The 121,896-nt window shown below is 33.9% G+C and overlaps 8 protein-coding genes across 15 annotated transcripts; 4 read left to right on the top strand and 4 right to left on the bottom strand.

The window, feature by feature from the left end:
* Window positions 1-1,347: 1,347 nt before the first annotated feature.
* Window positions 1,348-8,084, bottom strand: LOC108917480 (glycerol kinase). The gene is made up of 12 exons (XM_018724100.2): window positions 7,932-8,084; window positions 7,624-7,882; window positions 6,859-7,073; window positions 6,563-6,778; window positions 6,397-6,507; window positions 6,245-6,344; window positions 6,035-6,191; window positions 4,915-5,120; window positions 4,471-4,608; window positions 4,326-4,412; window positions 3,841-3,879; window positions 1,348-1,454 (listed from the first exon to the last, which is right to left on the bottom strand). The coding sequence occupies exons 1-12, from the start codon at window positions 8,004-8,006 to the stop codon at window positions 1,366-1,368; spliced, it is 1,692 nt and encodes a 563-aa protein (XP_018579616.1). The 5' UTR covers window positions 8,007-8,084; the 3' UTR covers window positions 1,348-1,365.
* Window positions 8,085-8,832: 748 nt separating this feature from the next.
* LOC108917448 (ALK tyrosine kinase receptor) lies at window positions 8,833-33,752 on the top strand. 3 transcript variants are annotated; one of them, XM_018724044.1, is made up of 21 exons: window positions 8,833-9,071; window positions 12,272-12,806; window positions 18,061-18,294; window positions 26,450-26,678; window positions 26,815-27,077; window positions 27,134-27,423; window positions 27,485-27,651; window positions 27,738-27,931; window positions 27,987-28,146; window positions 28,209-28,356; window positions 28,413-28,541; window positions 28,591-28,742; window positions 28,808-29,253; window positions 29,309-29,419; window positions 29,477-29,669; window positions 29,725-30,010; window positions 30,061-30,251; window positions 30,309-30,538; window positions 30,981-31,186; window positions 31,692-31,892; window positions 32,883-33,752. In XM_018724044.1, exons 2-21 carry the CDS (start codon window positions 12,374-12,376, stop codon window positions 33,189-33,191), a joined length of 4,572 nt encoding a protein of 1,523 aa, XP_018579560.1. In that variant the 5' UTR covers window positions 8,833-9,071; window positions 12,272-12,373; the 3' UTR covers window positions 33,192-33,752. The 3 variants fall into 3 exon arrangements, with proteins under 3 accessions (XP_018579560.1, XP_018579559.1, XP_018579561.1); XM_018724043.1 differs by lacking the exon at window positions 8,833-9,071 and adding an exon at window positions 12,090-12,159; XM_018724045.1 differs by lacking the exons at window positions 8,833-9,071; window positions 31,692-31,892 and adding an exon at window positions 12,090-12,159.
* LOC108917449 (inactive peptidyl-prolyl cis-trans isomerase shutdown) lies at window positions 24,623-26,117 on the bottom strand. Its single transcript, XM_018724046.1, has 2 exons — window positions 25,934-26,117; window positions 24,623-25,882 (listed from the first exon to the last, which is right to left on the bottom strand). Exons 1-2 carry the CDS (start codon window positions 25,960-25,962, stop codon window positions 24,814-24,816), a joined length of 1,098 nt encoding a protein of 365 aa, XP_018579562.1. The 5' UTR covers window positions 25,963-26,117; the 3' UTR covers window positions 24,623-24,813.
* Window positions 33,753-37,287: 3,535 nt separating the features above from the next.
* LOC108917426 (calpain-B) lies at window positions 37,288-76,767 on the top strand. Of its 6 annotated transcripts, XM_018724000.2 has the most exons (17): window positions 37,288-37,489; window positions 43,178-43,429; window positions 43,939-43,992; window positions 54,692-54,871; window positions 55,005-55,192; window positions 55,245-55,379; window positions 55,439-55,607; window positions 56,843-57,024; window positions 57,160-57,413; window positions 57,497-57,660; window positions 60,005-60,222; window positions 65,422-65,464; window positions 68,712-68,847; window positions 75,464-75,691; window positions 75,944-76,071; window positions 76,134-76,329; window positions 76,451-76,767. In XM_018724000.2, exons 2-17 carry the CDS (start codon window positions 43,193-43,195, stop codon window positions 76,534-76,536), a joined length of 2,598 nt encoding a protein of 865 aa, XP_018579516.1. In that variant the 5' UTR covers window positions 37,288-37,489; window positions 43,178-43,192; the 3' UTR covers window positions 76,537-76,767. The 6 variants fall into 6 exon arrangements, with proteins under 6 accessions (XP_018579516.1, XP_018579517.1, XP_018579515.1 ...); XM_018724001.1 differs by lacking the exon at window positions 43,939-43,992; XM_018723999.2 differs by lacking the exons at window positions 37,288-37,489; window positions 43,178-43,429; window positions 43,939-43,992 and adding an exon at window positions 52,140-52,620.
* Window positions 69,472-75,445, bottom strand: LOC108917425 (intraflagellar transport protein 122 homolog). The gene is made up of 6 exons (XM_018723998.1): window positions 74,935-75,445; window positions 74,089-74,875; window positions 73,838-74,035; window positions 72,834-73,157; window positions 72,247-72,778; window positions 69,472-71,149 (listed from the first exon to the last, which is right to left on the bottom strand). Exons 1-6 carry the CDS (start codon window positions 74,991-74,993, stop codon window positions 69,480-69,482), a joined length of 3,570 nt encoding a protein of 1,189 aa, XP_018579514.1. The 5' UTR covers window positions 74,994-75,445; the 3' UTR covers window positions 69,472-69,479.
* A 268-nt stretch (window positions 76,768-77,035) lies between the features above and the next one.
* Window positions 77,036-83,628, top strand: LOC108917355 (calpain-A). Its single transcript, XM_018723906.2, has 14 exons — window positions 77,036-77,156; window positions 79,248-79,427; window positions 79,514-79,701; window positions 80,643-80,777; window positions 80,848-81,025; window positions 81,322-81,491; window positions 81,564-81,805; window positions 82,223-82,365; window positions 82,438-82,652; window positions 82,707-82,752; window positions 82,806-82,938; window positions 82,993-83,114; window positions 83,169-83,364; window positions 83,421-83,628. The coding sequence occupies exons 1-14, from the start codon at window positions 77,070-77,072 to the stop codon at window positions 83,486-83,488; spliced, it is 2,103 nt and encodes a 700-aa protein (XP_018579422.1). The 5' UTR covers window positions 77,036-77,069; the 3' UTR covers window positions 83,489-83,628.
* A 7,872-nt stretch (window positions 83,629-91,500) lies between these two features.
* LOC111691714 lies at window positions 91,501-94,213 on the bottom strand. Its single transcript, XM_023454957.1, has 8 exons — window positions 94,054-94,213; window positions 93,765-94,001; window positions 93,375-93,710; window positions 92,878-93,278; window positions 92,603-92,805; window positions 92,235-92,547; window positions 91,875-92,092; window positions 91,501-91,819 (listed from the first exon to the last, which is right to left on the bottom strand). Exons 1-8 carry the CDS (start codon window positions 94,211-94,213, stop codon window positions 91,501-91,503), a joined length of 2,187 nt encoding a protein of 728 aa, XP_023310725.1.
* A 187-nt stretch (window positions 94,214-94,400) lies between these two features.
* Window positions 94,401-95,754, top strand: LOC108917327 (alpha-1,3/1,6-mannosyltransferase ALG2-like). Its single transcript, XM_018723876.1, has 2 exons — window positions 94,401-94,616; window positions 94,669-95,754. Exons 1-2 carry the CDS (start codon window positions 94,401-94,403, stop codon window positions 95,752-95,754), a joined length of 1,302 nt encoding a protein of 433 aa, XP_018579392.1.
* Window positions 95,755-121,896: the final 26,142 nt, after the last annotated feature.

The following is a 121,896-nucleotide window of genomic DNA, read 5'->3' as shown; positions in this document are numbered from 1 at the left end:
CGTAAACCAGAGTTCTCGGAATTAGCGTATTAATGCACCATCAACGTTGCCAGTGTTTCTGAGCCAATTTGTATTGTGCGAAATTGCAATGAAAAGTAATTTAATTAAACATAGATTGCGATGTGGTATTTTAAAGCCACCATTTTTTTTGTTATCACTGTGATCGAAGGACCGATCTTAAAAAAACATTCTATCGTTTCTAAAAATATAAAATTTTTTACGTCATTTATTATTTGTACATATTTTTTAATTAACTGTTAAACAGAGAAACTAATGAAAACTGAAACTTTTTCTATTTATACTTTTTTTGTAAAATGCAATGTTTTCGAGAAGAATGTCAAAATGTGATCGAATGCATATCGTGATTCGCCATTTTTCTCAAAAACATTGCGTTTTACGAAACAAATATCAAGCGACAAAAAAGTTTCTAAATTCAATGGCTTAAGAGTCTTAAAAGAGTTTCTCGCCAAAAAGCGTAGCACTGTGAGATTCCACGTCATAAAATCCCTGTGTACCAAATTTAGTGATTCTCGTACATGGTTTTGAAACATAAAAATACTTCTTAGGGGCAGATTTAAGGAGGCTGTAACTCCCAAAGAGGGGGCCAGTTGGCAAAAAGAAAAAATACGGGTCCCCAAAATTTGTCTTAAGAATCTATGACCAAATTTTGTTGCATGAATTTCGGGACACCCTGTATACAATAGCCCAAACCAAAAGTATGATAAATTAAAAAGTAATAATGATTTTAACGATACAGTTGCGAATTTTACACATCGTAAAAGATATTTGTAAGTTCCAACTATTAAATTCACTATTATTTTTAAAATAATAAAAAGAAAACTGATTCTAGATTTGAAACAAATCTGAAGAAAGAAAAATTTTAATGCATGCATGTAGTTTATTGTATAAAGTAATTTCTACCGTTTAGAGTAAAGCAGTGTAAAAAGTTGTAAAAAAACCTAGTCATAGACCAAAAAACAATTACAATTACCGATCTAGGGATTCATATGTGAACACATCGAATAATAGAAAAGAAATTATAATGATGAAATAATTAAAATATTCCTGATTGATAAATACTGCGCGTTCGCTTTATAACAAATAGTTTCTAATCCTGATTGGACGTCATAAATGTTGCGCTAAGAAGCAGCTTGAAATCCGAGCTTAAGCATTTTTCCAAGTAATAGTGAATGAAGAACACATCGACTATTCTTTTATCACAAAAATCTAATTGAACATTTTTAATACTTTTATAACTTGCACAATAAACTAATTAATATAAAAAAAATTATTCATGTCCCCAATCCCCGCAGTAAAAGACTAATGAGGGAATTTCAAACCAAACTATTTCCACCTAGAGGAGGATTATTTATTCAAATGTTCTGCTATGATCAATATGAAAAAGGTTCCCACTACGTAAATTCCTCCTGGCACGGATGCAGCTATTTTATCGCCTAAAGAGTAAACGGTTTTAATTATTACGTAGATAATAATTATATTAAAAATGATATGAATTAAGACTATCGTGAGACAACAGCAATAAGATAGTAACAAGATAACAATATTTATTATACTCGTCATTCTACAGGGTGTACCATTCAGGGCTGATTCTTCTCGTCAAAATGTCAAAACGCATTAAAAAATAGCAAAAATAATTTTTTCCCTAAATTGATTCCAAGTTCTCGATGATCCTTCGAAGACTGAATGAAACACAGTTTCTCATCAATAATTAAGTACTCAAAGAAATTTGTAATTTACGATGCAAATTACAAATGTCTTTACAACAAAAAGTAATTTGAGTTTAAAACTAACTCCATTTCATAGAAAATCTGCGTTAAAACGGAGGAAAGTCCGTTATTTGTGCATTAATTCATATTTAGACAAACTGTGTATTAAAATCTATAAAAATGTATTGCTGGTTGCCTATTGAAGTTATGCAAACGCGACTTTTCGCAGTAAAAAAATATATTTTGGTGCACGAAAATGGCAGGTATATGAACACATGCTTCTTTGAGAGATGACATGAAATGTGGAGCCTAAATATGCAAACTTATTTATTTTACAATAAAATAAAATAAAATAAAAATAAAGTAACACATTGTAGGTACGCTGATTGCCGATATTGTTTGTCAAAAATTAATATTTCCACACTAGAATGTGATGGTGTTCACAGGTTGCCACTAGACATAGCGGATCTTAATGCTATTTAAACGTGAGATTTATCGCCAAAGAGAAGACAGAGAAGCAATGTTTTTATAAATAATGAAACCAAAGTTGCGAAATATTTGTGAAGAGAGCAAAAATTGAGTTGACAGAAAAAATCATAAGTTTCTTTCTTCGTTTCAGTTTTATTGTTACGTAGAGCCGAGATTACGCAACCAACAGTGTACGATTGGTACTACTGGTAACGAAAACTCCCTAAATCTTGCCGTCACCAATATTAATGATTCGTTTACAATGAACAATGACGAACCGTTACGTGTACGCTCGAAATAATGCTATCGCTGATTGGTTGAATAGAATTTCGTAAAAAATGACACCAATCACATCCGGTGAAACAGAATACGGTGTTTTAATGTAATCTTGAGCTTATTGTTTCAATAATTATTAATTTTATCACAATTAAATTGTCAACTTGAAGAAAATTTTGTTCCTCGGTAAAACTGTCATCATGAGTCAGAGTACACTCCAAAAATGACCCTCAAATCAGTAATTCGACCAACTTTGGCGATTTTTATCTCAATAATCAGAAGTAAACAAGGCGTCTTTCCCAACACCCAATTTCATAGCTTCCGATGGTCAAGATATAGCCCAAAATTCTTGAAATCTTAGAACAGATTTCACGAGAATGGCTTCATTGCAAATGAATTTTGATAGACACCCCGAAACTTAATAAGTTGTATTTTACAAACGATACGAAGCCTGGTTCATCAAAATTGAAGACACCTGTAAAAATTTTTATTGCTCCTGCAGAGTAAAGAACTTTGTGTCGAGCATAAAGTTATTCATTTCAGTGTTTAACACGATATGTGTTTGTGTATTAGCGAGATATAACCTACAAAACATATGTCATATGTCACAGCTTTAAACGTCATTGTTACTTTACACCTACTGGCCCATGTGCCTACTGCCGAAATGACCTACTAATCTGTAGGCGCTGTGAACGCACCACACAAAGCGGAATAAACATTTTAATTAAAGATATTGGTACTAAATAAGCTTATTCTGCCTACTGTGGTACTAATTATACGTTCATAGCTCATAGTAGGTCACTTTGTGTCAGTAGGTACGCTGGCCAGTAGACCTGTAGTAGCAATGACATTTAAAGATATGACAGGAGCTTTGTAGGTTATATCACGCCAATATTCAAAACGAGTCTGTAGCCGTCACACCAATGCTGTACCGGAGCACCCAACCCGTGTAGTTGTTTGCCACAGCACTAAAGTGTGTTTGTGTGTCTGCATTGTTAAGTTTCTATGCGATAGTATGAAAAAATATGTAAACGAATCAAGAAAAGCGAGATTTTACAACAAAGCAATTCATAGCTCCCAATTATGGAGGTGAAAATTACGAAAAAAAGATTTAGAAACATCTGTTATCACAAAGGAATTTGAGAAAACCTATGATAGGTGCCTCCAAAGGTCAAACGTAGCATAAAATTACCTAGCGCAGGATTTTTTAAAGTAATAACTGATCAGCTTTTAACGATTTAGAACGTTTGCATATATAGGCTTCCGATGGAACAGAAAATGAAATTAAAAGACATGACAGAGATAAATGTATCGAGCATTAAGTGTTAGTTGATAAGCCGTAAAACAGCTATTCTAGTATTGCCTGTACCTGATGTATGTTCCTCACCCTTAACCAAACGTGGCAAATCTGCCAAAAATAAAATAGGAAAAAGTATACCAAAAGACCCCAATGCGGTGCAGGATGTCCAAGTTCCAGTTTTCGATAAAAATTTTACGTTTGTAATTTGTAAAAAAAAAACGGCACAATCTAAAGCGCCGTTACAAGATTTTTATTATGAAACACTTGGTTTCGTTTATTGAGGACTGGAAATTAGAATGCAAAGTATAAATACAGGGCGTAAGAAGTTTGACTGCCATTACTTCAGCACGAGATATAGAAATCGTAAATGAACAAAAAACACTCAGACACGGTCCAATTCCAGATACCAACTGAATTGCGTATTGCTGGCTGGACAGCTTAGTATGTACATATTATAAGGTTTTTTTGTTTATTTTAATGTATTCTATCGTCTGCTAAAATTAAGACAGTCAAACTTCTAAAACCCTGTATAATGTAGGCCGTTAGATACTGACCTATGTCCACATTATTTTCTGTTTCGACGGCCCACCCGAAACTCCTCCTAATTGCCATTTTCCACCTAGAGTACTTTATGTCTCTTACTAAAAAGAAAGCGAATATGAAAAAAAATTGGATTTCTTCTAATTCTGTATTATTTACCATCGTCGCTAATCGAAGGACAAAAAGTGTCACTTGGAACGGGTTCGATCTTTTCGGCATTCCACACCTCCACCCCTTTCGCCGTGCCGGCGGCGATCGCAGCCCCCAGGGCAGTTGTCTCCAGCATTGTAGGCCTCACTACAAACACATCTTTATATTGACCAATACAAAAAAACTCACCATTCACACTCATTGAAAGCACCAAGATTTAATAAAGTAAAAAATTAATTTCGTAAAAATAAAACAATAAAAATTAAACGATTTACAAACGGCAACTTTTATTAGTCCCAAGTTCAAGCATGTCAGAGACGATTAAACTTTTCAGTCATTCTGTGACGTCACTGTTTCACGAATGTCACGAAATTCACCTTTAACCTCTTCCCACATTAAAAATAGACACAAAAATATATAAATACACAAATTGAGCCTTTATAAATCACCTACCTACTGGTATTCCGCAGTAATCCGCCTGCAGCTGCATCAAATAGTCATTGCTGGTCATCCCACCGTCAACTAATAATTTACTTAAAGGAAAACCGCAGTCCAACGCCATCGCTTCGAGCACGTCTCGAACTTGGTAGCACACCCCCTCTAGAGCGGCTTTGGCGATGTGACCCGGTTTAGTCTCTTCAGTCAGTCCGCATATCACACTGAGAAAATTTAAAATGTACTACACAGTCTGATTTGCGGATTGGTCGATGGTTGAACAACTTCCGAGCTGGTTGCCAAGTCATCGGTCACTGAGCACACCACGTACGGTGGGTTTTTGTGACTCCAGCCTGTTTATTTTAGATACTGCAGGTTTTGGAAATTGGCAATATGGGATGCAATTATCTCAATAAATAATTCATCTTATTTTGAGTTTTACTGTACTGACAAAATCGGATATACAGGGTGTCGCGCTTAAATGTGATACAAGCCTGCAGCTTCTTTATTTTTTGGCCGATCTCAAAAAAACTCACAAGAATGAAGTTAAAGTAAGCCGAATGTCAATTTTTTAAGAATAACAGGGAAGCGACAGGGGATTTAATGGACTTAATAGAATTTTGGTGACAGAGAGTAGATATTGGCAAGACTCCCGAGAAGAGTTAGACAAATTTTAACGCGGAAAAAGAATTATGATTACTTAGGATTTGGAAAGGATTAATCCAAAAACGAATATAAATACTGACCAAAGGAAGAACTTAATCTGCCAGAGTCTCTTCTGAAGAAGAGAGTGATATTTCCCTCGAAACATCAAAGATCTAAACATTCGACGCGACAACCAGTTTGGAAATTACTCAACCATCCTAAATAGTGTTTAAAAACACACTTCCAAAAAAAAAAAACAATAGTTTTTTGTTGACGATATGAATTAATCCCCTGGACAAAATTAACGCACCACTAAAAATGCTTCAATTTTAAAGCCAATCTTTTTTGGGGAAATTTTTTTAGATTTACAGCAAATTGCTGCGTTTTAATTTAATTGCAAGTGCGTCAAAGAACAAATTGGGGCCAATTTCTTGGTTGAATTAATTTTACCCCGGAGTTTATTCCACATAAAATTAATAAAAACAAAGCGTACCTTCTGGCGTCTTTCCTCCAGTAAGGAGCGTATAAGCCAGAAAAAGCAGGTACAAAGTACACCTCGCCAGGTTCATCGACCGATTGAGCTAACTCGGTGGATTCGCTGACGTTTTTTAGAATCTGAAGATTGTCTCGAAGCCACTTAATAGAAATACCTGAAACGAGCACAAATCGCGATACGAATATTTATTTCAAATTAGTTACGAACCTGCTATCGCCACGGAACCTTCCAGCGCGTAAGTAGGTTTCTTGTCCGGCCCCAACTGGTAACCGACAGTGGTTAACAGCCCGTGCGTAGACCGCACCATCTAAAAACAACGCTATTAAGTTACCAACGTAATTATATCTTCTTCTCCTTACGCTAGTCCCCGTATTGTACAAAATGAAACAACCCGTCCCGTAGGTGCTTTTTGCTTGGCCTATATTAAAGCACATCTGGCCTACCAACGCCGCCTGCTGATCGCCTAAAATCTGATTTAAAAGTTCAATCGTCAAAAAATTGTAACGTCGACCTAAGACAACTTACGCCGGACACAGGAACGCCAGCCAGTTTGGTGACGTTGGTTATGTAACCGTATATCTCAGCAGAACTTCTGATTTCTGGAAGAATGTGCATCGGGATATCAAATACCTTACATAGATTTTTATCCCACTTTAACGTATCTATTCTCATCAGCATCGTACGCGAAGCGTTCGTAACGTCTGTTATATGCAGGCCCCCGTTTACGCCACCTGTAAGGTTCTACAAAAATGTTATAAAATTTTATAAGAGTACGATAACTATTTTCAGATGGATATTTAACTAGTTTTTCTAAGACTTACCCATATCAACCATGTGTCAATATTTCCGAATATGCATCTATTTTCAGCCATCGCTTCTTTCACCCCCTTAACGTTATCCATCATCCATTTTATTTTAAGGGCACTGAAATAGGTGCTGACAGGTAAGCCGCAAAGATTTTGCAAAAAGTTCTGAGATCGTTTTCCGTTTTGTAAAATCGTATCTACTGTACTAGAAGTCCTCATATCCATCCAGACTAGTATAAAACAATTATAAAATTAATGGTACTTATTCTTTTACAAACAAAAATTGACAGAAATATCATAAATGAATTTTTGAATTGTTTAAAGGAAGAAAATTAGAATACATTTTCCTAAAAATATATAATTTTTCAGATTTATGTTACACATTATCATAATTAATTTAAATACTATTAAGAAAGGTGAAAATTTCATATTTCTCATTCTATACTAGAGCTAAGTAGTACAATATTTAGAAAAATAAAGAATACTTTTTTATTAAATGTTATTGTAAATTGATGAAGCTTATATGTAAATTTGACAAAAAAATATTTACTAAGTATTGATAACCTTGGACTTTGATAAGATAGTATATAAACAACAACGATTGCAACAAAAAAATATAATAACAATAATTAGTCACAAAACATAAATGTTTACAAATGATAAGAAGCCCAGGAAATAAGTTGCAAGTTAAATATTACGTCATTCTTAGAAAAACATGGCATATTAACAAGGAAAATTAAATTTCACATAATTTACTAAACTAGATTTTTTACTTCTTACCTAAAGCATTATATAAGGGCTTTCCTGTTGTAGGATCCCATAATACTGTCGTTTCTCTTTGGTTGGTTATCCCTACAGCTACAATATCCTCGTAGTTAATATTTAGCTTTTTAAGATTTTCACATGAGACATCAATCGTTTCTATAACTGAATGCAAAATTAGCATTGGGTCCTGTTCGAACCATCCTTCTCTGGGAACGATATGAGGCACATCGACCTGATGGTAAGTTAATACTTCTGCGGTTTTTGAGGCGAATACCTAAAATGTGCAGTTTGATTAGTTAAAAAAAAAAAGAGGGTCAACTCACCAAGAATCTTGTACTAGAAGTGCCCTCATCTATTGAGCCAATTAGAGGGCCGTATTTGCTTCTCGTATCAGTCATTATTTATTAATTCTATGTATATTACTACTCTAAAAGATCATAATGTTGTTTAGGTAATATATTTTGTTTTTGTAAGCTAATTACCAGTTTGAATCTGCGCAAATCATATACCGACAATTGACAATTGACATAGAGAATGACAGGAGCATAGAAGCATGGAACTTGGGGAGAACGTCATTGAATTAGAAGGAAAAGAATGTAGGAAATTTTTGGCGACATACATATGCTTAAAAATAAAATTAAAACTGTGAAGATAAACACTATATAAAATATTCTCAATACATTCACATCTTCTTATTTGTTTGAAAATTGTGCAATATACAGCATAATTTCTTATTTCATAAACACATTAAGTCCACTCTTTGCAGTATTTGAGTTTCACATGGGATAATATTCTAACAACATAGATCCATCGTTTCAAATCATAAACAACATAATTAAACATTCTACATCTATAAAATTCTCCTAAAATGTTTAAGTTATTAGAAAACAATATTTAGTGAGTGATTTGCGTGTTCTTTTTTTCTTCTTCTATGTTGTCTGTTCACCAAATGTAACATGAAATTAGTAAAACATTTTAAATTTCCATTTTTTACTCCTCCACCCGCGTTAAAACCGGATACCCCCTGTGAGCCACACCGTATGTAGTAGATTAGTAGGAAATCGTACGAGCATACACAGCATCCCGATAGATGTCGCGACGGCGTTTCATCTTATTTTTGCTGGAGATGTAAGCTAGCGGCACACAAAAATCGATATGCTCCGGCTATCTCTATTCTCCCTATCCAAAATTCTATGTTCGTCTCTTCCCCAATTCGGCCAGCGCGCACAAGATACTATGGGTTGTACCGAAGATATTTTTACTCTAGTCTGTTGATTGCAATTTTAAAATTAAAGACGTCGCGTACGGACCTAGCTTGTTGTATAAACCGTGGGTGCCGCAACAACAGTTTGAGGACAATTTTGAGTGATAATGCTGACTTAAAACCGGGCAGTTTTTGAATTAATTGAATACGTATGGCGTAATCCTTGGTCGTTTCGTGGGTGCAAACGTCTCGTCGAAAAGTAAGGACTTTTTGTATTTTCGTGTGTTTACATGGTCGAACATTGGAATTGTGTGCGTGTGTATGTGTATAAATAATCGTAAATAACGCTCGCTGTGGAAATTTTCCCGAATGCGATCTTGATAAATAGAAGCCCATTTACTTTCTGACATTTAGATGTCGGCGGCATTTGAGGGTTTTTTCAACAATATATGCTCTCTTATGCACAGAAACTGTTGTAGCAAAATGTCTGTAGCAGAAAACGCCAATCTTACTGAATCTAATGACATTTTTATTCGTAAATACGCAAGTTCATTTAAAAATATATACCTATGTACCTACATCATAAACTACACCCAATCGGACAAATGTTTGATTAAAACAATATTTTTATGGTACCTAGGAGACTACATTGATTTTTCAAAATTTTCAACCTTTGTAATAAATACAATTATTAATATAATTTTTATACATATACGTAGCATAAAACGTAGAATGTACTATTTTTATATGAATAAATGCAAGGCATTTTTTATAATTCTGGTATGAATTGCGTGTATAATTATATTTTTTATTCACCTTTTTACTGTTTACTATTTTAGGTTCATTTACTTCTTGAAACAACTTGTTTGAGAAACGCTAGACATATAAGTATTTGTAGATTAATTCTGACATTTCTATTATTTTTGATAAAATGTGGTACATACTATGTGTGCTTTTAATTTAGATTTAACGAAGAATTTTATGTAAAAGACCAAAAAAAAAAGTAGTGAGCACTTTCTTCTATTTATATTAATTCATCATTAAATACAAACATTATTATCTGGAAGCGATCCAAGATATTGGTGACATTGAAAACATTTTGTGCTTAGTAATTATAAATTATATTGAAGAATGTCTTGGGGGAATGAAAATTCATTACCAAGGCCTTAAAATAAATGTAAATATGTACGTTGACACGGTTTGTGTGTGCGATATTTTATAAAACTTTATGGATTTTCATATTTTTCTGTTTTTAATATTATTTACATAAAGTATATAGAAATTATAAGTGAAGTCGAAAAAATCTAAAGTTTTGTTTTGCATTTGCAAATGAAACTTAAAAAAACTTTGCCCGTTTTTAGAAAACTAATTCCATTTTGTACTTTGGTTTTAAGGACATTCAAAAAAATATTATTTGAATGTTGATTTGAAAAGAAAAACTGTAGTAGAATAGATGATATTTTATTATTCTGTGATATTTTGGCGCTTCAACATTTATCAGGTTTTAGGTGATAGGTTATCATAAAAAGTTATTTTGCATTATTTATATTAAATTGACTACCGATTTAGTGCAGTTTCTGTTGTAACGTTACAGCTGATATATTTATTTGACTTATCCGCTATTATATATCTAGGAATAATACCTTTAGCTACAATTTTTTAATCACAAACAGTGTGATGAACTTTCATCATTCCAAAATCATAGTCACTAAGCTTAAGCTATTCACAGAAATGTATCTCTTACATTTTCTTGTAATATGAAGGTGAAGTTTTATTTTAGCCCCATTTTAGATCAATTTTATTAACTATCATATCTTAAAGCAATTAATTTTAGCATGTTTCACAAACACAGTACCGCACGTTTCTTAAACATTTTTAATTCAAATTATTTATTTTACATGATGTATCTACTTCTTCCATTGAAAATTGAATGAAACCAACCGACATATTTTCGTAAATAAACTCTTGAAAATTAACAAAATGTTATTTCTTTGAGTACGAATTAATAGCAGAGTAGTACATACTTGAATTTGGCTTTCTTCCAATTTGTGACAACTGATGCCAAAAATTTTATGTGATTAAAAAATATATATTAGAAAGCGAAATTATGAGTTTTATGATAATTCAAGGTAATAGTTTCGCAGCATAACGAGTATATTCGGTAGTTTCAACACTCAACTGTCACAAAAACGTAATTTTCATGTGAAATGTATAGAAAAGTAGTATTAAGGAGTGTTGCTCTTAAGTATCAAGCACATAATTGTCAACTGGGACTTCAAAGGCACTTAGCCTAATCAGGGCTTCCGTTGCGTAAGATTTAGTGGCAATTAAATTAGTTTACTATATCTACAGTATGTTCTACGTTTATATAAGAAAATCTATAATTCTGTTTGTATCTCTTAAATTATTGTTTGTTCATAAAAAAATGATTCAATTTCGCCTAAATCTTGCAGAAAAAACGTGTCGAGTTCTTTTATAGATATGTGAGAGGTTGTCATTTTAATCGCTATACATTTGTTGCCTCTAACAGATTTTGGGGATTTAGAGTAAAAAAATTATAACTCTCTTGAATTCTATAATATAGTCTCTATTTTCTACTCTTATTACAACAAATAAATCAGTCTGCTACCAAGTGGCTTGACGCCAGTTTTTACTGTAAACAAATCCGAACGGAATAATTTTAATTATAAGAAGTGTCTACGTGAAATTATTGCTTTTAAACATACACACTGAAAATTCCGTATTTTTTAACAAAATATTTTTCATTTCATTTCAATGAGTCGAAAGTGTGAGAAATTCCTTTTGAATGTAATGCTTCTGAAACAAATATTTACATTTAAATGTCCCTATAGCGTAGATTAAAATACTGCATGTTTGTAATGTGTTGTTAGTGACGTATAGTCAGGCATTTTGAAAAGGACATTTTGCTTATTGTATATCTGGAATTGTTCATGTGAAATACCATAAAATTTCTTGGCAGTGTCGTTGCTCTTCGAAAGCAATTGCACTTGTGAAATTCTTCATAAATAAACACACTGAAAAATACTTACGCTTGTTAATTCCAGTGATATTTTTTTGTTTGATATTGACCAGTGGGCAGTAAATTCTTTGCCTCATATTAACTTCACTACAATTTCTCAGAATTTTCACTGATGATTAGCTATGGATGTGTAAGCATCGAATTTAATATTTCTAGAAAAAACGGACGTGACTTTCTTCTGGTGAATATATTAACGATAAGAATTATGTATATAGTTTAAATATTTCTCTATTATCTCAACAGTCTAGTGATTTATTCTGCAGTTAATATAGGCGCATAAGAATTTCAAGAATATTTTGAGCTTTAGGTAAAAAAGTTATTGGTTGAAACAAACTGCAGAGATCTACCTACTGTTATGACCGTTTAATAAATGCAACTTATACTTAGTTTATCACTTTTTAATTGGACTTTCTTTCCAGATCTATACTTAAAAAGGGGAGTCAATAACCTGCAAAGATGCCAGCGACGAGCTGCGATTTCATAGGAGCTATATCGATAAGTGGCATATAAGCGCATCAAGAATGATGATTGTTAAACGTTTTGTACTCTTTTCGCTTCTATTAATAATACGAAAGACCGCGGTACAGTGCCAAGATGAGGAGGAAAAAAGGAAAGACGACGCCGGACCGGAGAATGACTCTAGTTTAAATTTAAATCAAAATGGTGCTCACACAATAAGAACTTATCAAACTGCTTCAAATCAACCGAAACGTCCACAATTTAGCAATATAGGCGACGATATAAAAGACATATTGAACGAGGAAGCCTACGAGAGGCTCAGCAGTTATTTTATTAGATACAGGAGGCAAGCTCCGGACAGGAGCATAGTAAGCATAAGGAAAAGACTAAACGAGGAAAAGAAGAGGGATGAAGTTATGCCGGCCGATGCTAATCCCAGGATGGAACCGAATGAAACTAGAATCGGCAAACACAGTTTCGCGGGAACGGAATATGGTAAGCCATGTAAATTTTCTTTAAATCCTTATATTGAAGAGGAAAGTAGTCCGTCGACGTCTCTCTGGCACTTTTCATAATGGCCAATGGCATGAAACATTTCCTTGTTCCATTACATTCTAGCTTTCATTAATCCAATAAGGTACCTTCACCAATTAAGGCCATACTGAGTCTTGAGTCAATGTTTCTATTATCATTTTACAAAATGGCACAATTTTATGTCTTTTGTTAATGGCAATTGACTTATTTCTGCCTTTTAAAAATTGCTTTTCCAAATGGTCTCCTTTTTGAATGGAATTAATAAATATCTGAAAGAATATAAATTACCAAACAAAAGAGTAAAATTTACCAAATTTAAAAAGGAATTTGATAAAAAAAGCAAACACGGTTTTTATACAAAAATTATTGTCAACACTTCTTAAGAGGGAGCAAGCTAATTTTTGTTGGAATACCTTCTGTACGACTCATATAATAAAAGTGTAGATCCCTAGATCTGGCCGAGGTCCGGAACATTTTCAAAATTGCAAATATGTTTAAAAAAAATTAAAAAATACCTATTTTATCTTAGTTTTTTACTTATATGTTGGAATCTATGCATTTTGGAAGAATATTGAAGAGGAAAAAAGTTTTAGAATTGAATTTTACAGAATATACTGTAAGTTAAAAATGTTTAAATTTATTACCGATGTTGCAAAATTGCAGTAAATGATGAAAAGAAGGCAAAATAATCAAGCTTTTTGGATAATTTTTTAAAAATATTTTAATTGCTCCGAAGGCATTCTAATTTTGATCAATAAAACTTTAGAGTGTAATAAAACAATACACCAAATTTCATTAAAATCGATTCTACAGTTTTCGCAAAATAATTTTTTGAAAAAACTTTTTAAAAAATTATTCGAATTTTCAAAATGTTGCACAGCCTCAAATAAAGCATCTAGATACTTGAAATGTTTTTCACATAGAAAAGACCGCTCAACCTTTCAACTGGTTTTTGAAAAATTGAAATCGGTTCTTTTTTTTATTTTTAAACACTTAGATTACATTTATCAATTTGCAATTTAGTTTTTTTTCAAAAATTATAATTTTTTTTCGGAAAGCCGCTTCTTTAAAAAAAAAGTTAAATTCCTTGTATTGGTTCTCGAGATATAAGCGGTCAAAGTTTATCGGCATTTACCGTTAATTTATAAACAATTTAGCAATAATCTTTGATCCAGTGGCTTCGCTTTTCCGAGTTCTAAGCATGAAAAAATTTTCATATCCGTAAGTTATTGGCAACATAGATAAATCAGCGGAAAAGCTGTCGCTCGCACGCGCGAAAAGTGACTCAAAACACGAAAAGTGGGGGAGGGGGCTTTCGCTCCAAGACTTATTTCGGAGGTTCAAAATGCGAAGGTACTAAAAAAATTACATTACCTTGGCTTGCCTGCTCTCACATCCACCTCAAAACAGATCCGCCCTGGTCTATTCATATTTTCAAACAAAACAACAAAATCTTTCAAAAGTTTTTTAAATTTTTTTGTGTGAATATCTTGAAACCAGAGTTAAAGCTTGAAAACCCTTTTCTGTTTATCTCGAAACGACCATTTTTCATGAAGATACAGCCTTTTGAAGATCACTAAAAATTTCACGATTTTTTTTGTCAGAGCAAGATACTTGACTGAAAAGTCTCAGACTCATATTTGGTATCAAAATGTAGCAACTAGTGTACAAACCAATCTGACATTCTGTTTCTGAAAAATGTAGTCTTACTGTAGGAATTTTTGGTTTATTACAAGCTTGAATTCCTATTCTTTCTAATTTTCGGAAATCTATTAAGAACTATATAGCTTGTACTATTTTGCGCATGACAAGAATGTTTACATGAAGTTAAGAAAATAATTTTGTGATGTCAACTATGAACTAACGGCAGTGCGAATTTTTCATTTCCATGCAAACGCAATTTCACGAGGTAATTGCAAATTACGCAACATTCTTAACCCTCGTGTTACAGCAAGCATTTTAATGAAATAGCCACGTAAGAGCGAATAATCTGCGCTATAATCCACTGCGTTATTTTAAAAATTCTCAGAAAATTGCGGTAACCCGTAACTAATTCCTGGTATAACTTTAGTGGGACTAAAAATTCACCTGCAAATAAATTACCAACGGGGATAATATATCAGTGCCTCAGTGTTGCTTTTCTTGGAACAAGTTGGGGTTAAAATTTATCGGATGTGTATCTTAGCTTATTACCTGTAATGACGGCAGGTACATAATTTTAATCGCGAAAAAACAAACTTCTAAATCGTTATCTAAATATAACATCTCTATCACCCAATTAACGTTTTTTTTAAAGCGTCGAATTAATTTAAAACGGTCTGTTAATTTTCATATTAATAGTGCGGTTATAAACAATACTAAAATCAGGTATTTTCTCCCTTCGTCTGGCTATTTCATTATTCATTTTATTATATTTGTTTTTTGAGAAATTGACATGTGTAAATATGAAGCAATGATCGGGATATCCTCAAATATGTAGTATAACAATATAAATAAAACTATTTATCCACAACCACCTTATAATCGGACTTTTATCCACACATATGAACTGTCTAAAGTGATACTTTACCCACTAGTGGAATAAAGTAACTTTATTTCAGTAGTAGAATAATTCACTCTTCAAATAAGCAATAAGCTTGTTATATTTTCCAATATACATATTTTTGTAGACCTTTATAGTAGTCTTCAACATCGAATACTTCGACCACATAGATGATATTGCACTTTTTTTCTTCAAATTTAAAAAATACGATAGCATGACTTTTTCATTTATTGTCACTACTCTCCGTTTTTCCCTCCATTCGTTAAATTCGGCCAACACTTTTTCGTAATGTTCCTTGAATTTCGCTGGCAATAAATGGAAAATTGCTTCTTGAGCTTCTTCAAAACCAGCCACAGGAACACAATTAATTTCTTGCATTTTTATCAAATTCAGATAGAACTGTTTATTGAATAATTGATAATAAACAACGTAACAAAACCTACCACGAGTACTAGTAAGACATATTAAGTTGTGCGAATATTTTTTTTATTAAATTCCAATAATTCTGATTCCACAAATATGATTGTGATGTGATTATGGATAAAACATTGTATTGCATTCGTGTTTTAATTGACAATAAATAACTATTAAAAATACAACTGTCTGAATAAAAAACAGAGAAAATGAAACACGATGGGAAATACATGACTTCAACGACTGTAAAAGAGTTTTACTGATGGCAAAATATTCTTCTCTAGCAGTATATCATGATGTAATTTATCAAATGCTTCCTCTTCACCTTCCCAAAGCATCAGCAATAGATTGGGTAACACACACTAGATTGAATGCAGTAGATCTACCAATCATACAGCCTTTCAAAGATTATTAGTCAGTCCTGGTAATTCACCTTCAAAGATTGATATTCTATTGAAAGCATGAAAAAATTAATTCGACGAATTTAAAAATATATACGGATAAATCGTAAACCCAAGTCGCAATTAAACTCATAAAACATTTCTTTGTTTCTAAACTTAACCATTGCTTCATCTTTGCCATTAATTTCAAGAATATTGGTTGGTTTGTTTAAAATAACTTTCAGCCGCGTCGATGCCAGTCAATGAGAAATTGAAAAATACTCTCCATCTGAACCGTATATTTAGTTTTAAATAAACAGCTATCCCATTTGGATTGGTATAAATACTTAGTCATAAAACCAATTTCCTAAATGATGCTTGTTAGAAACCGTAGAAAATTTGGGAAGACGCAGATTTTTGTTACTATTGACATCCTCCTTTTAATCGATTCATTTCCTGTAGAATCTTCCATTTAAGCACGTTGCAGCTTTCTATATTTTCCTGTGGATGATTCATAGTTTTGCAAATCTGTTAACGCAAAATCTCATTAATAATTCTTTTGTGAGCCAGCGCTCTTTGTGCTACATTTTCGCAAATGAGATTTTGCGCGAGCTCCAAAGCTGACTGCCTTCTATATATACTGATATTTTTGTATAAATATTTGATATAGTTGATATTTAAATGTGGCTAACGTTCAATTTAGACCAGGGCGGATATGTCGAAATATGTAAAAAGGGGCAAGCTAATTTTTCCTGGAATATCTTCAGTAGGTACAACTCACATAATAAAAGCGTAGATCCCTAGATCTGGGCGAGGTCTGGAAGATTTTCAAAATTGCAAATATGTTTAAAACATTCTAAAAAATACCTATTTTATCTGAGTTTTTTACTTATATTATGGAATCTATGCATATTGAAGAAGAAAAAAAGTTTTAGAATTGAATTTTGCACAATATACTGTAAGTTAAAAATGTTTAAGTTTATTACCGATGTTGCAAAATAACAATAATTGATGAAAAATAGCCAAAATAATCAAGTTTTTTGGATAATTTTTTTACATTATTTTAATTGCTCCGAGGGCATTCTAATTTTGGTAGAAAAAACTTTAGAGTATAATAAAACAACACAACCAAATTTCATTAAAAACGGTTCTATAGTTTTCGGAAAATAATTTTTTGAACAAAATTTTGAAAAAAATATTTCGAATTTTCAAAATGTTGCACAGCCTCAAATAAAGCATCTAGATTCTTGAAAATTTTTTCACATAGAAAAGACCGCTCAACCATTCAAATATGTTTTGAAAAATTGAAATCGGTTGATCGGCCACAGTAAATTTTTAAAGTTAACACTCTTTTTTTTATTTTTGAACAATTAGATTACATTTATCAATTTGCAATTTAGTTTTTTTCATAAATGAAAATTTTAATGTACTATTTTTTCTTAATTTTATCTGTATTTAACAAAAAAAAATCATTTCTAATTAAAAAACAATTTGTTAATTTGTTTAAACAAAAATTATTTAAATAATTATAATAATGATTGCCCCCTCTCACATCCACCTCAAAACAGACCCGTCCTGGTCTAATTTTAAATTGTGGAAACGCGAAAAAGTAAGCGGGGATACTTTTAAAAGTTCTAATAAGGTTATAAAATTGAAGGGAGCGGTTAAAGAATGTTCTTTTGTACAAAAAAGTCTTTAATTGTCAAAATTTTTTAATACACGTTTTTTACCACTATTTATTTTTTTGGTTTAAATAATTCCTTAATATGAAGTAAAGATGTTGGATTTCTCTTCATCAGAGTTATGACATAGACTTTATAAACTATTTTTTTCACTTGGCATTTCCCTTATACTAATACGATCCCTTCGAATTCATTAGGTGTGAATACTGAACAATTGCAAAATAAAAAATTCGACATAATCAGAGAACTACGTCGTCACCATCCCAGCGAAGACAAAAAGGTCTACGAGTCTGAGACGGACTGCGAATTTGAGACCGACTGCTTGTGGACTTGGCGGAAAGACATCGCCAACGGATTCTTCAGGACGTGGGGGAAAAACTTCGGGGCCAACGAGACGGGGCCCAGGACAGATGCCAACAACAAGGAGTTCGGTAAGTAATGGCAATAACTTTAATGCTGTAAATGGGAGATGTATGCCAGCTAGGTGAAAAATAAACTGGTAAGTATCTATTTCTAGATATATCAGAAAATATTACTACCTATTCTATATCTTCCTTTTACATCCAACTGAAACTGTTTTTAAATTAAACGACGAATTTTATTAAACGCAACAAGCACACCAGCGCATCCGCCATATCTTTAAATGAAACAGCTCCATATATATCTCAAGGTTACGAGCTGTATTATCTTATTACGAAAGTTAAGCTAATGCCAGTTTTATCAATTTAGTATTGTTGAATGGGCAATTCAGCTTGTTGATGTCTGCATCAACGAAATGCGGCTACAAATATATGCGCGTAGAAAAAAAGAGGAAATAGATAAACTGTTTTGAAATACATATAGAACCATTTGAATTCTCAGAATTTGAATCTGCATCGAGTTATCACGATGTGCGGTGAAAATGTCAATGGAGCTGCAAATATATATGCATAAAAATAAGAGGAAGTAGATAAAATATTTAAATTGTATGAAATCATTCGAATTATTAGAATTCTATGGTGCATAGGATGATCATATTCGATATGTGGTCAAAATGTCAATTCACGCTTTGATTAATATACAAAAATAGTCGTTGCTTTTAAACTTGTCAGCTTGTACCTCGAAATATAACTTTTTAGTCCAATTAACTAAGCCTTTAAATCGAAATTTTGCCAACTTGGCTGAATTTTTGATATGAGTTAGTTTAAGGTATATTATAACAATAAGTGAGAGTAATTTTTTGTTCAACCCCCGGCCAAGGGTGGAAAAAGATAAAACAAAGGGCTTTTTCAAGATAACTCAAAAAGGGTAAGAGCTAGAAAAAAAAGTTTTTCATGAAAGTTGTAAAGCAGACAATTCTACATAAAAATGGCCTCTTAACTTTTTCTTGTACTATTACAATTAACAGAGTTAGGGAGGCTAGAAGTTAAGGGAAGATTTCAGAAATTTAAAAAAAATCATAACAAACAGAAAAATGATTGAATTTTGTAATTTTTTTTTTCAATCTGCTCTAAAATATGTAACTTTTCTTTTCAGAGAAATAGATATATTTTTTAATTTTTAATAAGAAAGTTATAACAAAAAATCAAATTTTTAATCGTTAATTTTAATGATTTAACAAAATTAAATTTCTGAAATCTTCCCTTAACTTCTAGCCTCCCTAACTCTGTTAATTTTAATAGTACAAGAAAAAGCTAAGAGACCATTTTTATGTAGAATTGTCTGCTTTACAACTTTCATGAAAAACTTTTTTTTCTAGCTCTTACCCTTTTTGAGTTATCTTGAAAAAGCCCTTTGTTTTATCTTTTTCCACCCTTGGCCGGGGGTTGAACAAAAAATTACTCTCACTTATTGTTATAATATACCTTATACTAACTCATATCAAAAATTCAGCCAAGTTGACAAAATTTCGATTTAAAGGCTTAGTTAATTGGACAATTTTATAAAAAAAATTATTTTTGTTTTCAAAAGTAGGTACTATTGAATATTCCGGAGCCCGAAGTTAAATTTATAAGGTTTGATGGGTCTATTACTAACAAGAGAAATAAATATGGTAAAAATAATATGCCACAGGCCTAACCCAACTAACACAGACAGTGATTGAAGTACTACATTATCTCTTTTTGAGGCTCGCTTTCTTAGATCTGACGGCGTTTGACGGTACTGCCCTCTGGCTGCTGACGGCCTAACTTCCTCAAAACTGTGGGCAATGTCAATAATTAGACGTCCCTTGTCTCTAATGACTTGAGTCTTAACCAGATACCATTAAAATTGTATTATCCTTAAAGTTTTTAGATTGATCAAGTATGCGATGTTTTTGTTCGTCAAATTTGAGTGTTTGTTATATTTCCCAGAAAAATATTGGGCTATCGATATAGGTACATAATAAAATATTCGAAAATGTAAATTTATATTTTAAGGTTGGCAATATGAATAGACTTTAGTTTCAGGCATTCTTCGAGTGACCGTTATATCTTAGATAAAAGGAAATTACCTCGGAAAGAAGTGAAATTAATTTTTTTTTTTAATTCCATAACACTTTAAACAATCAGAATTGAACTAACTAACATATCTTGATTTAAAATCAGTTTATTTCCATCAGGAAAGCTACTCTTGAAATATAATATTGCTTGGTTGGATATTTCATGTGTTTTAAATCTACTTGGTTGTACTTAAAGTTAGTTTCTATTAGTGATGTAACGAATGCCAGTTTTTAAGCATTCGCGAATGCCAATGCGAATGCGAACATCTGTTGTCGACATTCGCGAATGCGAATGCGAATACGAATATTCAGTTTTTAAATCTAGCGCCGTTTATCTATGATTCAAAATATGCCGCGCGCGACGCACATAATATTTTCGGTGACAACGGCGCTAGAGGCTAAAGAAATTAGCGTTGTTAAGTTGGTAGAACGGTATTTTTGTATGATTGGAATTTTGTTTTGTTTTCGCTACCGGCTCAGATGAGTTTGTGAATTGTGAGGTTAGACTGTTGTTAGTTATTTCTTAACATGAGTATAAATCAACTTCTAGTGAAATATGGACTTATTTTACGATTTGCGATGCTGAACGATTGTTTTCACATTCTGTATTTTTCTTTCACGTTCATATTCGCAAAATATTCAAAGATATTTGCGAATGCGAATGCGAATATCATAAATCAAACGAATATTCGCGAATGCGAATGCGGATATTCGTTACATCACTAGTTTCTATATAAACAAATTTCTGGCCCATATCGCGGTTCTAACCCCATTAATGTATCCTTTAAGAAACGCTCAAAAATGTAGAGGTATATTTTCGCTACATAAAAGTTCCTAACTGCGATTGTTTCCTTTTGTCTCACGACATCCTCCCATCTCAGTTTCCTCCCGCTTTTGATCATCTCGTGCGTCATTCGCCGCCTTCTCCAACAACAACTAAAATAGAAAATAATTCAAGAAACAAGAAACCTTTGATATGAATTACACGCGAAGCCAGTGTACACGTGTGGTCGCTCATTTCGAATTCGATTGGCATCTGCTTATTTTCCATTTTAAAATCATTGACAATGACGATGTCTTATTTATTGCAACAGCTTATATAATGAGACAAGTTATATGAAGTACGTACCTTTCTTAGCTGTACATGCCTACCCGTTATTTAAATTGAGTTTAAAAAAAAATCGCTTTAGCCGATTTCAATGAAATTGTTCCGGTTTATTAAAACATCATACATCAACTGGACCTATTAGATGTGGTCCAGAATTTTCAGGAGCAAGTCTTTTTTTTGTAGAAAAGAATAAATAAAATAAAGACGAAGTGAGACACTAAAAAGAGTCAAGAGACACAAATGCACTATTTTTAGTGGGTTTATCTGAATATTACATAAAAACCGCAAAAAACTACAGGGTGTATTCTTTTCAACAAAAAAAAAAAAAAAATTGACTTGCTCGCTGGGTATGCCCTTGAAAATTCTGGATAAAATCTAATTGGTCCAGTTTATATATGATAATTGTTTTAATAAACCCAAAAAAATTCATTCAAATCGGCTAAAGCGTTTTTTTTAAACTCAATTCTTTAAAAATAACGCTCTATATCTCGGAAACGAAGTATGTACTTTGCAGACCCATGTTCATATGAACTTTTTTACATATTTTGCTCTAGACTTTTATCACTTCAACTCTGAAACACCCGGTAGATTTATATAACACAGAAAAGCAGGCGAGGATTTCAGTTATTTTTTATTATTGAATTTTTCTTTAATTTAATTATAAATGTTTATATATTGATGGAAATCTCCCTCAAAAAGTCTCTTACTACCTGTGTTTATTGGGTGTGCATAATTATCTCGAATTATATTCATGAATTTTTCAAATATAACTGTAAAAGTTAACAAAGAGCGCTACAAATTTCTTTTAGAAATGAATACACAAAATTTCTGTCAATTTATTCATTCAGTTCATGAAGAAATTGTAAGAATAGGACTAGCTCTAATTTTCAAGAATTTTTTTGAGGAATTTTGGTTACATTTTGATTTAAAGATGATACAAATCATTGGACATTATTTAAATTAAACTGAAAACAATTTAGCGGAACAAAATTATACATAGTGGTAACATCTTCACTTTTTATTAAAAGCATCTCTACCAAGGGCATTGCCAGCCGATAGGCTAGGGGGGGGGGGCAAGATATGAGAGATGATGGGAGAAATATAAATTATAGGTTGAAATAGGTATTGAATTAATTTTTTTTTAGAAATATTTTTAATAAAACCCTTTTAATACAAGAAAAGCAAAAAAAATATAAATAACTAAAAAAATAAAGAAATTCAACAAAAATTAGGTAAAACATAATTTTTTGAAAATTTGTCGACCGCTTTATTAATAAAATCTTGATGGTTGTCAAAAATAAGCGCCATTGAGACGACTTTCATTCCCCATAAATAAAATTGGTGCGTTACATATATAGCTTTAACTGCATTGTTAAACTTTTATTCTGATTCCGGTAAATAAAAATTTATTTTTTTTAATATAAAATTCCCGAGCTTTATAATGTGGAAATGTATTATTACCTACTTTGTACCATAAAATTTTATATTTTTAAATTCTTTTGTCAACAAATATTTATACTAATTTATTACAATTGTTTTTCAAAAAAATAAGTACCTATTAATTTTCAAAATTAGTTTAAAGTAAATAAAATATTTTATTAAAAATTTCCAATCTAATATTTTCTTAGCTTAAGAAAATTTTTGAACTTTTTGAATTTCTAGTGGGGGGCAGCCCCCCTGCCCCTCTTTGGTGACGCCCTTGAAAACTTCAATGTCAGGATATTTGAGAGAATATTCTCTCAGATTTGAAGGGTAAAAAAAAATTAAAAAATCGGTGTAATAATATCTATACCTCTCATTCTAATTTTAAGGATTAACCCAGAAAAATTTATAAAAAAAATATAAATAACTCCAAAATATATAAAATTCTAAAATCTGTGGGTAAACGTACAAAATTAAAAACGTTTTGCTTCCCCTACAAAATACATAGGTCTTCAAAATTGGTGTGTTACACATTCAGTTCCTTAAGTAGACTAAATTAAGGGTTTTTTATTATATAAATGTGGGGTCTTAGGACAGTCATAGTCCAGCTACAGCGTGTCAAAAATTAAAAAAAAAATCAGTTTTTAATTTTTAATTTCTAAACCGCTTGAGATAATTTAACCAAATTTTGTGTACATGTTTAGTATGACAGTAGGTATGAAACAAAAAATTACCAGCTTTAGAAACTTACCAGTGGCGGAGGTGTGGGTATCCTCGATCATTATTTGCCAAAAACAAAATGTATCATCCTGTACAATATTACAAATAAAATAGGTCATCATATGCGCCATTGTATTATCTTCACTTTTTGTTTTTTACACTTTTTTGTATTCCAAACAACAAAATTGATTTATTTGTGCATTTTTACGATACTCATTACATTACTTAAACTAATAACAAAATAATAAAATACAGTAAAATACAGGGTGTTCCATCTGAACAACTTTAGAAAATCCAGTTTAAACCTTCTAAAAATGATCATATTATAAAAAATGCCCTGTATAAAATATCGATATTAGCTAATATAGGAGTCTTTGCCTAACAATTGCCTATAACTCTGTCAAATATTTTTGCTGCAAGTGTTGTTGAAAGTTAATACAATTCCTTCGAGGTCGTTTTTTTCCAAAATTCAAAAGAATTTCTACATAACTTGGCAACCCCGCACTAAAATTATGAACTGTTGATATTGTCATATATAGAATTTTCTTGGAAATCCATGTTTAAAAATATACAAGGTGTTCCATTTAAAAAATGTAATATTTGGCGTAGGTATACCGTTTTTACTCATCATCATGTATCAAATTAATTTTGTAGTTTAGGTTTCTTCTTGATTGATGGAGTTATTTTACTTTCTTACACTAATGGCCCTCCCTGTATATGAATGAAATATAAACTAAAAAAACCTCTTTCAAGAAAAACAATGTTTATTATCAAGATAATGGAAAACATTTGAAATACAGCCTTTTGATTATACAAATAATATAAAATAAATGAATACATTCTTAAAATTAATTCTTTATCAGATCTACTACTCATTTTTTTGTCATTTTTTCACACTCCAACATATTTATTTGATTGTTAAAAGTGTGTGAATTATTTCTTTAGAAACTAATGGAATTTTAGACCGAAAAAAATATGCAAAACATAATGAAAAAGTTGAACGTTTTTATTTTTTTTCAACTGTTCTCTGTAAATAATATAATTATCCTCGAATAATAGAATAAAAATTAGGATGTTTGAATTTGTATTAAAATATATAACTGAAATTTTACTTTAATTTAAGGATATTCCAAAGCATACATACCCTCAATTTTAACAAAATAAACAATCAAAAAGAATTTAAACACAACTTTCTTCCAATTGTGGAAAAGTAAAGATACATGAATACATTCCTTAATGTTAGTTCTTTACCAGAGCTTTGCTCATTTCAATTTCACGTTTTTTCTCGTTATTTTTTTCGTTTTCCAACACTATCATCTCGTTGAGAATATCGGGATTTTTTGGTTCCAACTTATACGCCACTTCTAATCTTCTCTTTGCTAAATCCAAATCTCCCAACATCCTCAAACATTTCGCATTGTTGAAGTAACATTTGGCAGATATTTTTATGTTCGTTCCTTGCACCAATTCCTTTATCTTATTAAAGTTGATGCATCCTCTTTTCGGTTCCTCTATTTTCGTGTAGCATACCAATAAGTTTGTGTACAGCCGCAGCAGTAGCTCCTGCTGCTTCAACTGGTCTTCATAAACTTCTAACTGTGCCATTTCTAGTTTTCCCACGGCAGTATTGTACTCTCTAATCGCAGCCTTTATATTTTTGCTGAATAAATCTTTTCCCTTTGCGCACAAAGCTAAACAATAGTCGTAAACGTTAGTAAACTTTTTTTGGGCTTCTTCGGGCAAATGCTGGAAAGCAGTTGCTGCTCCAACGTTCACTACCTCTACAAGTTCCACTTCAAAGAGTACTTCCGCATTCGCAGGTACTCTATTGAGGCAGCCAAGCCTGCCATAAGCAAATTCCGGTTGGATTATATACTGCGACTTTTCATTTAACTTCATGGATTGCACTGCTATGTCTAATCCAATAATAACCTCCCCGTTATTAATAGAAAATTGGTGAGGTCTATTCCTCGCATAAGTGCTGTCGAAAGGCTCGGGGTTGTACTCTACGTAAGCGTTATAATGAACCCTAACGATTGCTAGGTCTGGCGGTTTTTCACCGTAGCCTTCGCGTATTATCCTTTTCTTTATGCTTCCGTCTTGGAGAAGGTTGTCCATTTTTGCGGATATAATTTCAAATGGCTGCCCCTCGAAATAAGTGTCTTCGTCTTGAAGATCTTCTCCCAGTAACTGTAAGTTTGCGAACTTGCTGATATTTTGCTGGTATTCAGCATCTTCGGTGTCTGAATCGTGTTCTTTTAGATCATCCAAATTAACGTCGAAAACGGCTCCTTCCTCGACCAGATCTCTAAATATTTTTATTGAAATTTTATCACTAAAAATCATATAAATTACTTACTTTAATTTAATGGGCTCTTTTATGGACATATTAAAAATATTATCGGCTGCCTCCTAGTCACTATCTAAATCTTACAAAATGTACCTATTCGCAAATTATTTTTGTATTGAGGGAAAATGAGGTTACAAATATTTCAACTTCTAGCTTCTAACAACCACTGAATCCGTTCGCTTCAGCTCTCTACTTTGGTGTTCAGTTCGCATGTTTGTGGTTGATCCCGTTGATCGATAATACAGGTCACTAAAGGTCACAAAATTTCAAACAGTATCTAATATTTCTATCTCTATTTTTGTTGTTTCATCTCAATATGTTACATATTGTAGGCGACTAACTTTACGAATATGTGTATTTCTGGTTGCATAAACATTACTATTTCGTATTTTTTAAAGTTAAATTAAAAGAACTTTTAAGTTAAATAAATTTAAAAGAATTAAAAAAGTATTTTACTTTTTCCAAATATCTATATTCTGAATAGTAATCGTAGCAACTAACTTTTTCAATGTGATTTTATTTTAGGCAATTTTCTTTTACTGCGTCTTCCTATGAAAGCAACAGAATTCCATGTTACTAGCCCTTTGTTTAAACCTACAATCTCATCTTGTAAACTGGCTATATGGATCTACCAGGAACAAATGGAAGGAGGTGAAATTCGCATTGTAGGTGATAAAACTAGCGATCATTCTCAATCTATAAACAACCACACCCAATGGTTAGTCAAGGGAATACCTGGAGATAATAGTAAAAAGTAAGATTTTGTATTTGTAGTATATATAATTTTTAATAAAAATTGATTTTATTTGCATGCTACGTTGTCTTTTTTATGTTTCGATTAATATTTTTGTGGCATTTGAAGTTGTTTATAATAATTTTTTCTTGAATAGGTGGAAAAAGTACGATATGTCCGTAGGCAAGATATCTAGGAATTTCACTATAATATTGGAAGTTGTGCCGTCAGAAAAAATCGTGAACGGAGCTACAGTGGCTTTTGACAACATTCAGTTGATTCACTGCTACCAAAGAAGTGATGACTCTTGCACTCCCCTTCAGTACAAATGCAAATCTACCAAGACTTGCATTAACAGCACCAGAATATGTGACATAAAACCAGATTGTCAGTTTGGTGACGATGAACAGCAGAATTGTGGTATGTACAAAATTAAAATTAACCCGTAGCTATTCTATAGAAAACTTTGATTCAAGATCTTATGCCGTATGGTTCCCGCTGCACTTTTGAAGACGACTGGTGTGGTTGGCAGAACATCGACATCAAGACTCTCGAGTGGACCCGACATAACGGTTCCACACCGACGAATTTTACCGGTCCCAATTATGACCACACCTACATGAACACGACAGGAAATTACCTCTATGTCAGCATGCTGAAGAAAAACGCAGACTTTGCTTCAACGGCGGTGCTGCGTAGTGTCGATTTTAATCCTCCACCAAGGGTTCATGGAAACACATCATCCAGGTTTTACAATTCCTGCGCCGTAAGTCAACCATGATTAATACAATTCTCGAACATAATAACTCTTTCGATATTCTTTCTAGATTCGGTTCTATCTTCACAAAACCGGAAAACATAAAAGTGGAATACTGCTGCAGGTCACCGAATTGACTCCTGCAGAAAATATTTCTAAGGAAATTTTGTGGAGCTTCCATGATCATGGTGACCAGTGGGTTCGTCAAGACATTATTCTGCCGAATATCACACACAGGTATGTCGTCAACGATATAACATAATATAAAAAAAAGATAATTATCTATTTGTCATAGTTGTCAAGGCATAATTTATTGATTTTAGGTACTTTGTCCATTTCGAGGCAAGGAAAGGTATGAGATATATGAGTGACATTGCCATAGATGACGTTTCCTTAAGTCCTGAATGTTTCGGGTTAAATATACCACCCGAGGAACTCAACGGTTACAATTACTGGAATCCCCTCGTGGGTTATCTGGACAAAAGAGAGACTCATCCAGACTTTAAAAATAAAACATGTGAGTTCTCATTAAACAAGTAAAGAAATTATTTTTTGTCGTAACCACTTTTTAGATTATGAAATAACCACCTGTAACATTAAGGGTAGATTTGGACCTAAGCAATACGACTGCGCGAAAGCCTATAACGGTTCCAAGATGAATATTAAAGTACTGAATGAACCAGGTTTGAGCGGGGTGCAAAAATGGGTAGTTCCTCAGGACGGATTCTACACGTAAGCACACTTATCGCATTTGTCGCACTTCAAATTTACCTAATTTACTCTGTTGTTTGAAGGATTATTTTATCTGGAGCAAGTGGAGGAAAAGGCGGGTCGCAAATGGGTTCCTCCAGAGGCGCCCAAGTAAGAACCATTGTGGAGTTGAAAAAAGGCCAGGAAATTTTCATGTTGGTTGGTCAGGAAGGCACTAGTTCCTGCGTAAAGGTAATAAAGTGGCTTCTTAGCGTCTCCCGGTCAATTCATTTGATTAATTTTTTTAGAGTCTTGGATATCAAGCGAATTCATCATGTCACTCGGGACAGAATTGGGGCACCGGCATAAGATGGGTCCTCACAATGGACATCAATGACGGTGGCGGCGGAGGAGGTGGCGGAACATATGTTTTTATGGTGAGAACTATTTCCCAAACGTTTAATCGTTCTAATTCTTTGGTTTTAGCGAAATCGGACAAAAGAGAAAATTCCTCTTGCCGTGGCTGGTGGCGGAGGTGGCTTGGGCTTAGGCAGATTCAGTGTGGATAGTGTCAGACAACACGGGCAAGGTGTTAACATCTCGAGACCCCCCCTACCTGGTAAAATGTATGGCGCCAAGTAAGTATTAGAGTTACGACAGCTCAATTGTATTATAACGTTTCGTTTTTTTTTTTCTATTTTAGGTCTGCTGGCGCCGGTGGCGGATGGAGCGTGTTCCCAGGATTACTAGAACTGGCCATTATGGGCAGCTCCTTACAAGCGGGTGGCGCCGGAGGAAAAGCGTGTTACGAGTCGACCGATAACAGAGGAGACGGTGGATTCGGTGGTGGCGGGGGAGGCTGCAGATACGGCGGAGGTGGTGGCGGGTTTGCTGGAGGAAACGCTCCTTTTGTCAACTCGACCAACGGCGAAGGTGGTTATTCTTACCTGAACCCTTCCAAAGCTCTTCTCGAGCTATCCAACGTGGAGCCGGGCGTCAATGCCGGGCCTGGATACGTTTTGATTATTCCCTCTATCGATGGGTGCGAATGCGACTATAGGTGTTTAGCTTTAGATGCCAGACGGTCTCAAGTCACTTGTATATGCCCTCAGAGGTGGAAGTTGGGGGATGATAAGAAGAAATGTGTTCGTAAGTCGGTTGTGATTTTCTTTTTATAGATTAAGCCTATTTCTCACATTTTCAGCTGTCGGAGACGTTACGCCAGTTGGTACTTATCCAACGTGGTTCGTTGTGGGTCTTATAGTAACGGTGTTTTTCCTGACTGTGCTGTTTGGGGTAGTGTGTTTCTTGTTATGTAAGAATAATTACGATTATATTAATTTCATTTAACATGCATATATTTTTTAAATAGATAACAGATACCAGCAGAAAGCCTTCGGGCGTTTGGGTCGGAAAATGATTCCTAACGCCGATCTTCAACTAGATAGGCTGAGGATTACCTCGGATAGTATCATGGAGTATAATCCAAATTACGAGTTCGGCGGTGTGGTGTATACTCTGAAGGATCTGAAGGACATTCCTAGGGAACAATTGCGTCTCGTAAAGTAGGTGCTAGTACATTAACGTTTTACATCGTAGTAACAACATTTTTTTATTCAGAGCTCTAGGCCAGGGCGCTTTTGGAGAAGTATACCAAGGCTTTTACAGACAAAGGCCTTGCGATACTGTTGAAATGCCGGTAGCGGTTAAAACGCTACCAGAAATGTCCACCTCGCAAGCGGAGATGGACTTTCTTATGGAGGCGCTCATAATGTCTAAATTCAACCATCCAAATATTGTCCATTTCATAGGCGTTTGTTTCGACAAACACCCAAGATTCATAGTACTGGAGCTTTTAGCAGGAGGAGACCTGAAAAATTTTCTGAGAGAGTCTAGGCCTAAGCCAGTAAGACGTGAATATGGGAGTTTTTCCTTTTTTTACGCAATATTTTTCAGGAACGAGCTAGTCCCTTGACGATGAAAGATCTGGTGTTGATAGCAGTAGACGTTGCGAAAGGATGCAAATACTTAGAAGACAACAGGTTTATCCACAGGGATATAGCGGCCAGGAATTGTTTACTGACCACCAAAGGTCCTGGAAGATGCGTAAAAATTGCCGATTTTGGCATGTCTAGAGATGTGTATAGGTAAGTACCTTTTACTGAATTAAATTTTATCCTCGCTAAATTCATATACTTTTGTAGATCCGATTACTACAGGAAGGGCGGAAAAGCTATGCTGCCAATTAAGTGGATGCCACCAGAAGCGTTTTTGGACGGTTTATTCACGAGCAAGACGGACGTGTGGTCTTTCGGGGTTTTACTTTGGGAAATCATGTCGATGGGTTACATGCCTTATACAGGATGTGCAAATAGGGAAGTGATGCAACTCGTTACCAGCGGAGGAAGACTGGACCCACCTGCCAATTGCCCAGGTAAAAATATGTCTCATTTATCCCCATTTTTTTTAACCTTACCAAATTAAATATATTTTCAAATGTTTATCCTATATTTAAATTAATATTTTCTAATTAAGCTTAAAAAAAATAACAAATTTAACGCTCCATTTCATTTTTATGGAATTTTCTTATTGTATACTAATATTTTATAATACTACTCAATGTATTTACTGTATAAATGAATCATATTAGTGTATCGATCATGAATTGTGCAACATAAAAAAAGTTATTAACAATTTTGATGTTTTCAACTAAAAAAATATCTAGAACTGGAGGAAAAATCCACCAATTGGCGTGTGGTCGGGTACCCTTGTGTAGAAAATAATTTTCAAACCTGTGTTGACCATTTGAGTGTGTGACATCACTGAAAAGGCGCATTAACAATATTTTAAATCATTAACGTAATACTATTGTAAAGGTCCCATTTACGGCATTATGACCCAATGCTGGCACCCAGCCCCTGAGCAGAGACCGACATTTGCCACGATTCTAGAGAGACTAGGCTACTGTGTTCAAGATCCGCAAGTGATGAATGCCCCATTGCCTGTATTTCAACGTCCACCGTCAAACGAGAGGGATACTACCGTGATGCGGCCTACAAGTTCAGAGGAGAACTGTCTCCAGGTAAGTTTTCCGGAAGGTAAACAAGGTGTGATACTTGAATACCTTACATATCTTATTTAATATACTCAATAACCGCCGTCTTTGCCTTTAACTAATGGAACAGATATGTCTGACTAATATAACATCAATGTGGCAAAATGTTTGTAAAATCTGATCGTTCTTGAATCGTATGTGTTTTTTTATACCACACAGAAATTTAACGATGAAGACGCACAAACACACTCTATGCTTCACTCAATACTACTTTAAATTTTACTACAAAATTAAACTTAACAAAACACATTCCACTATAAAAATTCTATACAAATTTCTCATTAGTTCTCTTTATAATTCTCGATTTGCCAAATTATAGTTGACAGCTCGCCTGGCAGTTTGTTTTTTGCCTGCCCTATCGGTGAAAACAATGCCAATTAAAAATATTTTGCCACATTCAGTTTTTGTTTTCTTGTGAAAAGGTTGTTCCCTGCGTTCGCATCGTCTTGTTATTGCTATGTTGTTTTTCAAGGTGGTACCTACATCCTCAGATTATCTAATTCCAAACCACACAACCCCCACCACCCCCGATCAAATTGAATCGACTTCCTCGGTTGAAAAATTACTACCAGACAATTCAGATAATTGGGAAACCTCCTTCATAATGCCTCACTCAAGGTCCACCCAACCCTTACTAATGGATAACGGTAAAGAAGATGAGGGTGCCACGTCTGTAAGTTTATTTACGTGAATAAATTTACACGCACAATTTTTTTTATCACCTCTGCAAGCAATGATGAATCCAAGTCATTATTAATAATAATCTAGCTAACAGAACACTGTGCTTAAGTTTCACTTTTGGATGTCTTATTTTATTTTTTTTTTTTTTAGTTGCTTTTGGTTGATTTGTAAGTTATCAAAGTGCACTCTTTTTGTCTTGAAGTAAGGACACATTTCATCTCTGGATAAAGGTGTTTTTGAAATTCTGAGCAGTATACAAAAACTAAATAGAGCAGAACACAAATTAGTTTAAAAAAATATGCAAAAACTAATTGTACTGATTCTTTTCCTCTCTTATACTCTTCAACTCTTCCAACTTGCAATATTGTACATTGATAAATTTATGAAAACAAGAAAACTAAACAACAACAACAACAGAACAACACAGATGAAGATTCCATAAATTTCAACACCCTTGACTTCTAATAATTAATAATAAAATAAGTAATAGCTGTATTTGTTTTACACACTTGGTCACTTTGGTTAATTCACTTTCTGTTATCAGTAGAGTTCTGACCAAGTTCGTTTTTTTTAAACAAGTGAACAAACCAAAATATGACTAAAATGTTGATTGTAAGTATGTTGGGCACAGTATAATTGAAAACAACAACCTAATACCTAATTAAACTGAAATTAAACAGACATCAAAAGTTAAAATTTAAAATGGAGTAGATGTGTGTGTGTTGTTTAACCTAAAGTTAGTTCAAATCACGGTCACTTCTAGTTTGGTCAATTTGACCAAACTGAACTAGACAAGTGGTAAAACAAATACAGCTATTAATAAATCATAACCTTAAAATTTCATGGTTACATTTGAATTGAATGTAGTTCGATATTTGAGAAAACAAATTAAATTTTACTAACGAATCTTTCAAATGCACCTTCTCCAATTCAATGATTGGTTTTACACTCATTTTTCGATATTACATGACAGTTTTGCTAGGTCGACAAACTGCTGGCGATCGACAACACACCAAATCCGAAAATATCGCCAATTTCTCTGCCCAACAATGTCCTCAGCCACAGCAATCACAACAACAACATGAAGGGTGACTACAGCTTGAAATCGGGGGTATCCCTAGACGCGGGAGCTCTGGCAAAACAGGTCATGACACCTTCACAGAACAAGAAATACGCTAACATAAACACTGGAGATTCTATCACTAGCAACGGTGTACTTCAGAATGACCCGTTTTCCAACCATGTCGGAAATAGCAAAAAATACTTAAACGAAGCCGAGATAAACTGTTAAGTTGTGATTTGAATGGTATTTAGGAGCGAAATTTTTGAAATTAGTACTGGGTGGGTTGTCTTAAGCATAACACTTGAATTTCAATAAAACAATTAAAAGACAGATTTTCCTCAAAATTCTTTACTACTGCCAGTGTTATGTTTCAGAGGACTATCATCTTTACCGGCATATCCAATGTGTATATTAGTGGGCTCAACATTTACTGTACGGCTAGATTTTTTTATGCATTAGGATTGATAAAACTTCAAATAACATTAATATATGATAATTATATTTAAAGACTTTGTGCCAAATAAACCACCATGTACAGAAAAGGGTAATAAGTGTGTTTTAGGTAAGGATTACTTGAGATATTGTACAAATAAATCAGAGGCAAATAAATTTGCCGCATCTCAAAAATCGACGAAAAGACAATTTATTCCAAAAGAGGATTAATACATTTTGGGGAGGAAAAACATGGCAGGCCATTTATTAGTATCTTTCTGTCCATAATTTTTATATTTTTATGGAACGAGAAGTTAAGAAAATATATTTTTCTATGAAGTTGAAAATTCAAATCCACATTATATCAAAAAATTTCAACATTGTTTTTTCTATATTAACAAAATTTTTTATTGTAATTCTTTATATATTTATGGTAAACACAAAATTACTTTTTTCGAAAACTGTCATCAAAAGCCGACATTTTCGTTAAATATTCAGTTGACAAAATGAGTCTGTAGGCTCTGCTGAAGATGGAAACAATTTATTTGCAATTGAAATTTTATTTTGTATAGAATCTTCTATGTGTCTCCGCTACAGTACTAGAACGCCACCCCCTATATCGTTTAATGTGGTAATATCGGCCCCTGCATCATTTAATAGAGTGACGGAAGTACGGCTAAAGCAGTGCCCTGTATAAGTTTCCCAATGAGGTCAATTGAGATAATTTGCTATTTCTTTTGGCACATTCTTTATTTTATTAATGGCTAACACATTTTTCCTGACATACAATAAATCTTCAACTTGTAGAAACTGCCGGACGTAAAGCACAGTGTTTGCGGTATATCTTCATTTGGTCTGGATTTGAAATCACAAACATTTCAAAGGAAGAGTTTAGGAATCGGGAATTCTTATAATAATAATTGAATCTTTGTCATCTATATCATCGATCGTTATCCGTAGTAGCTCATCTCTTGTCAAAGCTTCACAAACACAATTTTATTAATTTTATGTTCGAAATATGCCAGTAATACCACTTCCGACACTTTTTGAAATTTTTTCGAACTACTCCACCCTTTGAATTCGTTGTATTAACACTCTCGTACTGTCTCAACTATTTTTTTGGGGATTAATTGTGGAACAGCACTGTGCCGCTTCCAATACTTCCCCTGGTAAGTGCCCGTCTTCACTTTCCGAGCTCATTTTGAATTAAATACTCTTAGAACATGAATTACAATATATAAGTAATTCTGATACTACTTTTTCAAACAACAAATTTTTTTTGCTTTTTAGGTTTGATTTAAATACGGTTCAAATGATTTCAAATATAAATTAAATTGTTGTATATAATACAGTTCTTATTTTAATGCAGTTTTCGAAAGAATATTGTTTGCATCTCGAGCACGAAACGCTTTTGCTTTTTCAAATGGATATTTTGCCTTGCTAAGTACCAGTTCGCGTTCTAGATACAAAAATAACTATTTTATTTATATATTTATTTAAATCTGCTAGACTTTTTTATTTAGACATATCTAATGAGTAAATAAGTCTACTTTCTAGTACATAGTTTTCAACTTGAAGAAAAATTTTAAGAGTTGGGATACATTTTTAGACGAGAAAGTTATTTAGGATTTATATTCTTAATCATCGTATAAATTCTATTGGTTATTGATATTAAGTATATTTTATAAATAAAGTTTTAGAAAATATATACCTACGGCATTTTTCACTTGATATTTTACAGAATTTGTTATTCCAGAAGAAGTTAAAGATCTATTAAAATATTTATTGCTCAAAATGTCCGGAACTATACGTTTATACATAAATATGTGTTGCTTCAGATTATTATAATCCAATAATTGATATTTCGCAGTGAAAACTGCAGCAGTATATAGTTTCGTTGCATTCCTGTTACGTAAAAAAGGTATGGTACTGGATAGAAAATAGGAGAATGTATATATACAGGGTAATTCATTCAATTTTTGTTATCTTTAATCATAAGAGAATGCCCTGTATTTTAATGTTATATTTATAATATAAATGTAAAAAATGTTTATGACTGAAAGTTAGATGCTTAGAATTGGAGGAGTGAATGGTTCACAGTATACTAACATACGTGTGCAATAGTTTGTAATTTTTTTATGATATTTTCAACTGGTTGCGGTAGACCACTAAAAAATAAAGAGTAGCTGCTATGTAGATTTAAAATATTCAAAACAATAATTTGCACAATACGCTTATATATATACAGAGTGTTTGACAAATAGTACCAAATAAATAGTCTTTCAAAAACATGCTTAAAAATAAATTATATTTACTCTATACTTTACTTACAAGTTTCTAGAATTATAAAAAAATATTTTTTTGAATTTGAACAAAGCAGACGAAATAAATGTTGTTAATGAAAAGTGTAAAATTATATTAATGATTCTAAATGTCCCTTTGAGATCGGTAAGTGTCCTAAAATATATAAATTCTAATTTCAATTGGATCGTTTCAAACACTTTGTATAAACGTTATCTGTTGGCATAAAGTGAATGTATGCGTTACGAACTTCATTTAATTACGATGATTTGCTCTACTTGAAAATGTATGAAAAAAATATTATGGTTGTGTATAGTGCACTTTTTTATTACGAAATAAAATAAAAATTAGCTCAACGACAAATTTACAGTACTTTAAATTTAGAACAATAAAGAAATAGGTTGTGGTTCTGATTTATTATATATTTAATTATGTTATGGATACTAGTTGTAGATGTTTTGTAGTATGTTTTTAAATATAAATGAATAAAAAATAATGCTTTAAATAATCTTAAGGTCTGTAAATATTTAAATGTATAATGGTATATCTAAAAATGGGATGTTCATATAAATTTTATTTTAGAATCACCCGTGATGAAGCTGCAGTTGTGGAAAAAAAATTAGTTACTAATATTTAGCTTCGTGTACATACAGCACACCATTTAGAAATGAGAACATTAGTAAATTTATTAAAATAAGACTGGTCATTTAACTAGCAGTTGCAGTTTCAAGACGAGTAATTCTTAAAATGTAATATTTGACAATATTGGTCTGTTGTATGTATTTTAGATAACTTCCCCAAAATATATGGAACACACTGTATTTGTTATGTTACATGAAATATATAGGTGTTACAAATAATCTACTCTTTTAATTTATGATCCCTTAATAAAAACGCCCGAATTAATTTGGTCAATTTCAAACCTCATTATGTGTTATTTGAAATTTGAAACTTGGTTACAAAAATTTTACAGAAATGTAATTTGTGTTGCCTAAGAGAATATCTTGCGTCGAAATTCAAAAATTTTACATTGTTTTTACTTAATAAAATAATAAAAAATATAGATAATTAACTGATTAAATATGCACCTAATAAATCATTTTATTATATGAAATAATATACATATACTTTATTTACAATCACAGTTTGCAATATCAAACTTATCCAAGGTACGGCATTTCTGTGACGTAATTATCACAAAATAGACGGTAGCTCAGGTAGCTGTGATAGCCTCTAACTACTCTGAATTCTGAATCACTCCACTCGCAACTCACAATTCTTTGACGTAGAACCGACTGCCGACAAAGCGAAAAAATGACACAATCGGAAGACAGCAAGGTCGTCGCCTAAGTAAGTTTAAACTGTATCTTCGTGAATTGTCGGTTCTATGAAAACCATTTTTTTTTAGTGGTCTTATGGTTCTTTATCTATGAGAAATAGATAAAAAATGTTATATACTCATTTGTAATTAATAGACATGAACAAGTACCTAGTTTAATATTAAATATAAACATTTAATACGAAAACATTCTCAGTTTTGCGATATTCTTTGTCGCCGATACCGATAGTCGATGTGATACGATCTTAACATGCTTATGACGTTTATTTCTCAGTTCTCTGCTTAGCTCAAAATAATTTTTGCTAGTCTTTTAACGAAACCTAAAACAATTGTTAAAGTTTACGCAAAAGTATCGTGCTTTCGTTTTCATTTCGAGTTTTTTTGTGATGTTATAGGAGTGGATTGTAGTGTTAAGTATAAATAATTAACTTACTTCCCACATTTTATGGGACAGGTACGTTGAAATTTCTTTGTAATTTTCGAACTTTGTAATTGGTATACGTACCAGAATGTTTTTATTTTGTGTTACATTTGTTCTAACAGTTAATTATGACAAACCATCAACTGAGTGCAGGCCAGAAAATATTGTCTTTTGTACTTAGTTTAGCCTGTCCTCATATTTAATGATTTTATTTTAATCGTATTTAGTCATGCAACGCATAATGAAAGTAAAATGTGTTAATGTAATTACTATATATTTCATAGTTGCCAAAATATCTACCTAAATTTTAATTATAACTTTGGAGTTAAAAATCGGCATTAGCAGGTTTATAAATGTTGATAGGTGCAGGTACTGTATATTTTTTTAAAGTTATAAGTCTTCCTTTAAAATATAAACTTATTTTAACACATTTCTAAGATTGCGCAAGGTTTTGATTTTATGTCAAATGAGTACCTATCGAGTCAATTTTCCACTTTCTACACCTAAACAATCTGTTTCAAATTTTTATTGTGGCAACAAAGACAACTGTATGGAAATTCATTTAATTTTTGCTTAAAGTAACAAAATATTGTTCTTATAAGGTCAAATTGGGTGAAAAAAACCCAAAAAATCTAATTTATTCGATAGTGTCATGTTACTCCTGGATTTTCTGCAAAATTGAAAGTAATTAGATGTTAAATAAGTCAGTGGAGTTCTAACTAGTATTTCCAGAAGACATTTGTTGTTTTATATATTTGTTATGGGTGTGATAATTAATTCTTGAAAGCCACAAAGCCCTAGGTACTTGTTACCTTCCTGGTTAGCTTAAATTTATTAATATTTGTTTAAATAAATAAATTTAAACTGTAACGAAACTAAAAGGAACGGTGAAAAAAGTTCCGAAGACGAAAACAGATAGTTTTTCGAAACGTCAACAACTTTTTGAGGTGCGCGATACAAAGTGATGTGATTTACTACATTTTGTATTTGTCTGCTTTTTCATGCAAGATTTTTTGGTTTGGCAAAACTATTTTCATAAAAATAACCCTTGACAGGTCAACTGGACTGATTCTTTTGGCACAAGGAGTTATTTCACTAATTTTTCTTATGGCGTTTAGTTCTCTAAAGAGCAAATTTCGTTTAGAAAAGCCAAATTTGATTCAAGTGGCTGGAGTTAGTTTTTGGTATAAGCAATAATAAAATAATAGATGATTGATGCATTATGCATGATAGATCTAACGAAATCTCAAGGTCAACATTACAATTTTTGAGAAAAATCGTTTTATAAGTACAAATATTTCGTCCCGTTCGCCTTGGACTGACTGGCTGGCTGAATTTGCCTCAATCTGTGGGAAAGTGGAACAAAAAAATGCTGATTACACACATCATATACCTAGGTACTTAATAAAATTTTTCAAGAAGTTGTTTTTTAATATAATTTTAGTGCTTTATACAAACATGTAGTTTTAAAGAAGCAATTTAAAAACCTTGATCTAAAAATATGTAAAAGACGATTTTTCACAACTTTTTATTGAATCCATTGAAAATTCGGGAAAAGTTCTTATGCCAGACATGGACCCCTTTCCTATACAGACATTTTTGGAAATAAGTCTGTAGGGATATAAGAATAGAAGAACCGCCCTTACTTTTTTGCAAGGAATTGCTAATTAAAGTTTTTCGTAGTATTAAAAACACTGTATATACGTATAATCGGTATATTTAGTTAGATGACCTTAAAATACGTGAAATAGAATTTGTATTGCATGCAGATGAGTAATGAGTAATAATCAAATGGTAAATAACTCGGACAAGATTTTAATATGCGCATAGGCGATCTAAAGACTGATATACAGGGTGACTTGTATAAGTGGTAGCAGAGTGAATAGACTATACAATTATTTTTTGTTTTGTGTTCTGATATTATTCCAAAAAATTCAATTTACTTCTGAATTAGTCAATTTCATAAAGATTAAATGATAATAAATTATTGAGTTAATTTATTAAATAGCAAATTATAACTAGTCATATATCACCGAGACGTTTAAAGATGGCTTTATTTCGTTTCGCAATGTATGATGTATGTAATGCCCTAAGATTGGTTTACGAAATAAGGGAGTACATATTTGACATATGACATGATTTATAGCCCATGTCCACCTTTAAAAACAAACAAAATATATGACTGTTTTGAAACCGACATATCTTTATTTATTTAGTATTTTTATTCATTTTCAGAAATTGAGATATTTTATTAACTTTTACAATGGATTGCTACTCGGATTTATCTAAAAGTCATTAATGACTCATTCTGTTATGAAATTATTTTTTCTAGAAATTTAAAAGCATTGTCAAATTAACGATGTGACCAAGAAACGACGTTACACAGATAATTAAAACAAATAATGTTATAAAGTGTAACCAGTGGCACTCAAATTTCACACTATTTTACATGCGTTTGTTTAATAGATACCTAGATGTAGAACATTTGCTTCTATCTAGTAAAATAAACCAAACTAATTTAATAAATACGTACCAGATACTAGTTTTTTAAATTTAATTACGTTTAGGCTTCGATTCACAAGGAAATCTCTGTTGATATATACCGTACTATAATAAGTAGGTAGGTATGTACTAAAGACAAATATTTGGCGAGTGAAGTTTATTTTATAGTATATTTGTACAGATCAGCATAATAACAACAAACACCGTAATATTTCGTAAAAGTGCATTGTTTACCTTGTTGCAAAAAATGCCTACCTAAAAATATTAAACATGTGTAGATACCTATAAAATTTTATTACATTTACCGTTTACGAGAAGTTGCCAGAACAATTTAATTTTTTGTATTTATAGAAGTAAAATAATGATACACTGCCAAAAGCTGTACAAAATTTTAAATGCTTAGTTTCACTACAACAATAATTGTTTTTTGTTGCTATTTAGATAGATCTCTAAGAAAGACAAGTACTTAGGTACAAAATTTGATTTCGTAAACATCATTCATAATGGGAATGAAAATCACACAAAACCATGTTGTTTCAATTTCATTTGCTATAAAAATTAAATGTTCATTCTTAAAATTGTTTTATAAAATTGATATATCTAAATAGAGGATAAGGTTTAAAGTGAGTAAATGTCAGCAATAGAATAATTACTATAATAACCCTGAATCAATGTTATGGTCGGGGTTACAAGCTTGTTTTGAATAATATCTTTGTAAACTTTAGCGAATATTTTTAATCGTTGTGTTATTTCTTTGGTAAGATACTGAGATTCCCGTTTTATTTCTTTATTCATTGTATCCCTTTCGTGTAAGTTTGTTTTTCATAATTTTTTTTTACTAGGTACTTCATGTTCAGTAGAAATATTAAAAATTAAAAAAATGCGTGTTTGAAGAATTGTTTAATATATATGATTTCAAAGAAAATCATGCAACAAAGAAAATTAGACGTTTTTTACAAAAATCAAAGAGTCATGTTTTCAGTAGTTGCTATTTAATATCTTCATCAGAAATTTATCTTAATATTTCATTCTATTTTTAAGAAATCATTACACACATATAAGAACAAACTACTAAAGATGTTTTTAGGATGTTAGCTTAAAATAGTTTTCCTAAAATTAACTTTCGACTATTTAGATTTTAGTAGCCAGTTGGTGCTATCTCGGTATTTTCCAATTTCTAAGGATGAAAAATCCACAAAGTCGAGAAAATCCTATCTCAATTCAAATTAGTATATTTTATGAAAGATTTTGATTTGAGAGTGATGAGATGGTTATGTGCAATGTGTATGTTCTTAGTCAATTGTACTGAAAAGAATAACTCAATATTTTCTTTGTACATTCAGGTGAAGATATAAATGCAAGATCAATAATTTATTGTTTGAAAATGTTTTGCATATTATTTTTCCCATTAAAATAAATCTTTCTATTATATTGTATAGAAAATCCTATCGACTGTTATTTTAAATACAGAAAAACATTTATTTTTAAATAATTGTACCTACGTAGATGATGTGTTTTATATATTTATAGGTTACTTCGCTGTTATCATCACTATAAATTCTTTTCTATAAACATTTCCTTGTTGACTTTGCGTCATAAATTTCAACGAAATTAACTCGATTTTAATGCTAGTGCAAATACACGAAAGCATGTGTAAAAGTAAGACTAAACAAATTGAACGCCTTTTTCTTAGTCATATCCAATGCTGATGTGCATGCATCGTTTGTGCAACAATGAAAAAAGCACAGTCAACACTGTTATGATCTGTAAGTTTAGAGTGACTAATTGACAATGATTCTGATCACATTTTTAAGTGGTAGTTGATAATATAAGTAATATAGGTACGTATAATAGCTGTCTTTTAACGGTCCTACTATCCCCATTATTGTTCCTCCTATAAAAACGTTCTATATAGACTAGAGACTGTCTGTTGAAGTGGCGCCTCGTCTGCCTCCAAATTTGGCAGCAACCCCAAGAAAATTGTCCATAGGAGCTGGTGGCTAGACATTAAAATCGATAGTTCAGATATATCTCTATCAGAGTCTTAGTTGCCAGCTTATGCCCAGTTTAGTATGTCCAAACACGTGTAGTGTGATATGTTCTTCAGAAGTGATTTACAGATTGAAAACGCTTTGCAGGTTTTAGTATTTCTAGAAAATGTAGTGTAGATTTACACTCATGGATTTAAATATTTACTTTTTCCGTTTAGTTGAGGAAGGGGTAATGTATTTTTGAAGTCGTGGTTATCTGGTTTTGGTGCAATCTATAGAACATACTTGTATTTATATTTATGTTGTTTTTTGTTTACTGGAAACTATATTATTGCAGCTCTCATAGTGTTGAAAACAATTTTCGATGATGTACGAGTAATGTTTGTTTTTAATTTCCCTCGTTTTCTTGTGACTTAATTTTAATGTTTCACAATTCAGTAACGCGAAACACCTTTCAAAAGTGTCAAAATGAACGCGTTGAGTAGGTACGATAAAATAATCGATTTACGAACGACTTTTTGAAAAAATACTTTATCGTTACACCTTTGTGTCTCATAAATAAATTATCGTCAAACACAACTTGAGTTGTCTATAAAAAATAACAGTGCAATAAATTGTTTAATGATTTGTAATTAAAAATACGAATTCAGTAAGAATTCTTCAAACTCAAATGTGTTGCTTCAATAGTAGATATGAAATTGAAAATAGCTTCTTCAATATGACTTGAACATGTCATAAATTCTATTTAAAATTTTGTGTTTAATTTTATTACAATTTTGTTTATATTTACTCTTTTTTTGCTACAGCATATACATAGTTGAATTAAATAAATATTAATACTACGAAAATTTTTAGATATATAAAATTACTATTGAAAATTTTTAAAATAGTTTTGTAAAGTTTACCTAGATACCCTACACATTTTCTAGAAATTCAAATTAACCTAAGAACACCAAAACACCTGACCCCAAGATCTCCTTTTTTTCTTCTACGAAATGTGCAAATTCGCGCGAAAATCAAATTTTAAAACAGAAATGTATTTGTGACTAGTTTGTTTTCTCTGAATTAATAAAACATAAAATCGCACTCTTTTGGGTATGCATAATAAAATTACCATAAAACACACTTTATTCTGGCTATAAAAATTATTCCAAAAACCATTTGTAATCATGATTACCCATTGTTAGTGTTATGAGCTTCTTGATTAACTCCTTCCATTTTATTGCAGTAAAGCTACGCGAAGATGCACCAACCACCCTACCCGGTAATTCCTTACCAACAATACAACAATGCCTACCCTACCATCCACTACCAGCAACCACCCAGCGCCGCGAACGGCTACGGTTGGCACGGCAACGGTTACGGCTGGCAGCTGGACCCCAAGTCCTGGCAAACCCCGCCACTGTACCCGTCCCTGGATGACGAAGTGGTCGAGGAGCCCCTGATCCAGGCCGAAAAGGTCACCAAACAGAACGCTTGGGTGAGTCAAGTTTTGAAAATGTATGCATGATTACTTTAATCGGGGAGGCTGGTTCAATGAAATCGGGCGTTTTTAGAGAATTGTGGAGGACTTTTGATTGGGTTACGACGATAAGTGGTAAAATTCAAACACTCCACAACCAGATTTTATTGACCAGTTTCTGAAAAATGTCAAAGGTTGCCTTGTATGGTGTAAATATAAGGATGCTTAGTATAAGTTTTTGAATTTTGATACGCACCTGGAATGTACGATTTACTGGCGGACCTTCGAACAACATATTTGTTTCTGTAAAATTAATAATATAAAAATGTAACATAATAATTGTGACTAATCTAAAATTCAATTACACTCTCTGCAAGTACATCTGAAAAAACGTATTGAGTATCGACATTTCTCAACTACATGGCAATCTTTGTCAACAAACACTTACCAGATAATTAACTTAATATTTGAAGGAATCATGCATGAAATCTATACACTTTTTCTAACAATTAACACTATCCTAACAGTGTGATCTTTATTTTGCGAACGGCAAGCAGAACCTTTCTCAAGCATTTACCCCGGTAAGTTAAAGCGACAGTTTATGTGATAATTGAACGCTTACGAGTATGTAAACTGTGTAAATATAACACTGTGTACTAACCGCTGCTTCTTCTAACAAATGCTATGTAAATACGTAAGAGAATTATTGAGAATAATATTGATGGACTTAAAAAAATCAGTATGACATTTTGCCTTTCGATTTATGCAAATATGTACTGTTAATATTCCTTCTCGCTATATATGTAATAATTTTCTTTATCTTATCCTAATCGTACTTTTTAGTTCAAATACTTTTATTATTTTGTTATTTCGTTTTCAACGTTTGAAGGAAAGGATCAACAGACGTATGTAACGCGCCCCAATAAATTTGGAATAGAATAAACAATGACTGATTTTAAAAATAGTTTGAGCTAATTTAGGAAATGGTAAAAATGAATGAGTTCTTTGCACCGGTCAGAATTATTGATGATTCTAAATTACTTCAGACCTTTGTCATTTTGTGCATACTGGTTTCCTCTCTTCTTTTGCATTACTTCATTTTGTACTGAAAATTTAAGCCATTTACAGTTAATTGTAAAATTAATTTTGGTCTGATTAAACTAGCAACAGATTATTCTTTAGTAGGTACTCAACATTTATGAATTTTTTTTTTATTAAATGTGACAAATTTACCTAGGGTATTCTACAAGTTCTATGGCAAACTTTGACAGATGGTACACTGAAAAAAAAGTATTTGCATTAAATGAGCAGACAGTTTTAAATGGAATTATTTGTCGTAAGTGTTTGTTTTTTAATTTGTTCTATTCAAATGTATACTTTCGTCAAACTATGTGAAATATTTGCTGTAATCTATATTTTTTCTTAGAAATATTATTTGTAAATACACTAATGGAAAAAATTAAGGGATCAAAAAAAAAATCTAAATTTTCGGCAATTTTTCAAATGGCTGTCTATCTTTAATAAAAATGGTCGTATTGGAGTAAAAAAAGCAATTTGAAGGTTGAAGTTTCTAATTTTTGGATCTTGCAAAAAAAAAATATATCATGAAAAAAATTTTTCCAACTTAATCACCTTATGGATTAGATAGGTTGTTCATTTAGCTTCCATTTTTTTTTTTTTGGTCTCGATACGACCACCATTTCTCGCTGAGCTATCGGACTTTGAATGAAAATGGATCATTTTCTCTTTGTTCATCGATTTCTCAGAAACCAATGGTTGCACAGAAAATCGACGGTGGGTTTCAGAAACTTGAATGAATTCTCTACAAGGTTCTGGCACGGTTTTTTAGAAAAAAATTTTACTGAAGAATCGTAAAAAATAGGACTTTTAGGGGTCTTCTAGAAAATCACGTGCCACATTGAGAATATTTTTTAAACATTTTTTCGTTGGATTCACTCCAGAAAATTTATCTCAGTAATCCCCAAGCATTTTCTACACGATTCCCCTACTTCATTTCGTGATTATGCTGACCGAATTTTAATTAAATTTAAAAAAGTTGATACCCCTTACCGAATATTGACCTCTTACACCCTTTACAGATATTATTGCTGCGATACTTCTGAATTCATAAAACGCTTTTTCCGAATTTACAGAACACTAAAACAAACAGTTTTTTTCAAACCACCTTTTTTTCAGTAGAAAAAAAATTTGAATACAATTTTTTTTTGTCATAACCTAACGCTTTTCGCACGTGTGTAAAAGAAGCGTAAATCCGAATAGTTGAGTTAATTTCATAACGTTTTTTCTTGTATGTTCATGTAAGAAAAAATGTTTGAAATTGACCCAGCTACCGTCTGTCAAGGTTTGTCATAGAGCTTGTACAACACCCTGTATATTACGTAAGATTTATATTTAGCCTTCGCCACATTACTATATCTGAATTACATTTGTTCTTTGTTCATGCACATTTTGATTGAGTCACTCTTCGTTGTGTACCAGCTGTGCAATTATTTTCCCATTTATATTAAGAATTTTCTTAGTACTTTTTTGCTTCACATTTTTTCCTGGATGTAAGACAACATTCTTATTTCAGAGCACAAACAAGGACGATAGCAAATTAGCTAATAATGTAGTGAGTTTTGTGTAAAATTATTGTAAAAAATATCCAGCTGGTGTAAATTTTCTATATTTATGCAGTGCTTTTGTTAGAATTTGGCAGTAGATAATATTTTTCCAGTTATTACTTGCCAGTTTTTATTTTATATGCATTATTTATTATCGTTTAATATTATAGCATGTTTAAATTGCAGTAGTTTAATAATTTAGATTTGGGTATTTTAGTTTTAGTATCATAACGCTCAGAATATCGTATTTCCATATATCTATATTCAACGACTGGAAAACGGACCTAAATCCTAATATTGCGATGTAACTTGAATTTTATCTCGAAGTCGTTCTGCTATCCCGTAGTTTAAAGTATTCTGTAGCGTTTTATTTGTGACCAAGTAAGTCAGGCGCCAATTCATACTTACTTTCACGGAGTATGCACTTGTTATGAGGCGAAGGTCAGTTGGGCTGTCTTCGAAAACACATGGCTAACACATTTTACGTTGGATTCGTCACCAGTTGGCTTAATTGCTCATTATCAACAGAAATAATTGCCCAGGGGCAGCGAAGAAACGGATATGTGGATTTTTTTTAAAATATTTACTACTACTACTACTCCTAAGTACTCAATGCTGCTGCTATTGTTACCGCTATCCCCTCGCCGTCCGAAATCTTGACAGCGCAGTTTATCCAAACCACACCCGTGTCTCAGGCGTTCACATGTAAATGTCACTGTCACTACAGAACACAAAATTAATAGTGCAATAAAATGTTTTGGGTGGATAGATGAGTTACCCGTACTATTGTTATCCATGTTCGCCATGCTGTGCCCCTAGCTATCCGCCCTGTTGCACACTTTGTTATGTCCCGTATTTAGTGTGCTGTAATCCTTGCTGCCCTGCCAAACCCTGTGCCCCCGCCCAACCGCCAAAGACACGGAAGTTAACCGACTTTGCTAACACAGGCCCTCCCGACACTGCAAAAAAAAAGGAGACCGAAAAGAAGGGTAAGGGATCGAAAAATGTAAAAGAGAAGCAAGAGAAGAAACCGGAAGGCGCGAAAAAAACTACCGCGAAGAAGGCCGCTGGAAAGAAACCCGACGGCGGCGCGGGCGCCAAAAAAGAAAAGGCGAAGACGGCGGGAGGGGCCAATATCGAGGAAAGAGGCGGTGGGGAAGAAAGGATTGGTGGGGAAGAAAGGATTGGCGCGGAAGTTAGAAATGATGGGGATAAGGGAAGACCGGCAACAATGGGTGATGTCGCAAACAAGAAAGTCGCGAAAGCGGAAGAAGTTATCGAAAATAAAGGAAAGGAAACTCCAGGCCGAGCTCCAGGCATTAAAGAAGGTGCAGGAGACAGCGCGCCCGCTCGTAGAGTCATCTGCAAATGTTTCGCTAAACGGGAAAACGCAGCCACGCCCCCTGTCTGCAGGTGTACCCCTAAACCGCAGTACAAATGTACCCCTAAACCTGGCTGCCAGTGCGTCCTTAAATCACAAGGCGCTGCGGTCTGTTCTCCCCGTGCAACGCAACTTGGAACTCCTTATGTCCATCCAGGATACGCTACGGTTCCATTTGCAGGAAACCGACCCGCTAGGAACGACATCCCCATATGCACACCTAGGTTGCAAAGTCCACAACGAGCTCCCTGCCCGCACAACAAAGCGAGGCAGGGAGGATATACGTTTCCATTTGCAGGAGATGGTTTGTTTAGTGGTAAAGTCGCTGCCAAAGCGCCTAAACAGCAAGGCGCTCCGATGCCTCACTCTTTACAGAACAAATTGATGTCCGGTTTCTTTTCTCATCCAGAAGATAATTTGTTCAGTCCTAATATCTCTCAAAAGTACGTCCCTAAATCGGAAGGCGCGCCTTCCTTGAGGAACGAAGCAAGGCAACCTACAGCTGCTCAGATTTGTTCTAATAGAGGGTTCAATAAAGTTCCGTTTGCTGGCGATGGGATTACCTGCACTAGACACCCGAACGCACCAATATCGTCCTCACGGAACAAGGCTCAGCAACCACAAATTTCTCAGAATTATCATGATGCGAAGTGTACCAAATCTCCATTTGGATACATTCGGACAATATGTGGGACTTGTGGATCCATTAAAATTAAACCCAAATTTCCAGCGAAACCGGAAAAAATACAGGATTGTTACTTTAAAGGCAGTTTTGCTATCGCGTGACGAAGCAAATCCTAATGGCAATATACTATTGAAGGGGGCTTCATTTATGATTGGTGACGTGACATTTATATTTTACTTTAAGAATGAACATATTTTTTTGTGATTCGGCCCTTCAGGATCAAAATCCTAGCAGCATATAGCGTAATTAAAGCAGGTCGGCCTACATTTTCCAATATCCCTTTTGCGCGATGAGGCCTTCTATTCGTTTCATTGTGATTTTTAGTTCTCATCTCATCTCATGCATCCTAAATTGCTAATCGTTACGCTGCGAATTTAGGAAAAACTTGCCCAAGACATTTCGTCGAAAAGTCGTCAGAAAGGATCGTCCATTTCACTTGTCCTGTCGGTGGCCTCGTCAGTTCAGAAAAGAATGAACAGATAAAAGGGAGTAACGGGTAAATGTGATTTACTCAATAATTGGAAGATGTTGCCCAGAAGTGCTCAAAATGTTGAAGATAATCCAACAGATATTATCATTCATTATGATAAATAAAACCTGCTAAAAGACTTGAACGTAGTTTCATTTTAATTGGATGTTTACGGTTATTTGTCAAAACTTTGAGGAACGACTTTTCTGATTTTTTACAAAACAGGCAAATATATTTAAAAGGGGTATTTGTGTGTCTTATAAATGGAAAGTATGTTATTAATTTGAGTTAAAGAATTTATCGTTATAGGAAATAAAATTAAGAAAATCTCTAACAGAAATCCATAATTTTTCGATGTATCCAGATGGATGGATCTTGTGTTTTATAGAAAATTTCATATAGACCAAGACGGGTCTGTTTTGAGATGGATGTGAGAGGGGGCAAGCAATTTTTTTTGAATCTCATAATAAAATTGTAAATCCCTAGATCTGAGCGAGGTCCGGAACATTTTCAAAATTGCAAAAATGTTTAAAAAATTTTAAAAAATACCTATTTTATCTGACTTTTTTACTTATATCTTGGAACCTATGCATTTTGGAAGAATATTGAAGAGGAAAAAGTTTTAGAATTGAATTTTGTAAGTTAAAAATGTTTAAATTTATTACCGGCGATGTTGCAAAATAGCATTAATTGAAGAAAAAAAGGCAAAAATAATCAAGTTTTTTGGATAATTTTTTTTTAAATATTTTAATTGCTCCGAGGCCATTCTAATTTTGGTAAAAAAAACCTTGTAGAGTATAATAAAATAACACACCAAATTTCATTAAAATTTTCGATTTTCAAAATGTTCACCACAGCCCCAAATAAAGCATCTAGATACTTGTAAATTTTTTCTCATAGAAAACACCGCTCAACCGGTCAAATGGTTTTTGAAGAATTTAAATCGGTTGATTAGGATGGCCACAGTAAATTTTTAGTCTTTTTTTTATTTTTAAAAAATTAGATTACATTTATCAATTTGCAATTTAGTTTTTTTCAAAAATTATAATTTTAAAGTACTGTTGATGTCATTAACTGTTCAAAGTTTAAGTTGGTTCTAGTTATATTGGTATCATCAGCAAAGAGTATACTTTTAGTATCATAAGGTAAACAATTAGGAAAATCATTAATATATATCAAAAACAGTAACGGACCCAATATGGAACCTTGTGGAACTCCATGTTCAATATTTTTTATGGATGATTCCACATTATTATATACAACATACTGTAATCTATTAGTCAAATATGATCTTAATAAATCTAAAAATTCACTAGCAACGTATTTTCCTTCTTCAAAACTATTGTTTATTGTGGATGTTAGACAATCTATGGCTGGTGTGGTCGATAGATTACTTCGAAAACCGAATTGTTGAGGATTGAAAAGTCCCCGAGTTTCAAAATAATTAGTTATTTGTATTTTTAAGATAGTTTCATATATTTTAGCTAGATGAGGTATTACAGAGATCTAGGGATCTACACATTTATTATGTGACCCAGAAAAAATTAGCTTGCTCCCACATACATCCAAGAAGTGGAATATTTCGACAGATCCGCCCTGGTCTAATAGATGACGTTAAAAACTTGCCAAAAAGCTTTGAAAAGCATGTAGGTTAGTATCACTTCGTTGTATACCGCCTATAGTGGAGGTCTCTTGACACTAGCAAATGTCATAAAGTGTCAATATTTTTTTGGATCGACCTGGTTCTGTTATTTTTTTCTGAAATTGTATTGTGAGATGTGGGATGCGTTTCTAGACAGGACTTGCTACTCGTGCGTAGGTTTAAGGGACTGCTCATCTTTCTGTAAAAGAAAAAACGATCTCTACTCCATTGAGTATTCGTCTTACATACCAAAGGATATTATTAGCTGTTTTGAGTATCCCATGAAGGATTCCAAGAAGAGTCCTAGAAAAGGAACGCCCCGTTCCACGCAGTCATACTACGACAAGTATAAAAATGAACAGATGTCCAAGAAAAAGCAGGTACCGGTTTACTTCAAGGTAAATCCGGACGCCTTGCAGGAGAAGAGGCCCAACTACCCGCCTCACTGTAGCATGGGAGAGAAATGCACCTGCGAAAAGAGGTTCGGCAAGAATGTGGGAAAACCGGACACGAACGTAGCGGTGATACACGTGGTGGAAACGGCGAAAGCGGCAGATCTTCCTGTACAGTTCCGGCCGGCCAAAGCGGCCCGGATCTCCCAAGATGTCGTAAAAGAGGAGAAGGTCTGTAAAGAGCCAGTCACTGAGGCCATTAAGAACAAAGATATTAATTTCGCTTATAAAGGTCAAAATGCGAAGTTTAAGAAGATCGAGGACAAATCGAAAGCCGACAGACGCGGTGCAAAGAAGCCCCCGCCTCCACCCGTCCCCGCAGTGAAGTTAACGCCCAAAAGGAAGACCGATAAGAGAGGCAACATTCTAGAGAAACGAACTACATCTATGCCTTTGTATAGAACGCTTTTGTCGAGATTGGACATACGGAGGTGGAAAATATTTTTGGTAAAGTGCATTCATAGATTTAAGAGGGTGTCTACTTGTCTAGAGTCGCCTCTAGGTTATAAGCGGAAGGTCTAGACAAGTCTATATTGAATTTAGTTAGATATTGACACTATACAGGGTGTCCCATTAATATTGCGAAAAAAATCATGGGGAATTTCTTTGACCAAAATTAAGAAAGAAAGTTCCTATAAACCGTCCGAAAATGCTTCGTTTCGGAGATACAGAGTGAGAGAACCCTGATTCCGTTTTTTTTAAATTTGGTATGTTTGTTTATAAAAACGGTAGACGTCTTCTGACGATATTAATAAGTAAACATATGAGACGTCACTGCTTTTTCTTAGGTATAATATTTTTTTCTAATAATGCGATAAAAAATACAACTTTTTTGTCTCTTTACTTTACATTTAAAATAAATAGTTTATGAGAATAAAGGAATTTTTGTAGGAACAAGGGTGCCAGACGTGAACTGATCCCTTCATCCCTTCATAATGTATAAAGAAATTAATCAATTTCTAAAACCCTTAAAAGCGTATGGCACTGGATCCCTTGACAGGCAATGATTTATTACTTTGCATCGAATATGAACCTACTATAATTACTGTAATACTAATATCCTGCGGCATATATTATTACGATTTAAATATTACTCGAGCATTTGTATGTTCCACACGACGTTGGTTGTTGTAATTATTGGACGTTACATGGCTCTAGGGCCATAAGAAAATTGAACATTTGGTGCAATCAACTTCGGTAATCTGAAAGGTAGAGACCCCGTTGAAAATCAATTTAATTAATAGGTTAAAGGCCTCGTAAAGATGCTACCTTTGGTAGTTGCACATCGATCGATAATCCCTCCGATTATGTGAACGCCGTGGAAAAGGTCGGGAAAACGTTTTATAATTAGCGAAAAGCGCTGGAAAAAATGCCATATCGCAGTGCCGACTTCCTTCCTGTATTTAATCACCGTGTGGCATTTCTTTTATTGATAACACGCCGACTGACATTTCAGTTCGCCCCAAACGTTCGACGCGCTCGTAGCCGCATCCGGTCTTCGTCCGATGTTCGTTTTCGAAAGCCCGAATTAAAATGTCTTCGACTTGCTACACCATAACGGCCGACGTTGTGGTGAAGGAGGAGGATTTCGTGAAAAGAATCGCCACGGGATCGGAACGCGCGACCTACAGGTTCCCAAAATTCACCAAGCACTCTGTTGCTCCTTCAGAGTACAGGGGGTCGTACAATAAGAGCGTCTATCCTCGGTCGGTCTTCACCCAGCGCGGGGTGACTTTTCGACTGGCCGAAGATGAGGACCACGTGAAAAGTTCGGTTAAGGGTGTAGAGAACGCGGTGTGTAGGGAGATTGAGATCCCCTTTATCGATGTGAAGGTAAACGGCGTGTCGGCGGGTTTTCGGAAAGGCGACGAGAGCGGTTTCAAGGGTTCCTTGAGTAGCGTTCACTCGGTATATGGCGGTGCTCTGAGTAATGCCATCGCTAGCAAAATATTTAAGGTAACATATTTACAATAGATAAAGTTCTCATGGTTATAGTATTTTTTTATGTAGCGCCGACAAATGTTTGTACATTTTAAATATGCCTATACTCGTGTATTGTTTTTATATATTTACTGTTTTGGGTAATATTTGGGGTCCATCATAATACAGGTTGTTTGTGAGAGTCTATTAATCTCTCGGGAGCGTGTCAAGGAAGTCAAAATAACATTAAAAAAAGGCTCTTTTCATATATTTCTTATATAATAAATGGTTTTCGAGATAAAACGATTTTTGAAACGAGCCGCAGTACTACTTTTTTACAAATTGTTTATAGTCCAGGCGGTATCTGTTTCGGGTTGGGTAAAACGCATCTAAATAACATCAGAAATGATAATTTTTCTATGCAAATAAAAAAAACGTGGCTTAATTGTTATTGCAAAAAGTATAAAAAAATAGCAAAAAATTTAATTTTTTTCTTGGATTTCTCGTCGACAACTTAGCAACTATTCGTTTTAGACAAAAATGGAAGAGGAAAAAAGTTTTGTAATTAAATTTTGAACAAGATAGAGTTAGTTGCAATTCGAAAAAATAATTATTGTTGTTGCAAAAATCGGAAAAATCATTTAAAAACTTGCAAAAAATGCTAGTTTATTTGTCAATTTTATTCAGACACTTGAATAATACCTAGGATCTTCATACTTTTCCCAATTAAACTTCTTAGTGTATAAAATCATCGCACTAAATTTCATCCAATTTGGTTCGATAGTTTTTACATATCTAATTGTTTAAATTTTTTTTAATTAAAAAATTTTCAAAATCAAATTTCTAAAAATCTAAAGCCTTTGAATACTTGAAAATTTCACCACAAAAAGAGAAGAGCTCTCAAGCTTTAAAATGCTTTTTTAAAAATTCAAATCGGAAGATTAGGTGAGCCGTGGTGATTGTTTAAACATTTTCGCAATTTTCACGCTTATAAACAATTGCAATAATTTAATGTTTTTTGTTAATTTTTTTTTATTTTAAAATATGGTTTGAAAGTACCTACTCGGAAAAACGAGTATTTAAAAAAAACCTGTTGATCCGCCCATTATTTTCGGAGTTATAGCCCGTTAAAGTTAACCCTTATTTACAGCAAAACTATAAGGGTATAAGGGCTGTTTTTTGAACTAATAGGTTTGTCATTACTATATTTACGGGCAGTTGTTTATTTTTTCTCAAATCCAAAATATTTTGAAAAGGTCATAGTCTCAAGTTAAAAATTAAAAATAAACATTTAAATAATAAATACAAAATGAATTTTCGATTTGATTCACTATATATTGCAGGCTCATTTTATATTTAAAAGAAAAATAGCTCATTTTTCAAATAAAATTCAATTTTATATTTTCTTGCATTGTCATAAGTACTAGAATCTAATATAAGCCTTTAATTTTAAAATATGAAATGGCTTATCTCCATTTTTCTCGACAAATTGTACTTGGGGATGGTTAGTTCTAGCATTTTATGGTTTTTCCTTTAAGAGAGAACCAGTCACTGCTCAATACTTTTACTTGCACTTAAAAATGTCTGGGAAAGACTGGTTCAAGACTGGCTTACACTGCACTTAATTGAATCACCTTATTTGCCTGTTACTGTTGTTATTTAATAATCAGAGATGTGAATGTTTCTAAAGAAGTCAGCAATACTATTTAATCTCAAGTTAAAATAAAATGCTAAATCTACTGTTCCCATAATGGAAAAACACATATCTTATCAATTGCATTTTCCTAATCTCAAACAGACTTGCGGTTTAGCAAGCATTTATCAATACATAACATTGGTGTTTACATATAGTGTACAGGAAAATGCTTAGTATTGGATGATAATGTTTAATTTTTCCTTTCCCTTATCTGCCATAACATACTATCGACATAAATTTGTTTACTGTCAATAAATGCTGTGCTATTGTACAAAATAAATGTGTCAAATATATTTTTACGTTTTAAACTAGAATGAAAAATGTTTGCTAGCTGCTTACTTTAATGCGAACTTATGTTCTCTGCGTGCATGTGGATGTCGATGAACTAACGAACCAAATTTTTCCTTGCAGTATGGTGAAAAAGGTTCCGGGACTCAAGCCAAGACTGATCAGTTGCAAGACTTCTATGCTCTACGCGAGCAATGTCTCCAGGAAGGTACTCTGTTCGAGGACAGAGAATTCCAAGCCACAGATTCTTCCCTTTTCTATAGCAAAAGACCCGATAGACATTATGAGTGGAAACGACCAAGCGTGAGTAAATCTTCCATAACTCAATCAAACATTTTTTTAAGATTTTCTATTTCGTGTTCCGTTTTGGTATCAAATTTTAGAATTTCATTTGAAATTTGCTGGAAAATATCAATTTTTTTTTGTTTTTTTTCAGGAAATTGTAGACAATCCCCAATTTTTTGTAGAGGGTTACTCTAGATTTGACGTTCAACAAGGAGAATTAGGTGACTGTTGGCTTTTGGCAGCTGCCGCTAACTTAACTTTGTACAGACGTCTGTTTTTCCAAATCGTACCTGACGACCAAGGGTTTGATGATAAATATGCTGGCATATTCCACTTTAGGTAAACGTTTTCCAAAATGTGAAACATGATACAATCCAATTTTCTCCTACAGATTTTGGCAGTACGGGCGTTGGCTAGATATAGTTATAGACGATAGGTTACCCACCTACAGGGGTCAATTGATATATTTACATTCGACGGAAGAAAACGAGTTTTGGAGTGCCTTACTTGAAAAAGCCTATGCGAAGTGAGTGCTTTTACTTAACGGTAATCCACCTAATACGCACCTGAACTTTTTTCTTACAGACTTCACGGTTCTTACGAAGCGCTTATGGGTGGTTCCACGTGCGAGGCCATGGAAGATTTCACCGGCGGTGTTACAGAAATGTATGAGTTGAGTGCCGGTCCGCCTAATCTCTTCCAGATTCTTGAAAAAGCCTACGAGAGATCTTCGCTGATGGGATGTTCTATTGAGGTAAGTCGATGTTCTTCCCATTTTATCGTGGTTTCGAATGAAAATTGAATAAAGAATTTATGTAATACCACGAAAGTGGAAATAGAAACATAAATATCGACAATTCTACATATTTTATACAGTGGAACATAAAGGGGGAGGGTCAAAAACAAAGAAAAATTTTTTTTTTATTATTTATATCCAATAACTAATCGATTCCACTCTAAACGGGCCTCTTCCCTCCTTCCTTGTCAGGATAAGGTCACTTAGAGGTCGAATTGAGAAATAGTGCATTAAATCAAAGGGTCTCGGAGTTTTTGGGTCGCTTATTCCGAATCGGAGGTTAGTTTGTCTGTATCAGACCATTTTAAGGTTGTTTCAAGGTCATATCATGGTCAAATTGAGAAAAAGCCGAGCAATCAAGTCCGACCACATCTTATATAGGATTTTGGGGTCGCTGAGTTTGAATCCGAGGTCAGTTTGTCTGTTTCAGGTTATTTGAGGGTCATTTCAAGGACGTTTCAAGGTCAAATTCAGAAAAGCCTAACGGTTAAGTCTAACCACCCGATAAACACGTATTTGGAGTTGCTGAGTTCATGTCTGAGTTTTTGTGAAGTTTATATAGATTAATATGGTGAGTCTTTAGTTTTCAACAAGATTCGGTAAAATACAGGGGAGGTCCAAAATCCCTCCTCACTAATCCTACCAGAAAACGCCTTTTTTCTCGAATCAACCTTGGAATAACCTTAAACCTGATTTGATACATTTTAACGGATCTTGGATTCAAACTCGGAGACTTCAAGAACGGTGGTCGATTTCTTGAACCTTTAAATGACCTTGAGATAACCCTCGAATGACCTGATGCAAACCAACTGTCCTTGGACTCGAACTCGGCTATCCCAAAAACCTATATAACAGGCGGTTAATCTTAATTGTTGGGTTTTTTCAATTTGACCGTGAAACGACCTTTAAATGACCTTGAAACAACCTTAAAATGGCAGTACCGTCCTTGTCGAATTATAAAAACCTGACTCTTATCGTTTCATCTCTCGTGCCTTTTGACATTTATTTAAAAATAATGTAGACCTCACGTTCGCATCTCCGTTCCCCTAGGAGGAGAAGGAGCATCGAATTTAATTTCTCTAGCCGCACCCTAATAAAAACTCATTAAATTAAATTCTGTCGCACGTCCAATTGTTTATGTCCTTATCACTCATTTCATGTTAATCAGCCGCTAATTAAAACGTTTTTTCCAGCCCGATCCGAACATACTCGAAGCGGAAACTCCCGAGGGCCTTATTAAAGGTCATGCTTACAGCATAACCAGAGTCCAATACGTAGATATACAGACTCCTAATGTGACGGGAAAAATTCCACTCGTGAGGCTCAGGAACCCTTGGGGAAATGAGAATGAATGGAACGGGGCCTGGAGCGACGGGTAATAAAACTGTTTGCGTAAAATGTACAGGGCGTAGCTTTTTCGTATTTCCCGAAGACATAGAGTCTTCGAGAAATCGAACTTGACAAAAATCGCGTCTGGTTGGTAGTATCGAACATACCGTCTATTTTACAGGGCGCCCGAATGGCGGTTCATCTCGGAATCCGAAAAGGAAGAGCTCGGTCTCACCTTCGACCACGACGGTGAATTTTGGATGTCATATAAGGATTTCCAAAAGCATTTCAGTCGACTCGAAATCTGCAATCTCAATCCCGACTCCCTAACGGAGGAAGAGCTGATGGAGGGGAAAAAAAAGAGGTGGGAAATATCCGTCTATGAGGGAGAATGGGTGCGCGGAGTCACCGCCGGCGGTTGCAGGAACTTCTTAGGTAAAAATATGGGCGGCGGTGGGGAGAACAATCGTGAAAAACAATAAACGAAATCCGAATCCTGACGAATGAAATTTTTGCAGATTCGTTCTGGCATAATCCTCAGTACCGTGTAACGTTAACCGAGGTGGATGACGGCGACGACGAAGGGGGTTGCACGATGATCGTGGCATTGATGCAAAAGAATAGAAGGCAGATTAGAAGTACTGGGGGTGATCTACTTACCATCGGATATGCCATTTATCATGTGAGTGAAAATTTCATATAATTTGTTTTTTTGGATTGAAAGTTTAAAATCAGTTTTTTTTTTGTTACAACTCCCCTATTAATAGGGGACCGCCTAGCCGGGTGTCTTGGCCGGTGGATTTCGATCTGCCGAGGTAAGCATCACGGACGCAGGCTGGAATTTGGATGGGTGACCTAAGGCAGGTTCGGGGACATGGCTGTGGCAGCCTACCAGAGACCTGGGTCGCTCAACATTTTCCGCATGCGTGTGGTCCCTGATAAATGGTAATGAGAACAGAGCAAAGAAAATCTCTGTAACTCAAGACCATGCTATCATACATAAACTGTACGAGACTTTGCCACCAAGTGGCTTTCTTACTGTGACGTATTTCTACCCATAAGTTTGGTTTCATGTAGATGTAATCAGATTGAAGGAACAAAAGTTCTTTTATATTTGTTCCTACAAAAATCAACGTTTTAGAAAATTCTAGGATTTCAACCAATACTTTGTTTCAACTGACGATATTGCGGAAAACCTTATACTCTACTGCCTATCTAGACCAGCATTGAATTGTACTAGCAATATCTAGTAAAAACTGGGGTCATTTGTCGGTCGAAACCACCAGACATATACCAGTGTATAGATCTACGAATGATCACTGCTATTCAGTACCTAGGCCTTCAGTACCGGTATATGTCTGGTGGGTTGGACTGACCAATGATACTAGATTTACTAGATATTGCCTATTTTTATAGATTTTATTACACAGTTTGTCTAAATATGAATTAATGCACAAATAACAGACTTTCCTCCATTTTAATGCAGATTTTCTATGAAATGGACTTAGTTTGAAACTCAAATCACTTTTTGTTGTAAAGAAAATTGTTATTTGCATCATAAATTACAAATTTCTTTACACCAAAAAGTAATTTTAGTTTCAAACTAAGTCCATTTTATAGAAACTCTGCGTTAAAATGGGGGAAAGTCTGTTATTTGTGCATTAATTCGTATTTAGACAAACAGTGTGCAATAAAATCTATAAAAATGTATTGCTGGTTGCCTGTAAGATATCATATATAGATATTTGCCATCATTTTCAGTATTTATATCTCGGAACTAAAATATTTTTAAAATTTTCGCAGGTTTGTCATCAGGACCATGATTAAAAAGTGTACTTTGTGTGTCATAAACGATTACTTAATGTTTTCCTTGACAAATAACTGCCACAGAATAACACATGCATTTCTCAGATCCCTTAAGGTCGTAAGAACCTACAAATTAAATGTCGTATCTTAAATATCGCTGATTAATTATGTACGTTTATTGTCCCAAAGTACTGTTGTGTACCTACTGGCAGAGAGTGACCTACTTATCTGTCGGTACATTGAAAGCGTGACGTGTTTTGCACGAAATAAAACTTTTAATTTAATTAATGACATTGAGGAAAATAACTGCTAACAGTCAAGATCATTCGTCAGCAGAATCACCAGACATAGGCTAATTTCACACTTATTAGTTACCGTCCCATAAATGAATGATTTAGCTATTTAATTGTTTATCTACTACATGTTTTGAGTGAGGTTGAGATGTAACCCCTAAAGTATATACAGGGTGTTGCCCTTCGATGTTGTACAAGCCTGTAACTTCTTTATTTCTTGACCGATTTCAAGAATATTTTTTAGAATGTAGCATAAAAAAACTAACTGTGATACTGCTGTCTTTATTAATTCAATACAAGGCCAACTAGGACGCGTTTTTTTGATGTCAAAATAACTAATTGGTGTTAGCAATTTTTTTTCCAAAAAACATTACATATTCTTATTCGTAGTTTCATCAAATTTAATGCAACTTCTTTGTTTTTTGGCCGATTTCAAACATCTTTTTTTAGAATGTAGGGTAAAAAAACTCTAACTTTTTGACGACAGCTAATTGGTATTAGCAATGTATCGAATTTGGTAAAACTTGGTGATAAGACGTTTTAAGGGATGCCGAATGAGAATACGTAATCTATTTTTTGGAGAAAAAATCGCTAATACCAATTAGATGTTTTGACGTCAAAAAAAAACGCATCCTGGTTGGCCGTGCATTGCATTAATAAAAATAGCAGTGTCACAGTTAGATATTCTTTTACTCTACATTCTAAAAAAATTTTTTGAAATTGACCAAAAAATAAAGAAGTTACAGGCTTGTATCACATTTAAACACGACTGTTGTATTTTTTAAATTGTGGTCAGGGCATGTAGCCCACAGAGTAGTTGTTTCTCACAATATAATTAGTTAAAAATACCTTTAATTAATATTTTAAAACCTTTTTAAATAGAACGTGTACTCGGAAAATTTGTCACACGGATAATTTTTTTTTCAGCTTCCCTATCCAGACAGAGTGTCGAAACCGCTAGACATGAAGTTCTTCAAGTTCAACACTTCCGTGGCCAGATCCCCCACCTTCATCAACTTACGTGAGGTCAGCTGCCGGTTCAAGCTGCCTCCCGGCACCTACTGCATAGTGCCCTCCACCTTCGACCCCAACGAAGAGGGCGAGTTCCTCCTCAGGGTGTTCACTGAACACGAGAACATTATGGAGTACGATGGTTATAGTTCTGATAATATAAGCTCTCATCCCGGCAATGAGGTTGATGATGAGGAAGAGGAACCTACCGCCCCCTCATATCCTCAACCTCAAAGTCCACAGCCTTACCACCCCCCTTACCCAACCAATACCCCTCCCCAGAGTCCCGGGGGATACCCCTATTCTCAACCCAACCATCCCGCTCCAGGTTATCCGTCTAACCCGGGGTATCCTTCTTACCCGGGATATCCCGGGTACCAACCCACGTCGCCCCATTATAACAGTCCTTATCCCGGATACCCACAGTATCCGCAAAATCCTTCGTACCCGAATCCCCCTCCCACTCAGTATTCCGGGTATCCTTACCCGCCGTCCAATCCGCAGCCGCCGCCAGGGAGATCCTCCCGCGGCGGCGATCCTATCATGAATTTCTTTAGCAAACTTTTCAAGTAAAAATTGCATGGGTTTTGGCACCACCAAATCTTGCACAAAATAACGACGAATTGTGACGACAAAATAACGGTTAGATTGTGTGTAAAAAAATGTCCACTGTGTTAAAAAAGTCCATGCCGTAGTTGATGACCAGGTCGAAGATAAGTGTAAAGTATTTTTTTACCTTTTACGTAGTGTATGGAACTTAAGGTTTATTTTTATTTTCTGACGGTTTTAAAGGAAAACGTTTGAAAGGAAAAAAGTTGACGCACTAGAACGTGTTAAAACTGATATCAGGACCGGCTGTCTGTACAAATTTATTCAGATTGCTTGTTCCTGGCTTGCACTTTGTTTTTTTTTCAAATCTACGAGGTGTTTTGGGTTTCATTGTCCAAACGTAAAATTTGGAGGCTAAAATAAGAAAAATTAGTCCTATGAGGAAATGTCGAGAATGTCTTAATAGTTCTATAGGAAATAGGCAACCAGCAACACATTTTTATAGATTTTATTGCACAGTTTGTCTAAATATGAATTAATGTACAATTAACAGACTTTCCCCCATTCTAACGTAGATTTTCTATAAAATGGAGTTAGTTTGAAACTCGAATTACTTTTTGTTGTAAAGAAATTTGTAATTTACCGCTTTTGAATAAGTAAATTACAAATTTCTTTACACCGAAAAGTAATTTTGAGTTTCAAACTAACTCCATTTTATAAAAAATCTGCATTAGAATGGAGGAAAGCCTGTTATTTGTGCATTAATTCATATTTAGATAAACTGTAATAAAATCTATAAAAATGTATTTCTGGTTGCCTATTTGCTATAGAACCCTCTTAAAAATATTTCGGTACATGTACTTCAAAGATATTTAGAAGCTGAGAAATTTTCTTTGAATTTCAACACCCTGTGTCTTGAATATGATGCTTTTATGGACATATTTTTATTATTTGATCATCTGAATTCGAATTTTAAGTTTGGCTAATTCTTTTCGTTTTGATCCAATTATTTCGCCTTTGTTTTTACAAAGTTCGTTAGTAAATTTTTTATCACGATTAATATCCTCTAATTAATAAAAAAATAAGTTACATTTAATTTAAACTATTTTCTTATGATCTAACGGAATTTTTCATTATTTTGACCACGTGAATTCAAATTTTAAGTTTGGCCTATTAATTCTAAAACATCCTGTATATTCTGATCCAATTAATTCGTTTTTATTTTTTTTTCTATATAGTAGCTCTAGTATATTTTATCACGAATATAAAATTCTCGATTAAAAAAAAAAATTCGGATCAAAATTATAAACAAAAACTGTTTTTTTGTTGCACTATTTTTGTATACTCTTTTGCTGTTTAGCTCTTGTTTTTTTTATCTTGTTTTCTTATTTAGGATGATTTTTATTTTTGTATATTTATTTTTTGAAAGACGCTTATTAGTATTTTGTTGGGTGTTAATACTATATTAGTATTTTTTGTGTTGGCGGAAAAGGTCTTTTTTTATAAAATTTGTTGAAGTGGAATATATGGACTTTTTTAAGGGCATATAAAAAAATGTTTATAATTCCTAAAATTTACTTGAAATTTATATGAAATACTACAAAAAGTTACTAAGAACATTATAAATATGAATTGTGGTTCGCTATAGTTATAATTTTTTTAAAATTGCTCGTGACTCGTGACTCACGGAATTTTGTGGTTTGTTGATATTTATGTAATTCAATTTTCCTTATTTCCCCAATGGCCACTAAAATACAAAAAAAAAAATGTTTGAAGTAATTTATTTGACCATTCGCAAAGTTTTATGTATATGAGGCATCCCACGCCAATTCGGGCACTTTTAACCCGGACCCCTTTCGATTTGGCCGAAACTTTTTTACTGTTTTCTGCCCCATTGAAAACCTGAGAATTTTTTCATCCAACTCAAAAAAAGTTTTTGAAAAAAATAGCTTTTTTTTAAAAAATAACCATAACTTTTTCAAAAATTGAGTTATTGGGACGTTTTTTTTCAAAATTTTTGTTATTAAATGTACTTTTGAAAAAATATTGATCAAAATTATCTGAACCTTTTTCAATTTTCAAAAAAAAAACAAATTTCTCAATGATTACCATTTTTGAATTTTTTTTTTCTTTTTCTTGTAAAAAAACTGATATTTTTTATAAATCCTCAAATTTTTGGTTTTTTTCATTTTCTATTTTTTTTATTGAAAAAAAAAAATGTTTTCAAATTTAGCTTATTTCACATACCATTTTGAAAATTTTTGAAAATGTATATAGAATTGCAAAATTGAAAAAAATATGAGAAATAATTGAAAATGGTAAATATGAAAAAAATTTTGATATATTTTTGAAAAAGTTAAGAAAAAATTAGAAGATTGTTTTGAATAATTTTTTTGTATTTTTTTTCAAAAACTGCATCAAGGAAAATTTAAAAAAGGTATTTGGTCCATTTCTGGATGAACATTGGGCTTTAGAAAAAGGCATGCAATGCATTTGAACTCAAATAAATCATTTTGAAACCATCCTCTTTTGACTTTTTGAAATTGTCATAAATAGAATAAATTTTTTCAATTTTGGGATTTTATATACATTTTTAAAAATTTTCAAAATGGTGTGAAATATGCTAAATTTAAAAAAAAAAAAATTTCAATTAAAAAAAATAGAAAACGGAAAAACCACTCCCAAAAAAGCTGTTTAAAAAAAATCAAAAAAAAAACAGTGAGGACAGGTCCAGATAATTTTGACTATGTTTTTTCAAAAAGTACATTTAAAAACAAAAATTTTGGAAAAGAAACGTCCTGATAACTCAATTTTTGAAAAAGTTGTAAAAAAAAGGCAATTTTTTTTCAAAAATTCATCTTTTTTGAGTTGGGTGAAAAAATTCTCAGCGGTTTTCAATGAGACAGAAAACAAAAGACAAATAGAAACGAGTAATATTTTCTTTTCAATTCATATTTATAATAACAAAAGCTGAATTATAGGTATAATTAAGAGTTTCTATTTTCTCTAGTATGTCTAGTTATGGAAGAAATATACCAAAAATTATATATCAACAAAATACCGTACCTTAGATATCCACAAAATTACAAATATACACACAGCGACAAATACTCATTCCGGCTATTAAGTATTGGACTAATTTTATTGTGGCGAAGTGAGTGGCGCTATCTGTGAACGGTCAACAGAACTACATAGTGGGAAGCCTTCCCTGCGACCGAACAAAATTTCATCAGTATACGTGTTTCTACCACGAAGCTGTAACGTTTTGCGTGAAGCGAGTTTTCGATGTCTTGGGACACACACATTGAACAAACAATCAAGTTCTTTTACAAACAACGTACGGTGAGAAGTGTGTATCATATCGGACTATGTTCCTGTGGTTCGGGAAGTATCGTGATGGCCGAGACGGCGTGCAGCAGGACGAGAAGACGTACGAATGAAGATATTGAAGCTGTGCGCTCTGTCTGACAACATTCTGTTGGTTGATCGACAATCAGATCGTACAATTTCGATGTCTCAGTCATAACAAAACCTCCATATCACAGGAACATAGTCGGACGTGATACACACTCCTCACCGCACACCGTTTGTAACACGTTTTCGAAGCTTTTTTGCACGTTTTCATGACAGCTATTAAAAATCCGCTTCACGCAAAACGTTACAACTTCGTGATAGATACACGTATACTGATGAAGTTTTGTTTGGTTATTCGGAACTACTACGTAGTTCCATTGACTGCACATAGATAGCGCCACACACTTCTCCACAATAAAATCGGTCTTAAGAGGGCTCTATAGCGAATAGGCAACCAGCAATACATTTTTATAGATTTTACTACACAGTTTGTCTAAATATGAATTAATGCACAAATAACAGGCTTTCCCCCGTTCTAACGCAGATTTTCTGTAAAATGGCGTTAGTTTGAAACTCAGATTACTTTTCGTTGTAAAGAAATTTGTAATTTACGATGCAAATTACAAATTTCTTTACAATGAAAAGTAATTTGAGCTTCAAATTAAGTCCGTTTTATAGAAAATCTGCGTTAGAATGGGGTAAAGTCTGTTATTTGTGCATTAATTCATATTTACACAAACTGTAATAAAAATCTATAAAAATGGTCCCCTATTTTTAGAGCCCTCTTAAAACTTGATAGCCCGACTGTGTAAAACACTTTCCATTTTTTGTTGGATACTTGCATGTTTAAAAAAAAAATAGATATAGAAACATTACCGTTTATCTTTATAAACACATCTTCACGTTTAACACAATCGAAATGTAAATATTGCATTTTTCTACGTTTAAGCCTAACTACATTTCATATTAAGTGCTGTTTTGTTGTTTTGTAAATTTCATGTAAAACAAAACGTGAAATGTACTTATTTGTCCTCTAATTTTCTGTTTTGCTCTTAGCACTTAATAATAATCTGTCACAAGTGTTACTAACGATCATTTCTATTAATACTCACATATACGTGATTTAAGTTTTTAATTTAACTTAAAAACCAATATTTGTAGTTTACAAGTAAAACTACAAGTAGATGGAATTAAAAAAACATTAACATATTCTTTTATACAGTTGGATAGCAGTTTTGTAAGAGTATAGTTGTTCTAAATGTCGAATAATATATTTATTTAGTAATAAATTAAGTTAAAATAAAAAAGTACGAGTTCTGATTGTGATGTGTTATTTTAACCTGTACGGACACCGTCTCTTTTTAACTGCTCCTTTAGGCACCGCACCTGCTTCTTTCCCGTTCTAATCTTTGCTTTTTGTTCTTTTATAGGGAAAACGACGAGAACATCGGTTACGGAGATATGGACGCCAAAGTAAGTTAACAGTAGTCGCTGCCGTTGTATATATTTTGCCGCATGCCGTTTGTATTTTGTACAGCTTTCGCGCACGAATATTCGGTGAATATTACGGAATCTAAGATACGGGGTATAACGCTATTCTTAAAAAATGCAAGAACGCTTTCTCCGTCGTTCAAAATCGCATTCTTGTGCATCAATTTTGGCAAACGGCGTCCCTGTATTTACGTGCTATTAATAGTAAAACGTATAAAATAGTTTTTTATACAAGAGTCAACGGTTAAAAACGACATTAGTAGGAAGAATTTTTTTTTAAATAGGTCCTTCATATATTCATATTTTTCTTCAAGTAATTTGCCCATTCTGCAGGTATTTGGGCCAATTTTTCAATTCCGACATTTCATCTTGCTATCTCTATTTTTCTAATATAGAAAAGAATCTCTCTTAACTTTTTGGCCTTCTTATCAAAATCGCCCAAATTCTAAACTTGTTTTTTTTTAAAAAAGATTATTTCTATTCGAAATTATTTTACTTGTGCCGATTAAATGAAAAAGTACAAACTTTTCGGTTATACCTAGATATTTTGGTAGGTACGTGTAGGCCTGTAGGTTGATTACAACTACATTTTAAAAATATTTTGAAATATACAGGGTGTCCAGGAAAAGCGTACCATACCAAAGTTATGTATTTTTTAAATGGAACGCCCTATATTTTATTGTATTTTTGAAAGCACCGTAAAAAAAAAGGCTAACTTTATTAAAGGTTCTGCATACCTAGGACTTATAGTTTGTGAGATATTAATTAATTTATTATTATTTATATATTATTATTATATTTATTAATTTAATATTAGCAATAAAAAAATAATTTTAATGAAGCACCTTTGGAGAGTGTATTTTAGATCCTTGAAGTTATAAATTATTATATTTGCCGTCACTTAGTATTGTACAGGGTGTTCAAAAAACTGCTGGATACTTTTCTCAACTTTAAACAGCAATAACTTGGTTATTTTAAATGGGACACCCTGTATATTTTTACTTTGGAAGTTAGGAAATTTAAAATTCTTTCAAACTGTGTTAGGTTTCCTATACCTATCTCTAACGGTATTGGAGATATTTGTGCCGTTTCATTTTTTTGTCGAATTTTTTGTAAGATTTATCAACATGTCTTTATCGAGGTCTTTATTGAATTGGTAAAGCGTCAATTATGACAATATTCAAGAAAGTTTTCTAATAAAAAATATTATTTTATAAGCAGAATAATTATAAAAAGTTATTAATTTTATATAAATATTAGGGTGGCCCAAAAAAAAGGAATATATTTTTTTTTTGTGTTTTGTGAAAATATGTTAGTTTATCATGTTTTAAGAGCCTTCTCAAAAAATCAGCTCAAAAAAATGTTTTTAGAGGTCCCTCAAGATTTTTAAAAATTTCCAAAATCGTCAAAAATTTAATTTTTTTTCTCGTTATTTTTTCATTTTCTGGGTTGAAAAAAGTATTGATTCTGAAAATTTCAAATCGATATTTTAATTTCTAAAGGTCATTTATAATTGTTTTAACTTTCAAACCTATGTTTTCGAGCGACCTCTAAAAATAAATATCAACGAACTAATAATTTTTGTTTTTATCGAATGTGATGAACAAAAGAATAGAAATAAATCATGAGACACTTAAAAAATTTCTCGAGGCAAAATGATAAAATAACGAGAAAAAAAAGTTAAAAAGAAATAAATTTTTGATGATTTTGGAAATTTTTAAAAATCTTGAGCAACCTCTAAAAAAATTTTTTTTGAGGAAAAATATTTGTATTAATAAAAAAAGTGCATCTCTAATCCTTTCCTTCATATCATCACAAGTAGCAGGTGCAAGTTTTTTTATACAGCCCGAAACAAAGAAGTCCATTAAGATGAGGTCTGGATACCTAGGTGGCCACTGACATGCACCATTCTTACTTATCCATTTATTACTAAATTTTTCTCACTGAATATGAAAAATTTGAAGGTACGCCATTTAATTGCATCCTCATTTTACTCCTTATGTTTAAAGAAAGTCATTAAGAAGAACCCAAACCAATTCAATAAAGACCTCGATGAAGACACGTGGATACATCTTACAAAAAAATTCGATAAAAAACGAAACGGCACAAATATCTCCAATACCATTAGAAATAGGTGTAGGGAACCTATATACAGTTTGAAAGAGTTAAATTTACTAACTCCCAAAGTAAAAATATACTGGGTGTTCCATTTAAAATAACCAATTTATTGCTGTTTAAAGTTGGGAAAAGTATCCACCAGTTTTTTGGACACCCTGTATGACAAATATAATAATTTATAATTTCGAGGATCTAAAATACACTCTCCAAAGCTGCCTTGTTAAAATTATTTTTTTATCGCTAATATTAAATTTCTATGCTAAGCCTACATTTTCACTGAAATTGAAATATCTCACAAACGATAAGTCCTAGGTATGCAGAACCTTTAATAAAGTTCACCTATTTTTTACGGTGCTTTCAAAAATGCAGTAAAATACAGGGTGTTCCATTTAAAAATACATAACTTTAATACAGTATGCTTTTCCTGGACATCCTGTATATTTCACAATATTTTTAAAATGTAGCCGTAATCAACCTACCATCATTTGCCATTTCGCCCCTAGTGACCGAGGTGTTACTGGTGGCCCACCCTGTATAGGGTGTCTCAAAAATAGTAGACTGGCACCTAGGGGTAGAAGGAGGGTGGAATTCCCACCACTGCGGAGAGCATCAAGGCTGCCGAGACACGGAATAGCGTCCATTATTTATTATGTTTTATTATTTTAGCCTCTTTACTGACCATACCACGCTTCTTCGGCATACCCTTAAAGCATGTTCCTGATTACTTGTCATCTTAGAATTCCACCCCCTTTTCTACCCCTATGTGCCTGTCAACTATTTTTGGGACACTTGGTATACACAATGATCCAACATTAATGACGCTTTCTTAAATTTTATTCCTTTCATATGCAGGCTTTTTCACATTTTGCCTAAAACCTAGAACTTTTGCGCAATATTATAACAACAGGACACATTTCCATGATTCCGAATTTTCTACTGGTTGATTTTCACAGATTCCCAAATAATTAAGTAACGTTTTTTTTTATTTCTGGCTACTTTGCATGCTGTATATTGTTGCCTGATTTTTCCAGTCAAGAATTGAAATTGTAACCCCGGAAAAGGTAATGCAACTGCAAATCGTAACCAGTTTCTAATAGCAGCTGTGTCATAGGTTGAGAAACCGCCCACGCCTCAAGAAGTCCAAGAGACGGATAAAGCTTACGGTATTTTCTTGAAGTTGGCCGGGAGAGACGGAGAGGTGGACTGGTCGGAACTGAAGGAAATTTTAGATCAGACCATGAAATCAGGTAAGATTTGTGACTTGTCGAATATCGCGAATTAAATTTTTAAGCAATGTTGTCGATGTATAAAAGTTGAAGTCGTCGAATGGGCCGGAAGGCGAGAAAAAACGTGTGCTACAAATGAGAAAGTAGTTAATTCGAAATTTTTTCAAAAATTTAAGGCTATTTCAGTTTAAAGGTTTCATATTTTTTTTTTTATACCAAATACGGGGGTTTTTGGGGTCGCTGATCACGGATCCGAGGTCAATTTTGCAAAATTCAAAATGGCCGATCAAATATTAAAAAAATAACAGATTCGCGCCAAATTTGATATACGGGGGTTTTCGGGGTCACTGATCACGTATCTGAGATCCGATTTACAAAATTCGTTTTTTAAAAATTTAAGACAATTTAAGTTTAAAGGTTTAATATTTTTTTCTTAATATTTCTCAAATTCAACTGGGAAATTCAATAAAACAAAATGTAAGTTAAAATTTACTTTTCTGAAAGCAACTCTTCGGGATCGCTATAGGGTTAAGGTCTGGAGCATATGGCGACTATTTCCACGTTACTGAAATTTAAATTAAAATCAAAATGGAACATTCAATGAAACACACAAATTACGAATCAACATTTATTTCTCTTAAAATAAGCAGAGTTTATAGAACAAGTTCATCACCGGTGTCCAATCCCACGTTATCGGGAGGGGTCCGACAAAACGGGCAGTGCCCATTCTGCAGCAGCTGCAGTTCAAAGTCGTCCACGTGAAAGCACTTAAAGCAAGACTCGCATATCGTGACGTGCAAATCGGGCAACAAGTTCCTGAAATACTGATACCTCAACGGTGGGCTCCATTTGCAAATCAAAACGCTGGAACCGTCCAAAGACAGTAACGTCTTTTTCCCTACGACGATAGGCGAGAACGTGTTGGAATCTTCGTGTTTCATAATCTTCGACATGAACGGGTCTTTTTCTTCCTCTGAATCGTCGGTTAACTGCAGCATTTGTTGGTTTTCCGAGACGTTCTCCTTCCAAGTCTCGTCTGTTACCTTCGAAGGGGGAGTTTCAATTAACCTCACGGCTTCTTCGTCGGTTATCCCCTCTTCCAACTGAAACTCCACCAACGGGAGCAGTTCGAAGCTCACAAACGAGTACACGAATCTCTGGCCACAATTAAAGCAATCGTTTGAAACGGCTGCAAGAGAATTATAAGTCGAACACCGGTAACACATAGGCAGCAGCTCTTCGGGATCGCTATAGGGTCGAGCTCTGGAGGATATGGCGGCTATCTCCACTTGTTCTTGAAATTTATGCGGCACCCTTAACGTTTGGATCTTATCGAAAAGTTGCTTTGCCAATTTGTTAGCACCTAGTTTCCTCGCTTGTTTCGCCAGGGTGTACAGGATGGCGAATTGCGACACTCCCTTGGTGCCCAACTGCGAACTTTCTATCATAACGAACCTGGCTATATTAAAGAGTGCTTCGGGCATGTAGGACGTGAACGGTTCCTCCAAATATTTATGTACGGTATTGTAGGCGTAGTATATCTCCGCTAGCTTCTCGTTAACCTCGAACTGTTTCAAATACTGATCGCGTTTGTCGTTGTTGTTCCTGGACAAATCGAGGTACTGCTGCGACATTATCCAGTAATAATAACCGGCGTCGTGGAAACGACACTCAGAGACCGCGTTGTCGGTCAACTGGAAGAAAACCTTAAAAGCCTCTTCCGACTTCCCCGCTTTATGGAAAGCCTTCTGCGCCTGCACGAACTTATCGCTCTCCGCTAACCACTGCGCGTACGGAACGTAAACGATGGCGTTGTACTGGGGCTGGTTTTGCACCAACGCGAAAGCTTGAGACCATTCTTTGGCTTCGACGTGCAGCTGCAGGACGGCCGCGGAGTCCCCCAGCCTCCGGTAAATTTCCGCAGCTGCCGACGATTGGTTTAAGCGTTTCAAATGCTGCGCTATGGCCAGCAGCGAGGATCTGTCCGATTTATCGATGCGTCTTCCCAGTTCTATTAACTGGTCCGTCCATCCTTTCTCGGCGTATATCTCTATCGCCGGCTTTATCTCGCCTATGGACAGGTACATATCGGCGGCTGCCTTGTGCTCGTTTATGTTCTTGGCCCAGTCGGCCTTCCTGCGAATCAGGTCGCTGTTATCGTTCGAACCGAGGTATTCCTGTGCTTCGTCGAACATGCGCAGGTCCGTGTACATCGTTAACGCTTTGTACTCCTGGCCCGCCTTCTGGTAAATCTTGGCCGCTTCCTTTAGTTTGCCTTTGTGGGCGTTGATGTCTCCAATCATTACCTCTCGAGGGTAATCCCCTGCAACAGAACGATCGTTGTTATGCAACGTTTGTAGCGGCCTGGAAAACCGGGAATACCAGAAAAAGTCAGGGAATTCATTATTCTTCATAAAAAAACATGAAAGTTAGGGAATTGATGTTTGTAACTGGAAATTTTGTGAAAATAGGCTCCGGGTTCTTCAAAGAGAAAGCTATTTGTGGTTTTGAGACTTTTATAAGAGGTTCTTTGGTTATAAAATAGTACAATCATTGAAGCTGAAAATCAGCTGTAACCTCCGAATTGTTTGAAACTGGATGGATTTGCATGAAAATTTAGAATAAGGCTCATCTTCGGCTCAAGTTCAAAAGTGACATAAGCCCGATTGACGCTTTTTGTTTTTTAGGGGCAAAAACTACCCCTAAGTGAAAGAAATTGAAAAAAATTTCCACCTCCAAGAATGGGTGTCAACCCCCAACAGGGTGGAAGCGTCAATCGACGTTATGTCACTAATGTTCATTGACCTTTTCCCTAACTATCTGCCAAATTTCAAGTCGATTGGTTCAGTTTCAAAGAATTCGGAAGTGAAAAGCTTCAATGACTGTACTAAAAAAGATTATGGTGTCCAGTCTAAAATAAGTGTAATGCATAAACACCAATTAGTGCGCAAGTGACCTGAATTTTTTTTTATACGTCGGAAAACCTGGAAAAGTCGGGAAATTCTATATTTACGTTTGAACTATGAACCTTGTTAAAAGATCGTCTAGTTTTTGTTTTATATCGCCTCAATCTATCAAACACCTCTCGTAAATCGATATTTTGAAAACTAACAATAAAATGAAGCAGTGACATATTCTACCACTCTTTTTTTGCCAAATAAATGTTGGCTATTGGGTTTTTTACCCACCTAACGCCCTATTGCCATATCAGATCAGGTGGATTGATATTATGTAAGTCAATGTCACGGTCATTGAGGCTGGGATTAACAAACTAAACAGAGTGCTTTAAAAAAGTGCAAATAATTGAAATTGAAAAGGGGCTATTTAAAATATCTTTTTTTCCAGAATGGCTGGCAGAAAAGTAATAAACAATGCACCAAAAGATAATTACAGACGATATCCTCATTCCTGTTTACTTACCTTTCTGCTGTAATTCTAGTAGTTCGTGTATCAGTTCCAGATACGTGAAGTCCTGCAATCTGATGAAAGCCAATCGGGCAACGTCGAATTCCAAATGTTCCAGCGCCGAATGCGCCAATTCCTCCCAATCTCCCTGCGTCACACCCAGACAAGCCACTTTATAAGCTTCGTTAAACATTTTTTTATCGATATACTGGTACATAGGAGCGCTCAGTGGCAATTCAAGGGTATTCATGTTAGACCCGTTCAAACAAAACACTTTCGAACCCATCAGACCGACGACAAACCCGTTTAGTTTCTGAGTATGGGCGGGGAAATCCATAACCTTGATGGACAAGGTATTGTTGCCGCTGAAAGCGAGCATGTCTTCGTAGAGGTTGTTGAATGCGACGCTATTCGCGTTTGTTTCTTGAAAGAAGAGTTCGCCCGTTTTAGCGTTGAATATTTGACACAGTCCCGTCTCGTCGACCACGGCAAGTTTTTCTTTTCTCTGACTCAAGTCCAGACATCTGACGCCCTCGTTTGTAGTTACCTGCAAGATATAAACGGAAGAGTCAAAGTATACGATTTATTTTTAATTGTATTACCTTTAACAACGGGTGGATGTTATCTAAATGTACTTCCCAGACTTGTCCACTTTTGAGCCCCAGCAGCAGTCCTTCCTTCCCAGGAGGCCCTCCAATGTTTTTGATGTACCTTATGGGACTCTCGAAATGCCATTCTTTCTCTTTCTCTCCAGAGAAAAACATGCTCTGCAGTGTTTTTTCTCGGCATATTACAAGATGATCGGTACAAACGACTAACAAGCTACAGTCCAATTTTTGAGTAATTTTTTCTTTAGCTCTGTAGTGCATGTCGCTGATGTCTTTGGAGTAGAGTTCGTAAATAACCACCCTTTCGGGCAACTGAACCTGCAAACCATTACATGTTTATACAGGGTTATCCAAAAGTCCCGGTGCGGCAGAAAAACTTTCGAAGAAAGCATTTTGGGAAAAATGTTTCAGACAAAAGTGTAAGGATTTTTCCCTGGCTACCTGATGGTGACCTTGGATTTGACCTTGACTGACCTTCAAGGTCATTTGAAGGTCAAGTTGTTTTTTTAAATGGGAACCCCCATTTTTTATTGCGGATTTGGAAAGAGCAAGGTCATTGTTAAATGTCCATGTTTGGACGTAAAATTTCCTGTTCTTTCCAAATCCGCAATAAAAAATAGGGGTTTTCATTTAAAAAAACGTATCTTGACCTTTAAATGACCTTGAAGGTCAAGGTCAAATCCAAGGTCAGCATCAGATAGCCCGGGAACAATCCTTACACTTTTGTCTGAAACATTTCTTTCCAAAATGCTTTTTTCGAAAGTTTTTCTGCCGTACCGGGACTTTTGTATAACCCTGTACAAAATATACAGGGTGTAGATTTGAATGTGGATCAAATTAATGCGGAGGCTAACTTTAACCTTTGGAAACACAAGTTTGTTTTCTCAATTTCTGTTGTAAACACTTTTTTGAACCTTTGTTTTGTTATTTTTATATTTCGTCGCTGAGAACCGCGAGAACAAGTTACACCACATATAATCGAATAAAACGATACTTACGGCAAGACGATCAGTATATATCGCTATTTTCTTAATGAGGTCTCGACATTTAATTCTGACTTTTTGCTCGGTCAGCAAATGTTGTATAATAATATCAGTCATGTTCTCTCTAAACGCGTATCTTTCCTTGTACAGCCCGTGAACCATGTTAAAAACGAGCTGATAATAGGAAATAGTTCCGTCCTCACATCCCATAGCCTACAAAGGAATCGTATCGGATTATGAGATATTTAAAGGTTTTTATTTGTTACCACAAAATTTCCGTTCGGATGGGCCTCGCAACACCATACCCATGAGTTCTGCTGGTCCCCTATAACGCCCAGCTTTATTCCGTCTTTTGTGTACATCGTACAAGTTTTATTTAACCCCCCTATTAAAATGTAATCTCCTTGAGGAAAATACCTAACTCTTAAAGCTTCGTATCCTAAATTTCGTTCTTTCCCCACTAATTTACCACCTAAAGTATAAAAGGACAATGTTTTACTCCAGTCAGTTACACACAAAGTGTCTGTTTGATCGTCTTTATTGGTACTCCAGCTTAGAGCCCATATGGCAGGACCGTTAGGCCTTTCGATTTTCCCTTTTTCTTCCCCTAGTTTGTTTCTGATGGATATCACACCGTTATTCAATGCCAGTGCCAAATACTGACCGTCATTCGTCCAAGAACAGGAGTTAATTCTAACGTTTGTTTTGTGTTTCTGAACGGCTTTTTGCTCTGCGCTCCAAAAAGCAAAATCTGTCAAAGCACAAGAAGCTAGTTGGTGCGACAACGGATTGAAAGCAACACACTGAACAGAATCGCCGTGACTGTACTTCAGCAGGCCTTCTAGTTTATTGGACCATATTATAACGGTTTTGTCAGCACTGCCGCTTGCAAATTTTTCTCCGTTTCTCGCATAATTTACAGAATGTACTTTGTCTTTATGCCCTTTTAAGAGCTGGATAAGGCTGCCATCGTTAGTATCGTATACTAAAACATGATTGCCTCCTGCCACAATAAGTTGGCTTCCGTCTGGGTTAAAACAGAGATCGTAGATACTGAAATTTTTTTAACAAAATGCTAAGGTGTCGAATACTTACATGAATTTAGTACTTACCTTTGGCCTATTTTGTCACTATCTTGGATTTTATCAACCCATTTTGGTAAAGAACGCATTTTGTTACTGTTTAAGTACTAACAGGTTTTTCTTAAGAATGTAAACGATCTGAGTATTTATTACAATAAATATTTTTATTACACCTTATAATATCATTTTTGCAGTATAATCCAAACGTTTTCTCAGCGTTAATTTGAATATTTAAAACAATCATAATTATTTCACAACGAAATTGTTAACCACAAAACATGTTGTTGACAGCCACAAAGCGGTTGCCAAGGTAACCGCACATTCCATAGGCGTAGGAAGAGAAAGGGCACACGGTGTTACAAGTACATTTTAAAACAACGTCGTTTCATAATAATAGTTATTTCTGTAAAACTACATAGTTTTATTTATATAGCGGTTAATGATATTTTCCAGGATCTAAATAAATAATTGGCCAATTTTTATTTATTTCTGGATTATAACTTATTTCAAATGTTATTTTGGTACTCATATTAACGCATTCCTTAATTTTGGTTGCCAGAGCTAGAACTTGACCAAAAACAGGAAAATATGCCAAACTGTAAAACAGTTGTCAGCCTTAACGCGGCTCCTCCATCTGAAGTGCCTCCACAGACCCAAACAAGCGACACTAACAGTTTTGTTCCCGCCCTTTTAAATCTCATCTGTGGAACTTTCTGTAAGGATACTCCTTTGGCTGAAATTGTACCAGCACCAACACAAAATACACCGTTATGTACAAGTTTCTCCGGTACGTGTCGACATTAAACAGTGCATGCTAGGATTAATCCTTTTTCTACTAACAAATTAACGCATGATTGTTATTTTTAACTACTATATAATGGACTTTTATTATACAGCTTGAAAACTTTAACATGGCATGACCACAACAGGGCGAGCATGCTAAATAATTAACCAGGGAGGTATTCCGTTGTGCATGATAGTTGCATGAAGAAGTGTGTTTTCCACCTCTAGCCGTTACTTACTTTTATGTGTATTACAGAAATGCAAATGTCTCGATTCTCAAAGGATATTTGCCGTAGTATGGTCGCTATGCTAGACATAGATCGTTCTGGCAAGCTGAATTACAAGGAGTTTCGAAACTTGTGGACGTCACTTCGACAATGGAAGGTGTGTATATTTATTCAATCAAATTTATTCGATTCGAGCCCGTAAGTTAATTATTGTTTTAGAATGCGTGGATTTTGTACGACACTGATAAATCGGGAACATTTAGTGGATTCGAACTTAGGGAAGCTTTGAATGCCGCGGGATACAGGTTGAATAATAGGATATTAAATGTACTCATGCATAGGTATGGGAATAAAAAGGGAGAAATTAACTTCGACGATTTTATGATGTGTACCATCAAGTTGAAAACTATGATAGGTGAGTTTTTTTGTTATAACACTCCCTTTATACAGTGTTGATGCTTTAATGGCTTTTGAATAATTGCAATAAACTGTAAATTAAAGGAAATTTATTATTTTATGTTTCGTTTTGCTCTCAGATATTTTTAAAGCAAGAGACGAGGCCAATACTAACATTGCCGATTTCTCACTGGAAGAATGGTTAGAGTGCACTTTGTATTCTTAAAAATATACTTATATACAATTTAAATATACGATTTTAATACTTTTACGACTAATTTATTTGCACTTTTAAAAATTGTAATATTTTTGTATTAATTATTAAATATATTTTGTATCCATATGCAACATTAAAATTGTTATTTCTACGACGTTGTTACTTGAAATTACTCATAGATTATAAGATGTTACCAGTGTTTCGCAAAGTTATTACCAAAAATAAATATTTACTCATTTATCGCTTTGCGTTTTTTTTAATAACTTTATCTTTGGGCGATCCGTATTTATCTTCGGAAAGATACTTAAACTGTCCGTGTTTGTAAAAAAAAGAATGATTTGTTTTGAAATATTAGCTCAAGCTTATCTGATACCATATGTCTCTTTTGAGTCTAATTCTGACTAATTAATCAATATTATCACCACTTATTTTAAATATATACTTATTTGCCATTGATAAGCCGATAAGATAAAGCAAAATAATAGATTTACTACTGTTGTTATTTGATTTCCCCAAATTCGCGAGGCAGGTTGTGACAAAAAATGGCTTTCAACAGTGCCAGGGATTTTTTTGCCACCCAGCATTCTAGTGACACGTGTACCGGTTTCGATCCTACGAGAATTTACATGGTAAGTAATTTATATGCCTAAAATACGCATTTTAAAATTCTGTTTTCACAAATCAAATTGTACAATGAGCTCAGAACCAGTGGCGTATATAGACCTCAAATCGGGATGATCTTCACTTCGGGAATTAATAAGTTTGGGTAAAATTAGGCATATTAAATTCAACATTCTAAGATAGGGAAAAAAGTGTAGGGGCTCAGTACTCCTGTGGAGCCCCTTTGATCATTTTGGCATTTAAAGTAGTCCATATTTGCAGTAGTGACATTACTTGGCACGATGTTAGTATACGGGGAGTGTCACCAAAATGCTATCATAGCATCGCGATTATCGAGGTGTCTGGAAAACAAAAAATAATATGGCAAAGCAAATAAAACTCAAAAAAGAATTTTGTGGTTAACAGAAAAGAAACAATACAATGAATATCAATTAAATGAAAAACAATTGAATTAAATACATACAAAGTTCAACACGAAGTAACATTAATTAAACACAAAACACATTAAACAAAGAACAAACACAAAACAACTAAAGAAACAAATTGTAGCCGTCCTTTATTGCCTTTACTTTTTGACGGATGTATGGCTTGAATTTGTGCTTTTTCAATACTGCATGTACAGTTCTCTTTGATGCTCTATTGTTAGAAATTCCCCAAATGGAAGTTCTTGGGTTTTCTTCAACGTTTAGAAGAACATTGAACTCGATGTTCATTAAATTGTCGTTCCTCTCGCTTTGATTTCTTAAAAGCACCATAGTTTCTCAAATTTTCTTCAAGTCTTACAAATCTACGTGGTGCTGGATCTTCTCTGTGAGGAACTAGTTCTCTGTAAAGGCGGACTCCTGCACCACGATTTTTATTACACCGAAAGTATACCTGAATCATGTCCGTCAATTGATTATCACTCATATTTTGCACTGTTTAGCGTATTTCAATAAATAACCTACTGTAAATGACACAGAAAGAGTAAAATGCGTAAAAAACTGGGACACGAACGCTAAAATGACATTTACTTGCTTTGTTGTATTATTTTTTGTCTTCCAGGCATACATGATCAGTCAAAATATGTTTGTTGTCAATTAAGCGACCGGACGCTAATAATGTGGGACTGACTAATATTTTCATGCTTTTTCTGTAATACATGTTTCTCAAAAGTAGACTTTATGTACATCGTTGAATTCAGAATAGGATTCTGCACAATGATAAATAAAAAAAAACATGAGTTGACTATCGCTTTTCAAAAAAATAAAAATAAATAATAATAAATACGCCCCAATAGGCTCTATAGTGTATTTAGAGTCATTTCATATAATTTTTAGTTTTTTAAAATCAGACTATAAATGACGGCTTCCGAGCGTTTTTTAGAAGACACCCTGTATATTTAACAAAACAACTTTTGTCAGTGTAGTTGTATCGTATTGGAATCTTCTTCAAAAGATAAAGATGTACAGAGTGCTTTAATTTTAGATAGTTGTTCGTGCATATTTTTTAAAAATTTCAACTAATAAAAACAATCAATCTGCTAATCATTCTTGAAAAAAAATTGTTGCGGAATGTACTACTGAGTGACTAACCCCTTAAAATTATTTTATTACTAATTTGTTAATCTTACAATACTATTTATGGCTTTAAATTTCAATAAAAAATATTAAACGTGCGACAAGATTAAACGACGTATTTTTAATCTTTGATTTTAAAGTAAATACACAGATTGTTTAAGCTGATATATTAAACCAACATTTCGTGTCTTATTACAAATATGTACTTAACTATTAACGTTTCACATTAGAGTTTTGATAAGCGATTATTTCATCACAGCGTCGCAAAGTCCTTTTAAGTAGGTATTGATTTAATAAAGGTAAAAAATCGGAAACAGATTTTAACAACTCAGCATTGACAATGCCGAAATGATTATAAATGGTTCCTTTACTATGTCGGAATTAAATGAGAGTAGATTAAAACATTTAAATGTTTGATTTTATCATTTTCCTTTTCTTTATCGACACATTAGCCCTATCACTCCTTGATAATTGTCTCTGACGTACAATTTTCCAATACTATTTGTTAAGAAAATCCTTATAGATTTTTGGGAAATTTAGTTAGGTGAGAGAAATTCAGGACTAAAACCTAGAGGAATTCTACAAAACTACAATCAGCTAAAAGCTTACCACCTTCAGTGCCAGACACTATTCGAAGACCCCCAGTTCTCTCCAGAAACGATAGAAATGGGCGATAACTGGACAAAAATGAGAGATAGCATCAAGTGGCTGCGGCCAAAGGTAAAGAATACTGACTTTTTTATACTGAGAAGTGTAATACTAAGGAGGTATATTTTAATTTCAATGCATCATTGCATTATTTAAAGGAAATAGTAGAATACCCCAAACTAGTCAGAGACGGCAAGGATCGATTTGATATAAATCAGGGGGATCTTGGTGACTGCTGGTTCTTGGCAGCAGTTGCAGACGTGGTGCGGAACCATAGACTCATGGATTTGATAGTACCAGCCGGACAGAGTTTTCACGAAGACTATGCTGGCATTTTCCATTTCAGGTAACAACAAGTGTTACAAACTTTAACAGCAGATAGAACTCATACAAATAGTAAAAAAAAATCCTACGGATATACTTATGACATGAAACGCATATGCTTCTCGAATATATTACCAAGAAATGGTTACCTTTATTGAACGATAGAATAACCGACTGTTATAATTTTTGTTACAGACCAATCAATTTTATTGCTGAACATGATTGTAATAAAATAGCAATGATGAAATTTGTGTAAAGGGTAGTTTGCGTAAAGGTGGGGGTTAATTTTTATATATTTTTTTTATTTTCTCGCCCTTTGTGGAATATTCTTGGAGTATTTTAAATTTGAATATGTGCAAGAAGCTGAAATGTATCAATAAGAACTGTTGCGTAAACCAGTGATTCAAGGGGGTCCTATAAAAATAAAGCAGCTTAAGCTCTGGAGCACTTGACGGCCATGCTACACGGGTCCTCCACGATCCATCAGTGCTAATAAGTACAATTTAAATGTTGTGAACCATAAAGAAAATGGACTGGGGCACCGTTATGCAAAGACCACATGTTCCTGCACTGGTCTAAAGGAACCTTCAAACAATATGATTATTTCGAAGAGTGAAAGATTGAATGGAAAGTGTTTCTCTGACATCTACCTTCAGAAACATATTTCTTAATTACAATAATTTTACAATAAAAATAATGGATCTATATCAAAAATAATTCAATTGTTTTTTTTTGCGTTTTCCTGAAATACAAAACAACAGTTTCTTCATAGTTTTGAGAGGCATAGTACTTTTAATAAGCATTTCTGGACATAGGAACAATTTTTTTAATATTTCAATGAGATCTACCTGCTATTAAAGTTTGTAACACCTATTCCGGTACACCTGTATTTCACAATCCCCACAAAATTGTTAATAAATACAATTCATTCTTAAAACTTTAATTAATTAAAATTAAATGTAGATTTTGGCAGTACGGCAGGTGGATAGACATAGTTATAGATGACAGACTTCCTACGTACAAAGGCAAGTTGATTTATTTGAAATCAAACCGACCAGATGAGTTTTGGACGCCATTACTCGAAAAAGCCTGTGCAAAGTGAGTTTAATTTACAAAAATATTGCTATATAACCGTAACTGTATTTTGTGAATCGAACACTAATTTCAGGCTGTATGGTTCCTATAAAAATATAGAGGGTGGTTTCACTTCTGAAGCTCTTCAGGATCTTACAGGAGGCCTTACCGAAATTTATGATGAGATTTTGAAACTACATCACATTTACAATTTTTTTGAAATGATGGAAGTGTCCTGCAGGACACAGTCTTATATGGGCTGTGGGATAACGGTATAAATCTTGAAAATTAAATGAGAGAGTGCACAAATTTCAAGGGGATATTCCATCACATTATAATAAGCAGCATAAACATTGCGATTTTTTATATTATATCAAAAATAACAAAATTTTCTCTTCATTTGAAGGCCTATATCTCGGAGGTGATGATTTTATGCTTATTGTTACCAAAAAAACACCCCCTTAAAGTGTGTGTGTCCTTCCTTGCGGTATACTTTGTCATTTTGATGAAAATATTAACAAAAATAATAAAATCGTGTCAAAAACTTTTGCATGTAATTATATTTTAGAATTCAAAAGAGGTGGAAGGTGAGCAATCTAATGGACTTTACACAAGACACGCGTACAGTATTACTGGAGTAATAAGAATTAACGATGTAAGCGGGACTGCCGATTTCAAATTAGTCAGAATCAGAAACCCGTGGGGGCAATGCGAGTGGACGGGAGACTGGAGTGACAAGTAAATGTTTAATTTTTTCCTTGGGAATATCCTGAATAGAAACAAATATCTCTACACTGGCATTTTTTTTAGTTCGGACAGGTGGGAGTTGGTGCCAGAAGATACCAAGCAACAATTGCTTAGGGTCAAAGATGATGGAGAGTTCTGGATGGAGTTCAAGGATTTCATCACAAACTACACGCTCTTAGAGTTCTGTCATCCAAATCCGGCCTCGCTGAAGACCGCTCAGGAGGAAGTACGACGTTGGAAAAGTTTCATGATAGATGGAGCCTGGGTTGCCAAAGTTACGTCTGGAGGGTTACCAAACAATAAAGGTTTGCTCAGATCAGAAATTCTAATATTGTGATTTGATGGTAGACATTTTCATAGTAACTTTGCAGCAGTATATCTACAGGGAATGTTCAAAGACAAACCTTTAGATTTGATTCCTCTCATAAAAACAAACAAAAATACACTAATAGGTAACATTTTTTTCCTAGAACCATTCGTAAAAGCTTTATGATACTTTAAATATTGGAAAGATGTTTTAGATCAACTTTAAACCTCATTGAAGATGTAGATTTGGTATAGTTTCCTTATAATAAGTGTCTTCACGTAAAATGAAGAAAAAATAACCAATAGCGTCAATGTTTCCAAGTTTTTTTAGTTGTAATGGCGTTGTTACACTCTACCCTGTCGATTAATAACCACATTCATTTTAGGGTAAACACTGAACACTGTCTTTTTTTCAGATTTTTACAGAAACCCTCAATATTTAGTAAACATTAATGACCCAGACAAAAGCAAAACACACGTAATATTAATTGGTTTAATGCAGAAAAACAGAAGAATACATCGACTCCCGGAGCTTCCTATCGGTTTTGCAATATATCGTGTAAGCGAATGTTACAACAATCAAATTGTAGTTGACTATTTGACATACAACCTAAATCTTTTTGACTTTTAGGTGATAAATTCTATCGTAAACGGGGGCAGATTGAGCCGTGACTTTCTAGGATCCAGGAAACCCGTCTATGAACGTCAAATAGAAAAGGCCAAACAAGTTACAGGACACGTGGAGCTGTCCAGCGGGAGTTATTGCATTATTCCCTTCACTGACGACTCGAGGACCAACTGCGAATTCCTTCTTAGAGTCTATTCCGATGTACCATTTACCGTCATGTAAGTGAGATGATCATTTTTGAGTCAAAATTCAGCGGACTACTTTATTTTTAGAGAACAAGATGATGAGGTTGGGATGATTCGCCAGGAAGACGGCACTGTAAGTTTTGATACTGAAAATATAAAACATCCTCTACACCAATATTTTCTTAGGTTTTGAGAGATACGATCGACTCGAAAGCTGCAGATCTTGCAATCAAGCACGTTTATAAAGGTTTTGCCGGAGAAGACGAGAACATCAGTTGGGTGGAGCTGAAGCGTATATTGGATCTTCTTCTTAAAGAAGGTATGTTTGCAAAAGCCTCGAATTACCTACCGACATTAATTTTCTTTTTAATAGAGAAAAAGGAGTTTTCTAAGGAAGTTTGCCGCAGCATGGTGGCCCTGATGGACACGGATCAGTCGGGGAAGTTAAACTTTCATGAGTTTTTCCAGCTGTGGGAGAAAATCGGTACATGGAGGGTATGCAAGCTTGATTTTATTTCCAAACCACGGTTCTGTGAGCAAATATTTTAGGGAACGTTCAGGAACTTTGATTTGGATCAATCAGGTACGATATCGGGACCGGAGTTGCGGGAAGCCCTAAGGGCCTCTGAGATTCGGGTCAACAATAGAATTTTGAACATGCTTATGCTGCGCTACGCTAACGAAAAAGGGGAGATGGAAATGGAGGATTTCCTCCATTGTTGCATTAAGCTGACCGCTATGATTCGTAAGCTAATTTATTTTAGATTCTTTATGGAATTTAATTTTTTTCAATTATTTTAGAAATGTATGAGACTGAAGATTACAAAAGGAAGAGGACAGACTGGATCATTGACACGATTTATACATAATGGGTAATTTTGAACTTATTTGTGTTGCTTTTAAGATAAAACAATTTGTCAATTGTTTTAAGTAATGATCTCATTTATATTTGTCGTTATTTATATTTTGTCTTCATTTACTAAAATATATACGAATCTGAAACCTGAAACTTCAATTAATCCTATTTTAACTACCCATTTTCTTAAAGTATTTAAAACCCAGTTTTTTAAAAATTCCAGGTAACTACAATATTTTTCTTACAAAATTCTACTCTCTGTTTTTTGTAAATAATTAGGTAACTATTTGCAACAAGATAGAATTTTTTTTGGTGTTAAGCAATAATTCAATCATTTCGACATCATCAGATGAATTAAGAAGGCTCGGAAATATTTTGGTTCAAGATATTTTATTACATGAATCGTTCAAAGGGTCATTTTCGATGAAAAAACCGCGGGGTGCTATTAAATTAGAGGGTGGAAATTGGAGATAGGGGTGAAAATGCATCCTTTCAGTTTTTTAATTGTACCTCGAAAGTGAACCAAAATTTCGCTATAGTTCATAGGAAAAAATATTTAGAGAATTGAATTTCCCATCGAAATGGCTTATTTAAAAAATTTAAAAGGAAAATTTTATGCAAAAAATTGTTAATAAACAATTTGAAAAAAGCAAAAAATTGGATTTTTTAAATTTTTTTTTACCTTTTTGATTCTAATTTTTTTTTAGTAGAAGTAGGCAAAAAAAATTGCTGTACAAAAAACTAGATGATATTCCCTTCAAAATGATGCGTTTTCAAAAGTTTTTGGACTAATATTGATTATAACCGGTCAAACTTAAATATATTTTAGATTTTCGTCGTTTTTAACATAATAATGATTATAATTCTTATTATTTTTACAAAAAAGTAACGGTAAAGGTCAACCTTGTAGGCTTGTAATGAACCAGAAATGAAATACATTTCAAATTAAATCATTTTACAAATCTAAGTGTCTTTAAATTCTATACAATATTTGAGTATAATTAATAAGTAGCTTTTAAATTAAATCATTTATACAGGGTGATTCACAACTAGTCCAAAAAAATTTGGGAATAGATGCGGCATGAGAAATGGAGTCAATATTGTAAAAAAAATTTTTGTAAAATCCTTATAGTTACTGGGAAAAAAATTGTTGAAGTTATAGCACATTAAACTACTACATAGCTGGACAACTGTAGTCTCTAGCGTCATTCGCAATAAGCGTGGAGAGCCATGTGACTCCTAATACTGAAATCCGTCGTTGCAGTAGTTTTACCTGTTATCTGTGGTATTTACATCAGTTTTTTAGTAGTTAGTGTCAAAAATGGCTTGCGTGTATAGCAACTCAGAGTTGATGGATATTGTTTTAATTTATGGTGAAGCAAGACAACATTTGTATTATGGTGAAGTATTGGTGTTATGGTGAAGCAAGACATCATTTGTGTTAGTTCATAGAAAGTGAGTAAGACGGACCCAAATGTGTTTACGTGAGTGGATAAAATTTTGAACAATTGCTGTTGCAGCATCAGTATGTCAAATGATTTTATTATTTAAAAACACAAATTAATTTTATTAATAATTAATAAAGGTAAAATCATTTGAATTTGCCGATATAAAATAGGTGCGATAAAATTCTATTTACATATTTCTTTCCTTGTGAAAGTTTTTGTCCGTTTTTATCACGCCACCATACCGGTCGCATTGTGCGAGGTCAGGTTTTACAGTGGACCAGTTTCCAGTGCCGTGTAGAAGTATATTTTTAAATCAATTTCGATTTGACCTTTTTGATTTTTTCTTTACAAAATTGTATTTGTAAGGGTCCCCTGTACATCCAGAATTTTTTTTTGGATAAGTTCTGAATCACCCTATATATATATTATTATAAATCTCCTTATTTGAGATAGTAAAAAAGAAATATAGTATGATAAACTGTAATTTCATTTAAAAAATCTCTCATAGTTTCATACAGTTGTGAAAATTTTTATTTATTATGAACACAATTTTTGAAATAATTTTTTAAGTAAGGAACCAATTTGTTGTTTTTTCAAAATAATTTACAGTACAGGTCGTAGGGTCCCTCTATTGTAAGTATTCTGATATTTGGATAGAAATTTTTGAAAAACTTGTTTTTACCAATTGCATGATTGGTTCTTTAAGAAAAATCTATCATTACTGACACTTGCTGATCTCTCTCAGAATAACATATTATTTCTTACGAAATGAATTGAAATAATTGAAAAAGAACGTTTTAAATCATTTTTAGTATCCTGTAGTTTAATTACCATCTCATTTTTATTTTCCATATCTTCAACTTTCATTTTAATTTAGGGGCCATCCATACATTACGTAAGATTTTTAAGGGGGAGAGGGGGTTCAATTTTTTCTTACGACATGAATTTATTTTGATAAAAACACGGCAAGAAAGTGAAAAAACAGCTGTAGGATTCGAGACATAAAAGACATGATAATATTTTATTATAACCATATTGAATTTACTTATTTTAATTAATCCGCTGGTTTGACGAAAAATTTCATACTGATACGTCACTTGGGTCGTGGTTTCAGTGTTATTTAAGTAAATCATTTTGGGCTAAGACTGTCCTGTGTTCTCAAAATGACGTTTCATTGTACAGAATTCTGAACGCACTGAAGTCAGCTTCAGCTTTTGTCAAACAGAGGGCAGCATTTGTATCGCTATTTTAGTGTGACGTCACATATTTGGCAAACCACAACAAATTGTCATAGTTGAAATCAGAGAACACCAGTTGGTATAGTTTTCAGTGTTGTTCCTGTCGGTACAAATGGACTGAAATCAGTACAATTAACCATTTTGCAGTACATCAGTACACTGATAGTGATTTTCAGTACCTTGCCGGGTTGGCTGCTTAATTTTTAAAATGTTAATAAATATGAATGACGTCACGCAATTGTTTTATTGTCAGCATAATTTTCAGTCTTGCCACGTTTAAAAAAATCCTTTTTGTAATTTAATGTACCTAAACATTTAATGATATATATAGTTTAATTATTTTCAGTTGCAATTTCTTTTATATTTTCATAAAAATATGACATTTATTTGTTCATAATATGAAGTGTATTGTTTAAATTCCTGCCGCTACTATACCATTTTGTAGAATTGTACAATGTACACATAGATATTAAAAAGTTATTGTCATTATTGTGTTTCTTTTTACATAGGAATCTGATTCGACGTTTTATAAGTGTTACACACATACTATTCAAGTATTGATTTTTTAAAATTTTGAATTTCCCGCGTCAGTACAATTTGTTTCAAATCAGTACATTGGTATCACTGATTTCAGTACATTGAAATATATTCCAGGAACAACACTGATAGTTTTCTCTGGTTGAAATTGTACATATCGAATCTGACCCTTGTGTACTATTTACATAGATACTATAAAAAAAACTTCAAATTAATTTATTTTTACAAGGATTTGGAAGTATTTAAGAACAACCAACACGTGTTTCGTAAAATAGATACACTAATGTGCTTAAAACTTACAAAAAACGATATAGAAGAACATTACGAAATTTAAATAAAGTAAAAATTAAACATTAGCCGTGTTGTTCCTAATGCGCATGATCGGAAAGAATAGCCTCCTACGCAGGTGAGCTCTTGTTGATATGTTGTCGCTATCATCATTAGCGTATTTGGTCTTGTTTTGTTTAATCTTGACAATTTCTAGTTCTACTACGTTTGTTATTGTTTTTCTTGGTGTTTTACTGTGTCTGTGTTTATCGAGTGTTTTTTTCTTCAAGTGGTTTATTATAGACGTACTCTTAACCATAACCAAACTTTCCTTCAATGATTTCCTGTTGCGTTGCGAGGCGACTTCGCTTACATGAAATTACCTTTAATGCGCATGCTCAGTAACATTGATGTATAGTTTTAATTTATTAATTACTATAAAAGTCAATATTGTTCTGTAAATTTAAATATATAAATGCTATAATTCTTTTAGTTTGTCACTTGGGTGTTTGAAACTTCTTAAATATTTTTAATATTGCCAGAATATTGCGATATTTAAGATCATGACAAAGAAGACATTTTTTAGCATTTATTTCCAAAGTACATAAGGTCGAAAATCGATTTAGTAAAAATACTGACAAATTTTTCATGACAATGTGTACTATGATGTTGCCTATTATTTGGCGTATGTGACGTCACTACTAAAAAGGTATATAAGCATATTTAAACGAAATCGCGCGGTTGCAGCTTTAAGGATGGTGAGCCAGACGACCATGGAGACTATCTAGTCTCCATGCAGACGACACATTGTAACAAGATTTCGCAGCGTTGCCAACTTAACATATCTAGTTACTTACCAAAGTCAGTTTAATATCAGTGTTGTCGCGGGAAAATTTAAAATACTTTGTAGGTAGTTCTCATTAAATAAAATAATACTAAAGTAATAAAATGAATGCACAATGACACCCAATAATAATAAATTAAGCGTAAAATTTTGTGGTGCTTTTTCTTGTTTTTTTATGTAAATGTAACGTAAAATTAATTGTATATCATGATATTATATTTTCCACAAATACTAATTTTAAATTCACAAAAAGTCATCTCATCTGCTAAACTACTAACTTTTACCAAGTTATAATAGTATTATATTGTTTATATAGTTTATTTTGCTAAATAGGTTTATTAAAGGTAAGTGAATTGGTGCAATTATTAAACACTAAAAACGTTGACTGAAATATTGAGAGAATATTTCAGTCAACACCAAAATATTTTTTTTTAGGTTAGAAAGAATACACAAGGTATATTTTTTTTTACCGTGGCAATATTCCTTAATGATTATCTTAATATATACCTAAAAATGTTAATGTACTTAGGTAAAACAACAATTGTGCGGTATCAGGAACTAAAAGGTCGATGAAGAAAAAAATGAGGGCAGTGCAGATGAATAGGTCAGGACTAGTAATTGCAGTTTGACAATGATTTCACATTTCACAACAAACAATCAACCCCTGGCTGATAACACCGCTCCATTTTTTTTTTAGGAAAAGTAATATTAAATGCAAATTAAAAGACATAATAGTTGGATTTTTATTTATTCATTTACAGAAATTCTATACTTATTGCTATACAAAATGTTTACTAATGATTTTTTCTGATAATGACAGAAAAGCAAATGTATGTAAACAAAAGCAATAATATTTTGTAAAAATTATACAAAATATAAATCAATATAGGTACTCAAGACGTAGTGTAGATGCGGAAATTAAAAAAATATATAAACAATATTTGTGTTTCTTATATATTCAAAATATACATAGTAAAATGTGGAAATAAAAAAAACAATTCTTTTAATGATAAAAAATGTATGATATGCAAGTCGGAGACGCTTTCATTATAATCAATGTAGCTGTAAAAAAAACAAAACAAAAATGTGAACGAATGGCACTTTCCTTAAGTTTTCTATAACCCTTAACTATTAAAAAATAAACAAACGAACCTTATTTAAAGTGAGGTTATTTTACCTTCACCAGAAACTCGTGAAACTCAATTGATACCAACTAAATTTAAACAATATAATTTGGTAAGCAACTAAATTCTAGTTCGATTTATATTGGCAACATTGCGAAATCTTGTTACAATTAGTGTCGTCTTGGTGAGCCTACTGGTAAAGAAATATACAGGGTGTTCCAATTAAAACATCCCACCTGGAAAATATCGGAATTTAAAAAACAAAAAAAAAACCTGAGACGTCGATTTTCTTTTTCAATGGAGACATGTGATGGCGTAAGTTTTGGTGTCTTGGAAACTATCCCTTAGGCAAGGCCTTATAAACCTTATTTTAAAGCGTTTTCAATTCTGCTCACGACGACATACGACTTTTTAAATTTTGCTTTGGATATGACAATAAAATCATCACTTAAAGAATAAGACAAAATATCAATGCATGAATGTTATTTTATTAAATGTTTAAATTGGTTAGACTCCACTTCCACACAATAATAATAAAATCTTTACTCCAGTTCTGAACGAACATTTCGAAGTATTTCGGTCGTTATTTGACGACATTCTTCAACAATTTCTCGATAAAAAGTTCCTTCTTATGTTTTGAGAGCTTATTTGATTTTTTTCCTTAACAAATGCTGTCCAGCTCAAGAATAAGTTTTATACGGAAACTAGCAAATTGCTCGGCAATGAGTAAACTTCCACTGGGAACTTGTCATTCTACCGCAGACCGCTGTACGAAAATTACCTCACGTACATGCACATGTGAAGAACTGTCCGACCGAAGATAGCCATCGAGGAAACCGCACAGAGAGCTGAGTCATCCTCATAGGTGAAATACAAAACGCTCGGTAATCTGGGGTACAATACAGTTTACTTTGTCGAGGTTTTCTGTGCCGCGTGAGTCACAAAGTACAGGAGTAATTTACAAATGTAAGAGAACGAGCCTAGAAACCTGGATATGAGAACGATACGGAGAGATAATGCTTATTTTTTTTATTCGGGATTCCACATTTATTCTTGGTTGAATTAAATGAATGTAGGAACAGGCTATCTACACGCAAGATAAGCTGGCGGAAAATAATAGAAAAAATGTATTTAACCCGATGAGAGCATACCTAAAACATGTCTTTAGGCAAAAAAAAGGAAAAAATAAAACGGTATTTATTTTACACATTCAAAAACTAAAGTGAGGTGGGCGCCTATCTAAAAACTCTGCTCTCTTAATTAGTTCCACTCTTTCATGCTACAAAACAGCAGTTCTCAAAATGCACATTGCATTCTGGAGCTTTTGGACAAGATGTATCTCCGTAAATATTCTTGATTGCGAAAAAGATTGTCACTGGACATTGAACTTTCATTTACATCTTTTGAGTCGGGATGTGAGGCGAATTCATTAGTCGGTCTTTACCTGGCCGTAGGTCATAACGTCCACCGCGTTCAAGTCGCACGGTATGCGCAATTCATTAGGGAAGCTTTTAACTTTAATATAGATTGATGCGCGACGTCAGGGCTGCACGCGACCGACGCGTGTGTTCCTGAGGGGTGAAATGCCCCCGAACGGGGGCTACCTGGGTGCTAAACGGTGATGAGAGCTGCATTGTTTGGGGGGGTCAGTTGGGAACGTGTCGGACACACGATTGCATTAAGTCATCGCGGTTTTTGACAAGTAAAATTCAGTTTGTAACTTTGCTCCTTTAGACCGATCGAAGTAACTCATTTAGAGGAAAAAAAAAAGAAAATTGTTACCCGAAATTCATTGTCGCTAGTCATTTTTAATTTTTTTTGCATTTTTGTGCATGTTTTTAAACTTGAAGCTTAACTTCTTCTTCGAGTTATCATTTTTTTTTAAATTAAAATAAGCTGTCACGCTAACAAAGAAGCTTTAAAGCTATTAATTTTATAAAGAAAAGGCATAGGAATATATTGTCAAAATACAATTTTATTTGCAAGGAAAGTCCAAAAATTGTTAGCACAGAAATACGACGGTATTTTTTTCTACAATAGGCCCCCACCAATTTTCAGCCTGCAGGCCACCACCACTGTAAATCAGGCACTGCAGAAATTCCAAAATATCTGAGGAACAGCTCGCCTATTTCGGCTGTTTTGAGAGCATTCACTTTTTCTTTGTTGAAAACCTATAATCTTTTTTAAACGGTTGGAAATATACAACTGGCAATTTAACCACACGTCTTGCATGGCAATTTCCACTGAGCTGTTTGAAATTATAGGCCAAGTATTCCGTTGTGTCATCTGGGGACAGACCGCACAAGTGACTCTCTATTACAGTCATCGAGCTTAAACAATAGTGTCAATAATATTTAGTTTAAAACAGAAATTGCCGAGCACTGCTCATTAGAATAATGACTGCTTGCCAAATGCAAACGACTTGAATACTGAGTTGTACATTTTTTAGAAATCATCTTTGATAGTACAAATGCACTTCAATTATGGTCACTATACTTTATTTTGAAAATATATATTACGTTTTTAAGGGAAAATAAAGTAGCTCGAACGTACACTAAATTTTTTATTTACACTCCACTAAAATCTCTTTTGTAGCGCATCTGGTAGTGCTGTATCTGCCTCAACAGTTTCGTGAGGTGGAAAGCAGCTTGTGGGTTATTGTATTCCTTAAATTTAACGTCTGACGAGTTTGCGTTCACACTAGATTGGCTGGCTTTCTCCTTCAAATTTTTTATTTGTTGCTTCAACGCAATGACTTCCTTGTATAGAGTCATAACCATGGTGATTTCCTCCTCCTTCTTGCTTAGTTCCGCCTCCATCTTTTCCAGTTCCTTCAGAGTTTCCTCGTCATCTGCGCTGGCCTTACCCGACAGTTCTTCGTATTTCCTAAAATGTTTCAGATTAAATACTCCTTATTCCTGTCAAAGTAACGTGTTTTTACTTATTTAACGCCTCGAACTCGTCGTGAAGGTTGGTCAGGACCTCTTTCAAGTTCTTTTCTCTGCCGTGTAAGGGATTCATCTCTGGAACTTCCTGTGATGGGGTCTTGATGGTGTTAGTGCTATGGATAGCGGCGAAACCATTCCTCGATTCCTGGGACTTGTTAGGCAGCAGTTTTTTCCTATTTAGGGCATTATATCTCAATATTCGACTAGCAACCTGAAAGTTTTCAGATACAGTTGGTTAACGGCTTGGTTTGTAGGCTATCTCGGCAGTTGTGAATGGTTAAACAACTCCTGGGAGTGTCAAAATATGAACGAAGTTTCGTGATCATAAGAAATTGTTTTTTGAGATGCCTTACCTCCATACTTTTAGCGGTTTGCAACGGAACCGGCCTCTTATACTTAGATACGATCTGCTGCAGTTGTACCCCACCCTGTGGCACGCAGGTGCAATGCTCCGATTTGTTCGGATCGGCCGCCCACACGGGGGCGTTGCGGTTCCTCACTTCCATGTCGCCAGAAGGGCCGGTTATTATCATTGTCTTGATTTCCGGGGAGTCGACCTCTTCCTCGATTTCCTCCGCAGTCTCTTCCGGTATACCCCTGGCCATTTCTTGGAGCTGGGGATAATTGAAATACGTCCTCGACAACGGACATTGCGAAATCCGATATCTAAAAGAAAAATTCTCTGTAATATAAAAGTGTTAGTTTTGGACGTCAAGGTTACCCCGTCTTGGAGTGTATGCTAGAGATGAGGGCAGATAGAGGTCTGCTGTTCAGTCTCTCAGCTGCCAAACCAATGTTATGCGCCAGGGTGGGAGAGATCCCCTTTATTGGCTGCTTGTTTTTGATAATGTTCATGACTTGTTGGATGTTTATGCCGATGTTGTGGCTCGGGCTTGTAGAAATCGCCGCACAAAATGGAATAGCCTGTAAATTGAAGATAAAGACTCTCTATTCTCATACCACTGAGTATTGTGTTGTTCAAATTGCATTACAAACCTTAAAAGTGAAGCTGTTAAGATAACTCTTAGCTACTTGTTTCATCCTCGAAGCTATGGTGGGCAACTCGTAGTTCTTAGAGTAGCAGCTGATCTCCGTTCTGGGAGCTTGAAGTGGCTCCAAATTGGAGGCTTCCATGCTGCGGAGGGTTTCCATAGGTGGAGCAGGAGCGTCCCCCTCGCCTTCCTGGTATATAGCAGATTCGTTCTTATCTGGAATGTCAATGGGAGGCACTTCGTTATCGAAGAACTTCGAGGTACGAGTGCTTGCGTTCCTCCTAATACGGCTTGGGGACAGACGCTTCGTTTTGGACTTTTGAGGATTGCCTTCATCTGAATCACTGTTCTTCGCCGCGATGTTATGGTATATCTCCACCAGCTTGTGAGGTTGGGGCGTATCTGCTTTAATAAAAAATACAATCAATTAAAATTGAAATGGGTTTAAAGGACAATTCTCAATTTGTTGATTCTTCCAAATTTGATCTGTCCACAACTAACTTTGAACATTTTGTGGCCTCAGACTGTTAAGAACCCTCCTTTTCATGATCGTAGTAGCACTTTTATCAAGCATGGAGGTCTTCGTAGAATAGCTTCTGGTCTTCTTATCGAGCCTGTTATTCTTTTTGATGGATTGCTGGGAAGACAACGGCTTTCTGTTTAGTAGCTTATTATCCCTGCCCTTCCTCCTGAAGATCTTCGACTTTCTGCTTGGGGGGGCCGAAATATCAGTTGTATCTCGGGCATTCCCTGCTACATCAGTGTTGTTCCTGGTCTTTTGGGATAGCACCAAGTCGTTGTTGGAATGTGAGGTTATGTTCAGTGCGGTTACGGGGTCTGAAAAGATATGTAGAGTTCACTCTTTTCTTTTTACGTAACGTTTGAGCTTACGTGGTGAGGCTCCGGTAGACCGTACTTTTCTATTTCTAGGCGTTTCGGCTATTTGGACGTGCAACTCAGAGAGCCTATTCACGGAATCGGTGATGCCATTGAGTATGTTATTTATGGTCCTGACCGCAGCTCCGGTATTGTCAGTACCGATAGCGTTAGAATTCTGCCTTTTCAAGTAAGCTCTACTATCTTTTTCGTTAGCTTCGTCTACGGTCGAGGATTCGGACTGTTTGTCATCTAAAAATGGAGCGATGAAAAGGGGTGCCGACATCGAAGCAAGGTGGTATACCTGACAACTTTTTTCCCGGCGACAAGCTGGATATTTTCCTAACCTTAGGGCTCTTCCTTGAGACGCCGTACAAGTGTTTCATGTAGTCCAGTTGACCTTTCAGGGTGTTGCAGCGGTCCTCAGCCATTTCCAACTGCTCTTCTATCTCTGAAATATACATTTGGTTATTCGAATGGCTGTTTAGTAAAGTAGAATAGGATATGTATACTATCAGGTGTAAAATAGTGTTTAAATGGTATTATTGAGGATTTAGAAGAGTGCCCTGAATTTAGACATTGGCAAAAATGGAGTGACAAGTGGCGTCAAAATGCACATTTTTGTCCAACTTTCAAATTCACATAACTCAGATGGAACAGAACGCAACAGCCAGCGATGTAGACGACAGTGTTCAAGAAAGGCCACAGGTTGCGGCGCCCCACGTATTGATTTTGCACGAGAAACTGATTAAACGGAAAACAGATCGATATGTTATCAACCTCGGTCTGGCCTTTTCCAAAATTGGTTATAAGGTCACCATGTTCACCTCACAGTACGACAAAAATGAAAATGTGGCGGACGTTTCAGTAAGTAATACCCCCCATTTCCCTATGACAATATCCAATAAGGATTTGTTAGTTTTCAGACAAAATAGACGTCCAATTTTCGGGATGGTGGATACCGCGCAGCGTTTTGGGCCTCTTCCGGAGCAACATGTCGGCGTTGAAAGCCGCCTGGATGGCGTTCAGAATAATATTTTACCCTCCCGAGCCCAAACCGGACATTATCGTTTTAGACGTAAGCAAATGGGCGCTGTATTTTTTGAATCTACTCACAGACTACAAGTTGTTCTACATGGAAAATTTTCTGGAGCTGAAGATCACGGACGCCTGCTTCGAGCATTCCAAGATCTACCCGAGCTTATTGGAAGCAAAGTGGATTAAATTGGCAGATGAAATCATCGTGGAGACTATCGGTTTTGCTGAGATATTAAAGAAATCTTTTCCGTCCCTTATGAAACAACCCCAAATTATGTACCCTTCCATTGACATAGGCCTGTGGGAAGAACCGGCTATAAAAATACAGCGCATCATCCCGGACTTGCTCAGCAATACGATCTTATTCCTCACTGTTGGTAAATTCAGAAGATCTTCTAATTTTAGGCTGGCCCTGGACGCCTTCGAAATGCTCCTAGAGCTCATAGACGACAAAAGCGTCACGAAGCGATTCCAGTTAGTGATAGCAGGGAACTGTAAGACCCTCGATGAGAAATTCTATTACAACGAAGTGATGGCTGCTGCCAAAGAGAGGATATGCGCGTCTCAGGTCACCTTCCTTAAGCAGCTCCCCGTAATCCACGAGAAAACCCTTATAATGGAATCGGCCATTATGATCCACCCAGCGAAAAACGACGTCTATTCGGAATTTCTACTGAAAGCAATGAGTCTAGGCAAGCCGATAGTGGCTACCAATAAAGGAATTGCCTCCAAGTTGCTGGTGCATAGGCTGTCGGGAGTAATAATCGAATCGGACCCTAGGATGTTCGCCGTAGCTATGAAGAAGCTGATGATGAGTCCCCACCTGCAAGTATTCCTGGGCGATATGGCTAAAGATGCATTCGACAAGAACTATTCTTTTGAGAGTCTATGCGAGAAAGTGGACAAGCTTGTAAACAGATCCTCAAGTTGTGACTCGAAGACGATTATCAGTGGTAGCGGAAATTGACGTTATATCCTACATATAATAATACAATAACTGATTAATTTATGAATTAGTTGACCTTGTATCCTACACCTAATAATACAGTAACTGATTATACTTATTGCCCGAGTAATCAATTTTTTCTTGCTTAAACCAAGTGTAGTTGAATAATTCTTTATCCTTACCATGAAGACGGTGGTCTTGACCTCTAGATTCATAGTTTTCTTTATTTGTGATTGATTTTGGAGACATATCGTACTCTGGAAAAAAATGGATTTGGAATTAACCATAATATCTTATATTCATCCAGTGGACGTATAAAATTAACAGCGTATTAAACAAATTTTAAAATATCTTTAATTAGTTTTCCACGGGTGGCAAAAAAACAGAGAAAAATATAAAAGTTGCCACTAATACATACCTCCATACAATACGGTGAGTAATTGTCTGTTTATGAGCATAAAATTTTGGAAATAAACATAAGCAAGATCTATAGCCCGGTCAAAATAGACATTTCAAATAACGAAAATTACGACAGAGCTAAATTTTGGTGGAGACCTTTGGGTACACCATTAGAAATAAAGTGTCAAAAGTCCCCATCGATCGATGTGTTAAAAATGTTATTCGGGGTCAAAGGTCAAAATTTGAGGTTTTCTGGATTTTTTTCGAAAACGGTATGTTTCATCAAAAAAGTAACCCTGACAAAAAATATAGATCTTAAAATTATCTACAAAAATGGTCTTTATAATTTTTTTTTAAGAATCACCGTTCCTGAGATATCGTGATTCTAATAGTTGAAGGAGTCACATTCTACATGATATGCACACATTTCCACACCACCTGTGAGGTAGTGTACTTTGACGAGTTTTTTTAACGTGTTTTCCCCGGTAGGCCTACTCCATGAACTGTTATGACGGAATTTTCAGGGACAATACTCTTTTAACTGTATGATGATTATTGATATTGATATTGGTTATTGACTTTAACTGTAGTTCTGATTTCTTCATTTCTTTCTTCAAAGTCGACTTCAACAGTCATATCTTCTTCGATTTCTTCTTCTTCTTCCTCTTCTTCTTGCTGGATGTTCATAAATTGTTCAAATGAAGATGAATCAGCTGTCTCTTCATCGAAATCACATGAATCTTTGTCTGTTGTATTCAATTGGACATTTGAGCCAGACTGGCTTTGGCAATTAGTACACGCTGGAGAACACAGCAACCCTACTCTTCTACAGCCACATTTAGCACTACAATCTTTTTTGCAATTGCAAAAAATAGTGTTTACGGGTTTTTCCAGAGCAGGTGGAAGTAAAGTTTGAATCGGTTCCAAAGTATTATCTGTTAATTTCCAACCCCAGTCTTCTGGGTTCAGTTGATTGCCTAGCCATGTCTGAACTTGATAGTATACTCGATACAAGTGTTGATTAGCAGAAGCCGATGTTGGAGGAAGACAAGATAGTTGTACTTGTCTCTTGTTTCGTGTATTTTTTTACAGAAGTTAAATGTCTATATTTTTCTATACAATCAATTTTTTTTGGAGCTCCTTAACAGCAAGGAGAAAGCGAATTCCTTTTGTGATTATTGTTTGAGGCGAAGAATCACTTTCTGCAATCAATCAAATCTTTTTTTCCAAATAATTTTAATACTGATGTTTTACCCCTTCTGAACATTGCTGATGTAGTATCGCAGCCGATTATCGCATGTAAAAATCAGATATGGTTTTGGCATTTTGGATAAGCAGATAAACTTTTTGAAGAATATATTTCTGTTCGCTGTTGAGCCTTTCCAGGTTTTAAAAAGTATATAATTTTATCAATTGGAGTACTTTGCAGTAAGTAGTATTAATAAGTCAACATCTTCACCAACTACAATAGTTGTATTTGTTGCATTAAATTGTTCTATTGCTGTTTCAATTAAGGACATCTGCGTCATTTTGACTAAGGGACTGAGTTTCTTTTGAGTGTATATTCTCAGAATAGTAGTATACACATATAAGAGACACAAATAGGCATTTTTACTTGCATTAAGTGAATGATTATGTATATACGTGGCATATAATGTGAATATCATGTAAAACGTGACACTTTCAACTTTTAGAATCGCGATATCTCAGGAATGGTGGTTTTTAGAAAAAAAAGTATAAGAACCTTTTTTGTAGATAATTTTTAGATCTATAATTTTTATTAGAGCTACTTTTTGATAAAACTTACCGGTTTCAAAAAAAAATCCAAAAAACCTCAAATTTTGACCTTTGACCCAGAATAACTTTTTTAGCACACATGGGATCGGTGGGGACTTTTGATACTTTATTTCTAATGGTGTACCCAAGGTCTCCACCAAAATTTAGCTCTGTCGGAATTTTCGTTATTTGACCACTATTTTTATGACTAATTTGACCGGACTATAAGAAAAATTTAGTTTCCTTGCTTGACTTAAATGCCATTTAAATAGCATGCAGGTGCCCTATTCTACTAACAGTGCCGTATCAATGGGGGGTCGTTTTCTACATAATTGATATAAATAATGGGTGTTATGTAGTGCCGACAAAATAATTATTATCAATTAATTAACACATAATTACGCAAAATGGGATTTGAAAATATCAGTGTGCTATGTGAGGAATTATCGCGTTACACAAACAGATCAATTAATTACTGCAAATGACAAATTATCACCATTTACATTATTCTTTGGAATTAGAAATTTTTACGTACTCTTGTACCTACTTGGCTGTTCTGGTTTATGTAACAAATATTACTATTCGCAGTTTTTTTAACGTCGAAAATGACGACTTGGTGGCATTCCTCCAATAAATTACCGCGATTGTTGTTTTTAAACGTTATGACATTTCAAGCCGATTTAATTGCAACGGAAACCGACATGAAAACAAGATTTATCGCGTCTATTTCGACTGACAGTTAAATAGTGCATTAATCATTATCACTGTTGGCTATCCTGAATGCTTACAGTAATTCTAATCCTACGGTCGGGTTAATACAATATTCAAGGATTAAGGATAATTAAAAATAGTCGGCAACAACGGAAATTTAAAAGGCGGTTAAGCCGTTCTGAGGTACCAGTCCTTGTTGGTAATTTACCCCGTGATTTTGGTTTTATTTTCATGTCTGAGTGAAATTATATAAATCGTTGCGTGTCAGGCGTAAAATACGAAGAAAATCGTATATGTCTAGGTCTAAATCCAGATTAAATAAGGTTGACACAATTTTATTCTGAAAAAAATTTGCTGCCTTCAATTACTGGCAAGTTATTGGTTTTGTTTTAGCAAAAGTCTCCGCAGTGGAGATTTTTTGTCAGCCAATTTGACCGAGTCCAAACTTTCATAAAGTCTATGTGGGTTCCTTTATAAATGGTAAACTAGTATTGTTGTGGTTGTTACTGTATGAGAATTTTTCAAAATGTAAGAATTTTCTCAATTTTGGTACCTACAAAGCACATTGACTTAATTGAAGATTAAAATAAACTCCCTTTGTTAATAAAAATGGGACATGAAAATAATTTGATCAGAAGAAATTTTGTATATATTTCATAAAAAAATTAGGTATTGTGTATTTAATCATTCAGTCAACTTAAAATTCGCTGTGAATAATTTGGGAAATCTATTCCTGTTTGTGTTTTTCTTTATCTAATGCATTAAACAAAAAGGTTTTTAAGTCTAGCACCGATTCTTACCTTAAGAAGGTTAGATTTTGACTCACCTTTGTGATATTTACTGACGGGTTCCTCGTTGTAGTAGTATTCACCACTCATTTTGCCGGATAGGGGCCTCTAAATAATTTACTTTCATTGACAACAGCGTACCTGCTCTTACAATATTCTTATATAGATCCAATAATAATTTTCTACTTCAAAACCATAATTAATTGACAATTTTAAATGTCTTTGTTTTTCGCTAATGTCACATTAAAGCCTTCATTTATTTTGTACACAATTTATTTGTACTTAGGCTCGTCGATACGAGCTTAGTGAAAGTCGTTAGTTAATGGTCTGTTTTAGACACAAATTTTATTACGTAAGTTTTCCTCGGGATTCGAAATAGTACAAAAACACGTTTTTTTAAACTTAAATGAAAAGTATATAATGTGACTATTTATTTATTTTATTTATTTATATGCATAATAAATATCTAGAGTAACAAATCGGGAGATACTTTCACATTTACGAATTGGGGTAGGTAATTCTTGTTTCCAAATACATGGAAACTAATTCAAATGTATCTTTACATAGCACATTTAACAATTGTTACACTTTACTTTAATCAAACTTTATAAGAAGTATTCCGTCTTCCTCCAAGCTACTTTTTTTTAATGAACCCCGTAACATGTTAATCTTTGTATCGTACCGTATCTTCTCCATATTATTTAAATAACAGAAATCTAACTTTCACATGAATCTTCGAGTAAGCCAACAATGAAAAGGCACAATAACAAAAGATACTTATTATTTCATGGCCTTTTTTGAAACGGTTGACCATACCACTGGAGGCAAGTGTTCGACGTTAAAATCTAGTGCCCGCACACGTCGCAGTCTACTTGACTAATGAACGCAGCCACTGTTCAAGTGAACATCCTTGTGATATCATTCGAATAAAGTGACTTCCACGGTCTGACGATTTTTTTGATACCACTGGCAGGGTCGGATCGTCTAAGAATTGATTTGCGGAAAATTTATGGTTTTTCGAATCATGTTATTTAGAGTAAATATGAAGAAAAATATAGCTAATAAGTGCGGTTTCCACCATTCGTTCAAGCTAGAAAAAAAATGTAGTCTTATCAATATATATAAATATACTGAACTTACTGTATTGTAGTCATTATTATCCTATAACACCCGTGATGCCTTCAGTGTTTAATGCCCTACTAATCTGATATTTAAATCGACATTTAATCTGTGTCGACCTTAATGAAAGTCTTTACTACCACTTGATTTATCACGAGCGTAATGTTTTTTTTTTAATTCGTTCTAGGGGCTTGGAGCGTATTTCTCATTGAATGTATCTCAAAATAGGGTGATTATCACAAAATGACAGACTAGTAAGTCGTTAAAGTGAAAAAGAGGACCATATTTTATATTTCAACCAATGATATTACAGGACCCAATTCTCTGCGGACTAGAACCGGTCCAGGGTTGAATAATATCTAGTAAACATCTGAAACCATTAGTCTGTTGGGTAAAATTTCGTTACTACGTCCCTGTGCTTTATACATGCCTACAGTAATCATCATAAAGCGATATCTACTCGGCCGGGTTCTTCTTTTTTCATTGGCGTGGTATCACCTTACCAATTAAAATGACACTTGTCTAAGTGGTCAAAGTAATATGTTTGTCTCATTTTTATTGATTGCCCCTCTGGTACGCATCGCGAACCAGCTACCCGGTTATTAATGATTCGTCCAACTTGTCGCACTATAAAGTTGCTAATCAGAATCGGTAATCCTTATGTATTGCCAGTAGGTAATCCCTGTAATCTGGCGATGTCAAAATTGTCTCTAGCCGCATTAATAATTGAGTTTATAGGAACTGCGAACGGTTATAGTCATTATGTTATTAGTATTAGAAATAATTAAATTCTTTTTCTATATCTACATGATGTAACGACTATTAGAGGGTATTAAAGAAAAGCGTAAAAAAATTTGAGTGAAATTTTCACTCTATTACTCATATAACTGATATTGTCTGCTTACAAATAATAAAATGGGAAAAAACGCCGACTGAAAATAATTTTCACTCATTCTCACCAGCACTGATCTCAATTTAATTCCTCAGCTAAACATTATTATTAAGATTTATAGTGAATTGTTATCAATATTCCAGTATTTCCTATTACGGCGATCGATATACCTATAATTATAATAATAACAGACTGATATGTGGTTTGTTTATCCATATATGCCGACCGCGTCGAATTAACAGCTCAATCGAGCAATCTAAATCTTATGCGAGTCCATACAGCCATTCCAGGGCATTCCGTCGTTCTCAGAAAAACCGTATCAGGTATCACGTTTACCGTACATAAAACTCTATAAAAGTGCCAGTCCGAGGTGTTTAGCAGTAAAATACGAATCTTATATGTAGGTTACGTTAAAATAATCACTATTAAAATCAACATTATCTAAGATCGGTACGTAAATCTTTCCCACCAACACAAATTAAATTCCTTTCCGTTTTTATGAACGTTTAATAACATTTAACGGCTATCGGTCGCCTCGTATTCGGTGCTTTGGAAATTATAGAAGAGCTCGGTAGATGTAAGACGCTTCAGTGGAGAACAAGTGCTTTTTGATCGAATATTTAAGATAAAACAGTGAAATATGTTACCAAAATTGTGATTAGAAGGAATTCTGCTTTACCATATACAGTGTGCCTGTATTGGAGATAATTCCTAATATCAGTGTACTGGGAACGAGCAGCAGTTAGGAGAATTATGCCATTTGGAAGTTTTCAGTATAATCCCCCTTTATCTCATTTGTGTGTTGCACATCAGAGAGCAAAATTACAACCATCTTGTGCTTAAACGAACTTCCTAGTGCTGCTTTGTGACTAATCGGTCTTACTAACTTCTCCCGAACGCATTGTAGAGGCAACTCGGTAGTCAGAAAAAATTGATTAATTGCTACAGCTTGACCTTTCGCGATCACTTACGTACATGAAATCACTGTGGGTGGCTACCATGACATAAATAATTACCAATAATTTAATGGTGATTAATAATTATTCAAATTCCACGTTTGTGAACAATTTTTATGCACAGCTGTACTGTCGGAAGACGCCCTGGGCAACGCTCAATGACAAACATAAATCCATACGATCGTTAGACAGTTTTTTAATTGTGTAACTAGCTGTAATTAAATGGTACAATTCGCCGTGTAGATTTCTATCAATTTTATGATATTTACATATTTTATTTCTATGTAAAGAAGTAAAGAAGGAGATTGCTATTTTGATATTGCTAAATGTTTGATAATTTATAGAAAATGTAACATTAGACCGAAAATTTGTTTGGATTTTTTTGAGAAAAGTTACAGCAATATTTTCCGAATTTTCCATAAATTTCATCAACATCCATCGCTTTTTGCAATAATAATGCACAATTTTCGAAAACTGATATTTCCGTTCGACCTTTCTAGTAATTGAAGGCGAAAATAAAGTAAAAACTCCGAATTTTTTTGGATAGCATGGATTTTCCTGAAAATTTGCATACAAGCTCATCTGACCCTCCACTTCAAAAGTTATATTGCCTAGACGTGTGCTTTTTTCTATTTGGGGGTGAAAACTACCCTTGTACGAAAAAAATGCGAAAATCGCAGATTTACGTATTTTAAAGATTCAATTCATGTTCAGATATGTTGAATAAAGTTCTTTTCATGTTTTTTAATATAATTTATGAAATTTAATTACTTTTCAACCCCTAAAAATCCTTAAAAACTACCCTTCCATGGCCATAAAAATTGAAAAAAAAATTAACAGCTTAAAATATTCTTTTGATGCATTCACAATGTCATTTGCAACATTTGCAATTGCATTTCTTCTGTTATTCATTAGAAAGCTTACGAATCATTAGAAAGTTGCAACCCTTAAAAATCATCACTTATAATAAAATAAAAAAATATTATTGAAAGCTTGAGATGTTTTAATGGTATGTTTATGTTGAATTATAAACTTTTTATTGGTTTTCAAATGATCTATGATATATTGCAACTTTTCAGCCGCCCAAAAAACCCTTATGGAAGATCTACCTTTCATAAAAAACCCTACCCCTTATAGAAAAATTTCCTAAAAATTATATGTCAGTATGACGATATAATTAATTTTTTTTAACTTTATTGAATTTATTCTTAATATTTTTTATTAAATTAATATCAAATATTATAAATATTATTAAAATACTTACTCAAATCAGTTCACAAGTGCTCCAGAATACACAAAGACGATGGTAATTTACCCGCTCCGAAAATTTTACCGAAAAAATGCGATTAATTTTTTTATCATAACTTTTGTAATTTTAAAACCATTTTGTAGAGAATTTAAAGCACTTTAAGTTCTGTGATTTGCAGTTTTTTTGAGCCATTCGTTTGTTAGATTTGTAAGCTAAAAGGGTCAGGAAAGGCAGTTTTGAAGCTTAGTTTTGAGCTTCTAATGGTCATAACTCAGTCAAATTTTGTCCTACAAAAATTTAAAAAAAGCAAATTGTTCAGTAAGAAAAAACCTACAATTTCTTATTCTATTATTTTTTTATATCTTTGGTTTATTTACCTTCAATTTTGCTTGATAATTTTTTTGATAAAACTTCGCGAATATCTTCGAAAACTTTCGAGATATTCGCGAAAAATGGCTCAAAAACATGCATTTTTTGGGCTAAAAACGAACATGTTTAGGCGCAAATAACTCAAAAAGTATTGACTGTACAAAAAATTCTTATAGAACATTTTTTGTTTAGAATTCGTCCGTCTTAGATTCGAAATCGAATCGTGAGGTTATTTTTAATAAAAAAATTTCCGCACTCCAGAAGGAATGGCATCCACCCCTAGGGTAAAAGCACACATCGGCACTATATAACTTTTGTTTCTTGGGCTATTCCCTAGTTGCAGTTCAAATTTCACGTCAATCCATTTCAAAAAATTGGTAGCCAAAATGCTTCAGTGAATGAACTAAAATTAGTGAAAAATGACTCTAGGTACCTTAAATTGTCCTTAAATTGTAGGTAATTATAACTAATATTCGCAGAGATCGTCTAGGTTTCCGTGAAAAAAAAACAAGTAAATTATCATGTTTTTGCAATTTGCCAACTTCTTTCGAGTTACTTTTTTGATAATAATACACACCCTTCCCCGTTATAAAGTTCATCAAAACGTCTAATACTAATAATTTTTTTCACGTTTAAACTCTAATTCGATTGGAGTAACTGTAAAGCTTCTTGTTCAGGCTAGGTACAATAAATTTCGTAATTTCTTAAGTTTAAGTCTCTAGGTGGTCTTCTAAACATTACACAATCTTTATAACCTCGTCTTTATACCTCTTTCCTGGTATTAAAGGTGAAGATTTGATACGGCGATATGAAGAAACTCATCAATTAAAAACCAATAAACACCGACATACGAAGCCAAATACGAAGTAGCCAAATTTAATAGATATTGTTAGCACCGTTTTTTTTGTGCCATATAAAACGCCAACATCAAGATGAGATGAGAGTACGACGAAAAAAACTATAAGATTTATAACTCTCCTAGCGTGTCTATGTATTTCTCCCAACATGTAACATCGCGATACTTGAAATGCAAGGTACATTTCTTTCTTCAAACACCTGTTGAAGCAGACCCGTGGAGATAAGCCGTTCACTTTGTCTTGCTCTTCGGAGATGAATAATGAACGCCACACTGGAAATGTCACCTGGCCAGAACTTGCAGAAACAATCTGCCGAGGGAAGGACACCCATTATTGATGATGCAACATATTTACGGCTAATGGGTGCTTGAGTGGGTGGTCGAACCATCGCGACTCGATTTATAATCGACACTGTTGTCGTTTGCCGAAAATGTATTTGCAAGCTCGGAGAAGAATTTTTAATGGTAGGCAGAATGCATAAATAATAAGAAAAAACCCGGAAAATTTGCAAGAAATGCCTTAGAATAAAAGTAAATACCTCAGATCACTTTTTCAAGACACTAAAATAATGCAAAATAAATATTTAAGATAGTGGTGACTTTTCAGAGGAGACAAAGCCTCTTAAAATAACTTTTTCTCAACCGTCACAAAACGTTTGACAGAAGTATCTAAGGTTGACATTTTCCTTACTAAGAAAAAAAATGGTATCTTAGCAACAAAAGTATTCACTTTTAATCTTAGGAGCTAAAGTTGATACTTTTAATCCTTAATTAATTAATTAATCTAACCGGTGTAAATAATGACACAATAATTTCATTGGTTTTAAAGGAACAATGTGGCCTATAAGTCACTAGTGAGTTATAAGTCATAAGTCACTAGTAAGTTATGACTTATAACTCACTAGTGACTTATAGAAATCATACAAAGACAAATGTTTGGTTTATTATTCTTGTTTTTATTAGATAACCGATTTGAAACAATAATAAATGAACAAATAGGTAACCTAAAATGCTACAAACTTACAATCTACCTTCTTATTTATGGTGTAGTATAACACCACCCAAAGTTCGACAAAAAATAAGTAAACTTAGTTGTGGCCAAAAATATGTGATCGTCATAAGGACTACCTACGTTGTGTGTATTTATTTTTTTATTGACCGGAAGGCACTGGCTACTAACTTTGTAGAGGGGATGTATGGTTCAATTATATAAAACAAAAGCAGAGTAAATACACCTAACTTTATTATACAACGTACAACAGTCTTCAAATTAAGCATGTAACATTTAACATAAAATGAGAGTGCCAGGCTCACCTAGAGCTCCTGTGGGGAAAGAGCATGGCAGAGAAACCCACGATCGTTGCTCTTACCACCCAAATATAAATACAAAACAACCGCTAACCAAAGGCATAAATTAAGAACCTTTGCTAATGATAAATAAGACCTGTTTCATTTAATGTGTCACTAAATGTCATTTGTTACCTCATATTAGTCATACACACTTCCAAGTAAAACTGAAGAGGTTTGGGGTTAGTTAGCCGGCAGAGCCGGAAGGTACTGGAGTCCCATACGGGAGGCAATCCAGCTATAGTTGAGATTTCGGAAGATCCTTCATAACACTGGAGTCCCATACGGGAGGCAATCGAGCTTAATCCAGATTCGTTCCGCACGGGCGAAAATGTAAGTAAACTCAACAAGGCTCGTATAGACGTATGACATAAAGTGAGCACAAGAAATCAAAGAACAAATGATAAAACAAGTTAAGTGTGAAACAAAGAGGTCGTTAATGTAATATCTGGGCAGTCACGACAATATACATATTTTAACATGTAATAAGTAATGAGCAATCTATAATAATAATTGTAACAATTTTATCATAGAGAAATATACGCCCCTGAGCGTAAGACAATGAAGGCTAAACATATACAGAATTACTATTATGAAACATCTATATTTTACGTATAACGTAATCATGACAAAAACAAGTTAGATGTGAAACAAAGGAGTTATTATTGTAATGTCTGGGCGCCCACACAACATATATATACATATATATATTTTAACATGAAATAAATAATGAGCAATCGTTAATAATAACTATAATAATTTTACCTTAGAAAAATATATGCCCTAGAGCATAAAGCAATGGAAGCTAAACATACAAAGGATTATTATCATGAAACATCTATAACCATCACAATCACAAAATTACATAGAACAAATAACAACAAAGTACTTAAAGAATATTACCTGCTAACAAATACCGGTTAAACACTTAATTTTCCACTTCTATATTTTTCACACTACACTGATCGTCTTGCTTTTCACTCCGCGCTGTTCTCACTTCAACTGCCTATCTTCAACTAACTATTTAGGCTTCCTTCCAGAATTTCCTACCTAAGTGCTTGTTTTTTGTGCTTCCTTCTATCGATCGTTAATATTACTTTTTCATTGTTATACAACACCCATGTAGCAGGTGACGTGGAAGTTGATAAGATAAGTACGGTTTTGCACAATGGTAAAGCCATAATTTGATGCCAAAGTATTATTGGAAGTTTGAGGAATACACCATCAATACCTCTGAATACAACTTAATGTGTTTTTCTTTGCGCTAATCCATAAAACGTTGGTAGACATTCATAAATTTCTCGTTTAGTCTAGTCTCACTCACTATTTGCGATCTTTCGGATCGCTATCGGATCTTGCATTTAAACTGCTGAAGTCAAATTTTGTTACGGGTATGGGCGAAGCTTTGTTATATTTTTTATTGGTAGAAATTCTGAAAAAAAACGGATAACGTTTTATAGAACCTCATTTTATTTATTCCATAAAAAGTATATTCACTGTACGTGATTAAAACTGGTTTAAATTAGTTTTTCATCCAAGGAAGCTACCTTTGAAGTAAGCGCAATTCGTTTCCGGGCAATTATGAAAAAACCCTCCGTATATTTTACTAAAAAAATATTAAATGATTTACTACTTGGTAATTTTTCCCCATAGTGTTTATTTATGGGCATACTCCGAAGTAATTAACACTAATTAAAAACTACCAACCACTATTATGGCAACAGCCATCCGGTGTTAGTAAATCAAACTGTTAATGGAAGTGCTGGAAGTCACTTTAAAGCGGGAATAGTTGGACGTGAGGTATGCACGCAATCATTCACGCTATGCCCAGGGCATCGGTTCTAATGTACCTTGTCATTATAACCCATAATTAATACCAAATCAATACCAAATCGCATTTAGAAACAGCTGCGCTGCCGACAGGGGTCAGCAGCACGAAAATTAGCCGCTAAATCTGCCGTGAGCCAATTCAATAACGCGTATGAATATGAAACAGGCATAATATGTATTTGTGTGTAGTTGCTATCAATTTGTAGGTGGATAAATGTATATTATAAACAAATATTTAAATAGTGTTCTAAAAAATGTTTTAACAATTACTACGGTTAGTGAGTTAGAGGCAAATTGAACAGATAAAACTGATTCATACAAAGTAAATCGTTGATATAAATTAAGAATATTGCATTAACATCGAGACATGTAGAATTATTGTGCTAATTTTTGCTTGAATACCGTCAGTACAACTCACATAATAAAAGTGTAATCCCTAGATCTGGGTGAGGTCCGGAACATTTTCAAAATTGCAAAAATGTTTAAAAAATGTAAAAAAATGCCTATTTTATATGAGTTTTTTACTTATATCTTGGAACTTATGCATTTTAGAAGAATATTGAAGAGGAAAAAAGTTTTAGAATTGAATTTTGCACAATATACTGCAAGTTAAAAATGTTTAAATGTATTACCGATGTTGCAAAATAGCAATAATTGATGTAAAACAGGCAAAAGTTTTTTGAATAATTAAAAAAATATATTTTAATTGCTTCAAGGGCATTCTAATTTTGATAAAAAAAACTTTAGAGTATAAGAAAACAACACACCAAATTTCATTAAAATCGGTTTTATAGCTTTTGCAAAATAATTTTTTTTTAAATTTCGAAAAAATTTTTTCGAATTTTTAAAATGTTTTCAAAATTTTTTTCAAAAAATTATTTTGCGAAAATTATCGAACCGATTTTAATGAAATTTGGTATGTTGTTTTATTACACTCTAAAGTTTTTTTTACCAAAATTAGAATGCCCTCGAAGCAAATTAAATTATTAAAAAAAATTATCCAAAAATCTTGATTATTGACATCAATGTAATTTGTAATCAATGTATTTTGTAACATCGGTAATAAATTTAAAAATTTTTAACTTACAATATATTGTGCAGAATTCAATGCTAAAATTTTTCTGTCGTAACTCTTAAGTTAATTGAGATCATAATGGTGCGTCTCAAAAAATGGACGCCTTGTTTATACTAATTATTACTTTAATAAAAAAAATTACCTTTTGTTATTAGTCGATTTAAATTGAACTTATTTTCTTTGCTTCTTATACCTGAAAACAAAAAAATAATATTTTTCGTGTCAATTCACACATAAGGTAATCCTGAACTGTTCTAAAAGCCTTTGTCCTCATTTTTCGTCCTGTATAAGCCATATATGTAATAATAACATTGCTATTTGTTTATAAACTTAATTGCAGTGTATAATATATCATGGTTACATGAAAAGTACATGCCGGTCGTGACAATAACTGGATCCTATTTTTTTAAATGAACTGCAGTCTCATAACGAAGTCATTGACCTGAAAAAAAATATGTTTTTTCAACAGATAAGGAATGCTGCGTTCAGTAAAGTACAATCGCGTTACATATCTTTAATCTCTCTATTAATATAATAACTCGTATTAAATACACACATGACCAATCATTAATGAAAGCCAGATCCTCCCATATACGGCAACTCGCCGGAAGCAGGTTTCAGACCCTGACACAGTTTTAGAAATATTGATTTTTTAGAATAGTTTCCCCGCAAGCACCTTATTAAGGCCTTTATTACAGTCTTTTGTCGTCATCTCACAGAAGACCGCATCAGATAGCCGACTGGCTTCAGGCGATTTCTTTGGAAATTTGAATAATCTCGGCCGATACTGTAATTTAGCGTCGTTGTTGCCAAACGCGGCTGGTAAATAGGTACCTGCGGAAGGCAAATTCGTCTTTAAATGTGTTATGATGGTATAGGAAGGATGCATTATTTTTCTATTGCCCGTATATTACAATAAATCAAGATTTCACACAAGAATATCGTCATCTAAGAAATTTTTTCACTTGTGTCCCCAGCAAACTAATAAACAGTAACATAAATTAAGAACAGTACTGGTCCAAGCGCAAATCCCTGAGACACTCCAGCACTGGAAGCAAGACAAGTTGCCCTAGTATCGCATATTGACGTCTGTTGGTAAGATAAGTAACATATAGTACGCGCTTAAAGTATGGAATAAATTCAGTAAAAACGAAACAAATTTTTTTTCGGAAAAATCCTCGAACAGGTCGATTTTTAATTTAAAAAATACATATTTTAGCATAAAAGGTGATTTTCAACTGTCATTTGTTTTCGAGTAATGACGTCATCGACATTTTTTTTAAATAGCAACCCCCTATTTTTTTCTTGATTCTGAAAGATCGTTTCATTGTCGATCCAACAGTATTAAAATGTTGCCATCTTACATGGGAAACTTTTCCAGTAAATGACGATTCAATGTTAGAAAACGTAAATTTTATTCATTAAAAAAATAACAATTCCTATGTCAAGCAAATACAATTCATTAAGTTTTCTACCTAAATTAAGTATTCGACTTGACAATACGCAAGTCTGTGTAGAAATTCTTCTTGTACATTATGAATTATTTCTGGGGTAACTCTGTGTATTTCATCTATAATACAATTTTGGAGTTCTTCTAAATTGTGCGGTCTATTAACGTACACTTTGGACTTTAAGTAGCTCCATAAGAAATAGTCCAGTGGTGTAAGATCTGGGGATCTCGCGGGCCATTCTATCGATCCTCGTCTGCCGATCCACCTTCTAGGAAAACAATTATCCAAAAAATCTCGAAAGGGCGTGCATAGTGCGGAGGTGCACGGTCTTGCTGAAACCATATGGTGTCATCAGGAATATCAGGGTCATTATCGTTAGGAAAAATTACTGCAAGCGCTGGAACAAGATCATTTTGTAAAAACTCTAAATATCTTCCTCCTGTAAGGGTTCCTTCAAAGAAGAAAGGCCCTACTATTCTGTTGTGAACTATTCCAGCCCACACATTTAATTTCTGTGGGTGTTGGGTATGTGTCTCTGCCATCCAATGAGGATTTTCTCGACTCCAATACCTGCAAGCTTGACGGTTCACTGTACCATTGAGACAAAACGTGGCCTCGTCTGAAAAAAGTATTTGCCGGTGTAAATCTCTATTTACTTGACATAAATCCATCATAATTTCACAAAAGTGTAAGCGGCGGTCGGGATCGTCTTCATTGAGTTCCTGCACAAGTTGAATTTTGTAGGGATGATATTTTTCCTGCCTCAGGATACCTAGCACTGTGGTCTGATTAATTTCATTGTTTAATGCAACCAATCGTGAGAAGTATTATGAGGATTATCTACCATACTTATCAAAATGTCCTGTTTGTGATTTTCACTAACGCTTGGACATCCAAGTTTTGGAATATCTATAACATTGCCAGTTTCTCTAAATTTAGATTCTATCTTACTGACTGTTGATTGGCTGATACGGCGATCTGGATGTTTTCCATTAAATAAATCGCAAACTTCGTGCTGCGTTCTAGTCTTATCCCCGCATCCGCTAAGAATTAAAATTTCAATTCTTTGTGTGACAATTAAATGTGCCATAATACTTTAAATTGAACAATAATTTTTATATGGCTTACAATACTTAGAAAGTCGGTATGACAGTGACACTTTGTAAAGATTTACACCTACGTGATCCATAAAAAGCTTCAGGCATTTCGAAAAACTAAATTTGATAACGTTTTTGCTTTATTTTAATTGATTTGGGTTTGCTAACATTTAATCGTCATTTCCTATGTAAGATGGCAACATTTTAATACTGTCGGATCGTCAATGAAACGGTATTTCAGAATCAAGAAAAAAAATAGGGGATTGCTGTTTAAAAAAAAATGTCGATGACGTCATTACTCGAAAACAAATGACGGTTGAAAATCGCCTTTTATGCTAAAATATGTATTTTTTAAATTAAAAATCGACCTGTTCGAGGATTTTTCCCAAAAAAAAATTCGTTTCGATTTTACTGAATTTATTCCATACTTACCAGGCGCGTACTGTATAATTAACTCAGAACTTGGCACTGTAGAATTAGATATTAATTCGTTATTTTCCAACCACAAAAGGTCGGTTGATTTTCTAACGTAACACTAATCACACGTTGAAAATCGTTTTAAAAACGTGTGCGCGTTTGCCGGGAAATAAAGCGTCGTATGTTCACATTCAGTTAAATGGTCTTTACCACTGCGATATAAACGAAATCAAGCTGTCTTCTCCACAATCATGACTTCATCCCGGCTCATTTGAATTACTATGCCGTACGCGAAGCCCAGTAAAGATATCAAGATAAATTTCAGTACCCGCCACAGTAACTAAAATATTCAGAGGGCATAAAGAGTGGCCATATAAAATTTATTGGTCGCGTTATAAACCTGCGTATAGTTTACATTTTTATTCCGTGGAAGACATTTAGTGGCAGTAAAGTGTAATATTTAGTTTACGGTACAGGATGACCGCGCGCAGTATAAATTTGATAATGCATGGTCTGTGTATTTTCGGGGGGTTAATGTCGTTGTTTTCGTTGTGTCGTCCCAATGCGGGTTCTCGTAGAATAAATTTTATCAAACAAAATCGGTATTTAAAACCTAGGGACGGGATTCCAGTTCTTCTTTTGTTAGTTCATGTTATGTTATACAGGGTGATCTAGAAATGAGTGAAAAACATAAAAAAATAAGTTGTTTGTTTCTATTAAATTTTCCTCTTTCCCGAAAAAGAATTAAAATTTGGCACAGGTAAGTTTTCGAGGACGGTAAAAAAAATAAAAAGATTATGTAAAAATTTTTTTTGAACGTCTGCAAATTTTTATGTAAGCAAAACTGTACTATCAGAGGTAACTTGATATAAATCGGTTTATTTTCATCCATGGAAACTGCCCTTGAAGTATGGCTCATCATTTCCGGGTACCCTGTACATTAAGGAATAGAAGCTGATTGATTTTTGGACAATTATTTACGTTTTTCTAAAAAACGGTGCATGTTCAACAATTTTAACAAGAGTAGGGTACTTCAAAGTATGTAGATTGAAAAAAGAAAAAGTTCATTGGTTTATCGATCTCCCAATGTCCAACAAAATTTTGAAAAACATTATTATTTTCGAAATTCTTTAATATCTTGGACTGGGATGAAGGTCGAGAAAAATAAAAAAAAAGTTTTTTCTAACAAAAAACATTACTCTGTACTTTTTTCGTGCGAGTTATGGTTTTACCGGAAAAACTTTTCAATGGTATGGTTTTTTTTTCAATTAAAAGCGAATAAAAAATTATGCATATACAGGGTGCGGCATTAGTGTCTCGAAGTACGATATCTCCTTTGTTATAGAAGATATTAAAAAAAGTTATTTACAAAAATTGTAGCCAACTTAAAACTGGATATTTTAAAATTATTTTCATATATACAGGGTGTTACGTATTACCATTGTGAACCAAACATATTATTTTTTAAATGGAACACCCTATATATTATTTCAAATTCTAATTTAGATTAAGCTCATCTCTCTCATGCTTCCAATATCAGGTTTGATTATGTTATGCAGGGTATTTCAAAAGTTATGGTCGATTGTATACTAGAATCATTCCCGTTCTGTATATCCTAGACAGAAAACAACTTAACAATAATTTTTTGCAGGCATAACTTTTAGATATTGGTACAGTTTTACGAGAAAGTGCTATTTCTTTATTATTGCAACAATTGAATATAGGGCGAGCCAAAACTCGAGCACGTAATTTTCTCATTTTTCACAAAATGTAAAAAAAACATCAACACATTGCATCTCGAAAACAAGGCGTCTAAGAAAAAAACTTTACATGAACTACCCCTATTATTTTTCCATGACGAACTTGCACACTTTTTTTGAAACATGAACGGGACACCCTGTATACCTATTAGCCTCTGCAACTTTATTAAAACTAAACTAATAATAAAACTTTTTTAAAATGTTGGGGTAATTACAGATTATGTATCTCTAAGTACAAATTCATGTGGTTACGAACGTTTTTAACTTTTAATGATTTTTTTGTATATTATTGGTTCTCGGTGTAAATCTCCTTTGATCGTTAAATATAAAAGTTCATAAGTAGGTACTGTTATAATATGAAGTGGAAGACGAATATTCAAAGAGTAGAATGTAAATAGTCAACAGGTATGAAATTATCCAGGTAGAAAATATAATAGGTATACATGAAAACGATGATTCTATGTAATTTTGAATTTAATTTTTTTACTATGATTTTGTAACAAAAAATATTTTAATTTTGTAATAGATGTATGTAAATATTACCTTGTATTTACTATTTACTACCCTGAGCATACCGAAAATATAAAAAAAAATTGTTTTTTTTCCAAAATTTTGAAATTTATTTATATTTTTGAATTTTTTTATTTTTTTGCGTTGAATTAAGATCGAATATACATTTCTACATATTAATGTAATCAATATTTAAGTGTTTGACAATTCTTACGTTTGAAGAGTGAATTTATTCGCTTGATTGCATACGGAATATGACTATGATAATTTTTTCCAGACAAACCATAGCTCGGACGAAAAAAATGTAAAGTATCTTTTTTATTGGAAAAAACTTCTTCTACAAAGTAGTATTTTTTATTTTTCTCTAATTTGATCCCAGTCTAAAATATCAAAGAATTTCTAAAATCAAAATATTTTTAAGTTTTTTTTTTGGACTTTGGGAAATTGATAGACCAGTGAACTTTTTCTTATATTAATGGCTAGCGATCTCTAACAGATGATGAAAAACTGACAAATCAACCTCGAAATCAACATATTTAGCGTCCCCAAATCTTACCTGTACCAAATCTCAATGCAAAATATTGTTTTTTTTTAATATGGTTAAATTCGATTTAAATAAATCATTTTTGTCGTCATACATGTCAAACACAAAAGACCATGGGCCCATGACGGAAAAAAACATCTTATTGTGTGACAGTCTATCATCCTATTTGGGAAAAAATTTTGTTCAAATCTTAAAAACTCTTTCAGTCATTTACTAAACGGCGGTAGTAATGCGTCAATAGGCATAGGAAATAAAATAATTACTGGTCATCATTTTTGAAGGCTCCGTAGTGGATCGACACATTATTAAGGACCACCGTGTAAGCGTCTTGCTTACAAGTTGTTCGCTAGTGGATAGTGATTATTGCAGTCAATAACTCTGTCTGGTCATGTCGTGAATGTGTTATATATGCAATAATCGCGATATAACTAATACCGCTAAGGGTGGACTTGCTGTGCGCGCAATAACAGTTATTGGCGATCGCTTTATAACATATTTCGCATATTTCCTGGACGTGTCGCAACGTCTGTAATGTCTTGGTGTGAAACCTCTATTCGATATGAAATAATGTCTGCGTCTAAGCGTACATATCTCTAGATATTATACCTTCGTATATGTTATATTGTAAATATTTTATAAATTTATTATCAAGTCCGGTATTTCATAGAGGTGGCCTAATAAAGTTTAAACGGAAAATGGATAAATAACAACTTGATTCATAGAACTGTGTAACGATTGCAGAAGTGATGCAATCATACCTATAACTTTTCATCTTCGAAATAAGTTTTTATTTAATTTTGAAACCAAGCTTTTTAACTGTACCTAATTCCTAATTTGTAGTGTAGAAAAACAACTTTTCACAGAACCAAAAAATATCAGCTTAAGGGAGATACAAAAAAATTCGCTAGCACTTTTTGGTTCGAAATAAGACATGTCTAAGGAGATGGTTTTCTATTCTGATTTCCAATAACGAAAATTGTCTTTTCTAGGATTTTGGCGGAAGATTTTTCTTCGACTCTAACAAGCCTTTAGGACAGGGTGTTTCATAATGATGTGCAAATATTTTAAGGAGGTGTTTAGAAAGTGATTCTAAGGGGGTACTTCCAATATATGTTTTTGATTTTGATTCAAATCTCAAAATGGCCGAAAAAATTAGCTTTTATTTTTTTTCACGAAAACAGTTAAACTTAGAAATTTGAATTTTGGTACATATTAATAACTAGTGCATGGTATTTTTTAGTAGTCTTTTTTCTGGTTTGTCTTTGAATTAAAGAAATTAATACCCCTTGGTTTTATTTTTCTCACAACTTTTTTCTACGTTAGACAATTCCAACAAGAAAAATAGCTTTTAATACTACATTTCATTTAGAAACTTTTTTACTCTTCCCATTTTTTCGATACTTAATGGTTTACGAGAAAAAAAGAAAATTTTTCTTTGCCGATTACCAAAAACGATCGTCATTTTTGACGCATTTTTTGCAAAAATTCTTTTTTTATCAATAGGAAAAGCTAAGCAAATAAAAAAATTTAATAAAAAAAACGAAAGCTATTTTTTCGGCTAGTTTAGAATTTGAATATTTTTTAATTTTAGGTTTTAAGAATTCTTCACATTGCCAGTTCAAGCAAAAGAGCATAAAGTGAGCATTGACGATGTGGAATATACAGTGTCTCCAAAAATTATTAAACAAAATTCATATTTTCTCTAAAACCTAGTATTTTGACTGTTCACGCGGTTCCGTTCAAGCAGAAAGTTGCTTCGCCAGTGAAAATTATGTGATTTTTTAAGTTGGGTTGTCTTTCAAATAAATTTCTAATTTCCTCGCAAACAGTAATCTTCTGTCTGTGTCATCTGCCCATAGTTCTTGTAAGACGTTAACTTTGTAAGGATGCCACATTTGAGACTTCAGAGTTCTGTGAACTGAGGACTTCGACAAGTTGAAGTTGGCTGAGATCTAATGGATGAATGAGGATTTTCAGTAACGGCGAGCATCACATTTTGACAGTCATTTTCGCTTACCGTTCTTCGCTTTCCTGATCCAGGCATTTCCCTTATACTTCCAATTTCTTGGAACACACTGTATTGGTAATATCTAGTGAAAATTTCTAAGTCAAAAGTCAGTTGGCTTAAATTTAAAATAAAGATTGGCATTATTTCTTGTGCAGAACTTTCTATGCACATTTATTTTGCTTTTTATCATCTTTTCTCTTAAAATTTCTTATCAAAACCACTAATAGCTAAACGATATTTCCCTCAGTACCTACAAAATTTCGCTTTCGAAATCCTACTAATGATGGAAGAAAAATCGTTCATACTGCTTGAACCATTTTTGTTCAATGTACAGTAGCGTACAGACTTAAAGCTTAGTATGGTCTCAGTTGGCGTAGGACGATTTTATCCGCAGAATGACAGCTTTAGAAGTGTATTTCTACCAAATAAAAGACTACTGGAATCATTTAAGATGCTTAAAGTCCCAGAGTGGGACAGAAATTGACCGATTTTTAACCTTTTTCCAAAGCCCTGCCCTTAAATCAAATCTTAGCAGTAATTATAGAATTCGAAACTCACATTTGTACCCCTAAAAAAATGCGAGCCCCGCTTAGATCCCCGAGGTATTCAACTGAAAACCACGGACCCACGAGAATCGAGCAGCTTCTGGTATTTAGCACACTCTGGCGGTCGATATCAGACCACACGCGCGACCCGTCTCCTAGCAACGCTACGCGACACACTCCTCATTGGCTACTGTTTACCGTCCAATCAAACCCCGGTCGCTTCATTCATTCATCGATTGTCATTTCGCAGCTGTTCCGCCGTCTGCTAGCTACGACGCGCCCTGCGTGCCTGCTAGATGATGCCCCGGAAAGAGATGGCGTCTGCGACGTAGCGGATCGTTATGCAAATCGCGGCAGGCAACGGCAGTGATTTACTACCAGGCATAAGGACGGATTTTATAGTGATGGGTTCATAATGGCTTTCGTTTTTTGTTTATTAACTGGCGAAGCAGGACGGTCGTAACGTTAACGTATACCGGCATTCCGGGCGTAATTGGTCGGGTAAAAAATGATTGCCAGGGCTTTTTCTAGCTGCGTTAATAAATGAATTGAGAAATGGGACTGGATTTTTCTTAGGAATTATTTGTTTTAAAAATACAGTCATATTTTGAGTTCTTTAGGATGTGACATTTTAAAAGTGAAGGAAAATGTACTTACCTACCACAAACAACCCAAAAGCAAACATTTGGAGTGTACAGTCCCTGGTTAATAAGCTGCAGGGTACTCGGGTTGACGTTCGATCACACTTCAGGGTGGGACCGCAAGGGTCCCGCACTGATGTAACGTTAGAATCGGGAATTTGCCTTCTGGTTCACTTTGAACATAAGGATTTGTTGCAGTCCGAAATTCGAAAAATTTGGAATAATTTTATTTTCCAAAAACCTGTCCTTAGCGATCATAGCATGCTCTGTTAACATCGCCTGCTACGACTCATGGAGCTTGGCAGCAGTCAGGGCTTCGTAGAGGAATTTAAGGAAAATTTCTAAACACGGGTGAAATTTTGTTATTATGCTGTACGCCTTCCTACGCAAGTCTTCTGCGATTTTTTGTTAATGGTCTCGTAGCTTTGGTGGAATTATGCCCAGTGAATGGCTTTTTGAAGGTTTATTGAATTTTTTTGAGAACATGGGTGAGAATTCGAAATATGTTCGAGGCTTATAAAACCGACATTGTGCAATCAAAATACTACATGGATAGAACAAAATTTGATTTCCATACCAGGTATTATTTAATCCCTAAATTATAAAATAATTCTCATTAAGTAAGTATAGCAAATAGTTCTACACAAGAAATAATGCCAATATTTGTTTTAAATTTAAGCCAACTGACTTTTGACTTAAAATATAAAAGATATACCTGGATCAGAAAGGCGAGGAACGATAAGCGAAAATTACCAACAAAATGTGATGCTCGCCGTTACTGGGACCTTATTTCTTTGAGGGCAATTTGACAGGCGACATTTGTTTAGATTTTTTTTGCGTTTTCGGCTGATTACAGCCCTGGAATTAATTTTTTCTAACCCTAATGAGCCGGCAGGCGGTAATGTCTGGTTCCAACAAGATCCACATTTTCGCCTCGATGTAAGAAATTACCTGAATGAAGTTTTCCCAAATCGATGGATAGGCAAAAGAGGGCCGCTCAAATGGGCAACACGCTCTCCCGACTTAACCCCACTAGATTTTTTTGCGGGGTTATCTATAAAGCAAAGTGTATGTGGACATACCTCTAAAGATTGAAAAATCGTATCAGAGAAGAAGTTCGAAACATAACGCCAAATGTTATTCAAAATGTAATTAATAACTTTGAACACCCAATTGGGCATTGTGCAATGGTTAATGGGGGCCACTTTGAACATTTGCTGTAATAAAATAAAAAGTAGTACTAAATTATTGTTTTCATTTAATTCCTCAAATTGTTGACAACTATGACAAAAAGGTAGGTAATACCTTATATCGCTGAATTTTTAGAAGGGCTAACTATTTATTCTATAAAATATAGAGCGTCCTATTAAAAAAAAATGTCTGTAATGTTATAGGTCTGTCAAACATGGCTAAAAACTAGAAAATATTGCAGAAAAGTGACAATTTCTACTTACCAATAGCCCTGTTTCAGCGATTTTTTCAAATGTTAACTGGAAAAAAAATATTAACTTTGTTCTATCACTTTGGGACACGGTGTATATTTTTATTAAATGAAAACATTTGTGAAATCATTACCAGTCGACATTAGATAAATCGTCGTGACGAAGTAACACACTCTATTGTTATTTGTCTGACGTAAACAGAGAGATAATTACATATCGGTTTCCTAGTTTTAAAACCATATCGTCTGATTTGCGTAAAATCCAGTATCTTTCTGGAAATGAAACATCAATAATTAAACAAACCGACGTTACTCAGAGCATAATTTCCTTAACAGTTTATCATTCGGCCTCTTTGAAACGGCATAAATCGGTCAAACCATAATAAGATTAGATAATTCGTCAAATAAAGCATTGTTAGTCATGTGTAGGTGTCGAGAAAAACACTGGTAATTTATTTGTTTTCGTACTATTTTTATGTCTCTTCTTGCGCACGGTCGGGGTAAAATGTACCTAGGGGAAAGTGGAGAAATGTAGGGAGTATACTTTTTTGTGTCTACAGCTAGATTTCAGTTTGTTTTACTTTGCCAAGTTTTGTAAAAAGCGTTCACGCACATTTTGTAACATTTCTGCATTAACTTGGCGGCACTCATTGACAATGCTTTGGCGTAGATCTTGAAGGGAAGTAGGATGTTTGTCAACGCTGGATCAATGTTCCTCAAAAATTTACATTCACATTTAATTTTTTCCGGATGTTGTGTATGATTTTCATAAAATATTCTTGGATTGAATCGCACTGGTACCTAATGACAATTATGACGATTGACGGTGCCATAACAGAAAAAGAACACTCATTCGAGAAGCAAATCACAATTGTTAATAGTTCGTTCATTCACTTGTTATTTTACAAAATTGTAGTCGACGGTCAAAGTCATCTTCATGAAATTCTCGTGCAAAGTGAATGGTTGAAATTTATGGTTTCAAAATTTTGTGAATTTTGTTTCGTCCAAAATTATTTGTTACTATTAACTGCATGTTTTTTTTTCTCGATTTCCGATACTTATTGGGCAAATAGAAATCGAAATATGTCGTGTTAATTGTCGAAAGTGAAAAAGTGTTCCATAAATTGAATATGGCGGAACAAAAGGAAAGTAGAAAAAAGAAAATTGCAGGCACCTCCAATAACGCAAAGTCATAGCTATAAATTTAGAATTAATTGTTTATTACTTTTCACGTCCTTACACAGTAATTTCTTAGATAAATGCAGAAAAATACATAAGTAGATACCTATCAGGAATAGATGTACGCAAACATACGTAGAGTCATAGAGTGATCTTTTCACATCTAATGAACTATCTGAAGTTTGCGAATGTAAACAATGAGATTCATTATTTACGCATTTATGATAAATATTGTGTAACTTTGCGTAATTTTGATTTTGTTCGGAAGAGGGCATAACTGAACACTTTTCAGTTACAGACTGTAACTACTTATTATACAATTTTTTAAATAATTTATTTTTATGGAAGTAAATAGAACACGTAGATATTTATCACAGACAATAGGGAGTTATCTTGCTATTTCGGAAATATCTCAGTTATAAACTGCAAAATATAAAACATCTGTAGATCTCTGTAGTAGTAGTAGTGGACAGTTACAATTAATTGTATTATATAGCCTTTTGATAATAATTTGTGTCTCCCTAAACGTATACCTACTATTTATCTTTTGGGTGAGCTAATCTATCGGTATAAATAAATATAAATAAACAGTATGTTGTTTTTAAAATGCCGTGTTTAGGTTGAAGTGCTGTAAGGAAGAATCTACGTTAATTTATTTTTATTAGTTTTCAAACAAATATGTTTGCAGGTTTTGATGAACTGAGGAGATATTATAGCTAAAGTCCGAGATAATAAATTTGACAACTATAAAAGATTTGAAATAAATTATATACAGGGTGTTTCAGAATTAAGTCGACAAACTTTAAGGAGATATTCCTCATAAAAGAATAAGAAAAAAATCAAGTATAAATTTTTTTCCAGAGATGCTTCATTTTCGAAATTAAAGATTTTTAAAAAAATTCGAATTTTTTAAACAACTTCTAAATGAACAAGGCTATTTAAGCCAAATTTGGCATGACGCATCTTCTTATAAGATACCATTTTTCTATAGAAATAGAAGTTTCGCAAGCAACCAGTGGCGGAGTTATGGGGGCTCAGACTCATTAAATTATAAAAAAAATAATACGGCCCTACTGAAAATAAAAAATGATGCTGTTTCTAGATAGAACAGTTTGTTATTGACAAAAAGTGTACATTCACTTTTTTCCTAACTCTTATAGTTTCATGGCAAAATTGATTTTTCGGAAGGGTGCTTCTGGATTC

The sequence above is a fragment of the Anoplophora glabripennis genome, unplaced genomic scaffold (genome assembly GCF_000390285.2).
Source record: "Anoplophora glabripennis isolate ALB-LARVAE unplaced genomic scaffold, Agla_2.0 scaffold4, whole genome shotgun sequence".
In the NCBI taxonomy this organism is placed as follows: domain Eukaryota; kingdom Metazoa; phylum Arthropoda; class Insecta; order Coleoptera; family Cerambycidae; genus Anoplophora; species Anoplophora glabripennis.
The sequence above is the reverse complement of the archived record's forward strand: the minus strand, read 5'-3'. Positions and strand labels throughout refer to the sequence as shown.

What these genes read in the sequence shown, in the direction of transcription:
- LOC108917480 (XM_018724100.2), bottom strand. Translation starts at nt 8,006, where the DNA reads ATGACTGATACGAGAAGCAAATACGGCCCTCTAATTGGCTCAATAGAT. An exon ending in GCCCTTATATAATGCTTTAG is followed by an intron (nt 7,074 to 7,623) that starts GTAAGAAGTAAA and finishes GTTTTATACTAG; the next exon opens with TCTGGATGGATATGAGGACT. An exon ending in GGGTGAGGAACATACATCAG is followed by an intron (nt 1,455 to 3,840) that starts GTACAGGCAATA and finishes TTTACTCTTTAG; the next exon opens with GCGATAAAATAGCTGCATCC.
- LOC108917448 (XM_018724044.1), top strand. Translation starts at nt 12,374, where the DNA reads ATGATGATTGTTAAACGTTTTGTACTCTTTTCGCTTCTATTAATAATA. An exon ending in CCTGGAGATAATAGTAAAAA is followed by an intron (nt 26,679 to 26,814) that starts GTAAGATTTTGT and finishes TTTCTTGAATAG; the next exon opens with GTGGAAAAAGTACGATATGT. An exon ending in CCTCAGGACGGATTCTACAC is followed by an intron (nt 28,147 to 28,208) that starts GTAAGCACACTT and finishes TGTTGTTTGAAG; the next exon opens with GATTATTTTATCTGGAGCAA.
- LOC108917449 (XM_018724046.1), bottom strand. Translation starts at nt 25,962, where the DNA reads ATGTCCATAAAAGAGCCCATTAAATTAAA. An exon ending in AAAGAGCCCATTAAATTAAA is followed by an intron (nt 25,883 to 25,933) that starts GTAAGTAATTTA and finishes AAAAATATTTAG; the next exon opens with AGATCTGGTCGAGGAAGGAG.
- LOC108917426 (XM_018723999.2), top strand. Translation starts at nt 52,198, where the DNA reads ATGTCTTCGACTTGCTACACCATAACGGCCGACGTTGTGGTGAAGGAG. An exon ending in GCTGGCATATTCCACTTTAG is followed by an intron (nt 55,193 to 55,244) that starts GTAAACGTTTTC and finishes TTTCTCCTACAG; the next exon opens with ATTTTGGCAGTACGGGCGTT. An exon ending in CAAGTTGAAAACTATGATAG is followed by an intron (nt 76,330 to 76,450) that starts GTGAGTTTTTTT and finishes TTTTGCTCTCAG; the next exon opens with ATATTTTTAAAGCAAGAGAC.
- LOC108917425 (XM_018723998.1), bottom strand. Translation starts at nt 74,993, where the DNA reads ATGCGTTCTTTACCAAAATGGGTTGATAAAATCCAAGATAGTGACAAA. An exon ending in TATATACTGATCGTCTTGCC is followed by an intron (nt 73,158 to 73,837) that starts GTAAGTATCGTT and finishes AATGGTTTGCAG; the next exon opens with GTTCAGTTGCCCGAAAGGGT. An exon ending in ACATCCACCCGTTGTTAAAG is followed by an intron (nt 72,779 to 72,833) that starts GTAATACAATTA and finishes TATATCTTGCAG; the next exon opens with GTAACTACAAACGAGGGCGT.
- LOC108917355 (XM_018723906.2), top strand. Translation starts at nt 77,070, where the DNA reads ATGGCTTTCAACAGTGCCAGGGATTTTTTTGCCACCCAGCATTCTAGT. An exon ending in CTCGAAAAAGCCTGTGCAAA is followed by an intron (nt 80,778 to 80,847) that starts GTGAGTTTAATT and finishes CACTAATTTCAG; the next exon opens with GCTGTATGGTTCCTATAAAA. An exon ending in TCGGTTTTGCAATATATCGT is followed by an intron (nt 82,366 to 82,437) that starts GTAAGCGAATGT and finishes TTTGACTTTTAG; the next exon opens with GTGATAAATTCTATCGTAAA.
- LOC111691714 (XM_023454957.1), bottom strand. Translation starts at nt 94,213, where the DNA reads ATGTATATTTCAGAGATAGAAGAGCAGTTGGAAATGGCTGAGGACCGC. An exon ending in GCCGGGAAAAAAGTTGTCAG is followed by an intron (nt 94,002 to 94,053) that starts GTATACCACCTT and finishes CTCCATTTTTAG; the next exon opens with ATGACAAACAGTCCGAATCC. An exon ending in GAGTTCGAGGCGTTAAATAA is followed by an intron (nt 91,820 to 91,874) that starts GTAAAAACACGT and finishes GAAACATTTTAG; the next exon opens with GAAATACGAAGAACTGTCGG.
- LOC108917327 (XM_018723876.1), top strand. Translation starts at nt 94,401, where the DNA reads ATGGAACAGAACGCAACAGCCAGCGATGTAGACGACAGTGTTCAAGAA. An exon ending in AAAATGTGGCGGACGTTTCA is followed by an intron (nt 94,617 to 94,668) that starts GTAAGTAATACC and finishes AGGATTTGTTAG; the next exon opens with TTTTCAGACAAAATAGACGT.